General features: G+C 38.3%; 10 protein-coding genes and 2 pseudogenes across 11 annotated transcripts in view; 5 read left to right on the top strand and 7 right to left on the bottom strand.

Annotated features, from left to right (window-relative positions):
* Positions 1–20,744: 20,744 nt before the first annotated feature.
* On the top strand, positions 20,745–25,866 carry LOC140930867 (uncharacterized). Of its 2 annotated transcripts, XM_073380578.1 has the most exons (4): positions 20,745–20,834; positions 21,669–21,704; positions 22,102–22,143; positions 22,633–25,866. In XM_073380578.1, the coding sequence occupies exons 1-4, from the start codon at positions 20,768–20,770 to the stop codon at positions 24,531–24,533; spliced, it is 2,046 nt and encodes a 681-aa protein (XP_073236679.1). In that variant the 5' UTR covers positions 20,745–20,767; the 3' UTR covers positions 24,534–25,866. The 2 variants fall into 2 exon arrangements, with proteins under 2 accessions (XP_073236679.1, XP_073236680.1); XM_073380579.1 differs by lacking the exon at positions 22,102–22,143 and having other exon boundaries at positions 20,755–20,834.
* An 88-nt stretch (positions 25,867–25,954) lies between these two features.
* LOC140930869 (uncharacterized) lies at positions 25,955–28,089 on the bottom strand. Its single transcript, XM_073380580.1, has one exon. The coding sequence runs from the start codon at positions 27,937–27,939 to the stop codon at positions 26,713–26,715; it is 1,227 nt and encodes a 408-aa protein (XP_073236681.1). The 5' UTR covers positions 27,940–28,089; the 3' UTR covers positions 25,955–26,712.
* A 1,271-nt stretch (positions 28,090–29,360) lies between these two features.
* LOC140932110 (uncharacterized) lies at positions 29,361–32,442 on the top strand (annotated as a pseudogene).
* A 12,120-nt stretch (positions 32,443–44,562) lies between these two features.
* LOC140932109 (coadhesin-like) lies at positions 44,563–60,296 on the bottom strand (annotated as a pseudogene).
* Positions 60,297–64,670: 4,374 nt separating this feature from the next.
* Positions 64,671–67,851, bottom strand: LOC140932108 (ZP domain-containing protein-like). Its single transcript, XM_073381763.1, has 6 exons — positions 67,845–67,851; positions 67,553–67,678; positions 66,202–66,607; positions 65,684–65,863; positions 65,067–65,371; positions 64,671–64,762 (listed from the first exon to the last, which is right to left on the bottom strand). The coding sequence occupies exons 1-6, from the start codon at positions 67,849–67,851 to the stop codon at positions 64,671–64,673; spliced, it is 1,116 nt and encodes a 371-aa protein (XP_073237864.1).
* Positions 67,852–68,114: 263 nt separating this feature from the next.
* On the bottom strand, positions 68,115–74,895 carry LOC140932107 (uncharacterized). Its single transcript, XM_073381762.1, has 13 exons — positions 74,682–74,895; positions 73,800–73,916; positions 73,121–73,234; positions 72,100–72,219; positions 71,648–71,770; positions 71,303–71,425; positions 70,393–70,515; positions 70,066–70,188; positions 69,697–69,819; positions 69,349–69,471; positions 69,043–69,165; positions 68,475–68,597; positions 68,115–68,275 (listed from the first exon to the last, which is right to left on the bottom strand). Exons 1-13 carry the CDS (start codon positions 74,893–74,895, stop codon positions 68,115–68,117), a joined length of 1,710 nt encoding a protein of 569 aa, XP_073237863.1.
* Positions 74,896–76,239: 1,344 nt separating this feature from the next.
* Positions 76,240–80,498, top strand: LOC140932106 (ZP domain-containing protein-like). The gene is made up of 7 exons (XM_073381761.1): positions 76,240–76,309; positions 77,085–77,207; positions 77,713–77,838; positions 78,226–78,631; positions 78,894–79,073; positions 79,583–79,858; positions 80,363–80,498. The coding sequence occupies exons 1-7, from the start codon at positions 76,240–76,242 to the stop codon at positions 80,496–80,498; spliced, it is 1,317 nt and encodes a 438-aa protein (XP_073237862.1).
* A 6,043-nt stretch (positions 80,499–86,541) lies between these two features.
* On the bottom strand, positions 86,542–91,482 carry LOC140932105 (ZP domain-containing protein-like). The gene is made up of 8 exons (XM_073381759.1): positions 91,365–91,482; positions 90,559–90,816; positions 89,860–89,982; positions 89,280–89,405; positions 88,460–88,865; positions 88,025–88,204; positions 87,200–87,495; positions 86,542–86,726 (listed from the first exon to the last, which is right to left on the bottom strand). Exons 1-8 carry the CDS (start codon positions 91,480–91,482, stop codon positions 86,593–86,595), a joined length of 1,641 nt encoding a protein of 546 aa, XP_073237860.1. The 3' UTR covers positions 86,542–86,592.
* Positions 91,483–92,706: 1,224 nt separating this feature from the next.
* On the top strand, positions 92,707–102,560 carry LOC140932104 (uncharacterized). Its single transcript, XM_073381758.1, has 17 exons — positions 92,707–92,920; positions 93,681–93,797; positions 94,485–94,598; positions 95,204–95,323; positions 95,656–95,778; positions 96,400–96,522; positions 96,762–96,884; positions 97,063–97,185; positions 97,410–97,532; positions 97,784–97,906; positions 98,158–98,280; positions 98,507–98,629; positions 99,100–99,225; positions 99,685–100,090; positions 101,091–101,270; positions 101,656–101,960; positions 102,436–102,560. The coding sequence occupies exons 1-17, from the start codon at positions 92,707–92,709 to the stop codon at positions 102,558–102,560; spliced, it is 2,691 nt and encodes an 896-aa protein (XP_073237859.1).
* A 6,720-nt stretch (positions 102,561–109,280) lies between these two features.
* LOC140930863 (uncharacterized) lies at positions 109,281–111,622 on the top strand. Its single transcript, XM_073380576.1, has one exon. It carries the CDS (start codon positions 110,175–110,177, stop codon positions 111,234–111,236), a length of 1,062 nt encoding a protein of 353 aa, XP_073236677.1. The 5' UTR covers positions 109,281–110,174; the 3' UTR covers positions 111,237–111,622.
* A 7,036-nt stretch (positions 111,623–118,658) lies between these two features.
* Positions 118,659–124,841, bottom strand: LOC140932103 (putative beta-lactamase-like 1). The gene is made up of 4 exons (XM_073381757.1): positions 124,272–124,841; positions 122,463–122,629; positions 121,620–121,848; positions 118,659–120,052 (listed from the first exon to the last, which is right to left on the bottom strand). The coding sequence occupies exons 1-4, from the start codon at positions 124,839–124,841 to the stop codon at positions 119,423–119,425; spliced, it is 1,596 nt and encodes a 531-aa protein (XP_073237858.1). The 3' UTR covers positions 118,659–119,422.
* A 692-nt stretch (positions 124,842–125,533) lies between these two features.
* The window catches only part of LOC140930862 (peroxisomal carnitine O-octanoyltransferase-like), a 26,503-nt gene continuing 23,033 nt past the window's right edge, over positions 125,534–129,003 (bottom strand). The window contains exons 17-19 of the mRNA XM_073380575.1: positions 128,485–128,530; positions 127,630–127,749; positions 125,534–126,561 (exon numbers count right to left, since the gene is read on the bottom strand). Of these exons, the coding sequence (XP_073236676.1) occupies positions 126,441–126,561; positions 127,630–127,749; positions 128,485–128,530 (287 nt within the window). The 3' untranslated portion in view covers positions 125,534–126,440. The remainder of the gene's footprint in view (positions 126,562–127,629; positions 127,750–128,484; positions 128,531–129,003) is intronic.

Raw genomic sequence — 129,003 nt, 5'->3', positions numbered from 1 at the left:
AACTGAGGTAACAAGATTGATCCTTTGGTGTCGCTAGAGCGCGGCTTGGATTTTTAGAGAGATGCCGCGATTTCAAAGGAAAGTAACAGCGAATTTCGCTGCGCGAATCGATAGATGCAATATTTTTTAATTAAGCCAACAAGGCCGAGTTAAGTTTTTCAGTATGACTGTGGAATTCCAAAAAAATAATGCCCTTTCTAAGCTAGTATTTTACCAGTAAAGGAGTCGAATAGCATATATTTTATACGTTTTCATTGTTTTCATTGTTAAAATGTTTTATGGAAAACAAACTTTTCTTGCAGACCTACAAAAGATCCCCAGGGAAATATACTGAATATAAATTAAAGAGTAGCACTGCCGCTCTCAGAGTAATCTAAATATTCATTATTCATCGATTACGTTGCATACACGTCAAAGGCCTCCTTTTGAGTTTAAGAGATGAATTTGAATGAACCCATCGATTTAGAAAGAGGTCCACGAACAGAATTGATCCAATGGCTTCAAAGGCGTCAGTTGCTTGCAGACCCTCTCAATTGTGCCCAGTGTAATTGAGCCATGGAACTAACAGAGAGGGACGCTAATCATGTAGACGGATTCTTTTGGTATGTTCTCTGTGTCGTTTTTCAAGATCTTAAGAACCACAAAGCTGGATAATCCGTATGTGTATCTGTAAGTGTTTATTATTTCGACTTAATTTCGACCAATTACTACACCCCTGGTTTCACTATACACACGGATTAGACATAATGAAGATTTCTGTTAAACATTTAGTAGGAGCTGTTTTGACTGATCCATCTAGCATATGATCATCCACAAAAATTCATGCTCGATCATCTTATGCATTTAAGTGCGCGCTTCAATTTACTGCCTTATTATTATTATTATTTTGAATTATGAATGGCTCACATTGTTTTGATCTGTCTCCTAAACACTCTCTCAGGCGAATTTACTCTAAGAAGACATTAAGGGAGTCCAAAGCTCTTATTACCGGTAACCATAAGCAGCGATTCTAGACAAAGGCGACCAACACCACCTAAAAATATTTTAAAATGAAAACCACAGTTGGTGTCGACCCCATGTGATTCCAAGTAGAGAGTGTATTGTTAACCTTGTTTGATCCCATATTTTCTTGGACAGATTGGTTTTTCTTGCTGCCAAAATTTCGTGCCACATGGTATGCGAGAGAAATATGCGAACCCCTAAGAATGGAAGTGAAATGGGTAGGGTTAGATGTTGTTTCTCGGTTCACTGTACATCTGAACTGAGATGAGGGAGGAGATTGGGCTGAATTTATCAAGACATTTGTAAAAGAAAATATATATATATATATATATATATATATATATATATATATATATATATATATATATATATATATATATATATATATATATATATATATATATATATAAAATATATATGAAAAAATATATATCTCTCTTTCTGATTACCGTATTTTGCATTCTAGCAAATCAGTAATGCTGAAACCTGTGACTCTGGGATGATTTTGGATCCAAAACCACTGTTGTCTTTGAACGCGTCAAGTTATGAAATTGTACAGGAGACGCTACCCGCACATTGCTTCAGAAATTGTAGCGGGTGGTGGTCAGCAGCCCATAAAATCTGACATCTTTTCTTTAGGAAGAATTGTGCTTATTCTTGGTTGCTGCTGAAAGCAACTGCGAGTTCACCGAAAGTTGCTAAACAAGCAATCTTGGACAATCCGGGAGAATGCCCATTGATCAATTAATGCAGTGTTGTAAATATAACAGCGAGATGTGCTGCAATGAACAAAAAGTGGCATTTATCCTTCCTTTTTTTCGTTTTGCTACTTTAATTATTGCCAGGCCTGTTTGTCTTGATCATCTGAATAAAATGACATTGATGTCTCGAAAGAGTTATCTCTCAGAACTTTAATGTGTGCCTAGGTGAATAAAATGTGATATCAACGTTTAACTCAGCTTTGGATTGTTGAAGATTCCAGTACACAAAACTTATGTTGTAAGTTGTAAATCACTGAAGTGGCAAATTACGTTACTATGCATATTTACTCCAGTGTTGGAGAATTGTGCAAGCATGTAAAAATTCCTCATGAGATAAGCTGCTTGCCACTTGGGCTATATAGGGCAAAATATCTGGAAAACCTCGGGTGAATAACATTTAATTTTAACGGATTTTAGCTTCTCTTATGACAAAAAGGTGTAAACATTTGTCACTGAATATTTTAGAGATCCGCTCTGGGGCGATGTTTTCAACACCTAAACTTGCAAAACGCTTTCTTTAGTCACACTTAACAATTCACTGTAAGCTAATTTGCATATTTTTTTGGTGGCCTAAGCCTGCCATGTGAATCCCTTTTAACTTCCTAAAATGTAAGACTTCAAGTATGTGGAGTACTCAGCCTGCCTGCCTTGAACAGTTTTAGCTAAATACAGGTATTGTGTATGTGTAAGGTATTTCACTGCAGATGAAGAATGCTAAGGTTGTAAACAACACTCACGAAATAAAAAGGGGTGTAAACAAAACTACACACAAATGAATAACTAAAAGACACTTTTAATCACTTGTCAAGGACTTTAAGGCTGAGAGATGTAAGATGCCAAAAAAACAATTATTGCATCCAGAGACAATTCTGGGGGCCCATGCAGTGATCTGTAAAGCACGTTTCACAGCAAGAGGAATCTTCTTTTACAAGGAGTGATACCAGAATACCTCAAATTATTCCCACTTGTGCATTGGGCATGGGAGTTGACAATCCAGATGTTGAATTTATAGTCCACTATGAAATCCCAAAAGAAGTGGAAAGTTATGTGCGGGAGATTGGGAGGGGTGGTAGGGATGCAAAAGCATAATGATGCTTTGTTGTATTATAGGCCCTTCTACCAACAGTACTTATTTGTACATTGCAAACATCTGCCCAATCTTTCCTTACTCCCTACTGTCTTAGAGTAACGTTTTCAACTGTGCAGCTCATTTGAACTAGCTTAAATAGTCTTTACAGAAATATTGAATATTAGTCTTTCAATGTTCACCCCTTAAAAGGTGTAATTGCCAGTTGATCATTTCCGTGATTCATAGATAATCGGATACACCTCGTGTTTTTAGAACTCATAGATAATTGGATACGCCCCCTGTTTTGAGAGTGATTATTTGTGAGAGGGTTGTTTGCTTTCACGCAATAATATAATTTCTTGTACTTGATGTTATGTTAAGGATTACTATGTCATTTGTAGTACTCAGTATCTTGCCTTCAATTGTTTTGTTTTTGCTTGCTGATTTTGTTTAGGACACTGTTGTTATTCGCATTTTAGTTTGACGGACATTCATCACATAAATTCTTTGGTTTAATCATGTATGCATGATCAATTGTAAACAACTATGCAAGCTCAGTTCTGGTGCACATGTATATGTTGCTTACTCTGTTATTGGATCACTAAGAGCAATAAAAGGGTTTCATTGAATTATTGCTGACTTCCTTCTGATACAGGAGTTATTGTAAGCATTCAATATTCCAGCTGCTGTTTTTCCCATATTTTAAAACTTCTGTACTTTCTTCTTCCGCTTTCAAAACACCTTTTCAGAACCGAGAAGCCTTTGTTTGTTATCCGGTCTTTTTGGTTTGCTTGCTCCTCTAAAAATGTCAGGGTAAGGTATTAGAGTGGATCATCTATCAATCCTGTTCAACTGGTACTCAAAAACAACATGCACCTGTTTGGTAGAAAAGATCCAGACGATGATTAAACCCAATTCTGCTTTGAAGTACACAAAAATGTTCCTGGAGTTAAGTACAAGTTCTTACCTTAAGGCCTTAACGATTTTCGTGTCTGTCTACGTCTCATTCAATATTGCTTACAAAACAGGCCAACAGCTTACTTTTCAGTTTATGGAAGAATTTCTCTTAAGTATAACAACATCCAAAAAAATAAAAAATACCGTGACTGTGTCACGTTTTCTGTCATAAGCTGAGGTTACTTGTAAGTGTAATGATGTTTGCTGGAGTGATGGAAAAGATGACTAAAATCAATTCTTTGTACTTTTAATTATCTCCTATGATTCCAAAGAAGTTCATTGAGTACTATTCATTTTGTCTTCATCAACCAAACCGTTTACACCATTCGCCACAATGTGGCAGCACGCACAAACAATAGGGCCCCTTGAAAGTGCAACTCGTGGTGGGTTAAGAGAAAAACACATCACTACCATTGCATCATAAATGCATGACACATTCGCAAAGAAGTGAAAATAATACCTTTATGAAGCCAAACTATAGCTCTCTACATAGAAAGGAGAAGTTTAAAGAATGCATATTCCAAAAATACAGGAATTTAGATCAGATGGTGATTGAAACCTTTCTTTTTGCACACATTCTGCATGCCAGCTTACAAAGTGACTAAAGTGGTCAGACCCGGGGTTTCCAAACAGAGCGGTCATTTTCTATGGTCCAGCATTTTCAGCAAGGCTGAGGCTGAGAAGCTGTTGGTTGTTAGAAATTGTGACCTTCTTTTGGAAAACGCACACTTGCAATATTCTTTTAAACAGTCTAGACCATTAGCTATCCATTAGTCATCCATTAGAAAGATCAATGACAATCATTAGAGGCATTTGGCAATTCGTTACCATCTGATCTTGACACGTTAGAACATATGTCACATTTGTTAGCGACAGTCAATCCGTTGACCTTCTACCTGAAACACTTGGAGACTGTGCTTTTGTGGGGTCTGCAACACCATCGCTTTAAACACATTACTTTGTAATACATCGTAACCGACTTTTATGGCTTCCTTTTGAACGGTTTTCACTTAATGTCCATTCTTAAAAGATTAGTATCAGTTGAAGAACTCACATACGGCAGCAAATTCGACCACAAAACGCGTATTTGCCATGAATCCACCTAATGGATCAGCCGCAGATTGTGCCAGACAGGCCTTCATGTGTAGATGTTAAGGGAACTTTCTTGAGGCAAGCAGCATTATAAAATGAGCTAAAAGTTCCAGAACCTACTGCTGTTTTTTCATGAATGAGACGACAGAGACGGCTTCAGCAAGATTTGCATGAAGATGTAGATTGAGAAATCAAGGAGTTTATGGACTTAGGAGCACATGAAAGGGGGACAGACTCTGATGCTGAACTTTTCGCTAGCAAAGACGAAGGAGAGGAGGAAGAAGAAAGCGACGATATTGCCATCCTCGGAGACCCAGGGGCAGATAGAGGGGGCGAGGGAAAGTCTAAACGGGCGGTAAAATAAGGCATGAAGAAAAGTAAAGAACGGCGAGAAGAGCCCCTTGGGAAATGTCTTACCAGGCCGTTCTGGCTTCTGACTGGGGCCCGAAAACAAGCTGCCCCTGGGTCTCCGAGGATGCGACAGCGCAGGCGAAACTGAAGAGTTTAAATAATTAGTTTAATTAGAAGAGTTTGAATAATAATTTTAGATTTTTTTTGTTTTGTACAACTTATGGCAAATAAAACAATAAACAATAAGATGTTCGGTTTCGACGGTCGAACGTATTGGGAGAAATTGACATCGAAGAGTTCTCTGCTCATCATGGTGCAACTAAAGATCTTAGTGACCGTGCAACATCGAAAGATTTTTTGAATCTTTTCATCGACGATGATTATCTGGATGAAATTGTTCGATACACTATTGCTTACGCCCGTTCGAAAGGAGATGAAACCTTCACAACTAGTTGTGCGGAAATTTCAGCCTATCTTGGACTGAATATTTATATGGGAATCCATAGTCTTCCTCAAATAGATATGTTTTGGGATTGCGATATTTTTGTTGGCGTGGAAGGGTTCAAGAAAACGATCCCCAAGCAGCGCTTTTCAGAACACTGGGCAGATATTTACATTTGGTCGACCCCAGTGACAAAGATCCGGCTGGCATCCTCTGCAAAGTTCAATAACATCTTCACGTCTTGCTTTTTGACCGCTCCATTTACACTTACTTTGTTTTTTATTCTTGATTTTGTTCAGATACCCACAAACATGGCCATAATAGCAGCTCTACCTTGTCTGAAAGCCAATAAAATTTCAGATGTGAAGACCATGACCTTGATAAAGGAACTCCAAACTCATGGAGTAATACAAGTGCCAAGTGGTCAGACATGGATAGAACAAATGATGGTTCTTCTTGAGAAGGAAGTGTTTACAAAAGAGAAGGTAAAAGGAAAGCGATTTTAACGATAATCTTACTTTATTCTTGATTTCGTTTAGATACCCAGAAACAGGGCAATAATAGCAGCTCTATCTTTTTCTGAAAGCTAATAAAATTTCAGAGGTGAAGACCATGACCTTGTAAAGAAACTCTCAAGTCTTGGAATAAGAATGCCAAGTGGTTAGACATGGAAAGAAATGATGCTTTTTCTTGAGAAGGAGCTGTTTACAAAAGACAAAGTAAAATGAAAGTGATTACAAAAGATAATCTTATTTTCACCAACCTATTTCTGAATAATAAACAGCATATTACATGACTGTTGGATGAATATAACATTGCATAATCTAATATGTAAATAATTTATAAACCGTCAAACTGGGAGCAAAGGCTTAGATGTTACGCCTATGCATGATATAATTCTGAGGAAAAACTCCCAAGTTAGTAAGTTTGGTTCAAGATGCTTTGGTTAGTCTCTAATTGCTGACAATTTGCAGATTCACCTTTACAGGAAAGACACTTTCAGTCATCAGACAAGGATGATCCACCGAGAAAAATAGGAAAGGTAAAGGAAAGTGAAGACTTCCTATTGTATACAAGCAGGAGTGTATACAAAGAAAATCACTCACTTCACAAAATACTAGTCCAAAGCATAACTAGTATTTAAATGTATGGTCAACAAGTGATCTAATGCATCCAATAATAACTTTACTTCTCTAGGAGTGTTGCAAGTTTTGTGCTATGGTGTTTGCTGCAATTAGGGGTACAATTGCTGGAATAGTTGAAGTGGCCGTGAAGAAATAAAAATTACGAAAGATTAAGAGAGGATAGCAAGCCAAGGTAGAATCACAGGAAATCCAAGCCATACAGCGTAAGAATAAAAGTCCACATTCCACACGTAATTCAACAACCCTGTTTTGTTCCTTCTGTGAAGGCAGTTTACTGTAGATGAAATATTATCAGGCTCAATGTCTGGGAAGGTGTCCAATTCAATAATGAGGTCATGGCCAAGCTAAGGGATTCAGCACAGGTGAAACAGATCCTGCACGGTGATGGACCGGTCTCAACTTCGACAGTTGTGGAAGAGTATGAAGAACTTGTAACACAGATACCAGTTAAGATCAGCTAATGCAATTCTGCCATTAGCCAGACATTAATTCCTTGAGGGAATTCCTTGTTGGACGACCTCCAACAGTGTGTTCCTTCTATGGTCAACCTGCTCTTTCTCCTTCTTCCCTTTACAATCTTAGTTAACTCTGCATCCTGAATCTGTCTCATTCCCATTCATGCCTATACAAGTTACACCATCATTGTTCCAACAAGTTGCATAAGCCACCAACAAATATGCATAGTCAGCCTCCTCCTGGGTATACGATGTAATATGTGTGGATGTAGTAGAGTAAGAGATAAGCATAGTGATTGAGTATGAATGAGGTGAAGTTTGATGGAAACAAGACGCTGTGGGAGCGTATATTTGGGCGTGGTCGTACTACAGGCATGATACAGGGTTGTCAATAAGGACCGGGGGCCGGGGATTTCCCGCAGCTACTCAGAGCATGGCCCCCGGCTACTTTCGTAGTTAAATTATTTCAAAAGAGCACATCTTTGAAACGCACAAACACTATCCATCAAACTAAATGCCCGTTTCATCTGCAGCAGGTTTAAGTAATTTTGAAATACTTTGTGCAAAAACTAAGAAATGTCGTGAAAAGACATTTGACTTAGATTTGGTACTAGTACACACGCGCAAAAACTCTCCGTTCCCGAAATGTCAGTCGGGAGTTCTGTAATGGTGGCGTCTCTGCCTTCAGATGCAAGTGATTTGGAAAGCGAGAGCAGCAGCGAAATTGCAGAAAGCGGTGATGAAAGTGACATCTCTGTTTCTAGTGTTAACACAGAAGATCTCTCAGACTTAGACTTCTCAGGAGATGATGAAGAAGATGGCAAAATCGGATGGAGTCGTGATCAAGCTCCCGTAAATGTAACACCTTTCACTGCGAGAGCTGGAACTGTTAGTGGAGTTGCCAAAGATGGCACCGCTAAAGATTTTTTTCAGCTCTTTATTCCCGATGAACTGTTTGACATGATCATGGAAGAAACAAACCGTTATGCTAGACAGTGCATTGCGCGAAAGCCAGACCCAAAGTGGCAAAACACAAGCCGTGAAGAAATGCAAGCATTCTTTGGCCTCCACGTGCTGTTCGGTCATCACAACCTTCCCGAGACATCTCTGTACTGGTCCAAAGACGAAACCCTTCATAAAGAGAGTAATGCCCAGAGACCGATTTGATAAACTGACACAGTACCTTCATCTTAACAACAGTGAAAATGCGATACCGCAAGGTCAACCAAATCACGACAAACTGTTCAAAGTTCGACCTTTCCTCGAAGCTGTTGTGAAAGCCTGTCGAGAAGAATATTGGCCTTGTCAGAATCTTTCCGTGGATGAAGCAATGGTTGCCTTCAAAGGGCAATTGAGCATGAAACAATACATTCAATTGAAACCGATAAAGAGGAGAATCAAAGTCTGGGAATGCACCGATTCATCAAACGGCTATGTTTGTAATTTGCAAGTTTATACAGGAAGACAAGATGGCAGCGTTACAGAGCACAGACTTGGCTACCGCGTTATGCGAGAACTTAGTGAACCATTCATTGGAAAGCATCACCACATGTTCTGTGACAATTTTTTCACATCTATAAAACTTGCTTGTGATTTGCTGTGGAACAATTCGCTCCAATCACCCAGGCTTTCCAAATAGTTTGTCACAACAAACAGCCGAAGTGCGTCACGGAAACCTAGTTGCATCAGTTTGGAAAGACACTAAGTTAGTTTGTTTTCTGAGCACTCAATCGAATCCAGTTGGCGACCAAACAGTGAACAGGAAACAACATGATGGAACCGTTATTCAAGTTCCCACCGTCCCTGCCGCCATTTCTTACAACAAGAACATGGGAGGTGTTGATTTGAACGACCAGCAAAGAAATTATTATGCCGTGGGCCGCAAGTCACGCAAGTGGTGGCGTTCTTTGTTGTGGTTTCTCGTCGATGTGAGCATTGTCAATGCTCACATTTTGGAAACTGAAGCGGAAAATCATCCCACTAGACCACAACTGCAGTTTCGCGTCGAGTTAGCAAAGACACTTGTCGGGGAATTTAGTTTGCGTTCACTTAGTGTTTCGGAAGGGCTCTTGACTGGTGGACACTGGCCGGTAGAAACCTCTAAAGGATGCTGCAAGCGTTGCTTAAAGCGTATGCGACAAAGTGGTGCCCAATGGCTTGTACGGCTTGTGCGAAACGCATTTGCCTGGAGTGCTTTCCAAATCACTCCGAGGCTGATTTGTGACAGTGGCGCGCAATTTGAATTTCACGATCGATGTATTTTTGCATTCAAACTTTGTCAATTTGTTCTTGGAAAACCAGCTGGCATTATTCAGGCAATGAAATTGAAATGTAAGTTAAAGTTTTGTAGTTTTTAACTTCTTGAATGTAAATATTTACTGTAAATAGAATGCTTTTATCTTCTGTAGAAGAAAACATGGTGGTTGGAACGAGACAGAAACAAATGTTCACAAATTGAGTTTATTGTCTTGTTAGTGACTGTCAATATTGTACATTTCTCATGAGAATTAAATACCTCATTGATTTTGCTACAACTTTGTCTGCATTATGTGTCCGAGTAGTGCTTAGTTTTGGCTACGGAGAACTTTTTCTGAAGGCTCCTCAGATCACTCAATTATGGCCAAAAGCCCTTAGGGAAGATGATACATGTCCCTATTATCTCCCTTAGGGGGTAAAGGGTTAAGTCTAATGAATCTTCACGTAGCAGACAAACCACACCCTGACACGAAAAGCACGCAAAACATCTATGGCAGCATTCAATTCTGACTGTTACATCTTCGAGTTTATTAGTTTTAAACAACAATAATGAAAGGGTGTATGGAATAAGACAAGAAAACTAGAAAAAGGTTAATTTTGATGATTGGATTATGTAAGATGCCTTCTGGAAGGAGTGTAATCAATTAGCAGAGATAAAGTTAATTTTGAAGAGTGATACCTCTAACTGCGAGTTAATCATATAAGCCCCTATTTTTATAGAGATTATATTTACGAAGGTGTTAAGTATTGTGTGTGACAGTATATTGTTTGCAATCTAAAACAAAGACAAAGGACACTAGTCAGTAAGGTAATTAAGATTTTTTTTTCCTTTCCTTTTGCTTTCATCTTTTATAATTTTCATGTCTTGAGCTTAGTAGTTTAAAATTACTCATTTGTACTCAACATCTTGCTTTACAATTGTTGTTTTATCTTGACTAGTATATTTCATTTAAGACCCATTTTTATCGTTATTTCCATTTTAGTTTTACAGTCAATCATCAATTAAATTCTTCTGTTTTATTACATGCAAATGGTCATTGTTAATGACTTCTCAGTTTTGGTGAGCATATTGTAAGTGTTCTTTATTAGGGATTCATTTACTGTGATCACCATTAGCTGTAATTCCCCTATAATTGGATTGATGACAACAGTAATAGAAGTTGTAAGGGAGACTGTCATTGAGTATTTGGCAATGAAAGGCTGTGTTCAGCTAACAACAGTTCTCAGCAAAGAGAAAATAAGGTTTTCTATCTCATCTGTTAATCACTGAGATGCCATTTCAGTGGTTTATTGATGAGAAGTCAAATCACCAAAGCTATTAATCTTTCATAAAGGGCACATGTAAAAACCTTGATGAAAAAGTCAACAGGTTTCTTTTTTCAAATCATTGTAAGGCGCATTGAGCTTTGTAAATGCATCATACAAGAATTTATTTATTTATTAATGTATTTATTATTATTATTATTACTGAGCTTTGAAGAAAGAAATAAAAAGTCTGAACAGTGAATTTAAACGGATCTAATCTGCGCTTAAGTCTAATGAATCTTCACGTAGCAGACATAAACCACACCCTGACACGAAAAGCACTGAAAACATGGCAGCATCCCATTCTGACTGTTACGTCTTCAAGTTTATTGGTTTTAAACAACAATTAATAATGAAAGGGTGTATGGAATAAGACATCATTCATTGAGGATTTGGCAATGAAAGGCTGTATTCAGCTAACAACAGTTGTCAGCAAAGAGAATATAGGGTTTTCTGTGTCATCTGTTGATCACTGAGATGCCAAACCACAAATGTAAAAAACCTTGATGAAAAAGTCAACAGGTTTCTTTTCTCCTACTGGAAAAAAAAATTAACTAAAATGGCTCCTCACAATACATCATAGACACACCATACAGCGAAAGGGGTTATTGAAAGAGACTTTTGTAATGTGGATATGTTTGTAATAGTAGTGTTCTGTACCACTGCATTCGAGGTGAGTGCAAATATCGAGGGTGCCTGATTTGCACTACATATGGGGCCATCTAGTAGCCTCTATGGCTGCCTACAAGAGTTTGCTCAAGTTGGTTTGACCTGGGCAAGAAACAGAGCCATGCTGTACTCCTTAGTCTTAACACGCTTTACTATGTGGAGGCACATATAACCAATATTATGGAAGGCACTTTTGTAGCCATTGATCATGTCTGATAAACACACAAAGCTTTGTGTTTATAACACACTACAATTTATTTTGTGCCTATTTTCGTATCACAGAGGAGCTCAACACTCATCAACTTAACTACTGTAGTACCAGCTTAGAGCTTCTCATTTGGATAAACGCTTTGGTACGGTAAATAACTTATGAAATAAATGCCAACAAAAAAATCCATTTCTCCAGATTAAAGCAAGAAAACAAGACGAGAAACTCACAAGAAAAATAATAGAGTCAACATCAGGTTTCTACCGCCAAGCGTGCTAGACCATGGTCCAATAAGGAAACAATTTTAGTGGAGTACGTCGATCTTTACTCAGCCTGACTTTCATCTGATTACTTCGAGCCGTTATTACTCCCTCAGTAACGTCAGCCAGCCGTTAATGATACATTAATTATGCGAATGTTTAGGCAATCAACCAATCAAAATCACTACCTGGCTTTCGGGTAGTGAGTGACATCACTGGACAGCATTAATGGCAGGTCGATTCAGACGTTACTGAGGGAGTAATAAAGATTCAAAGTAATCGGATGAAATTCAGGCTAGTCTTTACTAGGTTGTTGCCAACAGTGCTGGTTGGCCAAGCCTCAAAACCTCAAGTTCTTGGAAAGAGTGCGCCAATTTTAAGAGCAACTGTTTGCCCTAAGAGAATGGGTGAGTAAATGGATTTCACAGTTTATGCTAATATTAATTTGTTTTTTTTTTTACTTTTATCCACTTTAATACTCCTGATTAATACTCCTAAAAAAGACACCAATATTGACAGGATTAGGGAGCAAGATAGTGAGTCCAGTGAAAAAAAATTGACAGTGTTTGACTCGAACGTTCATCTTAGTATCTTGAGAAATGACAACATGCTCCACCTTGGCCTACAAAATTTGAGGACCTAAAGAAAAAGGATAGGATGAAGGAAATTACCTTCACCAAAAAGACTCTTCACAACACATTGGACACCTTCTAGCAATTCGATCCATTGTTGGGATGTGCCTCTGCATTCATTAACTACATGTATTTCTTCATTGGTTACCTTTGATTCAACAGAAGTTGTAAGTGCGGTGGAAAATTTATCCATTAACCTTGTTTCAATCATGCAGCGCAGCAAGGTACTTGCTGCAATTGGAAGTTTCCATTCCATCTTTGAGTTCTTTGCTGAATTTGGCTTGATTGCCTCTGAGTCTAGGTGTGACTGTGGTTTTGTGATACTGTTGAAAGAAAGGCAAAATGTCGCTGATGGTTTAATATGGGAATTTCCAGTAAGGCAGTGTTGGAAGAGGCGATCTAAAAGAGCTGGAACATTCTTTCAACATTCAAAGTGGATCCTACAACGGGGGCTGGCACTTACACCATAGAGGACCTTTGGAACCAAATGAAGAAAAAGCGGAAGAAACTTTCAGGTTACCTCAACCAATTCAACTGGCCGTGACTGCACCCAGGAAATGCTTCGAGAACAGGCTACACCACATTGATGAATTATATCCTGTAACTAAGTTCACTGGGTTGATCTCCCAAAAAAATTGGCTCTTTTAGTAGCCACTAGATAAGATAAAAATCAATGCCCAATACATACTAACAAACATGCTTGCTTTATTTTTTATTGAAAAAGGCGTGATGTTTTGGCAAATGTGTCGCCAATATTCATCCTTAGAAGACAAATCCAGCCCTTTATTTAGTGTTACATCAAATTTTAGCATGATCCATTGATGGGTCATCAGCATTCACAGGAGCATAAAGCTTGTGCCATGCAAACACAACACGAATCAAAAGAAGGGGCAACAACTGAATTGAAAGAACGCCTGTAGGACAAGCACTCCAATCAAAGAAAGAGTATCGTCAACTCATGGGAACATTGTTTACAAAATAATCAAATGGTTATCAACTCTGGTTTTCCCACAGTAAATCGAAGGAAATGATAGAAATTCAGATTTTTTATCGATATATTTAATATACTATCTTTTCTTTGGAAACACAATACTTTTCTTGCTGTTAACATGGGCTTTCTGGCCCGACGAGACTTGTGCTCTTTCAGAAACAATAGATCTTCGCACTCTCAGAAAAAAAAAAGACTGCTCATTACAAATGTGTACTGGGCTACAGCTCTCAGGCACTGGGCTAGTAAAGTAGGAATGCTAGCTAGCTAACGGGAATAAAGACTTCAAAAAAATTTGAGCCCTGAGATGTCCCTCTCTATATTATTCAGGACACTCCCATTCTTAAAAATGGCAACCCTGATGAGTACTGAGGCAAGTTTCATTTGCTGAGCAAACCTGGAGCAATTATGGAACGAAGGGAGCTGTTTCAAATCATCAATGGTAATGTGCTTTTCCCATTGAAAGCATGGCTGCAAAATAATCTGGGCTACACCTATTGGCAACAAGGAATCCTTAACCCTTATGTTATTTTGCCTAAGCAATGGTGGGACTCCTCAGCTTATCACAAGTTGGATTATTCTTTTGCAGGGCTGACTTCCCAGCAAGGCAGAAAAGCAAGCACGCCAAGAGGATTTTATACTTAACAATCTTGATCTGAAACACAGCATTTGGTTTTACTTTGATCTACAATACAGCAAGTGGCTTTAACAGAATAGACTGCCGAAAGAAAAATCGTATACTCAGTGAAAATGCAGGACATGCAAGAAACTTTAACAATAACATGCAAGACCTGTCTCCACAAACAAAAGCAAAAAAACTGCAAGAATTTCATTTCGGGACTTGAATGTTGTGTGTTTCATAACATTATCAAGTTCAGTTTTAAGTGAGTCAAATTACTATATTGACGTTGATCTTATCAAGATTTGAAGATAAAAATATTGATGATGACAGATACGAAACGACTGTCAAAAAAAAGTACCTCAAGGGACACCCTTGCATTTGGCAATAAGGTATGCAGAGATGCAATTGTGCTGGGAAATACATGTACTCTTGCCATTAAGCAAGTTTACAACCTTGCAAAGGCAGAAGAAAGTACCAAAGCCCAAATGAAGATTACTACGTAAGGTGAAGGTAAACATTACCAAGCCTTCATATGACGCATGACCAGCAAAAATAAGCTAAGTCAAACCAAAGCTACCTACAGAGAAACCACACCAATTCCAATTCAAGTCCAAGGGCTGCTTTAGATCAGGAAACGTGGTGGTGTAATTTTTCAAGCCTTTGTCACCTACCCACAGATGCAGTAATTTGACTTCCTCCGCTTCCTTGACCTTCCCACCTGACTTAATATGTATGCCCTTCTGGAGTCAAAGTGACTCCCTCTGTAACCTCAGTGGAGTCATAAAAATGCTGTTGTAAAAAGACAGAGCTTTTGTTTGCACCCTTTATCATCTGTCATTTTCACATAATCATTGCCATGGAAACATCAGATATGAGAATAACCACTACGTTTCTTTATGTGGCATCCATATTTAATATACTTGGAACAGAACTTCAAAGCAGCCACCTCATCACATTTGACTGTGTTATTAACCTCACGAAACCCCAAAATCACCAAGGAGGGCAGATGGAGTAACAGACCAAGAATTTAAAATAATGCCAATTTCTTATGGTAAAGATCACACAGCCCAGAAAAGCTTCAAAGAACAAATTGTGTTGCAGTTGTGGATCAACAGGGCACATAGTAGAGTTGTGCAAGGATTTGTTACCTACCCTTCACATTACTGGATTATATACAGAAGTACTGGACCAAATACTGCATTAACGCAGTTTAGACTTAATGCTAATTCACTGGTAAACCTCAGCTCATCTCTTAATCCTCTTATCTCTTTCTGGACAATAAGACATTTTCAAACAAGTAATTATTGACATTTTAATAACTGTATGTCAACAGGATAAAAATAAATACATGAACAAATGAATTAAAAAAGGTAATAATAAACCTCTTCTGTTATGTCTGATGTCTGTGGGCTTGTTTTGTAATGACGACAGAACTCCACCTTTCCACCCATTAAGAAAAAAAACAGACTTGCACTAATTTGTTAAGATATCTATTCTTCCTTTTTCTCCACGATTTTGATAAGATTCCAACCATTTTCAATCTTAGGCGATGCAGAAGTCCCGCCTTCTGTTTATATGGAACTGCTTCCCATTGAAAGGTCAGAATATGGATGTTTAACGAACGATAGTGGTGAACCGCAAGATTATGTTAATGCTGACATACATAAACCGCGGGAAAAGAAACCATATGAAAATGTAGACAGAGCAATCAAATTCATGTCTTGGAGGTTCAAATAGCACAGGTTAATGCAGAAGATAAGGCTAATGCTGTGAGGGAGGGAAAAGATTAAGTTGGTACATTCTTTGTGTATCTTGTGTTTCTGATTTGTTACCTGCCAGTCACTTATTACTGAATTATCTATAGAAGTACTGGACCAAATGCTGCATTAAAGCAGTTTAGACTTAATGTTAATTTGCTGTTATACCTCAATTCATCTCTCAATCCTCTTATTTCTTTCTGGACAATGAGACATTTTTTTTCTTTCAAACAGGTTATTATGGAAATTTAATATATTGTCATCACAGCAATCAAATTCATGTCTTGGAAGTTCAAATAACACAGAATAATACAGGAGGTAAGGCTAATACTGCGAGGGAGAGAAAAGTTGCAGTTGCTGGTGCATTTCATGTGTACCTTGTTTTTCTGATATAATATCTGCCACTCACCTATTACTGAATTATCTACAGAAGCACTGGACCAAATACCAAGTTAGGAGAGTTTGGACTGAACGATAATATGCTAATATTATTATTATTATTATTCATCTTTCAATCCTCTTATCTCTTTCTGAACGATGAGACATTTTCAAACAGGCTAATATGGAAAGTTACTTTAACTACATCTCACCATGGCAATCAAGTTAACCTCTTGGAAGTTCAACTAGCACAGAATACTATGGCAGATTTGGCTAAGGCTGAAAGGGAGAGAAAAGTTGCAGTTGCTGGTACACTTTTATATTATGTGTACCTTATGTTTCTAATTTGTTATCTGGTTTCCCCATCACTGGTGGATATTTATTCATTAATAGAAAAAAACATAGTTTGATGTTCCCAAATACTTTGTGATATTAAGCGAATGGAAATGTTAAAATATTTACATATTTCATTTAATCCTGTGTCTGCCACCAATATCATTCCACATTAAGCTTTAAAATAATACCTGTAACTCTACTGGTTAGCTTCTTTATTGTTATGTTGACTAATTTTCATTATTTTTAATACAATTACTTTTCCCTGCCTCAAATAGCATGTCTTTGCTAATTTGCAGGGCAACTGTATTTAGGAGTTTGTTATGTGTGAATAAAAGTTTTGTTTGTTTTGTTTTGTTTTTGTATTTTTTATTTGCTTTCTAGAGGAATGATATTTGAAACTTTAAATTCCACCTAGATCAATGCTACTTTCTCAGTTCAAACTTTTGATTTATCTGGACAATGCTAAGTCTTGTTCAGTTTTTTTTAACAGAAAAGATGTCACGCTCAAAAAAATCTGATGTGACATTAAATGAAACAAGTCCAAGACGTTTTGGACTTTGAGTACAAGTTCACATGGTTAATTTGCAACAGAAGAGTTGTCGTTAGAGCCAAGCAAGAATATATCAAACTATCGCAATGCCTGATTGGCCACAGTGAGCCGATTCGATCTTAGTCTCTGAAAGAAAGGATGAGGCCAGTTCCTGTTCAAAGACAGACGAGTTTGAAGAAGAACACAGACAGGAAAAAATAGCAAAATGAGTCAGTCAGATCTCAGGAATCCATCAACCCACCAACTAAGATTGCAAAGGTTTTGCATCAGCCAAATATCACCAAGTTTAGCAGTACATTCCAACGCATGCAGGCAGAAACACCACAGCCTTAATCTGCCACCAGAGCAAGAGAGATTAAGATAGATAGAGAGCAAGAAACCAGAATGTGAGTTTTACGGGTTCTTTCACCGAGGATGAGCCAAATTTGATGTGATACATCAATGTCGCATCTTATTCTGTATGACCTACTTATCAAGCCTTCCCCTGCTATGTATTATTGTAACATAACATATGTAGTTTTATCTTTTGATGAAATAAAGACTCATTATTATTATTATTATTATTATTATTATTATTATTATTTTATCAAGACAAGTGTTCATATTCTATTCACACCTTGCAACAAAAATTTGAGGAAATTAATATAAATAGATTTCTTTGATTATAATTGACAACTGATCATTGGGGCAATGCATTATTGTCAATGATTGATCATTATTTTAATCACAGTATGTGTGGAATATTTTACAGGACTACTGAGAACCAGTTGTAATACCACACTCTAGCATGTAGACTACTGCTTAATTTTTGATATTATCAAACTAAAGCTTAGTATTTATTGCACTTTTAGCAAGCAATATTAAGCTTTTTAAGGATAATTATTTGAATATATAATAATTATTGTTCTGTTGTCTGTACCTAGTGTATCCTTGATCCTTACGAATATCAGATATTGTATGGACTGTGGTTAGTGTATCAAATATTGTTTTTAAAACAAAGTTGACTGTTGACTGACTGAAGAAAATTCTGAATTCAATACCGCTGTCCATCAGCCTGTCAGGAATGTAAACAGGGAACAGAGGGAATCTTTGAATGTAAAGTTGGAAATTTATATGAAAAAGTTGGTGTCTGAAAGTACCTGTGGACCTATTGTGTCAACCACCATCCTCCAAGAATTCACTCAATTCCACATTAATCAAGTTTTGAACAACTGTGACAAGTTGAAAATTCTAAAAGATGTGCACACTGTTGTAGAAGTGTGGGAAAAAAAACACGCTTGGGCTATCCTGAATGCTGTGAATGAGGTTTTTGCTGGTGTTGCAATTAGTGAATTGGAATCTTTTGACCATGACAAAGATGAAGCTGACTTTGAAATTATTGACCAGGAATGGGCTTAAACGACGACTCTGAAATGAACATAGAAGTGTAACAAGTCTTATTAATAACCTTTTCCCTTAGGAACAAATACATAAGTATAACTGTGCTCTAGGACATTCATTCATTCTTAAAGAAACAAATGCTTTTGCAGACATAGATCTTTTACTACAGTCGCTTTATTTAGATATTTTGGATAAGCAAGTGCCTGTTAAACAGGTGCGTGTTTGTGGGAATTAAGTCTCATAAATGACTGATCAATGGAGGAAGACGACGAAATCACCTTTGGAGGATTTTCATGCAAAATAAAATGGATGCTAATTATGCTTCTCAGAAATCTTTTATGCACGTCACTGAGGCACAAAGCGATTAAACAATACTTCATGAAGAAATCGGAAAAACAAAAACAAGACCCAAGTCAATTTTGGAACACTTATTGACCATTTCTCTACTCTGAAATTCATTTCAGGCAAATAACATAGCACTATTGGAAAATGAGCATATTACAACTGACAACACACCGATTGCAAACATGTTCGATGACTATTTCATTAACATAGCTAACCATGTTCCGAATCCTAGTTGGTGAGGGATTTGAGACATCCCAGTGTAATCGCAGGCCACTGTTAATTCACTTCACCCGCCACCTGCCATAACACCTGTCGAGCCAATTCCAAGTTTACCAACATCCATCACTTCTACACCAACACGTGTAACTTTGCCGGCTGTCAAACCTACGCCACTTACACCAGAAAGAACCACGCCACCACCAGCACAGAGATTTTTGCCGCTACTGTCACCGTCACCACTTCAAGCATTCTCTCCGCGTCATCGGCCTTCACCAAGGTTTTCACCGATCCTATCACCGTCACCAGTTCAAGCATTCTCTCCGCTTCATCAGGTTTCACGAAGGTGACAGGGATTGTCCAGTGACTTTTCCAACTGTTCTATGGATTCTTCCACAGAAATCGTCAAATACTTACATCAGATAAGCATGCAGCAACAGAAGTTTGCGGAAAAACTAGACATGTTCATTACCGTGTTGAGTGGGCCATCAGAACGACTTCCGGAAGTAGTGGACCAGACTCCGGTCACCCTGTCCGTGGACCAGAATCCGACCCCATCACTTGACATGATGCCTGGCAACCCATCAGTGGACAGTCAGAGTCCAGTCCCATCGGAAAATCCAGATCTGAGCAGATTCCAACCTGAGGAGATTTTTTCATTAAGACAGAAGGCAGTTTCTGCCAAGAACTTTGCTGTTTTGTTGATGTGCTATTTTTTTCAGCCACGCGAGCTTGTAGGCAGAGATGTGCGAGAAGCTGGGAAACCTGCCCTCAATCCAAGTAGAATAGACACTATCAAAGAGATTATCAACAACTCAAGGAGAGCAAGAAATGGTATAGCGCAATTGCCGCATAGTAGTAGACACTTTCATATATTGCAAAAAATACGAGCGTGCACAGTAGTTTTTTCCTTTTAGTCAATTTGTTATTGCCGGAATTGCCAAGTTTTAGCGTTCCAGATATTTTATGTAATTTACATTAAGTCATTCATATTTACCAAAGCTTTTAGTGTTCAAAGAATTGATACGTAAATAGAACAAGTATAAATAGCGTATACATTACTTGCTTTTTAATATTAATTTTGTTATTGCCGAAAGGGCAAAGTTTTAGCGTTCAAGAGGTTTCATGAAATACAATATTCGTTCGTTTTTACGGAAGCTTTGGCGTTCGATGAGTTAACATGTAAACACAACATACATAAATTACGGTGGCCCACAAGTGCACACCGAATTCCAGAAAGTCACACCGAATTCAAATAACTCACACCGAATTCAAATAACTCACACCGAATTCAAATAACTCGCACCGAATGCAAATAACTCACACCGAATTCAAATAACTCACACCGAATTCAAATAACTCACACCGAATTCAAATAACTCACACCGAATTCTAATAAACTCACACCGAATTCGAATAAACTCACACCAAATTCGAATAACTCACACCGAATTCGAATAAACTCACACCGAATTCAAGTAACGAGCGACGCCTGGGTACGAGCAGTCAAGTGACTGCAAGGTATCCTGGTACCAATCCCGGTATCCTCTTCTTCTTATTCTTCTTCCCTGGAGTTCTTCCCGCTCCCGCCATGTTCTGCTCGAGCTGTGGATGTGCGTTGGAAGAAGGGGACAATTTTTGCTCCAAGTGTGGTGCAGGTAAGTGTATACAAGCCTTTCATACCGTAATTTACAGACTTAAGCAGCTACACCTATACAGCGGTGATTCCCTCGTCTGTTGCAGGGCTCGACGTTGCGACCCGTGGGGTCGCCAATGCGCCCAGCTTTTACTCAGTGGCGACCAAATTTTCACCCCTGGTCGCCAACCTGGCCCCCAAGATAGGTGACTATCTTCTTTGGGAAAACGTACACTAACGATAATCCGTTATCCTTCACACAACTAAATCCATTAATTCTTAAATATAATTTTTGGCAACCAGAATACTTGTTCTGGCGACAAAAAATGAAAACTTGGGGGCCAGCTGGCCCCAAGATTTTTTTCTGAAAGTCGAGCACTGTGTTGACTCACTTTGGATAGGGGATAGTCGTGGAATGAAATATAAATGAAATGTATCCTTATGTTTAAAAGCGCAACCATGCAGATGCGATTTTTATAATAGAGGATTGCACAAGTCACAATTTTGATACACATTAGTGGTCATTTCAATGGGGGCATAGACTGTTCACAGTCCTCTATTTTCCTGTAAGATCGTCGCGATTGCGATTGTTTATACGAGTAGCCGCCATCTTGTTTTTTAGGCAAACGCGTCCTCTAAACACTTAGGGGACGGGCGTCAGGAAGGGTGGGGGTGGGGGTGGGAGACGGCCGCTCGTAACATTCGCGACAATCTTACGGGAAAATAGAGGACTGTGAACAGTGTAATGCAAAAACCAATAAATCACAAGCTTTTAAGAGCTTTGTCCTATCCTATCAATGGGCTATTGCATTATCTTTGTTTGTAACTATGTGTTTATTGCATAAAATTATTCTAGGTCGGTGCAGCACTGCCACAACTCCAGGAAATTCAGGTACAATTGCACTGAACATTTTTATAGTAATTATTGCTATTGTAATTGATTGATTTGCTGATTTGAATTCCTGTTAGATGCAGTAGACTTAGATGTATATGATTGATCAAATTATAAAATAATATATTGTACAGTTCCAGAAAAATCCATAACCACCCCATTGAAGGTCTCGGATATTCCTAGGGGGAGGGGGGTTTTAAGCCCCAAAATTTTAGAAGAAAAGTATGATGCTAAAGTGGAATTTCCTGGGGGGGGGGGGGGTGCAAAACAAAAACCTTCCGTGGGGGGAGTATGGTTATTTTCTGGAAATGCACATTCTATTGTAATGAAGGAATACTGGAACTTTTATAGTGATCTTTTAGACTTAATATTTTCTTAATAATTATTTTTCGATTAGCTCATTCTTCCCAAGAGCAATCTAATGAACTGCGTGCAACGGGTAAGTTATTTATATTGTGTATAATTAGCCATAATTTTTTCATAATACCGATTGTAATAACCAGCCATGGGTAATGTTAAAAACACACTACCAGTACCGGTAATTTGTTTACACTGAAATACAATTAACACAACTCATGATCCCTTGTTATGCACAAATTATTATCAGTCACACAATCAGTCACACCATATATACAATGCTCTAAATGACCAATGACCAATGAGCAATGGTGAGTGGTAAACCTAACAAAATGCTGAATTATGGTGATGCTTCTTGTCACTTCATGCTACACAACAGTTGCCAAGTGCTACTGTATGAATCATCAGATGCTGTAACCAGGATAAAATTGTCACAAGTCTGAATTTTAGAGGACCAGAGATTTTATGTTATAACTTTGTGAATATTATTACTCTCTTTGTCACTATATCCCATTTGCTACCTCCAATTAATCACTTAGGGAGTAATGAGTATTGTCATCTTTACTCTTAGGCCATTCATCCACATCATGCGCTTCAACTTCTCACGCTTCAACTTGTCACGTGAAATCTTTCAATATGTTCAAAAAACTGAAAGGCCAACAGTGGAAATCCATTGTAAGCAAAAAGGCTGGAAGTGCAAGTGACAAAGAGATAGAAGTGCAGATCAACATTGGGCTCATGGTATGGAGTGACAAGAACGTGTGTATCAAACCAAAGAGAGGCAAGCGTCTTGCTTTGAGAGTGTCCAACAAAGCCACCTACAAAGTCATCCTGCAGAAAGCTGTGGAAAAGTGGAGAGCCTTTAACAGCGACCTCTATGATGAGAACGAAGACTACATTCTTCTACTTGAAAATGGTGAAGAAGCCCAGTTTCTTCCAGGTTCATCTGCCAGTAAAGAGTTTTTTTCCCTCAAACGATACAAAGAAGAAACTGGAAAGGACTACAACAAAATTGTGTTGTACCTATGCAAGCTTAGTGACTTTCACTTTGACCTAAATAGTGAATCAGATAGAGATACTGATGAGCTGGTTGAGGAGCCAGAGAAGAAGCGACTGAAAAGCTTGACAACTGATGAAGAGCCTGATGCATCTGCTGTGTTTGCTAGTGATGAGAAAATTGCAATTGAGTTACAAAGGGAGTTTGACAATGAGTTATCCATTGACATGATTGACGCTGTCGAGAACATGGAGGATGGGAAAGATGACAACATGTCAATGGGTACTATCCATCAAGATATTTCAAGTGTAATTAAGTCCCTGTCTCAAAAGGTTGACCAAGATGGTCAGTTTTTTATTGTTTCTAGAAGAGGGTCCCCATTTCCTAGAGTTTTGTCCCTGTGGCAAAGAGAAGCCAACAGATCGTCTCCTGAAAAAGTGCTAAGAGTGCGCTATAGTGGAGAGAATGGTGTAGACAGCGGTGCATTATCGCAAGAATTTCTGGCACAGTTGATTAATGATATGGGGCTGGCAGTGTTTCCAGATGGAGCCCCCATAAATTCACTGTACAATGTTCATAACAAAAGTTTCAAAACCTGTGGGGAAATCATTGCAGTGTCTTTGGCTCAAGGAGGACCAGCGCCATCTTTCTTGGATGAGAGTGTGTACCAGTTGATGTTGGACCCTGATGTGAACATTGGCAACCTAGATGTTGACAGGCATTTCACTGCAAAGGACAAAGAGCTATTCGACGCAGTAAGAGCTTGTGACACATTTGAAGGTGCTTTGTGTGATGTAATTGTTGACCATGGATACACTGGCATCATTGATCATGACCACAAAGAGGATGTCATTGGAACAATGCAACTAAGCATTATGACCAAGCGTTTGCTGTACATGAAAGAATTTTGTGAAGGTCTGAAGCTGTATGGTGCATATGATGTCATTAGGGGCAATGCTTCTTTATGCAAGCCTCTTTTTGTGAAAGGTTCAAATCAGGTGGTAGATGCCAATTATGTCTTTTCGCTTGTCAATCCAAGCTACTCGGAACAGGGCTCGTCAAAACGACCACTTGAAGAGGCAGTCATTGACAACCTACAAGATTTTCTGATGTCATTGGAAGATGAACAAATAACTGGCTATTCCGAGCCAGTAGCATGGAAGGACTTCAATGACACGAACACTGAAAGTAGCGAAGTGGAGCGATTTCAGTCCATGGACACCACACCATCTGGTGTATTGGGGTGGCTGACAGGCCAAAAGCACCGCCCCTTAAATGGAGAGCCGCTGAATGTCACTGCCCTCTTCGACCATGATTGCTTCACAAGAAATCCTAATCACACAATCTGCTTTCCCCGTGTGGCAGCCTGCAGCAAGGAAATCACAGTTCCAGTCTCCCACATGAAAACCCCAGAACAGTTTAAACATGTCTTACTACTTGCCATGTGCAAAGGAAATGCATTTGGAAATGCATAGACTTTGGACAGAGTGACAGGTTAAGGTATAGAATGGTTTTCACCCGAGTCTCGAAATGAATTTCAGGTTTTCTTTGACAGTACTCTGCAATTGATTAGCAAAACATGTTAGTTTCTCAGCAGTGAACCCAAAACTTGAAAACATTTGTATGTGTTTGCCGAGTTGTGGTTGGTTCATTGTTTCATGGTTTGCATTTGTCGTGATTGGCGACAGTAATTGTATATTTGTTTTGGTTTTACTACGCTGAATTGAAACTGCTTAGTGACATGTTTGTTAAGTTTTTGAGTGACCAGTCGAAACATTGAGGAATGTCACTGATGCAGTTCATTGTATTTTTTTTTTTACAATGTTGCTGCATGCAAAAAGGATGCTGTGGGTGGTAGTCGGGTTAGTGCATTTCATTGGCCACACAGCCTTAGTGAAGACCCAGTCAGCCACATGACCGACCCAAAGCAGTTTAAAATGTATTCTAATTTTGCAATTTACAAATGCAAGGACTTTGGACAGAGTAAAGTAAATATGTTTTATTGCATTGACAGCTTTGTATAACTAACTCAGAGAATTTCAAATTTTTCTTGTGTTGGCTGACTGGACTTTTATCACGAGTTTTAAACATTTCCCATTTACCAGCAGAACTGACAAGAGTTTAAAATGTTTATAAAGCAGCTATATTCTTTGTAGTTACCTGCATTGTTACCTGAAGAATTTTAAAGAAAAGGCATGCCTTGCTCACAGTTGGTTTCGACTGACTGAAAAGTGACAAAATGGTCACATGTAACAAAAGTTAGTGATAGAACAAGAAAATTATTGACTGTTCACAAGTATTGTTTTTGCATTCTTGGGACAAGTTTTAATTTTCAGTGTATGTACAAATTTTTATAAGTTAGTTCATGTTAATTCATTGTGACTAGTTCCTGTTAATATAACAGTGGGGCTTGGGAAGGGCTTTTTACAAGCTGTATGTTTTGGAGTGACTTTACCTAACTCGTGAAAATAATAGTAGTCTAGTACGCACTATTAGACACTAACTGCATTGTTTCCTTTTGCTTACTTTGTAGTATTACACAGTAATTTTCACACAGTGTTTCACGGGTTATGTAAAACCACTCTAGTTTCAGTTTGTTAGTATCAGTAAGTAAGTTGACATTGGTGTGGTAGGCAGTAATGCTTACTACTAAATTAGTTGAATGTTACAGTACTTTATGATAAGTGTTACCCGGGTAATGCTGCAAAGCTCTTGAGATTTCTTAACCATTAACGACCAAGTCCAGTTGTTTAGTTTACCAGGGGAGAGAAAACATTTCTGGATGTAGAGAAATGTCAGTAGGGCTGCAAAAGATATTATATTCCATAAACTGTAAAGGGCTGAGAATGCTGCATGAAACACTCTTGTAAATCAAACAGAAAGTGCTTTTAGTGTCTAATATATGTTATTGTTACTGTTACTACAAGATAATTGTTTCACATAAAACGTTGACGAAGGAGATGTTACCTACAGTAAATATCCGCATATAAGAACCTAGATTTTTGCAAGTTAGCCTAAACAGGTTCTTATGTAAATGGTGCTTACCAGGACATTAGGCTAAACAGATTCTGAAATAGGTTCTTACACGCCGGTTTTTACTGTATTTAAAGAACTCAGATCTTTCTGTTACCAACAATAAAAAACAATGAAAGAACAGTTTGACAACCTTTTGAAGAAAGTCTTATGTTTACATTTACAAAGGGCTTCGTTGTCGTTATGTTATGGAGGCAAAAAATGACCCATGACGAAAACATTTCGTACCTACATGTAATGTTGCCCATATTTGGAATGCTCTAGTCATGTGACAGATAAGAATAAATAGAATCCATGTTGTTGTTGTTTGTAAACGTACTAGTCTGTTTTTACTCGACCTTACACGGTCACAGAACCCAAGACAACTTAACAGAAGTTTGGTTGCCTGGCAGTGAAGGAAAACCAATCTGGTGTCGTAGCTTCCAGTTGGACAATCAGACACGTTTGCCCCACATACAAGAACAATTTTAATAATACAGATTTGAAACGAGTGTATCTTCTGAAACCAAACTTGGTATCTGATCTCAAGAGAAAATTACGTATACATCATTTTGTCTTGCCGATCTTCATTACCATTCAAATAAATATGAGTCAGGGCAGGTGTGTCTGACTCTGAAATAGTCAACTGGATGCATACCTGTAAAGATTATGGTACAAGTCTAAGGCTTCCCGCCAGTTTTGGGGGTTGGAAAGACCTGCAGCTTGAAAGGCATACTGAAAATACTCCTGGTATTCATTGGTGCTCTCTGCAAGGGGAAGGTAATTATCTGTGATATAGTCACACTGCTGTGCACTGACAGGAGCAAGAAAGTCCTCAGTATTGCGCAGTTCAGGTAGGTAAAACAACTCATTGGGTCTTCCTTTTACAGTGTCATGGCGCGACTCTCTGATGTAGTGGCTGTTCCAGTGTACTTTTACGCTATCCAAATCTTGCTGAATGAGCCCGGAAAAACAGAACCACAAGCACTCCATCTGTAGTTCATTACCAGTAGTGAAGACTTGTTGTTCCAGTAAGTCCTTGAAAAAGTTCATCCACCAAGTAGTTAAGTGTTGTCTTAGGTACGACCACCACCCTTCTATTCGTTGGTTGTGAGGTGAGGTTCCATAAATATGTGCCAGATCATTGCCAATGAAATAGCATTGTGCTGCTGCTACAAGGCCGTTTTCAGTGCCACAGTCAGTTCTAACCTTCATGGGGCATCCTCCGTATTCCTTCACAGCATCCATATAATATCTCCCGATCACTACGGGATTATTGTTTGTTCTGTCCAATCTTAACCATATTATCTTTCGGCTGTAACCGTCAATACAGCCATGGATCGAGAACCCGTCAGGTTTCAATTTGTCATAGCCATCAATATGCCAACAGTAGTTCGGCCCTGGATTAGTGTAAACTCTTCTTTTGAGCTTCCGCCTTCGTCTTCGTTCGCACCCCTCAGGGTCCATTTCTTGTAAGCATGTCGCCACTGCTTGCCTCGACACCTGATAACCCTCACGGCGCAAAGTATGCCACATGCTCCTGTACCCCTTTAAGCAACCAGGCCCATCTAACTCCTCCTGTATTCTAGCTCTGATATCCTGGTCATTTGAATCCAATAGGTTCCGTCGTCGAAGCCCAAGTGACTTGAATCTCTCCTTGAGCGTTCGCAGGCTCATTTCTATTCTGTGGTATTTCAGCAAAAAGCACAGAATAACCTCATACTCGTATCCTTCGTTGAAATAATATTTCAGTGCTTGTGTTTCTATATCAAGCTCAGCACCACAGGTGGCACAAAACTTGCTGTAAAGCGTCACTGTTGCTGTGCAAACTTCACATGTTAGCGATGTTGTTGAGTTTGCCGCCGCCATCTTGAAATCGCGGGAAGAAGAAGCCAAGAGGATACCGGGATTGGTCACCTCACTACTCGCACCCAGGCGTCGCTCGTTACTTGTATTCGGTGTGAGTTTATTCGAATTCGGTGTGAGTTTATTCGAATTCGGTGTGAGTTATTTGAATTCGGTGTGACTTATTTGAATTCGGTGTGAGTTATTTGAATTCGGTGTGAGTTATTTGAATTCGGTGTGAGTTATTTGAATTCGGTGTGAGTTATTTGAATTCGGTGTGAGTTTATTCGAATTCGGTGTGAGTTTATTCGAATTCGGTGTGAGTTATTTGAATTCGGTGTGAGTTATTTGAATTCGGTGTGAGTTATTTGAATTCGGTGTGAGTTATTTGAATTCGGTGTGAGTTATTTGAATTCGGTGTGAGTTATTTGCATTCGGTGTGAGTTATTTGAATTCGGTGTGAGTTATTTGAATTCGGTGTGACTTTCTGGAATTCGGTGTGCACTTGTGGGCCACCGTAATAAATAAATATCTTTAGTCTCCAAAGTCATCAAGTCTTTGTGATGTTGGGTTGAAGTCGGGAAAGAAAATTACAAAATTATAGACTTGAGGCCTTACGAATAAATTGCAGAATTCTTGATCATTATGTTTAGCGCATGGATTATTTGACTTAAGGTACCTGCACCGGCAAATTTTGCATATTTTAGGTGATACACTGACATCCAATGTAAGAGTATTATCTACATGTTAGACAATAACATCGTTCTTTGGTCCACAGGGAACAAAACTAGTGAAAAAAATTGTAAGGCTACATCACTCTAAAGGTGTTATTTTAATTACCCCCTGGGGGTGGCATGGAAAGAGAAGAATTCAAATTTCACAAAAAACACAACAGTTTGTGGGAAAAATGAAATGCAACACAAACAGGGTTGAAAAAGCAACAATCCTGTGTTTGACCAAGACACAGCTCCAAGAAATATGCCCTCTAGAGGGCAATTTGTGGCTTTGTAATTTGATCCCTTTTTGGACTTCAGTAACTCAGCTGTATGGTAATTTCATTCTTTGGTCAAACACAGATCTGTTCATCAACATGCCCTTGGTGTATTTGCCAAATATCGCGAAGAAATATTCAACCATTTTCCCAAAAAATGGATTCCCGTAAAATTAATGAGGGTGAATTACCCACATGCTCAAAACTGATATTTCGGTGTTAAACAGTCAGTTTTCGTCTCAAAATCACCTTTTCTTCATCGATAAAGTCGCTACGAACTTCTTGCCTGCCATTTTGAAACACCGCTGTTTAAAATGCCCGCAGAAACATAAAGAAATGCAAACTAACCTCTCTATACCCCGCTTGGGTTTTGTTTTATCACTCCGTTGCTAGGTGTGACGTAGTTCTGGTAGATGCGTTACACACTGCACCTGCATAGTGGATTGTGTTCAACATGGCGTCCGGTAAGAAGAAGAAGAAGAAGAAGAAGATTGGGAAAGTAAAATTGAAGAAAATTGTGTCTCTTAAGGGCAAAACATCGGCAGAAAAGCGGGGTAAAGGAGCTGGTTCAAGGAAAAGTTTCAGTCTGCCAGCAAAATGGTCGGAAGAACATACCGAATCAGACAGGAAGACGCGACTAAAATTTGTCAGCCCCGGCAAGTCAGAATACAGCTCAGAAAAAGCAGTGGCACAAACCTTCGCTGCAAGAAATTTGGAGGCTTGCTTTAATGCCTACTCAGCCTCGAGTGAACACTCTGAATCAGAGGGTTCAGAATTTTTTCCCGACATGGAGTTCAGCGATAATGAAAAAGCTGGATCTTCCAAAAGTAGTAAAGCCAAAAGCGAGGAGGATTCATCAGCTGAGCCTCCACCCAAGAAGTGCAAGATGGACATAGAGCTGCGGTTTTTTGTTAGTGAATCTACACAGTTGTTTGATTTTGTTGAGCAAGTCAACAGGACCAGCTGTTGCTCAATACCTGATTGCAGAGGTAAGATTTCCATTCCCAATTTGCTTTCACTTTCACCAGAAAATTGAGATTAATTTTGTTGTTTGGCTTTTGATGGTCAGTGCAACCATTTATATGATCAACTCATTTCTAGTTCTAGGACTTCCAGTGCATGTAACGCCCTCAATATTTTTCAGTAGAATTCTTGGGAGTGAAGCTTTAGTTTACAAATCATAATTTTTTGTCAGAACAGCCGTTCTCCGGAATTTTTTCGACATTAGATTCTCTTACAAACACTGTAATTTTTCACGCGTTTGCCTACTCGTCAAGATGGCGTTGAAAACCTTGACAAGGTCTATGAGCAATGGGTTTTGACTCGTAGCCATTCCTTTTCTCAAAAGTGTGTATTGACACAACAACTTGATCAAGCACAAGCCCATTCTTCCCATTCCAAGCCCAACTTTACTTTCATTTCCAGGTATTCTTGTGGTCTCCAAAGTGGAACCCACAGGCCTGGGAGGTAGCCTTAATGTTTGGTTTATGTGTAGTGGGTGTGAGAAAAGGTCATTGATGTTTCAAGGATCTGCTCTTGCAGAGGGGTCAAAACAAAGGGTGGTTGGACTTGCTTTAGCACTAGCTTTTTTCTTGTCTGGTCATGGGTTTGCGAACTTCAATAGAACTTTAAGACAGTATTTGGGGATTTCGTGCATATCCAAGAACAGATATTATGATGTTATTAAACTGGCATACCCGCACATAAAGGATATTCTTGATGAGGTGTGTGAAGAAGAAAAAAAAACATGCAAGAATTATCACAAGATGAACTGGGTAGCTGGACACGAGCTGTCGTTACTTCTGATGGAGTGTGGCACACTCGTGGACATTTTAGTAAAATTGGTTCTTTTATTGTTAAGAATTATTTAACTGGTGGATTACTCTAGTATGGGCACAAGTGCATGCGGGGGAAGGATAATGTTTTCGAGGAGGAGTTGTATGAGGGCACAGCAAAGTCGATGGAGGGTGTGCTAGCAGATGAATGTTATGAGCAGACAAAGATTGAGGGGTGCAAGGTTGAGGTTGTGTGGCAGGATAGGGATTCAAGTGTAGCCAAGTCCATCAGTCTGCATCATCCTGCTGGTAAGGTATATAAATGTGGAGGACATGTGGGGAGAGCTCATAGCAATAACTTGAGAGAGGCTGCTAAGAAGAAGGAGTTTTCAGAGGATATGAAATCCAAATACAAAGCAAAATTTCCTGAAATTGAAACTGCAAAGTGCAAATGCAAACGACACCGGGCTGGTTGTGGCTGAATATCCGATTCATTTATCAAAGGTGCCCGTATAAACCATTTTTGCTGCCTGCAACAGTGTACTAATCCTGATGATTATGCACAGCGCGTCAGGGTCCTCTCAAAGTACCATGTGCGGGACATCCATGACTGGGACGAAGGCGGCTCCTGTAACTTTCATCCAGCAAGAACTTGCAGTTGCAAGAAATGTGAAGAAGATCAAGTTGAATGCACTGGGGAGCCATACAAGACCAAAACACCACTCAAGTGTGATTTTCATTGGCTTGCATACAGAATAGAGTGCGAAAGAAGAGCAGACGAGGCTGACAGTGTTATTCATCCTGAAATGGGTTGAGGCCATTCGAACCTCTGTGAGGCAAGCTTCACAGTTCTTCCCCAGTTCCGACTAAAAGCCAGAGCCTCTGCAGGTATGATTGCATGCTCCAACTCTTGTAGATAATATCTTGTCTAGTCAGCCATCTTAAAATTTGCCTGTCTCCTATAATTTGTTTTATTTACCACCTAAATGTACTGTACATCACCCAGGATTGTATCATGGCTTAAAACTGAAAGTAAAACAAATCAGTGTATACCTTTTATTTTTTTTTAATTCATCCATTAGTAACCAAACTCTAAGGGAAACTAAATTGATAATAGACTGTTGTCTAAAATGTATTTGTAGAAAGTGTCTGTGTTTCTTTGGATGGACTACATGGAAATCTAAGTACACAGCGTGGAAAATGTTATTTCGGTTTGCTGGTCTGGGTTTTTAGGACTATGGACATGTTTTGTTAACTTTGTCTTCTTGCTATTTTCATCTGAGGTTGCACTACATGGCATCAACTAATGCTGGTCTATGCCAAGCTAACATGACATGGTGCTTTAAAGTCAGAGGCAACAACTACCATTGGGTCATAGACCTTTACCAAAGGCTGAACCTTCCAGTAATTCCAGCAGCGGTTGAAGCACTCGTCAAATGTGTACAGGATCGTGCGGCTAAATTGAATAAACAACAAACAGAAGCAAGGAAGCAACAGTGAATTAGAATGAAAGTAGCCAGAACAGGAGATCAGGAGGCGAGGAAAAAGTGGGTGAGACAGCAGGCAGTTAGACACACTTATGGAGGAGATTCAGACGATTAAGGAGATGATGATGGCCAGCTAGTTTCAGACGTGAATGAAATACTTGGAAACGAAGATGATCTGTTAGTTGTGAGTGGAAGAAGGTGTCATTGTGGATCCACTCGTCACCAGCGGACATCACATAAAGATTGCCCTTTGAACAAGGAACCTAAAAAGTGACTGTTGCTATAGTCTATGACAACAGGTTTAGTTTCGAAGATAGTAAGCTCTCAGAGCCCCTACCCCATTATAGTGTACTCTGTGGCCAATTATTAACCCCATTTTAGACACTTTTGAGCAGATACGTAATTTTTGTAATCATATCTTAGTCATTTTCCATGTGCCTACTTTATATTGAAAGAAGACACTTCACTTTTCACCTACAGCACAAAACATTCCGGTATGTTTGTTCACCATAAATAATGTGACCACATCCAGCGGCACATACCTCTTAGCCCCTTATAAAGTAATATCCCCCCGGGGCTATTGGATGAGGCTATTTATGATCTGAAGAATTATGCAGTTTGAGGACTGCCAAGGTGGACATCTTCCTCCCAGATCTCATAATAATATTCTTCAGGTCAAAGAGAGCCAAATCCAATATCCCCTTCCATGGCAAATATAATATTAATAAATTTGGACATTGAAATTTTCTGACTTATGCTCAGGGTCTGCATAAGAAAGTCTTTAGTTTCAATTACTGTAGTAGACAGTATAAGTATGACTTCCACAAGCTAATGTAATCATTAAAGATATATTTGTTGTGTTTCAAATATATTCTTTGTTGTTATGTTCTTTTACTTTGTCTTTGGGCACGGTAAGGTCACTATGATTTATGAGGTTGAAACAAAAAAAAATTAAACCAAGGGTAAAATCAAGCCACAAAATTTCAGTAGCATTGCAGCAATAACAAAAATCGTTATTATTATTTTCAAACACAACAAAAAAGCTCTGGTGGCAGAAAATGTGTGTGCATAGGCCTTGATTTCAAATGTTCCTTTGAAATTTCCAAAGATCCAAAGTACGAGATTCCTGCTGCTCAGTTTAAGGCTTCCAACCATTGGTGTCAACGGTTTATGAAGAGAAATGGCTTGTCTTTGAGGCAGAAAACAACGTTGGCCCAGCGTCTTCCCCCCAACTATGAAGAGATAATCGTGCAGTTTCAGCGGTTCATTATCAAGCAGTGAAGAGCCCACAGCTACCCACTTCATCTTGTGGCAAACATGGACGAAAGTCCGATTCAATTTGACATGCCCTCAAATCGAACTGTCAGTAAAACTGGCGAGAAAACTGTGAAGATTAGGACAACTGGAAACGAAAAGAATCGACGGTTGACGGTTGTCTTGACATGCGCAGGAGACGGTTCCAAGCTGAAACCGCTGGTTATTTTCAAACACAAAACCATGCCCAAAATTGCAAACAAACATGGCGTCGTTGTTGCCGTGCAGGAGAAGGGATGGATGGATGAAAATATCATGAAAATTTGGATCGAGAAAGTATGGCGATCATGAATCGGAGGACTTGGAAGACGAAGGAGTCTTCTTGTGCTTGATTCTCTCGAAGCCCATAAGACTGACCAAGTCAAGCGTTCATTCAAAAGCAAGAACACAGATTTAGCAGTTATTCCTGAGGGGTTAACTTCAGTGTTGCAGCCTTTAGATGTTTGTTTGAACAAGCCGTTCAAAGACAGAGTGAGGCAAAAGTGGATGGCATGGATGGCTGAAGGAATTCATGAACTTACGGAGGGTGGATGCCAGAAAAAACCATCCGAAGAGCTCATGTGTCAGTGGATCGGCGAAGCATGGCGTGACATTCCAAGAGAAATGGTTGCGAATTCGTTTGTAAAGTGCAGAATTACAAATTCTTTGGACGGTTCTGAAGACGATTTTATATTTGATAGCTCCTCAGATGATGAATCGATCGTGGCAGAAATTTGAGCGATAAATGAAGCAGTCGTACAAAAAATACCAGGAAAGCAACAAACTTTGACTTGCTGGTGTTTACTGGTACAGTACAGCTCAGAGATAAGCGACCAATGGACATGCAAAACACACGCGTTTTCTGTGTTAATAATATACATGAAAAAATTTCTCAATTGTGATTGGCTAAGAGGAATGCAGTTTTTGGATAACACAATGCAGAAAAACGGTAATTGAGTGCAGAAAAAAGGTAATTTAGTGCAGAAAAGAGTAACAAACGTGACATTCTGATTGGCTAAAAAACAAAGGAACTCACTGAGAGCCAATCAAATGCGCCATCTGAATGGCGCAAAATTTGGATCCGCTCCGGACCAGTTTCGAGCAAAAACCGCAATGGTTGGCGTTTGCAGCACACTTGCTTTTGCGACCGAAACAACTGTAGAGGAGCTGAAAAACCGCTCTAAAAACGAAAACATTGCGAAAAGCACTGGTTTTTGGCTCTCTTTTTGGAAGAATTGGTGCGTACGTAAGGAAATTACTGATGAAATAGAAAATTATGAGCCGGCTGAGCTTAACACTTTGCTTGAGCATTTCTACGCCGAAGTAAACAATACAAAAAAGGTGAAGATTATGAACCAGAAAGCCTTAAAGTAATGAAGGCAACACTTGATAGACACTTAAAGAACAAAGGCTGCACCCTGTCCATTGTACGTGACCGAGAATTTAGTTCGTCCAAAGAGGTGTTGGAGGAAAAAGCGAAACAGCTTCGCTTGGCTGGCTGTGGTAAGCGCCCAAACAAAGCTCGGCAAGTATCAGAGGAGGAAGAAGAAATTCTCTGCAAGAGCGGAAAACTCGAGGTAATAACCCAGAATCTTTATTTCAAACACATTGAACAATTCCATGAACTGTTCAGCCCATTTCTGCAGCTTGCAAACTTTAAAAACATCGAGCAAAATGTTGTTTTGACTGCACGTGTGATGATATTTGCAGCACTTGAATAATTTATTTTTGCACGTAGTTTACGCGGGTTGACTCCCTATTAAAGAGATTTTAAAGCTATCTCGCAATTTTTTCATGAATATTATTAATAAGTAATCACATGATTTTTCTCGTGCAATTTGGAATAAATAAGCACTCGTAAATTTTTTCAAAGACCACAAATTGCACTCGCCCTACGGGGTCGTGCAATTTTGTTAGCCTTTGAAAAAATTTACTCGTGCTTATTTATTCCAAATTGCACTCGAAATCATGTGATTACCTGTACTAACACAAAATCTTGACTAGTTTGAGAGCGCGTTTTTGAAACTAGCTTTTGCTTTTGTTATGCACTGTTTAATGCTTCATTGTTTTCCCTTTGTTTTCCCTACCCCGGGTAACTACATGTATAACAGATATAAAAACGAGAACAAACTTAGCCTATCGAGAATCGAGTCGAGAATCGAGTTTCGCAATACAGAAAATGAAAAGATTCACCATTTCTCGGTAATTTTACATAGACATACAGCTGTAACACAACACGTCATGGTTTATTCCTGCAAGCGACTGTATGCTCAAAAACAAGACCAATTAAAATTATAAAGCGAATGTTTCTTCAAGGACATCTATATCAAGCTTCATTTCTTTAAGTACGGTTTCAAATGCCTGCTCCAAATGCAAACAGACACTGTATATCTATTTTGTAACGTCAAATGTTTCTGGTCTTATCTGGCCATCAGCAGGAACAAACACATCTGACCATAACGTGACCAATCTTTGGTTCTGAAATTGCGTTCACAATCCTTGAAAACTTTCGAGAATCAATACCTTTTATTCTGCTAGGAAATATAGCAAGTTCTTTAAAGTTTGAGTTAATCTCTCGTAAAATTGGGCTTGTTTTTTTTTTGCGTTGAAACTTGATACGCGTGAACTTTTTCGTTGCCTAGCACGTGACTGCAACTACCCTGATGAAAAATTGTGCGATGTTTCAAAAGCGGCTGCATTACAGCGACTATATATTGCTTTCAAAGCTCAGAAGCTCTTGGAGGTTTCTGAAGTTTTCTTTATATGTATATTCAAATCAAAACTTTTATGTTCGCAATCACGTCTCACAAAAAGCGAAGGGCGAAATATCAAACCAAGATGCTATCATGAATTGTGAAACAGTAATTCAGGTATAAGCAATGTTTTCAGCGAAACAACACCCTGACTGTAGACACCAATGACCAGAAATTCAACTGCGATAATGCCAATGGACATTCACAAACAGGCAATTGAAAAAAAAATGTCGGCAAGTTGAATTCGAAAGACAAGCCGTAAGAACAAAGGCAACGAGAAGCGTCTTGAGACTAGGCTTTTGTACCTTATGCTTTTGCTTCCCTACTAAAATGCCCCACCTTAATGCTCCATTTTTCCCACAAAAATGCTCGGTCTCCCCAAAAAAGTCACTAAAATGCTTGGATAATGCCCCATATGCAAACGGTTTTTTAATTAATTTCAAAGTTTACACTTACAAAAACGTGCAAGTATTGCAAGTAACAACGACAACATGTACAAGTTCATAAATACAGCCAAAAAAACTAGCTGTATTAGGTTTTTTGTGAATTTTGAATTTTAGTCTTCATTTTGTTTAAAAAAGCAGGAGCTCATGGGGCATGGGCTCCTGAAAAAAGTTAATTTCTATTTCATTTTCTCGGAAAAATTAATTTTCCGGGGAAAATGCCACTAAAATGCTCGAATAATGCTCAAAGCTTTTGCCTCACTAAAATGCTCGAAAAAATGCTAGCATAATGTACAAAAGCCTACTTGAGACTTTGTTTACACACTGTCGATCGAACATTTATTTACACAAACTTCCTTTTATTGTGGATTTGACAGATATAAAGTCATGGATTGTTTTCAAGTTCAACTAGTGAACTAACGACTTCTGCTATTTCAATGATGCAAAATACCGTTCGAACAATTCTATTAACGTTCTATTAACATCCGAGCCGTGCAAAGAAATGCAAATTTCCTGAAGTCAGTTTTCAACTGTTACTGTATCTTGAATTTGCACAGTTCAGGAATTTCTTGAAAGAATTAGACAGAGTAGATTTTATTTTATAGAGTAGGAAGTTTTTTGTGATGTGAGAGAAGATAGAAGATTACTGAAAAATTAGTCTTCAAGTAATTTTGTGTTTGTTCGTCTTTCATTCTACTTCATAATGTGAAATCAAGCAGTTGATTACTGTGTAGAATCGAAACCCTGTTTCAGTCTTCACCGAGTCTTGTGGACGTTGTTAAGCCTTTTGTTGCGGCTGTTGCCTCAACAATAACCCAAGAACAATATGCTATCTCATACATACTAATCAGTTCTAATGCAAGCGCGTTTTTGAAGCACGATAGGTAAATGGACTCGCGTAAACGAACTTCTCACTAACTAGTTTGAGGCACTTTTACATGGACACTTATCTCTCAGTTGTACTGTAGGCTGAAAATTATTTTCATGCTGAATTTGCATGTAGAAATGCACTTGACAAAGTCCCCAAAATGTTTGTAAATTGTAAATAAAGTTCCTACTAAGTAATGTTTTTAATTTACAAAAAGGTTACTTTTTTCATTTTTATCCAACTTATTTGAGTTTGGATTTGGTCGGTGAACAGCGCTAGATATATACCTCGACGCTTTGCGTCTTGGTATATATATCCACCACAATTTGCTTCCCCTTCAGGGGATAATTGTACAATATTTAGTGCCGATTTATTTTTGTGAGGCAGCACATGTGTTAGTTAGTATTTCATTGTACATTTTGCATCCATTTGCTTGACTCGAAACGATTAATTATTTGGAATATTTTTCAAACAAAACAATGTGACAGTAACTTACTTGGAAGTGAAGTGATAACCCTGGCCAGGCCTGAATCCGATCCACATAAACGGCTGCCTAGCCATCCACTGATGTTTACCCATGTATTTTACATGTATGTACGAAGGCGACAGCACATGCACAAGACAAGCAGCAAAACTTCAACCTTGGATTTGGGACAAGATTTTTCAAGGTCATTTTTTTTCTCTGCAAAGCAAAACACCAGCACAAAATAATTTAGATGGCAGCTTGCTGCAAAGGCAACGCAAGTGCTCGGTGTTCCACAGGTGACCTGAATAGTTGTTCGGGCGGGCAAGAAAAATGCCGCGAGCCAGCCCTTTGGGAACAGTGCCGAGGAAAACAGAAAGAAATGAAATCTTACAGGACAAAAATAACAATAACCTACTTTCTGAATGCCTGAAAAAAAAAATGGTTTTAGGAACTGGCAAATTGAGCCCTCTGCATTTGATACAAACTTGGAAGGCTGTGCGCCACAGCCATCACAATTAGCTGTTGTTCCAAAAGTGTTTGTAGCCTTACTTGTAGACAAGTGAATGAAGCAGTCATACAAACAAATACCAAGAAAGCGACAAACTTTGGTTTGCCGGAGCTAACTGGCAGGTAGAAATTATTTTCATGCTGAGTTTGCAACAAAATCGTAAAAATGCACTTGACGAAATCCCTGGAATGATTGTATTGTACATAAAGTTCCTTCTAAGTGACATTTTTAATTGACAAAAAGTTACTTTTTTCATTTTTATCCAGTTGATTTGAATTTGCATTTGGTCGGTGAACAGCGCTATATATATACATTGACGCTTTGCATCTTGGTATTTAGTAAAAACCAACTAGTGGACTATTATCAATGCTGCATCCTGACTGGTTGAGCTACTACTAGGCTATAACAGATTATGTTATAGCCCACTAGTAGTGAAAAGCGCGGGCTTTTTGGCGGCAAAAAAGGATTAAAGTCTAGCTTTCACTAGCTAAAATTTTTTTTATTTTTGATATTTGTGACCCACTAGTTGGATTTTACTAAAACAATTATTCCTCTCGCCCTCATGGCCTCTGAGTGACTCAGAGCCCATTCGGGCTCGAGGAATTATTGATAGATATCCACCACTAATCACCTCCCCTTCGGGGGATAGCTGTATACTATTTACTGCCGATTTATTTTTGTGAGGCAGCAGATGTGTTAGTTGGCATTTCATTGTACATTTTGCATGCATCCATTTGCTTGACTCGAAACGATTAATTCTTTGGAATATTATTTAATAAAACAATGTGACAGTAACTTACTTGGAAGTGAAGTGATAACCCTGGCCTGAATCCGATCCACATAAACGCCTGCCCAGCTGTCCACTGATGTTTACCCAAAGGCGACAGCACACAGACAAGCAGCAAAACTTCAACCTTGTATTTGGGACAAGATGTTTTAAAGTCATTTTTTTGTCTGCAAAGCAAAACAATAACACCAGCACAAAATAATTCAGACGGTAGCTTGCTGCAACGGCGACGTTAGTGCTTGGTGTTCCACAGGCGACCTGAAGAGTTGTTATGGCAGGCAAGAAAAATGCCGCTAGCCCTTTGGGAACAGTGCCGAGGAAAACGAAAAGAAATGCAACCTAACAGGACAAAAAATAACGATAACCTTCTTTCTGAACGCCTGAAAGAAAAAAGCAAACGGGTTTAGGAACTGGCAAATTAAGCCTTCTGCATTTGATACATCAAACTTGAGAGGATGTGCGCCACAGAAGCGCCACAGCAATCAAACAGCTGTTGTTCCGAAAGCGTTCGTAACCTCACCTGTAGACAAATTGCGTTTACAACTTCTCGCAGTTCATATTTTTGTCATTAACAGAAAGAAGTACGTGCCATATATGCGAATAAATCCCGGAATAAATACAATAATACCTGCCAAGATCTTACCATCCACGGAGCGCTGTTTTCCTCTTCTTCACAAGTGAGCGGATGTCACATGTTACAGGTTACAGGTAAATGAGCAGACGTGTTTCCCGGTCAGCGGTTAAGAGTGACGTAGGTGTCGACGTTGGTAGCGGAAGGGAAAGGTTGGCCAAGGTTGGCCAAGGTTTCCTTGCTCTCTGAGCCCTAGCGCATCCGTTTCTCCTCAGTCTATCTGTATCCGGATAAGCCAGAATCGAAAAATAACAAGCGCGAGAGAGACGATCGGAAGAAAAAGCTAGCGTTTTCAGCTAGTGTTCGAATTGGGTAACAATCATTTCTCCAACGCAACTTCATTATTACATGACCTTGAGATCCGAATGCTCTGATAGGATATTAAGAGAAGAGAAAGTAAAATCCACTATTGGCCAGTCTACTTTCACATTTGAAAATTCACAGGAGCAAAGGATTGGGACGAGTTACCCAATGAATTGCGGGCTGACGGCCTAACTTTAGGATCTTTAAAGGAAAGACATTATTTGGCAAGAACAAGACAAAACACAGCTTAAATGTAGATTGTAGATTGATTTATTTTATTCAGTTTAACACCTTTTTTATTTTAAATATTAGTCTTCCCCCTTTTTTGCTATGTATGTTATTGATTTTTTAATCTTTAGATGTTTTATTGCTGCACATAGGTTTATACCAGCTGCTTTTTTTTTAATACTGATCCATTTTTGCAGTATAATAAAGTATTTATTATTAGTAGTAGTAGTATTATTAGTTCCTTTATTTTTTATGATCATTTTAAGAAGAAGCGTCTTTTTAAAATATTTGGCTATAAAAAAATGCGAAAAAACGTTTCTTAAAAAACATTTTAAGAAACGTTGAAAAAGTTTTAAAATATACCACGTTTCGACGTCCTCGCCGACGTCATTATAAAGTTAGAGAAATACAGTATGAATGCTCTATAAACTCAAGATATATAATAGAGTGGTTTTACTTAATTAACCCGTGAAACAGATGATAACTACCAGTGCAAAATAGCTACAGGTAAATAATAGTCAGCACAATATTGTGTAGTATTCTACTATCTATTTCACGGGTTAGGTAAAATCACTCTAGTTCATAAAAGAGAAGTAACATACAAAAATATCTTAGAACTTAAAAGGACTTAAGCAGTAACGTTGTCACTCTGAGTATCAAGGCTAGGCCTTAGTTATTTGATGAATAACATTTCGTAAACGAGGAAGTCAAATTTTCCGTGCCACTTCTTAAGAACGCGAAATTGACTCTCCTTAAAAAGTTTTAGTCACCGTGAGCTTCTAAAACATGTTACACCTGTTACCGATAGCTGAATACTTGTGTTCAGCAATGCGTTGATGAAGATGTCGGACTGAGCATCACACAAATCACACGCAAATTCATAAACTACATAATGCTGAATTAGAATGAATCGCGTTTTGCAACAGGAATGATTTTACCCATTTCTATTTTCAGTTTGGGTGGGTATCCTAAATAAAGAATGGTGGAACTTTAAGTTGTTCTTGCTTATTGAATTGTAGGTCTAAGACCGTTTGAGAGATCTGCATATATTTAAAAGCGCCTTTTTACGAAAAATGTAAATAACTTCGAATTCCCACGACAGATTTTTCCCTAACTGTAGCAAATAAACCTCAGAGCTCTCTAATTTTATATCTCCAAGTTTGAAGACAATGCTGGTCAATTTCAACCTTTAAATTCTACGTTATAAACATATCTTAATAGCGTAAAAGTTGACGCACAAATAGAGCCGAGAAGAGTGCCAATGAACTATCTTCTATCTGCAAGGGTATTCTTACCCAAAGCTTTATTGCAAGAAACTGAATAATCAGAGACCTACGACAAATACAGTTAGTCCTACAGGAAGAACGACTCAAGTTATGCTGACTGCGGGCTGTGGGACGACATTAAAGGACTTCTATTTATCAATGTTACTGTGTATATGCCTCTTTCTTTTCGAAAAATATATCCAAAAAAGCAAAATATAGCATATACGGAAATATCCTACCAGTTTTTTACACCAAAGGTTCCGGCCGTTTTTAGGAGAAACAAAGCATCCAACTCCAGTACTTCTAAGCATCCATTTTTTCAGCGGCAATGAAGGGCTGAATGAAAACCGTTGTACTTGGTGATTTATTCAAGGTTTTTAGACTTGCCATCACATTGGCACGAGCAGTTTTCCATTGGGGATAATGAGAAGAATAAGGCGATTGTCATTTTTTTCTTCATCTCCAAATGGTAAACTGCTCGAGTGAATGTGGTGGCGAGTCTAAAACCCTTGAATTAATTACCAAATACAAAGGGTTTCACTGTAGGTGGGAAATGGATGGTTGGAACCGAAGTACTGGAGTTGGCAGCTTTAATTCTCCTCTGAAACGCGAACCTGCGAAGCTAACAACTCTTGAGAGTTTTTCGTACATGGTTTATTTTGCTTTGTTAAGATTTGTTTCGAAAACAGAGGGATAAATACAAAGTACGTTTGAATAATATAAGTTCCTTTTAATCTCACTGCGCACTCAGAATAACGTTGTTCTTCTTATAGTGCTTCAGGTAACTGTAGTGGCTGTAGGTTTCTGATTACTCAGTTTGTTGTAATCAAGCTTTGGGTAAGACTAATACTCTTTCAGATAGGAGATAGTCCGTCGGCACTCTTCCTCTATGTGCGTCAGCTTTCAAAAATGTGTTAGCATAGCATTTCAAGGATAAATTTGACCAGCATTTTGTGCAAGGAGTTGTATGGTCAGGATTGACTTCAAACTTGTAGACATAAAAATAGAGGATTCTGAGGTTGATTTGCTGAAGTTAGGGAAAATATCTGTCTCAGATTTGGACGTCGTTGACATTTTGTTTTTTAAAATGTGGTTTTAAATATATGCAGATACCTCCAAAAAACAATGAAATAAAGATAAAATATAGAATTACCAATGGTGGAATTTACGAGGCCAATTGGATAATCAAGTCAGTAGAGGATAGAACTTTAACCCTTTAAGCCCTAAGAGTGATCAGCATCAAATTTCTCTTAGTAATATTAATGCTTTGTAAAACAGAGAGGTCACGAGAATTACGGATTTGATCAACAAGATGAATTTACTTGTTATTTGATCAACTTCTCTCCACTACTTCTGTAGGAAACGAATTAGGGCAACAAATGAGAATTCAAATTTTGATCTTATTGTTTAAAGGGTTAAGAAAAGTTTTTGCTGAATTTTTTTTTATAGCTAAACATTTTAAGAAAAGGTAGAAATTACAGGTTTATTTCAGATTATTTGGTGAAGGTTTACTCTAAAGTTAACCTTAAAACAAAATTGAGGCGAAAAAGTTCGCGGTTACAGTCCCAAGATATGTGATGAAAACTAGTCTTCCCTCGTCTGGTCTTCCCTTTTAACCCTCTGGTGATGTGATGTCAATCTTGTACATATATTTTAACCTTAAAACAAAAAAAGAGGACAAGATTGATTAAATGAATGTAAGACAGTGCAGTTTTCGTGGCCAGTAGGCCATGCTGCCTCTGAGCTGGGGGGGGGGGGGGGTCCAAAACTTTACTCTGACGGAAAGGCATGCGAGGCTCACCTCATCGGGACAAAGCTATGACTTTAGAACCTCATGGTATAAGTAGACGTGATGAACTGAATTAGTGACATTTATCTTTTTAGTAGCCTATCATTTTCTGTTTGCTATGTATTCAATTCTCCCATATGCAACGTTCATATTTTATCTGTATTCATTTTTCTTTTATAGCCCCCGTTGAAGGTTTGTCGTGTTGCAAACCGAAATATCGGGCAAATGTAATTCACCACTTTATTTTGGTTTTCTTTATATATTTTTTCAATCACTCTTCCTACCGTAAGGATCAGTTTACTGTTTTACGCGCCGTGGTCAACTGACGTGCCCGTTCTGTTGCTAAATCGGCCTAAAGATTTAGTTACGATTTATGCAACTGTGGCCTGAGACGATATGGCCCTAGTTACGGGCACTGGGCATACCCTAAGGTGTTTTTAGATGGTCCCTTTTAAACCTTGTCGGTACAGAATGGGATAGCCTGCGTTTCGAGTATTTGTAGTCCTGGCTGACTTTCATACCCACATGTCCTGAAAATTGCACGTATGACTAGTACACACTGACCTCACCAACCCTTAAGCTTAAGCTTTTTATCTCCCTCCGACAACGCACAATTTATTACAAGTGGTAGAGTGATCAAACCAACATTTTGTTGGTCTATGTGCTACGCCCCTGACAGTAATATATTCTGACCCGGAACACCCGCTCACAAAGCCAGATGAGCCTATATAAGATACGGGAGAATCGGCCCGAGGCTTTGCGAGTCGGTGGACCGGGAGAGAATACGAGGGGAACACTTCGGGGGGGGGGGGGGGGGAGGGGTGGGGAGAAAACTGTTATCGAGTCGATATCCAGGGTGCTGAGACCTAAAATTTACTAAAACTGGCTGAATAATCAAGCAGGTTGTTCTTTAAACTGAGGGGCAAGGTCTGTGGGTATGCTGTGTATTCTCCCAGGCCATGCTGAGAATGCTAGGAAGTGCATTAATGCTAATTTTGGCTTTTGTGCGTGTTTTCCCTAGTAAGAATAGTATTATATGATTGTTACAAGAATGCTAATTTTAATAGAGCGTACCACAAAGTTTCTTCTTCATTTTTGGAAGCTCCACGGCCAGTTCCTCAAAGCCTTGAGTGGCAAATACACTTCCATGCTCACCAGCAATTTGTCGAAGAACTTCATGATTTATTCCTCTTCCAATGCCAACTGCTACTGTGTACAAACCAGCCACCTAAATAAAAGAACAAGAAAAATATTACATATTACTGTTCTCGAGATTCCATACATTAGTTATAAATGCGTCCTAATCCTGTCAACCTGCTGAAGCTGAGTCCAACGTCGCCTACAGTACTGTTCGTAAAAAGCGTTGTTTATTCTTCAATGTTCCTCTGCTACTAGCCTGAGAGAGCATCCAGTTTTTTCGGCTCTAGTTTGACCGGAAATACGTCTGCGGTTCGCAGGCTACTCTGCTACAGGCATCCCATAGAATCAGTTATATGAGACAAAGTCAAGTGCTCAACGTTGCGTCCGTTGGCGATCTTATCAGAATATTGGCAGCCAACACACACGAAGGAACTACGGGTGTATGTGTTCGTCGTTTCAATTCAAAATGGACAAGAAAGAAAGTGTAATATGCGAATTCTTAACGGATTTTAACAAACCGTTTTGTTGGGGTTTTAATATCGGCTCAACAATGTTTTATGTAAACATGTAATGTTGAGTTTCCGTGACCACTTCCAGGTCTGAAAATGGGTATGGATTTCAGAGGCCAAGTCTGAAAAAGGGATGAGGAAAATGACATTTTTTGGTCTGAAATAGGGTCAGGATTCGGAGAACCGGACGGCAACACCCCCACCAAGAATTCCCAGGTGTACCCCCCGGGGATGTTACTTCAAATACGATTATTATCTGAGACATAGCATTTGTGACAGGCGTCAAAGGGGGTTAGGAGAGGAGGGAAAGGAGATAATGATTGGGGTGAGAAACAAAGGAACCCCTCCCTTTTGCTTTTACTTTTGCTTTTTTCTACCCCTTCCCTCCCCTTCTTGCGCCTACCACGCAGCGCGCGGGAAGGAGGGTAGTTTAGGAATTTTTGAGTGGGGATGAGCCGCTGGGACCCTGGAAACCAACCTCGTCCCCAGGGCTTTTCTTTTTAAGGGAAAAGCCCTGGGGACGAGGTTGCCTGGAACCCTTAGCCTTCACAGCGGTCAAACGAGTGAAATTTGCAAAAGTTAAGCGAAATACTTCAAAGTTAAGGTTGCTACTTTCACTATCGAAAGTTTAGGGTATTACCAACATCCTGTTAGTTTACTAAACTTTTTAAAAGTTTACTAAAAAAGTTCTAAGTGATTGAAAACCGATGCTGACGTTATTATCGGTGCCATTTTCAAACATGATTCTCTTTTAGCGAGAAGCGTTTTCAGCGAAAAAAGCTCAAAATTTTGAGAAAAATGGAAAGATAGTTATGTTGACTAACCGATTTATAAATCTTTGCCCATTTTTCTCTAACTGGTAAATGAAATCCCAGCAATAAAAAACAAAAATAACGATTTAGACGTTTGACCGCGGTGGTCCCTTAACCTAACCTTAGCCTATACCACAGATAGTTCAGCTGAAGCTTGGTACCCTATACCAGACTAAACTCGCCAACCCCCCCCCCCCCCCCACCTCCCGTATCCTAGAGTAGCTGTTTTCCAGAAACTACTGAGATCACTAGCACAATTCAGCTAAAACAAACCCGATTTGATTTTTTTATATATTTTTGAGTGGCAATTCACGGTTTCCCTAGTCCAGACTAAAATCTTCAACCAATTGATCAGTTTCCTGAAAAACGATACCCTGTATCCTGATCTAGACCCAAACTCTCTGATTTATATACCCTATCCCCGAGTGAACTGCTTGAAAACCATACCCTTCACAGCGGCACATACCAAATAGCCCATGCGTGGTAGTATCCCCCACCCCCCTTCCCCTGGGTCATGTACGCTATCTGAAAGTTAACATGTGACTTCAATACCTTGGGGTCTCCGTAGAAGTCAGCAGAAAACTTCTCAAAACTAAAACGTTTGGGTAGACCTTGTGGTTTACCATCCGTTAGCACAATCATCACGTTTGGTTTGTCCGGGCGGTCTCCACCACTTGGTGTAAACAATCCATCTCTAGCTGCATTCATGGCAAGGTCAGTTCGCGTTTTATAAGCTCGATCTAAACTCATCTCTCCGATGCGCTTTTCAAGCTGATATTTGTCGTAGAATTCTTTGTCGTTTAGTTTAAAGTTAACGGAAGCTTTATTGTTGAACGTTATTAATCCAAAATGATCTTTGTCTGGGGCTGGGTTAAAGCTGTCCACAAGTTTCACAAGTGATTCTCTCACCAATTTCATTTGGTTTTTGTTAATGCTTTTTGATTTATCAACAACGAGGCCAATGTCGAGGCCAGCAGCGCATGGAGGAGCTGAAAAAATAAAAATAAGAAGCGCACAGTTTGTAATTGTCTGGACCCCAGATTATGGTTACGGTTATAGTTATGGTTATTATGGATAATGGTTATGGTTATTATTATGATTATGGATTATGGATTATTATGATTATTATGGATTATGGATTATTATGATTATGGATTATGGTTATGGTTATTATTATGTTATTATGATTATGGTTATTGTTATTATTGTCTGGAACCAGATTATGGTTACGGGGGAGGGGGCTACTTCAAAAATGTCGCGTGCCTCGTTCGGCTATGTTCTTTGAACTGCATCTCCCTATGGGCGATACTAAACAAAGAGGTGTCAGAAGAAGAAAATCGGTTTTCATGGGCATTTCTAACTCTGAAAGACGCAGTCAATTGCGGGTTTGTCGAACTCTTTTAAGTGAAGCCTGCGGGAACATTCATCGCTTCTCGCTCCTCACCGCTAAAGACGTTTCCCTGCTAGGGATCGACGGGTCCCCCGCGGCGAAGTCAGAGGAAAAACGCCTGCGGGAAGAGACGGCTGTTTTCGCAGAGCACGAATACTACTTCACAAGTGACAACTGAAACTTATATAGTCTTTTTACAATAAAATGAACCTGAAGTATGTACTTACTGCAGGGTTTTAGATTGCATTCTGTGATATCAGTATCTGGTCCTAGATCAACGCAGTTATCCCCACCGTATTGGGGTGAGGGATTGGTACAAGACCTTATCCGTGTTTTCGAACCATTTCCACAAGTTGCACTGCAGTCGGACCATTTGGTCCATTCAGTGTAATTCCCATCAATTGCTGAAATAAAAATGGCAAAAAAATAATTACCAAACTTTTTTTTCACTTCTTTCCGTATCCGAAATCTACTGAGATATCTACAGCTCGGCAAACTAAACCTTCCTCTCCTTTTCACACGACAGTAATCGTCGAAAAGAAAAAACGACTCTCTTGACAGAGGTATTGATTGCTTTATATAATCTAAAACTTTGACATGGCCCCTCTGAGCAGTGTGGCAGTTGTGAATTTGTTAAATTCCTTGTTCATATTTCAGCAACCCCTATCTCGCGTTGCTTTTCAGTGCCCTATCACCGGCAAACATCGGCTGGTGACCAAAAAAAATTATGTGTCATGAAACAGCGCTGGCAACGTTAATACGCCATTTCCGACTTGCCTAAAGCCTCTGTTTCAGAGCGATGCTAAGTACAAAGACATTGGTTTGAAAATGATTTCTTGTTCTTATGCAAATAAAACTAATTTCACAAGGTTTTAGACATGGCGTCGTTTTGAAAGTGAGAGTTAATGGCCTATTGCTTTTTACTTGTTGGTAGCACGTTTACTCACGACAAGGATTCGGGCTGCATTCCACAGTCGCAGAAGCGGGACCCAGTTCAATACAGCTCTTCCCACCGTGTTGTGGCGGGGGATTGGTGCAAGCCCTTACTCGTGTTTTTGAGCCCCCGCCACAAGTTGCGCTGCAATCCGACCACTTAGTCCATTCAGTGTAATTACCATCGATTGCTGAAAAATAAAAATAAAAAAGACATTATCTATGAAATATATTTTTTCATATAAGAAGAAGTGTTTTTAATTACCATACATTCTTACACATAATCTATTACGTAATGATAGCTACATGTATTTTTTTAAACCGACACAACGAAATGTACAGTCATTTGAGTGAAAAGCGTCAAAAGGCAGTTTTTTTGGGGCTCGATAAGTTTCAAAATCACACAAACGAAGGAAAAGGAAAGGCGGAAAGGAAAGAGCGGGGAGGAAGAAAGGAGGAGAAGAGAAAAAAGCAATGGTTGCAGTCTTAATGTTTAACATGGCTAACCGTTGGGCGGAAAAGGTCAATTTAGCGGTAATGTTTTCAAGAAAAAATCCGGCTAAAATTACAAGACACGAAATCAAGCAACCTCTGTTAAGCTTTTAGACAATCTCCGCTTTATTCTAAATAGATGTAAAGCATAATACTTATCAGAAGTAATTTACCCTTGCCCAGATGATTCTCATAATACATATTCACTCACGACAAGGATCCGTGCTGCAATTCACAGTTTGAGAAGCTGGCCCCAGTTTAGAGCAGTTTTTTTCCACTGTGCTGTGGTAAGGGATTTGTGCAGGTTCTTGTACGCGTCTTCGAACCCCCACCGCAAGTTTCACTACAATCGGACCATGTTGTCCATCCAGTATAATTACCATCGATTGCTGTAAAATAAATAGGGAGTATTACATGTATATGATATGTCCACTAAACGTTTCCAGGATCAAATGGTTGGAGAAATAGTACGACGGAATCTCCATACTCAACCACCTCCTATAGTGGACCAACAATGCAAACTGATACCAACAACTTTCTTAGTCAAAGCCCTATTATTACAGTATTATCAGAACCTCTCGTAAAGAACAAAACGGCTACCTCTCGTAATGGACCGCAAGCACTTTTTTAGGGTGACGGTTTTATTGTTCTCAATTGTTTTGAAGCTGTTGTAAATAATCACTTTACTCGTCGTCCTGCTCTCTGTGTTTGCTATGTGAACTACGCTACTTGAAAAATTCTAAAATCTTTTGGTTAAGAACGGAACTGTTCGTATCCCCCGTAACTTAGAAATTGCGTACAATAAATTTCCTCTCAAAAAGTAGATTTATCGGAACCTCTGCTCGGAAAAGACCCCTTGTAGTTCAGATTACGAGCAGTCTCTCACTCTCTGTTGGTCCTTCGAGCGAAACGCGCGAGACACGCAAATGGCCACGTGCGTGACTCAAGGCGCGTGACGGTAGGTAATTCAATTTTCGTTTGAGACCACCCCTCTTAAGAGGGGTTGGACTGCACTTAATATTGTATCGAAATGTGACCTTATATTATAACGAAACTATTCAGTTACTCACGGCAGGGATCCCGGCTACACTTCACCGTTTCCGTGTCTGGTCCTAGCTCAACACAGTTGTTCCCACCATGTTGCGGCGGGGGATTGGTGCAAGTCCTTATCCGGGTTTTAGAACCTCCACCACATGTTGCGGTGCAGTCGGACCACTCGGTCCATTCAGTGTAATTACCATCAATAGCTGAAAAATGAACAGAACCGGAATCTTCCATATAGCTAGCAATAAACATTGTGTGATTGCAAGTAGACAAAATTATATAGCACAATCATATTACTCACGGCAAGGATCTGGGTTGCATGACACAGTCTCAGAAGTGGGGCCCAGGTCATCGCAGTTCTTACCACCGTAACTTGGTGGGGGATTGGTACAAAATCTTGTTCTCGTTTTCGAACCGCCACCACAAGTTGTACTGCAGTCTGACCACTTTGTCCATTCAGTATAATTACCGTCGATAGCTGAAAGGAAAAGACACACGACCTCTTCGACTCTGCAATTAAATGATTTCAAAGTGAAGGAACTTGTTTTAAATGATTTACTTAGCAAGGGTATTTACTTACGGCATGGATCTGGGTTGCATTCAACTGTTTCAGAAGCGAATCCCAAATCAATACAGCTTTTTCCACCATTTTGAGGCAAGGGATTGGTGCAGGTCCTTACTCGTGTTTTCAAACCTCCAGCACAACTTGCACTGCAGTCAGACCATTTGGTCCATTCCGTGTAATTTCCGTCAGTTGCTAAAAAGAGGAGCCGGTATTTATTTATAAGAAGTCATATGTGTAAAAACTAAACGCAGGGAATAAAGCCACTCAAATCGCTGCAGAGAGGGAAGGCCGCAGCAATCATTACCTTATCAAGTCCTTAAGGTTGATCACTCGTGCATTTGTCGCCTGCAACATATCATTTTCCTTGTCTGTGATGAATTCTTAGCTAGGGCCGATGTCAGTATTAGTGTGTCATACATGCATGTTTCATTTCCCCCCCCCCCCCTTCAGCTTTATTTGGGAAAATAAACAGTGAGCAAAAAAGAAAAGAAAAAAATTACTTGTAAGTAATTGTGTAAAAACAATTTCGTCAAAATAGAAATTACAAACACTTACGGCATGGTCCTGTGTCACATTGTCTCGACTCTTGTGCAGGTCCAATAGTTTCCTCGCAGTCTTTTCCATCTGCCTTTGGGGGAGGATTTGTGCAGGTTCGTGATCGTATCTGGGCTCCACCTCCACATGTTGCACTGCACTCAGACCAGTTGGTCCATTCTGTGTAGTTACCTTGATCTAAAACATGCAACTGAACTTGATTTACAAAGTCCGTGAAATGTGGAGGTATAGGCCTCGTTAAAAATAAACACGTCATAAAGTGTCATAAACAACATTGTTCTTGAAAATTACAACAATTTTGAAAATCTGAACAGGACCTTTCATAGATAAGTTTGTTTTTTTCTGTTGTCCAGGGAAAAGCCTCGCGTTTCGACCAGTTCTACCCGCCTTTTCACCTGATAGTATCTGTCAAATTTGTCGTTTACCTTTGGTTAAGGCGTTCTTCAGTTAGTACGAGTTCGAGAATAAGATAGGAAACTTTTAACGTTACATTGTGATCATAGACGGGACATTATCTCAGTATCGATTGATTCAATTACTCGCTTAAGGCGTTTGGGGTACTCAACCGTATCACTTCTATACGTATCTGTCAATCTTACAAATTAAGGCGAATTATGAACTGAAATAAGGTCAGGGCGCCACTCTGACAATACGAAACTTACTGCAGGACTGTGTGTTACATTTCTGTGACTCCCTTTCAGGTCCGAGGTGCCGACAGTCCATTCCTCCGTTATGTGGGGGAGGATTGGTACAAGTTCTGTTGCGGTACCGGACCCCGCCACCACAAGAAACGCTACAAGATGTAAATGGGCACCACTCACTGTATCCACCATCAGTCACTAGAATAACAAGCAAAGTCGCGTCATTGGGAATTAGGGAGATTAAGCAACGATGACGACAGCAATGAGAACGGTAGGAAAGCAATTGGTTTTAGATTAGCAAAACAACAACTTTGCACGTGCATCACGCTTTTCTGGACATTTTCTTGCTTTCACTGCACGACCACGACGTGAAAATGACTAATTTTACGTTTTGTGGAGGACGTGAGCATAAAACAACTACGTTCTTTCTCTTTTCCTCAACCTCGATACAGTCTTTTAGTGTTAAACTCTAGAAAAAATTGCCACAATTTGACGAATTGAACGAGATGGAATAAGCGCGATAAAATTGGAAGCAGCGCGAATTCATTTTTTAGGTGACGTTTTCGTACCCGTCGCCGTCGTTCTTGCTTAAGGTCCCTAATGGACGATGACGACGGCAACAAGAACTACAAAAAAAGCAACAGGTTTAGATTAGTAAAACAACAACTCTGTACGTGCGTCAATTTTTCCTACTTTCTGCAATAACTTTTCCAAACCTGATTCGTGGGTGGTTGAACACTCAACACAGCTATTCAACTCGTTTTGCAGTAATTTTTTTCGTCCGTTTTAATTTACCTTTACGAGCTCCACAAATTGTGAAATTAGGCAATTTTACGTGAAGATAAGGCAAAGAAGTGTACCATATAGTCTGAACACGTGAAAAACTATTGTTTTTCTTATAAAGCCTATTTTTTTAAAGTTTTCTTTCCTGTCGTCGTTGTGGTTGCGAAGGCTCCCAAATAGAGGATAAATGGTTTGGTCCTTCGATATGCGTGGCGATTCATTAGTCATACAAACTTCGGAAGGATTCCCTTACTGTATAGTATGTAGCGGTTATTATGGAGTTTTTGGTTCCTTTTGACTTCCTTTTGTAATGAGAAAATGCCATGTCCTTAAATGCTACTTCATCAAAAGATATAGTGAAAATGTCCCAATCACATTTCTTTAGAATAAAGCGAGATCATCTAAAAGCTCAACAGAGCTTGCTTGATCTGTTGCCTAGTTATGTGCAAGAATTTGTGTAAATGATGGCATCTGGATGGTGTATTGGAAGAGGTGTATTGAAGGTTGATCGCTACATAGATTGATTGATTTACAAACTTCCGCCGATAAAATTATGAAGAAGGAAAAAGGTGTGGATGGGAGGACTCCAAATTCATCTGATTTATTTCTTATCCTCTTTAAAAACTGTTAAAATTGTGTATTGGAATCCTTTAAGGAAGGGCCTCACATGGGTCCAATTTGCACCTGTTATGGAGGTTCAGTCGTTCCTCAATGATATACTGTTTAGAACGCAAGGTATTGGTCCGTTCTCAATTGTCATGTTACTACCCTTTGTGTTTATCATAAACTGTCACATGTTTTAGTACATTTGGATGACAGTGTAAATAGGAGGGATTACAGTCCGATGCATTTTTTTTTGTTTTTAGGTAGATACGCATATAACTCAGTGGGGGAAGCTTATAAGCAGCAGTTTACTGTTTAACCCTTTAAACCCTAAGAAAAAATTAAAATTCTTCTTTTTCACCCCTATTCATTTACTGTAGAAGTATAGTGGGGAGAAGTTGATCAAGTATCAAGCAAATACGTCTGGTGTGATCATGTCCTAAATCCTCATAACCACTCTGTTTTACAAAGCATAGCTATTACAACTGAGGAGAAATCTGATGCTGATCACTCTTAGAGTTTAAAGGGGTAAGGAATGTCAGGGATTGAGTTAAGCTTAATGAGTAAGAGCCCGGGAGATTCCTCTTTTCGTGTTACCGCATCTGCATGTTCCACATTTCCGTGTCTCTATGTTTGGTCCCAGGTCATCACAGTTCCTCCCACCACAGCACGGCAAGGGATTGGTGCAGGTTCTTGATCTAGTCTGATACCCTCCACCACAAGTCACACTGCATTTAGTGAAATTGGACCACTGTGAATATCCACCGTCAACAGCTAAGGAAAAGTATACTTTTGATCAACATATGATAAAGTTTTCACTTTTTTATAATTCTGACAGTAGAGGCTGTTTATGCTTGACACTGAATTAAGTAAAACGTTTCCTGATTGCCATTGCCAGAACCAGTAGAAAATGAAACACTTTGGAGCACAAATTTAATTTACTTGTAATATCACATATTGCCATCATGAGAATTTTCTGTCTGTTCTTCATAGAACAACAAAGGCATGCAAAAATCACAAAATTCGAAGGAAATCTAGGCTTTCCGGGCATGATGTGAATGGCTGACAAAGCGATAAAGACTGTAAGTTTATTACATTGGAGGATGGGAGTAGAGTATGCATTGCCGGACTACAGAGAAGTACAGTCACTGAAAGGTTAAATAACGAAGCTTGATCACAAAGGGTGAAAAGCCCATTTTTAGAAATACCATAATACTCTAAAAATCTGCAGGGCCATCCTGGCTACGGTAATTATTCTAATTCTCTATTGTTTTAAAGCATGACCTAATGATACTCAGAATACATGCATCATGTAGTTAGATTACTCTATGATGAATGGAAACCAGGCCTTTGAACCCAACAAAAAGACAGTAACTTAGCTAACCTCAGCACTGCGGCGTTTTTATGCAAGTGAAGTTAAATATTAGAGGAGTTGATGCATATTACTTGGTATGAATTCTCGCGCGAACTTAATTCTGTGAAATTGGGAAGCCACAGTTCGCGATTTTTAGGAGATACTGAACCAAAGTATTTTAATTTTTACGATTTCCTCCTGTTTAGGGTCTTTTTATTAAAATATTAAGACAATTTGTTTTTACCAGACAACTCAATGAAGATAAGGTAGTATTTGTGAACACTAAGGAATCCCATTTTTAACCCAAAACAATAGGCAGCTTACTGGTTTAAAAATGAGATCGAAACATTTTACTACTGCTACATTGAAGTTCTTTTATTTCAGCCATGTTTACTTTGAATAACCTAATTTAAAATATATTTTACCACGCTGTTGAAATTAATAGATTCTCTAAGATATTTACTGGCATTTTAACATTATTACATGTAGGCTAGGGTGAAGTAGGATCACACTAGGGAATATTTTTCCAGACTGGTCCTTTTAGTATTGGCCGTCGTTTTGTCGTTTACATGCAGATGCGTGAATCCCAAACAAAGTCAGCCTGGTTTCGTCGCGTATCTGAGAATTTTGAATACGAATTCTAAAGTGAATACTTTGTGTCGGAGTCCTGTTCAATCCGCACTGATATCTTGCGACCCTTTCGCCTGCGATCATACAAGTTTGCGGTAATACAAAATGGCGGATGTTACAGGTAAACTGCTTGGTAACCGTTTCTGCATAAATGTGCCGGTTTATAAATGTGTGCAAACGGTTGCGAATCAAAATAAGTTTTTTTTAGTATAAAGACCAGCTAAACCGAACACCCTAAATGTAATAAATCTGGAAATATTCATGATTCTGAAAAAAAAAAACTTTTCCAGTGAAACCCAAGCCTAACTTTCACTGTTTCTATTCTTCGCCGAAACATATAAATAATTACAAACAACAAAATGAACTTTGAGAAACTGCTAAATCCATGGACTGTCATTTTGTATTTGCTTTGTTACTTTTAACTTATTTTCCTGTTCTGCGGAGTTTTATTTATGTTTCAATTAGTACTAGTGAGGTGGAGGTTCTCACTGTTCGCCTTTTGACACATTTTGAGAAACCGAACTCCTTTAACCTTGACTCATTGACAGAATGAAATCTCTCTCTCTCTTCTCCAACCGGCAACAGCCTGGTCAAACTGGTTTACAGTCGAAATGTCAGTGCAGCTAAAATTCGATTAAAATATTAAAACATAACATGTCACCATTCGTTTTTGGTTAACATTTCGTCCCACTGGTCTGACGAAAAAATGTAATATGGGTTAATCTCCTTCATCTTTAAATCAAGGGGTGCTCTTATGATCGACGACAGAGAGATGTCCTCTTCCGAGGGAAACCAATTCGCTTCCATGGCATCCCAATCCTCTGGGGAAACGAATGAAGGAGTACAGGTTGTATCGACATCTACTTCGCGTTCCAGTTGCGCTGAAAAGCGATTTAAAGTTCTACAGGGATCTATTTGTACAGTCATTTCTTCCAGGACCCGTTCGACGTCCATTCGCGCCTTCATCCGCTCCATTGTGCGCCGTTGTCCCTCCCTGCGAATTTCATGGCGGCGGTAAATGTAGGGGTCTACCTCATTTTCGACTGAGTTACTGTGCATGGGTGACTTGGATTTAGGAGGCGTGAGTCGACCAAGCGGCTTCAGCAACTTGAGACCGGGGTTCTGCTTAGGACGTGGCTTCCTTCGGGCTCGTGGGGCGGTTATCTGATGCGTCTGATTGGTCTCCCAACGAACTCGAGAAGCAGCGACGTACTCCTGGATAAGCTGCTGAACGATAGGAGATGACTTATCTAGGTGGTATAACGTGGCGATGTGGGGCTGCTTTCGAGCCCGCGCACGCCATTTCTGTTCCCGCACTTTGTCGGGATTAGCTCGTTTCCACTTTCTCACGTTGGAAACCACTTTATCCGCATCCCTGTAGGGCATGATGACCAACACTGAGCTGCAACTTCATACGAGAAGACTATAATAACTACTTTGCCCCATGTGATCCCGGTTATTATGTGCCAATAGCGGGGGTATGCTCATGTTAATTTATAATTTTCCGATCACCGCGCCAAAAACATACCCCACATGTGTCAAAATAAAGTCTAGTCTTAAAAAACAAACTCTTGATCACGCTGGTCATAAAATGTCATAAAATGTCTTAAATTCAACTCCTGTAAAACTATTTCATCCTTTTGAGTTGGGCATTTGAGGCGTTTCGATACAGTTTTTAAAAGGCCATACCGATATTTTTCAATCGCCTTAAAAGTGGTTTTTTCCTTGTCCGATCGCTACAAAATTTTCGCCAGTAATTGGCTATGGATTGAAATTTGTGAAACTGTAGTTTTAAGTAAAATCAATATTACTATGACCACAATAAACAAAAAAAAATGAAATTAATAAAAGCCGAATTTTGCGTGATCTAGACCAGCTACTGCAAATCCAACACTAGGAACTTAAAGTTTGGTGTTTAGCAAACAATCTCCTTAAGAGGTAAAAAATTCGGTGTATTTGAATTCGACTTAATCGAAAATTTTCAGTAGCCGTGATAGATTATTTAACCCTTTCCCTGCCAGAGTGCTTCATGGAGTTTTGTAAGGTGACTCTAACTTTTGAGTCTGCAGACCAAATCCTATGATGTGACCATCCAAATGAAAGCTATCTGCCTGTATGGTCACATGATTCTATTTGTTTGTCAGAATTCTAGAAAATGAAATTTGGAAATTTGGTCGAAATTTGCCTTTAGCCACATTTGGCAGTGAAAGGGTTAATAAAAACGTTATAAAGGACTCAAATTATACTTAAGTAGCGTTATAATTCTGCTAATATCATATTTACAGATGTTACAACAAGAATAATTTCAAACTGGTAGCCTTTAATCAATGTTCAAGACTTGTTAGAGCTTTTTCAAGGTGAACAATAGCCTCAGTACGACGTTTAATGGCCTGCCCCACTTGACAGTACCAACGTCATTGTACTAAAATCCTCGCGTTTCACTTAGTTTTAAATAGAGTTTAAAAGGGTTGGATAGTTAAAAAATATTGAAGAACCATCCAACTTCCCCCTATCACCTATAGGGTGCATAAACGATCAACTCTGATCCACCAACCGTAGAAAGCTCACTTGCTCTGTTACCGTACTTTTTTCTTTTGAGATCTGGAAGCCGATGATTATACAAAATACAATGAATTTAGGAAATATGTTTAAACATACATTTTAAACCAGTTTAAAAAACAATTTCTTTTTCCAGAAAGTATGTGGGTTAGGGCAACTTACCTCGCGTAGTACTAAATGTATCGATTTTCATTTAGGCACAATTTGATTTTAGAGAGTATCAAAGTTGGCAATATTTGGAAACTCATGGTATTTTTCGCGATGGCCCATTAAAAGTAAGACCTGTTTCAAACGTTGTACTACTGCTGTACCGACCTTAATTCATAAATTACAAATATATTAGAAAACATTTTAAGACCTTTTAAAAGTTCAATAACCTGCTTTTCATTTTTAAGTTTTGATTTCCCCAGCAGCTATTTTATTCGACTGAATTAGATTCGACGTTTGGAACCAAGTCGTGGTAGAGTCGTGCTAGAGTTGTGGTGAAGTCGAGCCAGCTTAGAACTGCGGTAGCACGACGTATGAAACGGCCTACAATGAAAATGGTTGGAATCATTATAAGTTCCTGGAAAAATGCCAACCTACCCCTCCCCTAAACCAACATTAACACCTTCTTCTCACTTAGGGCAAAATGTTGGCTTAGGGGTGGGATAGGTGGGCATTTTCCCAGCAACGTATGATGAGTTGAACATACGACATGGAAACGAGTTGCATGTTTGATATTCCACCGCTGGTCCCAGGCCAGTGCAAGCTTTGCCACCGCTGCTCGGTTCAGGATTGTTACACAGTCGCGCACGTGTCTTCACTCCATTGCCACAAGTTGAATTGCACTCAGAAAACTCGCTCCACGAAGAGTAATCACCATCGATTGCTGTAGAACAAAGAAAGTTAAAAGTGTGTCTGTGCTAACTTATACCTTCAAAGTAATTTTACGATTTTGTTTGAACAGCTCATCGCTTCTTCTCAGGGATAGGACATGTGTCTCAGCAGCTCAGGACCGAGCTGAAATTATAACTAAGTATATCCAGTTATCTTTTCCGATACTACGAACTCTAAAAAAGGATTCGTTTTTGGTAATTTGACGATGTTTGATTTATTTTCATAATACAGTCTATTTTCATCTTTACATTTCAACGCCAAAGGTATGCACACATAGTTCAGATATAGAAAGACAAAGTAATTTTTTGAAGAGGTGAAGATCACGCAAGATTTTCTTTGATTCTAAAGAGAGTCAATGAGTCAATAGACAGAGCTGAATGTACCTAAAACATCTCTAGCTACTCATTGCTACTTAAGACTCGTAAAGTTGACTCACCTTGTGATTTCCCTTCAACTGCAAGAAAAAAAAAAGACAATAAATCATTCATCTTGGCACAACGGGGCAGAACAAAGGATCCTTCACAGTAATTTTCAGGGAGTTACAATAACTCCTCTAGTGGGACTAATTTAACTCCTTACAGTAGAGTTATTTTTGGGGAGTTATTTGAACTCCAAAAAGGAGTTTAAAGAACTCATTTTCAGGAGTAAAAGTGACCCCAGATATTGAGGAGTTAAAATAACCCCCAAAAAGGAGTTATCCTGTAGCTAACTTTCAGAGTTAAATTAACTCCAAAAAGAGTAAATACAACCCATGTAAGGAGTAAAAGTAACCCCATTTCGGAGTTATTTTAACTCCAGACTGGGAGTAAAAAGAACTCTTTTTCAGGAATAAAAATGACCCCAAATTCGGAGTTAAATTAGGAGTTAAAATAACCCCAAAAAAGGGGTTATCCTGTACCCAAAATTTTTACTCCATTTTTGGAGTTATCGTAATAACTCCCTAAAAATTACGGTGTTGAGTTCGAGAGACTATGGAATTGCCACGTAGGTAAGTTCTTGTTCGATCTTGTACTCGAGGATAAAAAGTTTATGTGATCCCTCGGTTTCAGAGCATTATGTTGATTACTGAGAAATCGTCTGGTCTATTGAGTGCAATAAGAATGTTTTTTAACCAACGATGGAAACGTATTTGGTAGGTATATGTCAGTATTAGCTTCAGGGGCACCCAACGACCGAATGTTTCCAAATACGTCAGAAGTGTCTCAAATGGTTCGCTTTGTGCTTTGGAGGAAAACTATTTATCTGTTCGAATATCTTAGGGGAAAGTTGGCCATTTCGAAAGTTTTAGGTGGCTTTTTCGTCTCACTCGAAACTGTTAACTATCCTGATTGTTTCGATTGAAAGTTCGAGGAAATGGAGTAGCCGTCCTGTTATTAGAAAACTCTAGGGGTGCTTTGCCTGTATGCCGAAATTTTCAGGAGACGTTATTTTTAGCAATTTTCCCAATATCTTGGTAATTAAATGTGAAGAACAAAACCTTCGAAAATCATAGGTAACAAAGTACAAAAGCGCGGAATGTCTTGGGCGAAAGGAACGGTTATCCAGAAATTTTAAGCCTTTCTCGAGGTTTAGAATTTTCTAGGCAATATTTGCTCCTTCGAACAATTATTTTACAGAAAAAAGTCGTTGGGTGCCCCTGTAGCTAGGCTTCCTCGTATTTGACCTGGCAATGAGAAATATGTTATTGAAGCAATTGAAGCGATTAGGGCTCAACCGGAAAATAAAAATAGGGAGGTGAGGTATGTAGAATATTAGCGTGGCGTTCATCGGGTTTGCTGTGCTGGCGGCAAAAGGAGACGGATAGAGCACTTTGGTGAACAGTTTCAAAACAGTTGATAGGGTATATCGTGACTTACCTATAAATAGAAGAACAGTCAATGTAGTGAAGAAGTCTTGGATGCTCATAACTGGTAGCAACACTGAAACTTAGTAAGGAGATGGTTAATTGATTTTTTTCCCTTAACAATCAACCCTCGCTTCTTGGGTGAAAGCCCTAATCATGTAGTCAGGTTTCAATATTTTACCCCCTAGTTAGATAAAAAGAAGCTCGATCAATCATATAAATACTACTAAGACGTCACTCTAGTGCCACTGTTGCTTTAAATTACGTTTATATGGTAGCATTTCTGATGCTTTTTAAGGTGTTAGAAGCTCCAGAGTCTGTGTTTGAAATATGACTATGGAATATACTGAGCTGTACCTCCCTGTGCTTAGGTCTCAAGTGGGACAATTGAAGAGAACCAGCTACTGAGGAGCTTTCTCTTGGGAAACTGTTTCTATTGTATACAAAGTATTCCTTACCATAAAACTGCGTGTGGATGAAATTCTAAAGTGTTGCCATTCAATTTGAAGCTGATAAGGAGTACTAAAAGATTGTTATTGAAATTGAGTCTTTCATGGAACAACTGTGTGGCAGTGCGGGAATTCTTCTGTGCGTTGCTGAAATTCACCTCATGTGAGTCTTATACAATATGAATAAAAATAGTAGTAAATCATATCGAGGAAAGAACATTTTTTTGACAAAAAATAACCCGTAGGATTTCCGCTTTTATACTACTAGATGAGAAATTTCGGCAATTTGATTGGCTTAGAGTAGTGGTATTTCAGCTTAATTTGAAATACCTACATGTGAAAATTACAAACCTTTTGCGGGTAGTAGTATAAAAAAAAAATTACAGTTTATAGAACGTGACAAAGCTCTTTTTTTCCCGAAGAATTTCTTGAGTTTGTTAAATAAATTGATTTTTTAATGGATCTTGTTTTATAACTTATCATTCTATCAAAGTTTCTCTGTCGTCATAGATAATAGAGAAATATGGTGTCTTTTATATGTCACTGAAACAAGAGAAAATGTATCAAAAATTCTGCTCGTGAAATAAAAAGTAATTGGTCCAGCAATTGCACGGGTATTGTCTGTTGTTCACGATTACATGCGATTGGGGGCCAAACATTTTAAAAATTAAGACGGAATCCATCAGGAAATTGAGTAACTTAAATTTTCAGTGGACAAAAACCTTGTACCAGAATAATTTGAACAATATCGCATTCTTTTTAACATTTTTCAAGGGATATAGATGTAATTAGTTATCCGTAATAACACCAAAGAATATTTGTTATGAGAGCCCGAGAAAATAGATGTCAAATTGCACAAAATGACATCTTACACATGAAATTTTCAGAATTTTACTTGTGTTTTCACAATTCTTGTGAAATTTGACATTTATTTTCTCGGGCTCACGTGACTTGGTGTTATTACAGTCACCAGATAACTAAGACCCTGTTTACATGGAGTGGGGGACCCCGGTCTAGTGGGGTAAGTTTCTTTTGTTTTGTTTCCCCCAGAGCGTGAAAACAAAAGAAACCAACCCCACTAGACCGGGGTCCCCCACTCCATGTAAACAGGCCCTAACTTTATCTATTGCCCTTGAAAAATGTAAAAAAGAATGCAATATTGTTTAAATTATTCTGGTACAAGGTTTTTGTCCATTGAATATTGAAATTACTCAATTTCCTGATGGATTCCGTCTTAAACATTCATATTTCATAGAAAAACAGCTGGGAAAACGATAAAGTAAAAAAATGGAATCTAGCCGGATTTTTTTAATTTTAACAAGAAAACATTAAACCCCAAGAACCGTGCATTTTGAGGGACGGGCGTTCCATCCATTGGATAGTCACCAAGAGGCTCATCACCATACCTTTGTCAGGTAAATTTTGCAATGATAACTGGGGTTTTTTGTGAATGTATCAGCCTGCTTTGAAAACGTTTGAGATGGAAAGGAAAGTGGTAATTAAATGGGCTGTGTCACGCTATTAACTATCTTTTTAAAACGTTTTAACTTGTCTTCGCATCAACTGTATTTCAAAATTAATGATCCAGTATTTTTACTTAGTATTGCACTATTTTAGGCATTGAAACTCTTTCTTTTTGTCTGTTGCTTCTGACGACAAGGATAGACATGGATTGAGAATTGAAGACGTGAAAATGATGAAAATAAATGGACTTCCTTTATCGAGTTTTAATACTATGCTTGCAAGCATGGCCGAGGAAAAATGATTATGGTTGGTGCTCCCTGACGAAATTTGTTTGATGTCTCAATAACTCTACTGAGGCAAAAAGTAATGAATTCAGCACAGAATTAACCTAAAAGAGTAATAGTCTAGCATCATAGGACATAGAAACATGAAAACTACGAGTAAAGAGGTGAGCAGAAGTAGCATAGATGGAAGATAATTGGACATATACTAAGACAGGACCAGAACAGCGACTGCAATATAGGAATGACTTGGGCACCAAAAGGAAAAAAAAGAACAGGAAGACCAAAAACCACCTAGAGGCGAATGGTGGAAAAAGGAAGGGCAGAAGCAGGATGGCGATCGTGGGGGGAAGTGAAGACCGTTGCGGCTAACCGAGATGCGTGGAGGAACTCTGTGAAGGCCTTATGTGCCACGAGCCGCGAAAAGGATAGGTAAGGCGAGGTGATAGCTCCTTTAAGGAGAGCGAGTTGCCGAAGAGCGTCTTTCATGTTCTCGCACGTCGTGCTTCCCTTGTTCCTTTGCCCTTTAAACTCCTGCCACACAAGCTGTTAATGTTAAGGTTATCGAGCGCTTAGAAGCAGTGCTTCCAATCACGTATCAGGTCTTTTGGAGCAATTAATGTCGAAGAACGAAGTAGAAATTGGTATTTTCTATCAAATTTTGGAGAAAGGAAGATAGGAAAACTACAAATTCCTCTGCGTTAATTAATTTTCCTAGGGTGAGCAACAAAAATGAATTTGCTAGACTATCAAGTAATTACAGCCGTACTGATATCTACTTAACGTCAGGAACTGTAATATCTAAAAAGGATTGTTCCCTGGTTAGTAGATTGGTTCTATTCAGCAGTATTAAGATAGCCAGTGTAAACTTTCTCGACACTAATGACTCACTGATTGGGGTTATTTCTAATACAAAACATGAATATGGTCAAGCAACATTTAAAAGCATAAAGGCTAAGTACAAGGGAAACGGGTAATTACCACTATCAAGGCTCTGTGAAAGACCTGTTAAATTCGCCAACGATAAAATCTACTTTCTTGCTCTTCGTGATACTTAAGGTAAAATGCTCTGAAAATATCAACCGTGAGCAGATGTTGTAGATCAGGTAGTTGCTATAACTACTGAAAAACTCCGCGACTTATGCATTATATCGAGTGCTGTTGACAGAACGGAAGTTAAACATACCTATAGTTCATATTTTATTCAAGTTATGGGACTTGTAAGATAAACCTTATTGTAGTTGGATGCAGTTAAAAGAGCCATTGAGCGACGAATTGTATTAGAGAAAAGGTATTGATTGTTAAGCAAATTCTCCTCGTCCATACCATAAGAAATGAATGAAGACAGCAGGGAAAAAATAACTGTTGATAGTAGAAAGTGTTAGCATATTTAAAGAGGAAGGAGGAAGAAGCACATGTCCACACAGTTTATCGTAGAAATGTACCGCATTACAGTACAAAGCATAAAGCACCGTAAACTAATGTCGACAAATAAGGTAATAATTTGAAATTGTCAATACTATAATGTGCCTAAAAACATACGAGAAGAATATTTCCTAATCGACTTAAGCGTATAAGAAAAAGCAAAGTTTACTCCTTTAAAAAAGTAGGAAGATACTTTCAGGCGCGGATGTAGGGTAAATACTGACCGATTTTCTAAACGAGCGCCGAGAGCGCAAGTTCTAGTGGGGTGCGGGGTATGCAGCCCAGTGAATTTGTTTGGATCTTTTCTCCCTAAAGTCACCTTTCTTGGGTTTCTGAGTCATTCAGTCAGGATATTGGCCAGATTTTAACTTGGAAAGTGTTTTTCATTAAAAATATATATTAATTATGAAAAAACTGACCGATTTTCGTAAAACGGTTGAAACTGGTGTGGATCCAAACCTGACTTTTGTCGGCTCACTCTTTCGAAACGACTAAATTTGCCCTTTTCCTCTATTCGAGACTGTTAATGGATCAATAAGGGTAGCGAAAATTTTTGCCTCTATGAGGGATGTCACGGTTTTAAAGGGATGTACGGTAGCTTGATATACAGTGTCGAAAGCGGAAATAGAACGTTCACTTTAAAACAAAAATATTTATTTGCTATAATTTGTTTTTCTTCAATTTTCGTCTCCCAACGCTGAGAACATAGCGTAACCACAAGACAAGAGACACAGTGTTTGTTAAGTTCATGACATTGCATTTATTCAGACCAGTGATTTAACAGCTAGGGATGAGCAAAATATAAGTTGCCAACACGTCATCTTTTCTTGAAAGCCATAAATGCGACTCCAAACATGGTCAAAGCTGTCATGGCGGCCATGGCTGCAAGCAGTGGAAGGTTGTCTCCGGCTAGAAAAAAGGAAATAAGACAGGAAGAGAAAAAATAATCAGTGGAAAGGGTTTTAAAATCCGTGTCTTTCTAGTTTAACAGCAAAATCATTTATATTGTGGGCTGTTCAATGGATCAGTTATTCAAAACAGGAAGTGATCGTAAATACGTGCTGTTTGTTGGGCAGTTCCATTGAAAAACATAGTACAGTTTAATTGTCCGCTTTAAAGCGCATGACAGGATGGCAGGGATCAACTTCAAGTGTCTGGACTGTCTGTTAAGAGGAAGATGACTTTCATGAAAAACATTTCGAGTGTATAATACCTGCAGTATCGACTTTGCTGCCAATAGCGAGATTATTGTCTAGTTCCTTGTATTCCTTATTACGATCTAGCGTCATTGGTCCTTGCACCAAGGAATATATCTTGTGATGTTGGACTTCACGTCTGAGCCGAGGTTTCTTTTCACATCCTCGTGCACATCTGGATTGCGGATCAGTCGCGTTACAGATGATCACGTGACAGTGCACAAAGACAAATGGCTGATCCACAAATTCAAAGGCTTCCAAACCAAATCGAAAGGTGCCCGTAGGTGAAGAATAGAGTTCCAAGGTATCATCAACTGGACATCTGGCAAAAAAAGTAGTGTTCATGTGAACAGTGGCTTCGATTTAAGATATTTAAGTATCACATTACGGAATATTTTGAGATGCTGAGGCAGCGCAGAAGGATTTTTTTCACGCGCGAGAGTGGTTTGAGTATGATAAGAGTTACCTGACAAAATTTTAGGCGAACAGGTTCTTAAAAAACACGGTTATATAGTTGTGAGTTCTTTTTGTATTTGGGTTCTAGCCTGATTTATTACGCAAAATGAGTTAATTGTCTGCAACACGTTTTTATTAAAAAACAAAGACAGCGAGGACAAAAAAGATCTTTCCTTACCCATTATCCATTATGAAATGCTTCTTCGGGTTTTTCTGATCAGGTGTTGGTGTGGCAAAACATTTTTTAGCCAAGATCGACAGCCCCTTGTCTTTGCTCTGAACTTTGGCTTGGAAGAACATCAATTGTCGGAGTTTAAAGGACAATGGGTAGTCACTTGCACTATATGATTTGACGAATCTGGAATCACACGAAACAAAACGGTTAAGTCTTGCCGTTGTCGAAATCAAAGTAGTATGTTCAGTTTTTGCGTCATGCACGAGATATCAGCTTCCTGGCTTTGAAAAAAAGATGAATATTCTGTCCTATCTTGATCGCATTTCTGAGAAAACTCAATTAGAAGCAAGTTTTGGCCTGAAAGATGTCGAGTTCCCTACTTTTACAATACACTTATTCAAAGCCGTAGGATATGTGGAGAAGTCTCATTTCGAAATATAACGGTTTGATAAAGCAGTTAGTTTGAATGCAGTTTCGTCTTTCTGAAAATGTATATATTTAAATTGCTATAAACTTCAAACCTTTTATTGTGGAATAATTCCAGTACAATGGTGAAATTTCCTTTTCCTTTCTCCGAGAAAACCAGCTTTCGGTTTTCGGGCCTCATTCCAACGGCTGTGGCTGTTCTTTTATTAGAATAGTAACAACTGAATGGAATCTCAATTTCCCTGACACGGGTAATGATGTCATTATTTTTCAGCGGAATCTCCAGCACAGTGTTGCTATATACAATGGAAGACTTGGTGTGTCTTCGTGTTGTGTTGCATTTCGTCAGTGCTGTTGTCAGAGTGAAATGTGTGGCATTCTCGGTTGCTCCGCAGTTTGGGTCCAGGAGACGAACATGCTCTCGGTCCATTCCTTTGAGAATGAGCTTGGGGATAGTGATGGACATCTTGTTTTGAAGGCAACGGACGAGCACACCTTTTGCTGAGGAAAAAATGTTTAAACCATTTAATAGGAGTTGATCACCCCAGTCTGGGTTGATCCCTGGTCTACCAGTAGGTTATACGGTGGACGATTTGCTGGAAATTTATAATAATAATAACAATGATAATAATAATAATAATAATGACGATTTTATTAGTCTTACTTTCAGGAGGTGGCTGTTCACTAACTAATGCCCTGACTACAGTATATTATTACAAAAAATCAAGCCGATTTTAAATTAAAAATGATAAATACAATAAATTAACAATAAGTACAAGAGGTTTGATAAAAAATATGTACAATTAAAAGACATTAAGGTTAAAAATAATAATAATTAAATATAGGCTAATAATAATCTCAGCAGAGTAGGAATTTCAATCATGGCTACATCCCCGCTCTGTTTTGAGTTTTTGTCGGTGTCGTATTTATGCCTTGCGAATATATTTCTTTAAATTAAGATCAGCTTTGTAGATACGTTCAATACGTTTACTTTTTGTATATTTTGTTGATCAGTTCCTCTACATTTTGCCACATATTCATTTTCGGTCCTTTGCAGTTAATGTTTATGAATCACTATAAGATTATCAGTAATGGCGGATAAAGTTACAAGTGTGTCAAGCGAAGGAATTACAAGCTTATAAGCAAGATCAAATACTGTACTAAGTTCTGTAGATGATTCTTAACAACAAGAATTTCCCAAGAAATCATGTCAAGTAATCTGTAAGTTTAATACATTTTCACGCTTACTAGCAGCCGGAGAAGACAGGAAAGACCCCGGGAAGCACCTAAGTTCTCTTCTACCCTTTTCGACAATTAAATCAGTTCTTGCATTTTCGAAATTTTCTTTCAATAATTTTTTTTAACAGAAGTAACAACCATTCAATGAGCTACTAGCTGCTGATATTGGACACATGTATATCAGGGAAAGGTATGTTTGGTGTTTACCTTCACAAGTATGGTTGTCTTTAGCCAATGAGAGCTCTGCGTCTAGGCATGCGCACTCGTAACTGCCGGGTGTATTTTCACAGTCGTGAGAGCATCCGCCATTCTGTACAGCACATTCATCGATATCTAAACAGAAATATTTAAAATTTATGAATATATTTAGATGTTTTTTTTAAAGTTAGTGGGCAAGAGGACTGAGTAGGGAAACGCGTGCTTCAGTAAACAGGCATTATTTTTTTGGCGAACTGCCAAAACTTCGACTCAAATGTGTCTGAATAATGACAAAAATTACCATCCATTTATTGGAAAAGGGAACCGATAGCTTCAAGAGCAAACTTGACACTCTAACGCAAGATTTTCAAGCACTGAAAATGAGGCTAGAAAAGGAAGAGCCGACTGGCAGAACGAGCCAAGATAGTGGTGGGAGTTAGTAAAGGAGAGATTTTAAACTATTATTAAACCCAAAGTTTTGGACTTGAGAGACAATTGGACATTGCACTCGTTTTAATGGCATGTTGTTAGAAACAAAGAAAGGTCTGAATATGAAGATGACGCTTTCCTTTCAGAGGAAGAAGTCAGTAACAAATAAATAAATCTTGCCTTTGCATTTATATCCATTTCCTGTAAAACCCTTTTTGCAGATACAAGTGTAAGATCCAACAGTATTTTTGCACTTGGCATTAACGTCACAGCTATCAGCGCCGACAGAGCATTCGTTGATTTCTAAGAACAGAATATCACAAGATCAGTTTTAATAGATCTTTATTAGCTTGGTATTTCTTTCATTTTACTACAGGGTTAAGAAGTTACAATTAAGTATCAATAAAAAGCTATTATCTTAACCTTAATCATTTAATTTTGCGTCTTATGAAGGGAAAATCTGAAAGTGAAGAAGGCAGTAAGATAATTAAGTAAATCTTACCAGTGCATGTTTTTCCATTTCCTGAAAAACCCTTTTTGCAGCTACAAGTGTAAGATCCAACAGTATTTTTGCACTTGGCATTAACGCCACAGTCATCAGCGCCGGTAGAACATTCGTTGATATCTAAGAACAGAGTATCATGAGATTATTTGAGTTTTAAAAAGATCTTTTCTTTGTTCGAAATATCTTTTAAGGCAGTCTTATCGCCAGTTTAGTACATTATTATATTAACAGCTTTACAAAATATTTGCTCTGCAAATTAAATTTTCATGTCTTCTCTCTTTAACCAGAGTTTATTTGATAATCAGGGTGACTGGGTTTGGCAGAGGTGTCAATGGCCATTATGTTCACCCCCTGGGTTTTTTGCAAGTCACTTGAATTGGCAAGCCACTGTGCTTGCCATTCATTTTTAAAGGCTATCATTGTAATGCGAGACTGTGCTATTTCCTGAATCATTTTACCACTGAGCTAATGGATCAAATTTAACGAGGAAAGTCGAAAATGAAGACGAAGCCTTTTTCTTTGGGGAGGAGAAGTCCGTAAGTTAAGGACGTTAAGTAAATCTTACCGGTGCATGTCTTTCCATTCCCTGTAAAACCCTTGTTGCAGGTACAAGTGTGAGATCCAACAGTATTTTTGCATTTGGCATTAACGTCACAGGCATCAGCTCCGTTAGAACATTCGTTGATGTCTAAGAACAGAATATCATGAGATGATTTCTTTTGAATGTACCGTTTATTTTTTTTTTGAAATACTTTGAAGTAACTCAAAAACTCCAGTCTACTACAGTGTTAAACAGGTAAAACTGTTATTGAAAGGCAAAACAGAGTTTTTATTTTTGGAAGAGCTAGGCAGTTAGTCAAGTAATTCTTACCAGTGCATGTTTTTCCATTTCCTGTGAAACCCTCTTTGCAGGTGCAAGTGAAAGATCCAACAGTATTTTTGCATTTGGCATTGACGTCACAGCCATCAGCGCCGGTAGCACACTCGTTGATATCTTAGAACAGAAAATCACGAAATTATTTCAGGTTTGAAAAGATCGTAACTTTCTTTTTCAAGCATCTTTAAGCCACTTAACTGCAGGGTTAAATAGTTAAAAACCACAGTAATACCACTGAGCGATATTATTTCGCACGTATGTTGCGTCATTTGACAGGAAAATCTGAAGAGGATTGTTTTTCTTTAGCCGGAAGAACTAGGCAGTTAGTGAAGTAAATCTTACCAGTGCATGTTTTTCCATTTCCTGTAAAACCGTTTTTGCACGTACAAGTGTAATATCCGACATTATTCTTGCACTTGGCATTAACGTCACAATCATCAGCACCGGTAGAACATTCGTTGATATCTGGGAAAAGAAAATCGTCAGGTTAATTTCGTCAAGAAGGTAAGATTACAAAACAAGTGTCGGTACTTTATACTACGCTATTTTTCGAATCATCTGACAGAAATTAAGGGTACCTTTAAAGGCAATGTTATTGAAATCAAACGAAGGTCTAAACATGAAGATGTTTTTCTTTTCAAAGAAAGAAGATGTTTTTTTTAAAGAAAGAAGCCGAAGGTAGTAATAGACAGTAATATAATTCAATCTTACCAGTGCATGTTTTTCCATTTCCTGTGAATCCCTTTTTGCAGGTACAAGTGTAAGATCCAACATTATTTTTGCATTTGGCATTAACGTCACAAGCATCAGCGCCGGTAGAACATTCGTTGATATCTAGGAACAGAGTATCACAAGAGTATTTCAGTTTTAGTAGATCGTTATTTACTTAGAAAAAATCGTTCAGGTATTTTAAAGCCACTTTACTCTAGGGTTAAACAGTTGAAACTATGCAGAAGTAATATTAATTGGAATATTATTTAATATTGGGCTATTTGAATAGAACCGAACTGGAAAAGAGGAAGAACTGGTAAATCTTACCGGTGCATGTTTTTCCATTCCCTGAAAAACCCTTTTTGCAGGTACATGTGAAAGATCCAACAGTATTTTTGCATTTTGCATTAGCGTCACATGCATTAGCGCCGGTAGAACATTCGTTGATATCTAAGAAGAGAATATTACAAGATTTTTGCGTTTGACGTTAGGGGAACGGAACTCCTAATCTTGGGTATTCTTTGGTTCTTGGGTATCCTGCGGTACTAAGGGGGAGAGCATAAACAAGTCTGCGTTTTTCGTCGTTTGTCTGCCTTTTCTGTGCCATTTCGAAATTCATAAACAGGCTATGTTCAGGAGCACTAACAAAAAAGGCTCTCGTGCATTAAGCTTATCTTTCTTTCTGCCATAAATGGATAATTGGACCGGAGTGAGCGAGAAATAGAAACAGAGTTCTTGACTGTTTGTTGAGGTTTAATATTTCGCCCTTGCTATGCAAACAGTCCATTTCATGTAACAATGATTCATCTTGATTTCAGATGTTTGCGTGAGACAGTTCGCGTTATTCGTGCTTTTCATTAATATTCTCAGTATCTCGAGAAATCAGAACACGGTTTTAAGGTTCGCTCAAGGCTATAAGACATCGTCCAATATAAATTTTTCTTTTGGAAAATTATCTGACCAACTCTGTGAATATTTCTGTGTATATGCAACCAAAAAATAGTTTAGTCTCGAGTGGACTCTACTTACGATTACTTCTAAGTTTCAATTTAATCTAAAATAGATCGTATTTTTCTCAGTAATATTTCAAGCATCTTAAAGGGACATTACTGCAGGGTAAAACGGTTAAAACTAGTAAAACTTTTAAGCGATATCATTTACTATTTCGCTACTTGGAAAAGAAAGCGATTGTTTTAATTTGGGAAGAGTTGGTCAGTCAGTTACAAGTAAATCTTACCAGTGCATGTTTTTCCATTTCCTGTAAATCCCTTGTTGCAGGTACAAGTGTAAGATCCAACAGTATTTTTACACTTTGCATTAACGTCACAAGCATCAGCGCCGGTAGAACATTCGTTGATATCTAAAACAGAGTATCACGAGATTTTTTCAGTTTATTAGATCGTTTACTTTTAAAGCATCGTAAAGTAGTTAAATACGATGTTATAACATTTTAAGCCTGTTAATGTTATGTATCAGCCTGCGTTGATTATTTAAGAATAACATTTAATGTCATGGATGTTCTTGGACACAAAAAAAACATCTGAAAAGGAAGGAAGAAACCAGTCTGTCAAGTAAATATTACCTGTGCATATTTTTCCATTTCCTGTAAAACCCTTTTTGCAGATACAAGTGTAAGATCCAACAGTATTTTTACACTTGGCATTAACGTCACAAGCATCAGCGCCGATAGCACACTCGTTGATATCTAAGAAGAGAATATTGTAAGGTTATTTTTCTAAAATAAACTATCTGTTTTTCCTCGAAGAACTACTTTCTAAGAATCTTAAAGAATTTTTTTCTCTTTGATAGTGTAGAATACTAGGAAAAGTGAATTCAACCCCCAGAGAAGATGGTTAAATTTATCAAAATAAAAATAACCAGGTTTGAGACTGGTCGCAGAAGACCAATGTTTCATGAAATTCAAAATGCACCATCTCAAAATTTTCAGCTGGAAGAAATAATAAGAAATTATAAGCTAAAAACTAGCAATCTAAAGAAAAAAAGGTAATTTGATGCAATAATGAATATTCTTACCAGAGCAGCCTGTCATATTTCTCCTGGCGTATCCAGATTTGCAAGTACAAATGTAAGAACCCACTGTATTTTCGCAGTTGGCATTTTCACCACAAATATCACCAGAACACTCGTTTATGTCTATAAAAAAATGTGTTTTGTGTACAAAATTAGAACATCTTTATTTGAAAGCTGTTCGTGAAGATTGAATACCACTGAATGTGTTACTATGACAACTTTGATTTTGAATGTAAACCGCACGGTAAACATTAAAGAGCTTTCCGGGCCCGAAAAGTTATTGACTTTCGAGAAACGGGCCCCTGGGCCGAGCGATTGATGAAAGATTTGCGCAAATCTGGGACTTTTTTCCCGGACAACTAATACGGCTTTAAATTGAGCGGCCTAAGGATGGAAAACGCTTATCCTTTATAAGTACCATAATTTATTGCCACATTTACTGATCAGTGTAAATTTAGCTACATCAAAAAGTGTGGGCCCGGTTGTTCAAAGGCCGATTAGCACTATCCCGTGGAAAATGTTTTAATTCGGGTTGCTCAGAAGCATTTCCTCGAATAAATTTTTCTGATTCGTTTAAGCTTATGCCATTAGCAAATCATAGAGGAAGAGGATTAAACTGAATTTGATTTTTTACCTTTTATATCTGAGTTCAATTTTCGCACTAACCATGAGTTATCTTAACCCAGCTTTGAACAACCCGGCCAGAGTTTGATATTTGAGTTTTTGCAAAATTCTGTTTAAAAATATTAGAAGTGTACAAAATTCATTGTTTATCAGCCACCCAGAACCACTGCATTTTAAATGCCGATATTGCCATGAACTAACTGTTTGCGAATTGCTGAAAATGTCTTGGAATCCCTCGAAGAAACTGTCTTTTCCCATGAAGAATTCGTATCTTTTTACTGACAGCGGCGAAATTAAACTACGGCAAGATCCTAAAAACATTTGGTGAACATTTGATCTTAGAGACTTAGACCCTCTTATCTATCCGTTATTTTAATTTAGGTGAGAGTAGTGTTATAACCTTCTTCGCAGTTTTTTCCTTGAAATCCCTGTGCACATTTACAATAGTAGCTGCGGCCAGCGCGAGACTTGCATTCACCTCCGTTTTTACAAGGGTTCTTGTAACACAGGTTTGCTATGAAAATAACAAAAAGGTGTACACTTACTTGATGGTCAGAAATTATTAGTAGGTCCACTCTTAAACACCCGTAATGTTTCTTTCTCTTAACAATCACTTTTATAGTTTGCCGTAGGCCCAGTTGAACGTTCAAACTTTTAATGTGCCCCTATCCAATGGACAAGTAATCTATTTTGACTATGTTGCAAATGTGGCCATGGTTCAAGACTGACCATTGCACATCGTGAAAATCGAAATTGAGTACCACTAATAAACTTCGAGGCCTAAGTCAACCGTCCAACCTTTATCATTTAGGTCAACCCAATGGGTATTAAGTTCGGTACACGAAACGTTTGACGTCTGAACTTCCAGTGAGCCTTAGTGTATCGAGTGATATACGAATAGAACTTCGATTTTCAAGTCTTTAAAACATCTCATTTGAAACTTATCAAAGATATGTTTTAAAAAGCAGCCCTTTTTATGGGGTATGATCATTCTCCGCTTTGCTTCGTGTTTTTCCTTATACAATTCAGCCGCCGCTCTTAGAAATCAAGCGAAGTGTTTAAATACTTTCTGAAAGTACCTGTTTCACAGTTCTTTCCATAATATCCACCCGGGCATGCACAAGAATAATCTCCACCAGCAATCACTGAGCAGTTACCATCATTTAGGCAGGGGTTCTCGGCACAAGGACTCTGAACTGAAACAAAACACAAACATTAATTTAAAATAAATTAATTAGTCTGTTTAAAAGCATTAGTTGCTGTTGATCAGTGTAGATATAAATTCATATCAGTAACACTCCATGTTAGATCGCGTGCCGTCTCTAATTTTTCTTTTGAGACACAATACTTTTAAGCGTGGTCTTGAGGGAAAAAAAGGACGACCGCTAGTGGTCCACGACCATGTACTAATGCTACAGCGAATACAAATATAAAAATACTGAGAATTCTGTCATCAAACACAAATAAAAGAAGGTAAAGGCTATGAGAAACATAACCTTCTATAAACTGAAGTAAAGCTCACATGAACCTTTTTCAACAATGATCTCTGTCTTCAGGTAGTGAAGCAAATGTTAATGTGGATGCAGATTTGAGAAAGCCAAAAATTGCGCCGGAACACAATCACCTATGGTAAGTGTACGCAACAAAGGTGAACATTTCTTACAGTTTACTAAGTCATCTTTTTGGGTTTTAAGATGGTCAATGTTAACTTTTATTCCAGCTCTTACGCACTATTTTATCTTCATTGCAGCTTGTTAGTCAACACGTTCGCTGATATTCCAGGTCAATTTGATCTCTGAACAAAGCTTTTTTTTCCACAGGAACTAACTCGGCGTAGAAGGAGAAATTGTCAAATGATTGTGGTAACGAATTTCCAGCAAATTCACCGAATATCGGATAAATTTATTGTAGGCTAGAAAAAATGGCTGAATTAAAAAAAAAATTAAATTAAACAATCTTACTTCCAGACGATTCCCCACTGAACTGGTCGTCAGTATATCGTTGGGGAAAGAAATCCTCGATTCCGGTCACAAAACTCTCTGGTTCTTCCTCGTAGAAGTTCAAGAACTTAGGATCATCATTGTTGGTTACGAGGTCTTCTTCAGCTAAAAAGCCTTTTCCATCGATAGTCAAGCAAAAACAAGGTACAAGTACTAGCACGACAAGAAGTTTCATTCTAAATCCACAGGTTGAGCAGTTCGCGTCGTCTCCCAAAGTTTATCAAGAACAGGCGCCTATGCGAAGCTGAATTGTACTTTTATAGTGCTGCTTGATTGATTGACCTTTAAGCTGAGTGTTCAGATTTTTCATTGGCCTATAAGGTGTTTAGCGCTTTATTTTGGCAAGTTTAATCTTCATAATTTCGAATTAATTTGATTATTTTTCACTAATCACAAAGAGGATGATGTAATATAGGCTTGCTTAGAACATAATTATCGTATACTTATTACGCCAACGCCTCTACTGGCCCGGCCGACTTTCATTGGCTAAGGCCCGCCGGTTCAAACGTCGAACTTTACATGTGCCGAACTTAATACCTATTTCTTTGTCCCTCTGAAATATCTTCTTTCAATTCTTTTAGGGGTTCGTGTTTACATTATGTTTTTAACTAACCATGGTATTTTTCTTTTCAGTTTTCATTGGCCAAAAGAGTTCTGTCTGTTTGTCTGAAGAAAAAAAAAATACTCTTAATATTTTGAGCAGCGTTTTGATCTTAATTTCATTTTTTTCTTAATTAACGACAAAATGTGTCATTACATTAAAAAATGTTGCAAGTTGTGTTCCAAGTTATGATCGACTTTGTCTCTTCAGCTTTTATTTAGTCAACAGTGAAATGAGTATTATGCAATCGAAATAACTAATCAGCACATTGCCTAGAGGGTATTGTTACTAGTTTATCAATTGAAGCCTCATTCCTTGATATGAAACTGTTCTTTCAATGAAAAATATGTAATTCAAATGTTATTTCGGGCTGCTTATTTTACTCTTTTTGCTTTTGACAAAAAAGTTGTGACATATAATATGAACTTAAACGTTGGTCTACATTACTGAGTATACTTTTGCATTAGTTAAGAACAAAAAATGCCCACTCTTTACTATCCTTTATCCCTTTCTAACTGAAGAATTTACACACATCCTTGTGAAATAAGAATTAGATCTAGGGGTGTTTATAGCTTGACAGCTTGTAATTTCCGTGATTTTTTTTAAAGCCGAATTTCTATCCCGATAGATTTGCAGGCATACAAAGTCAAAGGCGGGTATTTTTGTCTTTGTGTTTAAAAATTCCAACTTTTATTTGTAAAATCAGGACTGATTTATTTTGTTCATTTAACACTTGTAATTTTCACCCTCTTGTGTCGAAAAACCTCACACTTCAAAAGCTTTAAAAGGCGGTAGAACACATCACTTGTCCTTCATTGCTCTTTCGACAGCGGAGAGGCGTATCTTTGAGTTAGTTACTGTTCTGGAATCATGGTCATTCAGAAGTGGATAATTCTCTTATTTCCCTTGCTGTTTAACATGGTCACTGCCGACGAAGATTCTTTATGGAATCAACTCAAGAAGGAACCAGCTGCAATGGATGATAAACGTTAGTTAAGTATTAATAGGTATTTTTTGCTGTATCCGGGTTAGTCAGACAATGCACATACAATACCGGATAACGTTTCGTGCCGACTGCAGACACCACTATCGGGTATACTATGAACAACTATCCGATTTGTTAGAGATCGGCGAGGCGCAGCTTCGCTTCGTTTCAGAAATCGCTCCGAAGTCAACTTTCTTGGGTGTAAATAGAAACCCTATCCGATATGAATTTTGTGCCCAGAAGCTGTCTGGTTAAGTGTGAGTGTGAGCAAAGCCTCAGAAAACGCCTTTGTGTGCTTAAGTTGATAAGGGCGTCGAAATGAATTTACCACCGAAACTTCTCTTTCTAGTTTGTAAATGAAGATCAAACGTTTTGAGATAGAAATATCATCTTTTTAAAACTCTTTTCGTCAGGAGGAACAACCAAAGGCAAATTAGCAAATTAGTACAAAATTTTTGAAAAAATGCAGAAACACCTTCAGCACTCTTCCAATCTTTTTCATTGAATCTTATAGACGACTTTTGTCAGTTCTGAAATAACTTTTGTCCACTGCATTGTTAACAACAAGCTTTGCGATAGGTTCCCTTGTTACTTCATTCGTAAATCGAGGAAGCTGACATTGTATTGTCAATACTATTTTTTTAGTTTTTAAAATTACTATGATTTAGTTGTAACTTTTTTGTAGCACAAATATTACCCTTGGATCAACAAATTATTTGAATGTACTTTTTCTGGTAAGGTGTCAATGCCCTGATCTTGAATTGCACTTCTTTTTCAGCTCCTACCAAATGTGACCCTAACCCTTGCATGAACGGTGCAACTTGCAGACCCGCTCCTCAATCTCTTGTTGGATATAAATGTACTTGCTCACCTGGCTACGAAGGAGTTAATTGCGACGACGGTAAGACGGAGTAATGCTAAATTAATTTGTTCAAAAGTTACTGTAATTAGCTGCAATAGATTCTGTCGTAAAGTCTGCGCGTCACGCGTGTTAAGAAACACCTTTGTCTCGCGCGTCGTGTTTTCTTGTAATAGCTGATCATTTGTTTAACTTGATGAATGCCTGCCACAAAACTATTCGCGTTTTCCCTGCTAACAGAGATCTCTCACGATGAGACAAAAATGAGGAGAAGGAGAGAGACTTTCATTCATCTCATTTTTGCCGCGTCGTGAGAGACCTCTGCTAGCAGGGAAATTCGCATTTAACGCGATTCATAAAATTAATCCTGAGATATCTCAAAGAAACTGATAGTCTAGGATTCTAGTGGGTTATATTCCGTAGGTATTTTTTTATGTTATGTGATATGCATTTTGATAATCTAGTTTTAATTTTTTAACTGCGCAAAAAAAAGAGCATTACCCTTGATAATCAAATTATTTGAATCAACGTTTTCTTGTTTTTTGAGATGTGGACGAGTGTGCCGAAGACAATGGCGGATGTTCACACAAATGCAAAAATACAAAAGGTAGCTTCGTCTGTTCATGCCCTGACCCGGAGTTGAATTTGGCACCCAATCGTCGTACGTGCGTTGGTAAGGAAACGTATTATTTTGATCTTCTAATTATAGGAAATGAATGAGCGAGAATGCTAAGGGGTCATTAGAGAATGAAACATACCAGATATTGCTACAAACCTGATAAAAAAGGTGATACGTTGAGGGGCATTCAAAACTCAAAATAATGTAGATCATCAAAACTAAGAATCTCTTTCAATAGAATGAATAAGTTGAAAACATTTCATGCATTTTTCTGTCTTAAAACTGATTTCATAGCTACTTACACTTTCTTGGAAAATTTCAGGTTCTTTACGTTGGACTGTAACAGGCCTATCATTAAGTGAGGTTTTCAAGCATCGAATGAAACTTTAAATTTTCTTTAAAACCTTAATAATTATTCATTGACAATATTTTATCCTATAGCATCTGGTGTATCAGTGCAATGTCACCAAAATGACATGTCTATCACCCTGCCTAAAGCTCTTCTTCTCGGCTTAAATCGTGAACATGTCACCCTGCGAGATGTGAAGTGTGTTGCTACGGAAACAAGGACAAACTTCACCCTTAAAACTGCATTGACCGGTTGTGGTACAACCGCCAGACACAGAGGAGGTTTTGTGGTTTATAGCAACACAGTCTTGGAGATCCCAGTTGCAGATGACGCCATTATAACGAGAGTTCGTGAGATCGAGATACCCTTCAGCTGTTTCTACAAAAACTCGGGTGATGCTACTGCTGTTGGAGTTAAACCTGACACCAGGAAGTTGGTTTTTGATGAAAATGGAAAAGGAAACTTCACAGTTGCTTTGGATATGTTCCCAGATAAAAGGTTTATAATGGGTTTTAAATACCATTTAAATAACTATTTTAGCTTATCCATGATCCTCTGTTGCACCGAAACACATTCATGGAAGTTGGATAAAACCTGGCAGTAGCTTAGTGTAAAGTGAATTGCATCCTTAATGCGTTGTCGCCCTCAAAGAAATTACTTAGAAACTGAAAATGAATAAAGCAGAGCGTACTTTTATTTTGATATTTTTTGAAAATAATCTGATCTTGTCAGTGTCGCATTTCACTATGTTGATCTTTAGCTTCGAGGCAGCTTATACCCAGAGTGATTATCCTGTGGAAGTCAAGTTGAGACAGTACCTCTTCTTCCAAGCATCTGTGAAAACCAAGGACAAAACTCTGTCAGTTTTGGCTGAGAACTGTTACGCTACACCCTCCCAGGACAGACAACACGATGACAAATATCATCTCATCAAGGAGGGGTAATTTAAAAAAAATCTTTTACTGCATTATTAGATTAGATTTCGGAAATAAAATTTTCAAAAAGTTTATTAAGCAGACTGCATATTTAAATAAAAAAAGACTACCTTTTACTTTCAAAAAGTAGTTATTTCTCTTTAAGAAAAATTGTCGTTTTTCAAATTGTTTCTCATTACACTTCACAATCGAAACAAGACTTTTGAATGACCTCAGCTGAAACTGCGAATTGTTTGAAAACAAAAAACAAAAAAAACAAAATTGTTTGTAAGAAGTTTCTGGTTAATGTTTTTATGTAGAAGTACTGTACAAAAGATTCTGTGATCTAGAATACAAATTTGCCCTTAAATGCTAAATCTCCTGTTTTTAAGTTTTCTTGTTTTCCATTTCAAGCTCACAATAATGTCATGGCGATCATTATCTGTGCTTCCATTTTTTCCTTTTACAAAGAACCACATTATAGCATACTAACTGTTGATAGTAATTGCTGACTATGACATTTTTTATCTTTCAGTTGCCCAGTTGATAAAACAACCATCACCATACAATCGCAAAAAGTGGGTGTGGATCGTTTCAGTACTGAAGCGTTTAAGTTCATTGCTGATCACCCATTCGTGTTTGTCCACTGCCAAATAAGGATATGTGACGCAAGAAACCCTGGATCAAGATGTGCACAGCGATGTATCAAGGAAGGCAGATTAAGACGTGACGTAAGCGATGAAGACAAATTATACCCACTGGCACAGGGACCCCTCACATTTGCAAGTGACGCAACGGAAATGAAATCAAGAAAAAGATCAAATAAAAAAGGTACTTGTTACTCTAATAAAATAATCAATGAAAACGTTAGAAGTCGAAGAAAGTGGCAATCTCTTATCTAGCACTCGAAATTTATCAAAAAATGCCCTTGAGTAAGAGCAGAATAGGGATGTACTTTATGTATGACAGATGAAGTTTCGCCATATTAGCATCATGTGTATCGGTGTGCGTAGAAAACCCTGCACAAGAATACAATGATCGGTCGATATTTCTTCTGAATTTTATGGTTGTATCACTGCTTTAATCCAAATGAACTTATGACTTAAAAGAACTAAAACAACTATCACTATTATACACAAAGGTAACGAGTCTCGTTGGTAAAAAAATATTTCAGCATGCATGAATTTTCCTGCTTTCTAAATACCCACGCCTGCATGCTGCATGCACCATTTGTTTTATCCTGTAAGGTTTACCCTGGGGTTATGTACGTCTTATCGTCATCTTTTACTCACAATTAACACAAATTTATGTTCAATATTTCAGACATGACTGTGCCTGCTGTGATTACCATGGGAATACTATCAGCGCTTTGCCTGATGGGAATGGCTTACTTGTCTCTCAAGAATACAAGCAAGGCCACCGCCTACACTATCGTTCCAGCAAGCTTTTGACGAATAATTCAGTTGTATTGAAATTTGATATAAAAGCGATCGATTGTCTAAATAAAAAAATAACATTTGATAGAACAATTTCTCTTGTTTTTGAGTATTTTACAACGCCTACTTAATATCCTAGGTGTTAAACTCCTCTCTTGCAGCTTAATGACTCAAAGAAAAAAAACTCCTTGTGGGTAATTAGAAAAATATTGGTGAGAATGTTCCCCTGGGGTGGTGGACCCCATGCGCCGTCTAAAAGAAAAACGGTTCAATTTGCTAAATTCTCAGAACTGACGTGAAAAGGAATTTTTTCTTATTTCAGTAAGATTGCTTTTACATCCATCGGTTATATTTTCGCTCAGATGAAATTACTTGATGTGGATCAGCAGACACCTTTTGCCTTCAGGAAACTTCACTTCATTTTGATCGTTTACTTTCTCGGACAATTTTAGTTTCAATACACAGAAAATTGATTTATCAAAAGGAAGGTTCAAGTGAAACTGTCTTTCGTATGAATCATGAATCTGACCGGTCTCGCTGATTTAATTACTTTAAAATGAAAATATTGGAAGAGGCAGGGGCATCCAACGAGAATATAGTTCAAAACCACTTAAACGTAGCATTGTTAAACGTACAGTAGTATTTAAATGGTAGATGTAGGCATATTTTTATTCCCTAAAAATTTTTCATCTGTTCGGATTTCCTAGCTGAAAGTCTAGTGACCCGAAAATTATAGGGATCAAAACTTACCTTTTCGAAAATTTCAGCCAGAAAAAATGCTCCCGAAAATTCTAGGTGACCTTTTAGGGATAAAAATCCGTTAAAAATGGGCAATTATACCATTTTTTAGATGTTCGAAAATCCTAGGAGAGGCAGGCAAGCAAGAAATTTTACAACAAATTCTAGATCTCATCACCGTCTTCCGAACAGATATTTTCCGAAAATTGTCGTTGGGTACCCCTGAATAGGAATACAGCGGAGCGAAGAAATAAAGGGGAAAAAACCCCGCATTGTTTCATGTAAATGCATCTACTATAACCTTTAACCAATACATTTAGGACTCCAAGAATAAATGAAATAGTGAAATTTTAACAAGAGTTAAAGAAATAATGGTATCTATCCGTTTGTCTCGTTTGCTTGGAAAGAAGATAAGAAATGAGGGGGAGATTAATTATACAAGAAACATTTCGTCTCTAAAAGAGTTTTACTTCCTACTTTATCGACGGTCAAGTATTCAGGATATTTACTTTTTATATCGTATTCGATGATTATTTCTGAATTGATTGAGCACGCGTGTATAAATACACGGTAAACAAGGGCCTCGATTCGAGAGAAATTACATCATTACCAGAGAACAAAAACGTTATGAACATGGCGCCTCATTTCAATCATCCTCGAAACTAAACCGCATGCTCATCACAAGACTCATTTGCATACAATGAAAGTTTGCAACACTCACCAGTTAGCCGACCAGTTAGTCTCACCATCGAAGTTTTGCTCATTAAGATTCTTCTTGTTTCAAAGAAATCAACGCTTTCAAGGGATAGAATTCGTTGACCAACTCGTTCTGGAAAAGCTCGACATCTTTCGCATTAATCTTTCCAAAGCTTTCTTTACAAACCATGTATGCTGCCGGCCAGGGGCACCCAACGACGGTTTCCTCCTAAATGCATTATAAATTCTTTTTAGGCTATCCAGAGTACTCTTAGATCTCTAGAAATGAAATCTAAGCGGCGGTATGAGATTTGAATCGGTTCGGTCTTCCTAGGGGAACTTGAGGCTTTTCGAAAGTACAATGGCTTCAGTGATATTTTCTCGAACAAAATTTTAGATGCAATTGAACCTTTTATGAATATGATAATTTTTCTTATTCCTCTCTTTATCACATTTTTAAATCCGAAAATTTTAGGTTTCCTTTTTCTGCGAAAATTAGCCCAACAAGGAGAGTAAAATGTAAAAAAATTATACTTCAGAAAATCGTAGGGAATTTTTTTAGATAAGCTTCGAAAATTGCACCTGAATAGAACGCTCACTTAGAAATTTTTAGCCATTTTCAAGCAATAGAAAAATCTAGAAAATATTTGCTTCTCCAAACAGTTATTTTACAGAAAACAGTCTTTGGGTGCCCCTCTCCGGTCACGCGGCGAGTCTTATCCCCAGTTTCCACGGTCTCCGCTAGTTACGCCTGGGACCATGACTTCCATTTTTGGGCGCACCCAAGAAAAAAAAAAGAAAAAAAAAGAATTGCTTGCAACAACAACAGCATAAGCTTTATTTGCATGACTATAATTATGTATTTTTTTTAATTGCATTTTTAGAGTCTCGCTTAGTGTGTGTATTTCAAAAATGAAATTTGATCTTTTCTTAACCTGTATTCATTACTATTGCAACCTGGGCTGTTCGTAGGACCTGGAAGGGGGTATGTAACAAGAAACTTTGAACGAGATTGTTTTCATTTTTGAAGCTTGTTCGAAAAACGCCGTATTAAGCTGGTTGAGCCGATTCTGGTCAATCTCTTGCCCCGGTCATTTCGGTTTTTGAGAAAACCAAAAAGGATGGCTGTAGAAAAGGCAAGAGGACTTCCATTTACTTATAGACAGATGCAGTAGAACCTTGAAAACTCGAACACGGACAACTTGAACTTCCCGCTAACTCGAACTAAATTACCTTTCCCTTGATCAAAATTTCACCGAAATTTACCCCGATAACTAACATTTCCCGCTAACTGGAACGTTTTTCGTTTCCCTTCAGAGTTCGAGTTACCGGGGTTCTAGTGTATACAATTTTTTCACATATTTTTCAGTATTTGTCTCTCAAGGAAAAGAAAACAATCGATATCAAGAGCTAAAATTAATTATATTACTGCTATCTGCAAGAAAATTCCATTTTTGGGTTTCCCCTACTTTTTTCTCTAAATAGATCTTGAAGTAACTAGGCGTAGAAAATGTGCAAACTTAGTGGTGTTACATCCATTTTGGCAGGAGAGAGTAGTTTAATTGAAGAGAGTATTCTGTAGAATGAGGTTCCGGCCTAAATCCCAGTGCAGTGCTGATCAAGATTAAAAGTTGTATTTTCCGAGTTTTTCGGAAGATTTTCTTGAAGCCAATCAGTCACATTAAGCTTTTCCAAAAAGAGGATGCAACATGGTATGACTAGAAAAGATGAATTAGCGTCTCTGATGAATTGTTACCTCTTTCGTCCTTTTTAAAGTAAGAACCATTGGTTGGTATGCGTCCAGGTAAGGGTTTAAATTGAAACTCAATCAAATTGACGCCTTTTTTGCACCGTGGTGCCCTAAGATAGAAGGGTTCCCAATCAAAGGGTTCTTCTTCATCCGAGCAGTAACAGTCTTGAAGCCATTGGGTAAGTGTTGTTCCTTTCGTTCGAGAGGTGGTGACGTCATCAAGCACCGAACTTAAGAAAATTGCTTTCATTTCCGCTCCAGTTAAATGTACTAAGTCATAGAATTTTCAACTATAGTTTGTCAGTTAGACGACTTATAAAATTCGGTTATGCTAACGCTTGTGGTTTGAATGCAATGACAATTATACGATGCATGGAGATCACTTAAAACGCTCTGGGTTGATATTCATCAGGTGAGACATGCCGCAAAGTTAATCTCTCAGTACAAATGTTTTGGGTGGTTTCATTGAAATGCCTAACGTATCCTTACTGGGCAAAGGTGACTATTTACTACCTTACTAACTTTATTGAATCATCATTCCACCTAGGGGCTCTTCCGACCCAAATGTAAAATCTGAGGAGCTCCTATCGGTCTTTTCTGCATTTGCTCTACGTTTGTACTTCTTAATCATAGATCAACTGCTGGTTGACGGAAAAATTTTCCTGGCTATTCTAACCTTTGTATAAGTTAAACTCCGGCTATACATAGAGAGAACACTTTCGTTTGAGATAGTATTGAAGATGCTTTTCAATGTTTTCTACCCTGATGCCAGTCAAGATAAAATTATGATCACAGTTTTTTTTTGCAAGAAAACATTTTAAATACAGAAAAAGTTCCTTTGCATTTACGGAATGAAATGTACAAATCAGTAAAATTTTTGCTAACTTAAATACAATTGTAAAGCTTTTCTCTTGGAAATTTCGTATTCAAGGCGCGACATCATTTTTTCAAAGATTTTAGCAGACCTGACTATTTGAATTAAGCTGTCAAGCTCAGCCTCATATCCAGGCCAGTTCTTGCTATCCGAGTTACCAGAGGAGGCTTGAAGCCGAGCGAGATAGCCAGTCGAATTCAACTGAATACAGTTCTTGAGCTCCTGAGATGGGACTATTTGTTGAACATAAAAATCCACGTTTATTTCATCAACCATAGATTCCTGGAACGAAAATTCTCCAACAACTTTACGGATTTCATAGCAAACGTTGACTAAACTAACCCAACCTGTTTCCGATGCATTTTGCATTTCTTCAAGAATTTGGCTAAAGTCGTGGCTCGGTACCGCCATTTTGGATTTGTCATTATTTGCCAGCCGTCCTCGGCGAATTTTCCCGACAAGCTTGACTGGTGACGTCACATACGAAATCGCCGAGGACGACTGGGAACGAGGCTGTGTCAAGCTATGATGACTAAACTAATCCAGATTGAAGGCATTACCATTGCTGTCCATCAGTAACCATCTTAACTTCTAATTCTAATCACTTCAGCGATAATAATAATAATAATAATAATAATAATAATAATAATAAATGACGATAACGATGATAATAACAATAATAATAGTAATGATAATTCATGATAATAATGATAATAATTAATAATAAAAATGATAATAACAGATGTTACAAAGTGCGATGGATTTTGGACAGCTTTTTTATCACAAAGTGTGACACGGTTCATTACAAATTGCCTCAGATGTAACAGAGTGCGACAGTACACATTTACGAAACATTTGTCAGATACAGCCGATTAATTGGCCATGTATTTTGACTAACTAGGTGCCAAGAAATTACGATAATAAATGTTTTGTTGTTGTTGTTGTTGTTGATGATATAATCAGACCCCAGCTTTCAAAATAAAAAAAAGGCAAGTTTAATTCCCCGCGTTGACTTCAATAAATTTATGGACTTACTGGAGAACGCAGCCAATTAAAGCTAAATTATGAATCCAATCTTAGATGCACATGCATTTGAGTTGTCCAAATAATGCTTATCCCGGCGTTGTTCAACTAGGAACTTTACAACCAATATCATTTGTACTTACCACATCATCGTTTTATCGACTATTCTTGACGACAAGTAAATTGAAAGAAAGGCTGTCTCAAGAATCGCGGTGAGTTTTGATTGCTTCACTGGTGTTAATCTACGAGCAGGTTAATTTTCCCCTGAACTCGCAGCCTACACTGGTTCGTGTGGAGCGTTTTCACTCACGTGGCGAGCGGCTATGCAAATTTATTAGAAAGAAAGAAAGACCGAATTTGCATAAGAGAAGAGTCGAACTCCCACAGGACTGGTTTGGACAAGGGCCTCCTCACATGAGCGCGGGTGAGTTTAGGATACCTGTAGTTTGAATTACTCATTCTTGGAATTGTATTGGTATTGTAATTGGATTAAATGGAAAACACTATGCACTCTTAGCAATCGGCAAGTAAAATTAGTATAAGTGGCTTTTAGCATGTTGTTTCAATGGACTACCGACAATAACAAAAGAAGTCAAAAGAACCTGCATTTCAGTCAACTAATTGAGCCTATGGAAAAATTGTTCAAGAAAGAACTTTTTCTAGTAAGGCTCGTCTAGCAATTAGATGGGGTCATGAAATGGGGTTAAACTTCTCTGTGCACTGTCTTATTTCTGCTTATTCAAGTCACGTATTTCAAATGTGTAAAACATATGGGATTTATGTTGTAGCAGTGCAAGGAACACTCACTTAAAGGAAGTTGAATTTGAGCTCTTTTAGTCCGAGACATGGCAGGAGTTCTAATGCCTCACCGGAAAATCCCAACCCAATCGTTCAGAAATTTTTCAAGCGAAGAGAGAATAGGTAATAACAGATAGGAAGTAAAATATTCAAACACAAGAGAAATTATTCCATCTAATTTTATCTTTATTCTCGTAATCTTTTGTAAATTTAGTTCCAATACAACTGATTTATTCGTCGCAGCTTTCTGGAACAATAGTGTAGGCGGTGGCCTTGCTTGTATTCTTGCGAGACAAGTAAGCCATTCCCATCAGGCAAAGCGCTGATAGTATTCCCATGGTAACCAGAGCTGGTACAGTCATATCTGAAATGTTAAACAAAAAATTTTTCGTTAGATATCAAGTCAACAATGTCGATAAGAAGTTAACTGCTTAAGTGTAAAAACTTGAAGTCGTGTCTGTAAAATTATTTATGCTGAAGGAGTATTTTATCGGTGGAATACGTATTTCCTTTATTGGTTGAGATCTCTGCGAAATATTGAAATTCTAAAATTGAAATTCTTTAGCGTTTTGGAGGTTGAAGCTTTATTGGATTAATGGGGTAAAAATAAGAGCCGAAAGCAGTTAGTAAGTAGTCTGGGCAAACATAATGATCTTGGCCAAACTTCGTTCGTGAGAAAATCTGAAGGTACTTGAAGTAAGCTGCTTATAAACTAAGCACATCCTTACTCTTCTTAACCGGATTTACTTTTCTCTGAATCACGAAATGTAGATCAGAGACAGACACTTTCCTCTTACTATCTAAAATTGTGAATGATTGTATCAAAGGAACATGTACCTTTTTTATTTGATCTTTTTCTTGATTTCATTTCTGTTGCGTCACTTGTAATTGTGAGGGGTCCCTGTGCCAGTGGGTATAATTTGTCTTCATCGCTAACGTCACGTCTTAATCTGCCTTCCTTGATACATCCCTGTGCACATCTTGATCCAGGGTTACTTGCGTCACATATCCTTATTTGACAGTGGACAAACACGAATGGGTGATCAGCAATGAACTTAAACGCTTCAGTACTGAAACGATCCACACCCACTTTTTGCGATTGTATGGTGATGGTTGTTTCATCAACTGGGCAACTGAAAGATAAAAAATGTCATAGTCAGCAATTACTATCAACGATTATTAGTATGCTATAATATGGTTCTTTATGAAAAGGAAAAAAATTGAAGCAAGATATTGAAAGATCACAAGTTGAAGTTTCTAATGACATTATTGTGTTCTTGGACTGGAATACAAGAAAACTTAAAAAACACGAGATTCAGCATTTAAGAGCAAATTTGTAGTTTCGTCCCAGAATCTTTATTGTTTTTACTCCTCCAACACAAAAACATTAACCTGAAATGCTTTTCGTAAAAAAATCACAATGTTATTTAAAACAATCCACAGTTCCAGCTGAGGTGTTAAAAAGTCTTGATGCGATTGTGAAGTGTACACATTTCGAAAAATGAAAAAACTGTTCGTAATGAGAAATAACCACTAGGTGAAAAGTAAAAATTAGTCTTTTCCTATATCATTCATTTCATATATCATTTAGTTACTAAGCTGTTTGAAAACTATTTCCGAAATCTAATCTCATTAAGCGGTAAAAGTCTTTTTTTAAATTACCCATTCTTGACGAGATGATATTTGTCATCATGTTGTCTGTCCTGGGAGGGTGTAGCGTAACAGTTCTCAGCCAAAACTGACAGAGTTTTGTCCTTGGTTTTCACAGATGCTTGGAAGAAGAGGTACTGTCTCAACTTAACTTCCACAGGATAATCACTCTGGGTATAAGCTGCCTCGAAGCTAAAGATCAACATTGACAAATAGAAAACTAACAACAACAAATGATTTTCAAGTAGTAATGAAATATAACTGAAAAGCCCTGATTTTTTTATTTTTTCCCAAGAAACTCCATAATGGACTAAAACACATTTAGGATACAATTAAATTGAGCCCAAACTTCTGCAATGTTTCATCCAGTTTTAAGGTGACGAAAATGAAACGTGGATAAGCTCAAATGTTGAGGTAAATCGTATGTAAAACAGGTTATGAACAGACCTTTTATCTGGAAACATATCCAAAGCAACTGTGAAGTTTCCTTTTCCATCCTCATCAAAAACCAACTTCCTGGTGTCAGGTTTAACTCCAACAGCAGTAGCATCACCCGAGTTTTTGTAGAAACAGCTGAAGGGTATCTCGATCTCACGAACTCTCGTTATAATGGCGCCATCTGCAACTGGGATCTCCAAGACTGTGTTGCTATAAACCACAAAACCTCTTCTGTGTTTGGCGGTTGTACCGCAGCCGGTCAATGTAGTCGTAAGAGTGAAGTGTGTCCTTGTTTCCGTGGCAACACACTTCACATCTCGCAGGGTGACATGTTCACGATTTAAGCCGAGAAGAAGAGCTTTAGGCAGGGTGATGGACATGTTATTTTGATGACATTTTACAGAAACACCAGAAGCTGAAAGGACAAATTTTGTTTTTGCTTAGGTTAAATCTTTTAAAGAGGTAATTTATTTTAATGGACTTAATAACCTCACTTTAAGATTTCTTAGTTCCTTATAGAAGCAAAAGAATTTAAGAACTTCCATGAACGTTTAAAAAGCTCTGAAGTCCGCTGTTGGTCGAAAACATTTGCGAAAGGGAAAACATTTATTTTTCCACAGAAAATGCATCAATAATTTGGATGATTTAAATGAAATTGAGGTTGGAGTTAATTAAGACCTGCTAGCTTTAAACATGTAAATGTCTCGCTTTTATTTTATTAAGTTGACTGGAACGTTAAATTTTCTCACTAACTTTTTGGTTTTCGTCCTCATTTTTTCCTTTCCTTTATTTTGTTTGTAAAAAAGTTCCAAAAAATATGTTTTCTTACCGACGCACGTACGACGATTGGGTGCCAAATTCAGCTCCGGATCAGGGCATGAACAGACGAAGCTACCTGCGGTATTTTTGCATTTGTGTGAACACCCACCGTTGTCTTTGGCACACTCATCTACGTCTAAAAAAGAAAGAGAAAAAAGAATAAGAAATAGAAAACAAAAAAACAAAATACAAAATTAAAACATTTGAATAATATTTCAACCAAGGGTAACACCTTTGAAACAACAGCAAAATATTGCAACTAAATTATTACAAATCTTATCCTAACTTTTCAAAAGACTATGAAAGGTAATCTACTAGAATCCTAGAATATTAATTTTTTCGAGACATCTCAGTTTTAATTTTACTAAGGGCGTAAACGGCAAAAAGTCGTTTTCTAAACAGTGCAATACAGCATGGAAGCTCTGATAGTAAGGACAAAATGCAACGCACGGGAGGAAGGCGTCTCTAAACACACATATAGTCAGTTTCTCTATATTGTAGATAAGGATCTTAGCCAAGAACTTAGGTCAGAATCTAGCTTATTACAGTAACCTGATCAAACAAATAAATTTAGCATTACTCAGTCTTACCGTCCTCGCAATTAACTCCTTCGTAGCCAGGTGAGCAAGTACATTTATATCCAACAAGAGATTGAGGAGCGGGTCTGCAAGTTGCACCGTTCATGCAAGGGTTAGGGTCACATTTGGTAGGAGCTGAAATAAAAGTGCAATTCCTGATCAGGGCTTTAACGCCACTGCATTGTTCAAATCTCCGAGGCAATGAGTCTACAGCTGCTACACATACATTTACCAAATATCCGAACATGATGTGTACAGTGAACATATAAATGTAAGTTTGTTGGAACTAAAAGAAAATTTAAAGGACGAACCAGTATGGTATGACCAGTGAAATTAACAGTGGTACTTAACATAGTACTATTTATTTAGTATGTAGCTCTAACTTTTGAGTCTGTGGATGAAATCCTATGGTGTGACCATTAAAATGAAAGCTCTTCAGCAGTACTTTAAAATGGTACTATTTATTTAGTATGTAGCTCTAACTTTTGAGTCTGCGGATGAAATCCTATGGTGTTACCATTCAAATGAAACCTCTTCAGCAGTAGTTTCACATGATACTATTTGTTTAGTATGTAGTTCTAACTTTTAAGTCTGTGGATAAAATCCTGTGGTGTGACCAGTCAAATGAAACCTCTTGAGCAGTACTTTCCCATGGTACTATTAAACCAATTTTGACTTCAAGCACTTTTCCAGCAAAAGATTTCAACTCACCTGCAAGTTTCTCTGGTTTGACAAGCACGTGCGGTGGATACCCTCCGTCAGTGGTGTCAGTAAATTTAGTCTTCAAAGATGGCCTTATACATTCAAAGCAGTCTTGGCCATCGTTTTCCCACCATTCTACGGCTTTGCAGTTGGGATTTGACTTAAGACACAAAGCAATGCAAGCCTCGGACGATTTCACAGAGTCAGCCAAAGGTTTTGATAAACCTTTCGTCTTGGAACACCAATATGGGGTATAATCTTCCCAGGCTAAGAAAAGATAGTGTAGATGTTTCGAATCTAAGAAGTTTTGACTAATTAGCAGTGTAAATTAACAGAAATTAAGCTTCTCCACGATAATCCAGTTCAATTAATATTATTAACTTTGAACAAAGAGAATACGACTCTAAGGTTTTACTCATTTTTTCAATATACTGGTTTGGACTTTTGTAGTTTGGCCCGGACAGCATTAGGATAACTGTATCTCTCGACGTAATTTCTTATAACAGAAGAAAGCTCCGGTGACACGTTCGTAGCCAAATAAATTTCAAGTGGTTTTAAATTTGGCCACTTAACCCAGGGTTAAAGTGAATCATCGGTAAACCGGGTTGGTGAGAATTATTAGATTTAATCCACTGCAGCAATTAACAACAGAAAGTAAAAAAATTCAAAACTTGTAGATACTGCCATAGCCAGGGAAGCTAAAGAGGGCTTATGAAAACAAGAAACTGATATCGTCGTTTCAAACATTAAAGCTCCAAAATGTTTTCTGTGTGATTGGGGTATATACTTAGAAAAAATATCAACACTTCACTCACGTTCTTCATCCATCACAACAGAGTCTTTCAGAAGTTGATGCCATAAAGGATCTTCCTCTGCGATGATCGAGGTAAAAACCAACGAAAATATGAAAAATATCCACTTTCGAACGGCCATGGTTCTAGGTGGGAAAGTAACTCTGAGACGCGTCTCTTTGTTATCCAAAGAGTAATTGAGCCACCTGAGTTGTTCCGATGGCTTTTAAAGGTTTCCTTCATTCTGCATATTAAAGTGAGATGTTTTGAAAACAATAGGATGACAATTACAACTTGTTAAATGAAAAACATATGGCTAAGCTCTGATGTTGCAAATGAGAGTTAAAAACACAAAGACAAAAACTACCCTTGGGTTTGTTGGCTTTCAAGCTTTCGGCGGCAATCCCACAAGGCACTGAAAATTGCAATGAGGTGTCAAGCTAACACGCCTTGTGACTGAACTCTTATTTTGCTAAGAGGTGTGAGTACAACTCAGTCAGAAAGAGGTAAAAGATAACACACTATGAATTGAATTAACGCAAGCATTTTATTGTAAACATGTTTTGTACAAAACTAATGAAAAACACACAAATGAAAACATGAAAAATAAAATCTCTTTGGATCAGTAATTAACTACCTTTGAAGACTAAATTTTGCAGATAGTGAAGTAACTAACCAAAATTAAAATCGAGTTCCGTATTTTTCAGTGAAAGAACAGTTGAGGGTTTGAGCATTCTCGCGGTACAATCAGTACATTCGCAAAACAATGAACAATACCCTCCAGGTAATGAGCTAATCAGTATCAATGGTTACGTAATCCTTGTGTTTTCACCGCTGATTTGAAGCACACCTCATACTGTATCATTTTCTGTATTAAATCACTCATTCTGGTGAAAATAAAAGAAATGATTGGAATTAACATAATAACCCTTTTCCAAAATATCTAAAGGCATTTTTTCGCAAAAAGTCATAGGGGAAATACAAGGGTTACCCAAACAAAAAAAAATTCAAACAAGCTTTTCGAAGCGATGAAAGAATTAATTTCAAACTGAAAAAACTAATTTTTGACTGTTGAAAGTCTGATAGGAAAAAAACAGAGGCTTTGTTTATTATTAACAATATAAAAACTATTCAGTCCGAGGGTGATGCCAAATTATATCACCACCTTTGTATTTAGTGTAGAACCTTTTAATGAAAGAAAGAAAAATGTATGCTAACACTTTTTCGGCCAATGGAAAGGCTGAAAATTCAGCTCAGTAAAGTTCTAAAAGTGAAGCACTATAAAAGGCCAACTTTGCGTCACATAGGCGTCTGTTCTTTTTGAACTTTGGGACACAACGCAGACTCGTTAATCTGTGGATTTACAATGAATCTTCTTGTCGTGTCTATACTGGTGACTTTACACTGGCTCACTACCGATGGAAAAAACCTGTTGGGTGAAGGAGCAATCGAAACTAATGACGATGCTCCTAAGTTTTTGAATTTCTACGAAGAAGAACCAGAGAGTTTTGTCGACGAAATCGAGGATTTCTTTCCCGAACGATATACTGAGGACCAGTTCAGTGGGGAATCGTCTGGAAGTAAGATGACTTAATTAAATTTTTTTTTTCAATTTTTTATTCAGCTATTTTTACTAGCCTACAATATGTTTACCACGATATTCAGTGAATTTGCTGGAAACGCTTCCTCACAAGCCTCTGATTATTTCTCCTTCTACGAGTTAGTTCCGTCCCTTTTCCGCGTGCAACAAAGGAGACAGGAGACATAATTGACCTAGACTCACTATCAAAATAAAATGAAGAGAAAATAATTAAAACTGGGCTAAGAGTTAACATTAAATATTAAAAAAATTATCAAAACCACGAAAAATGATTGGGTCAAACAAGAAATGTTTGCCCTTCTTTCACACACTTACCATAGATACTTGTGGTTTGGAACAATCTTTGTCTTTTTGAAATCTGTGTCCAGGTTAGCCTTTTCTTCACTACCTGAAACCAGAGATCCTTGTTGAAAAAGGTTCTTGTGTGCCTTACTTGTTAGTTATGTTTCTTATAACTCATGCATTCTTTTGTTTTTGTTTGGCGATAGAATTCTTAGTATTTTTATATTTGTTTTCGACATAGTATTTGTACATGGTTGTAGACCTCTCGCGGTCTTCCTCACGCGTGCTCTCTAACTACTGTGTCTGAAAAGAAAAATTAGAGATATTGCTCGAAGTCTAACATGGTGTGTTGCTCATGTGAATTTTTGTCCACACTGATCAACGCCACATAATGCTTTAAAACAGCCTTGTATATTTTCTTTTAAATTGATGTTAAAATAAATTTAATTTTGTTTCAGTTCAGAGTCCTTGTGCCGAGAACCCCTGCCTAAATGATGGAAACTGCTCAGTGGTTGCTGGTGAAGACTACTCTTGCGTATGCCCGGGTGGATATTATGGAAAGAACTGTGAAACAGGTACTTTAAGGAAGCATTTCAATCTACACTTCTTTTGATTTCTAAGAGCGCTGCATTGTAAGAAAAAAAAGGTTAAGTGAAGAATGATCAAACCCCACAAAAAGGGGCTGCTTTTAAAAAGTTCTCTTTTTGAAAAACAAATAAAAAGATATCTGGAAAAAGTGATAAACTGAAAAAAGACTACAGGAGAAACGTGACAATAGATTTTATGCATTTAGGACCGCCATTATACAGTAAGCAAGTAGGAAAATGTTTGAAAGGAATAACGAAACGGAACTGTCGTGTTTATTTCACGCTATTCTTATATCAGTCAACTACACTAAGGCTCAGTTCGAACGTCGAACTTTTCATGTACCGAAAATCATCGAAATTGGTCGACCCAAATGATATAAGCTTGATGTTTTTTTTTTCAGCCGTGGAACTTAATTAGTCGAATTCAATTCTCTTTCACGATGTACAAGGGTCTGATATGCTTATTAGTCGAAAAAGATTACATTAATTTATGCATTAGGTTAAGGACATGAAAAGTTCCTCTTTTAAACTGGGCTTAAGATAAAAGATTTGTAAATTTATGAAAATTAAAGCGATTGTTAACAAAAAGAACCACTGGTGTTTAGGAGTGGACCTGCCTAATTTATTACCTTAATCTAGCGTCAAGTAAGAATACATCTGTTTTTATTTTCATAGCAAACCTGTGTTACAAGAACCCTTGTAAAAACGGAGGTGAATGCAAGTCTCGCGCTGGCCGCAGTTACTATTGTAAATGTGCAGAAGGATTTCAAGGAAAAAACTGCGAAGAAGGTAGTAAAAGAATTACAACCATCAAAAACGATTTTCCAAAGTTGGTTCACCGCCCGTTTTAGGATCTTCCCTCTGTAAAAAAATGCGAATTCTTATTTAATTCAAACATGGAAAGAGCTAGTTTCTTTTAGGGATTCCAAGACATTTTCAGCAATTTGCAAACAGTGTGTTTATGGCAATATCGGCCTTTAAAATTTGCAGAGGTTTCTGGGTGGCTAAAAAGCAATAAATTTTGTACAGTTTTAATATTTTTGAAACAACATTTTGCAAAAACTCATATATCAAACTCAGATTTTTAGACGTGGCTAATTCTACTCTGATCTTTTGTAATTAAGAGTTTATTTTTATCACTGTTTATGACTTGATCAGGCTACAAGGCTATAAATAATTGCAACTATAAAATAAGCACATTGCATCTTCAGGCCAGGCAGTTTAAAGCCCAATTAGTAATCCTGGTAACTACAGTCCTGGATTTACCCAAATCTTCCATCAATCGGTCCACCTAGGGTTGTCATAGTAACACATTCAATGGTATTTAGTCATCACGAACAGCTTTCAAATAAAAAATGTGCCAATTTTGTATTCAAATAACATTTTGTTCATAGACGTAAACGAGTGTTCTGGTGATGTTTGTGGTGAAAATGCCAACTGCGAAAATACAGTGGGTTCTTACATTTGTACTTGCAAATCTGGATACGCCAGGAGAAATATGACAGGCTGTTTAGGTAAGGGGAACATTAATTATTATTTCCATTAGAACATTAATTATTTTTGCCTCTAGATTATAATTTTCGCTGATTATTTTTTCTAGCTGAATAGTTAGAGATGGCGAATTTTTAATTTTCTGAAACGCTGGTCTTCTGTGACAGTCACAGATTTGTATAATTTTTTGTATATTTATCTTGAAAAATTTAACTATCGTCCTTGGGATTTTAAATGCTCGTTCCTATTAGACAGAAAAACACTCCAAAATACTTCCAAAAATTTTTTCCGATCAACAAGCTATTTTTTAGATAGTTAACTTTAGAGAAATAACCAAACAATATTCTTTTCCTAGATATCAACGAGTGTGCTATCGGCGCTCATGCCTGTGGCCCTCATGCCAAGTGTAAAAATACTGTTGGATCTTACACTTGTACCTGCAAAAAGGGATTCACAGGAAATGGAAAAACATGCACAGGTAAGATTTTCTTAACTCACTGATTTCTTCTTTCAAATTCAAAACGAATGGTCTTAATGTTCAGATATTCTTTTGTGTGCACAAACATACCGAGATGACGTTAAATATTATTCTCTTATCTGCTTAAAATGATTCCAGAAATAAACAGTGATACATGACATGAACAGGTGAAAACTGTTGTAACAGCATATGTAACTGCTTTAGGACACAAAAACAAACGACATGTCAAAGAAATAATCTCATGATACTTTGTCCTTAGATATCAACGAATGTTCTACCGGCGCTGATGCCTGTGACGTTAATGCCAAGTGCAAAAATACTGTTGGATCTTACACTTGTTCCTGTAAAAACGGTTTTACAGGAAATGGAAAAACATGCACCGGTAAGATTGACTTGACTAATTGCCTAGTTCTTCCGTATGCAAAGAAAAACAATCGTCTTTTCCTGATCTTCCGATCAAATGACGCAACATAAACTAATCTTGCTCTATGGTGTTGCCAAAACTGTAACATAGTTTAAACTGTTTAACCCCGTAGTGAAGTGGCTTTAAGATACTTACAGTAAAAAAGAAAGTTACGATCTGTTTAAAAGTGAAATAATACCGTGATTCTCTTTTCTTAGATATAAACGAATGTTCTACCGGCGCTGATGCTTGTGACGTTAATGCCAAGTGTAAAAATACTGTTGGATCTTACACTTGTACCTGCAAAATCGGTTTTACAGGAAATGGAGAAACATGCACCGGTAAGATTTACTTGACTTACATGACAAGCGTTTCCGAAAGAAAAAGAAAGGTGTTCATTTCAGATTTTCCTATAAATAACGAAACATAAACTAATAGCGCTTAGTGGTATTACTATTACATAGTTTTTAACTTTGTAACCGTGTAGTTGTTTAGTAGCTTCAAAATGCTTGAAAGTATTTCTAAGAAAAAATGATCTGTTTAAAACGCAAATCTGAATCTTGTGATATTCTGTGCTTAGACATCAACGAGTGTTCTACTGGTGCTGATGCCTGTGACGTTAATGCCAAGTGCAAAAATACTGTTGGATCTTACACTTGTACCTGCAAAAAGGGTTTTACAGGAAATGGAAAGACTTGCACTGGTAAGATTTTAACTGACATAACCACAGGCTCTTCCAAACGGAAAAGTGATTGTTAAGTGGTATCACTGTGAACTGTTTAACCTTATAGCAAAATAACTTTCGGAGTCCTGAAAGTTCATCACTAAGGAAATAGCGATCTATTTAAAACTGAAATAATCTCGTGATATTTTGTTCTTAGACATCAACGAATGTTCTACCGGCTCTGATGCCTGTGATGTAAATGCCAAATGCAAAAATAATGTTGGATCTTACACTTGTACCTGCAAAAACGGTTTCACAGGAAATGGAGAAACATGCACTGGTAAGATTTACTTATCAGACTGGTTTATTCCTTCCTTTTCAGATGTTCTTTTGTTTTCAAGAACATCCATCACATTTATAGATGTTATTCTCAAATAATCAAAGCAGGTTGATACATTACATTAACAGGCTTAAAATATTATCACACCATATTTAACTGCTTTAGAAAGCTTTAAAAGTAAACGACCTAATAAACTGAAAAAATCTCGTGATACTCTGTTTTAGATATCAACGAATGTTCTACCGGTGCTGATGATTGTGACGTTAATGCCAAGTGTGAAAATACTGTTGGATCTTACACTTGTACCTGCAAAATCGGTTTTACAGGAAATGGAAAAACATGCACTGGTAAGATTTTTACTTTGGCTTAATGACCAGCTCTTCCAAAAAGAAAAAAAAATCAATTGTTTTCGTTTCCAGTTCAGTTACTTTCAAATAAGACAAATTAAGCGATAGCGCGTATCGCTTAGTAATAATATTGTTGCATAGTTTAAACTGTTTAACCCCATAGTAAAGTGCGTTAGGAGACCCGAAAGAAAATTTGTAAGAAATAACGATCTATTTAAAAGTGATTTAATCCCGTGATACTCTGACCTTAGATATCAACGAATGTTCTACCGGCGCTGATACCTGTGACGTTAATGCCAAGTGTAAAAATACTGTTGGATCTTACACTTGTATCTGCAAAAAGGGTTTTACAGGAAATGGAAAAACCTGCACTGGTAAGATTTTACTTGGCTTGATTTTACTGACGTGCTCTTCCCTAAAGAAAAATGATCGTCTTCTTTTCCAGATCAGTTTATTGCAAATAACGCAACACAAGCGAGATCTGTCGCTTAGTAGTATTACTTCTGCGTAGTTTCAAATGTTTAACCCTGGGGTAAGGTGACTTTAGGATACCTGAAAGTATATTGCTAAGAAAAAAAAACGATCTATTTAAAACTGAAATAATCTTGTGATTCACTGTTCTTAGATACCAACGAATGTTCTACCGGCGCTGATGCTTGTGACGTTAATGCCAAGTGTAAAAATACTGTTGGATCTTACACTTGTAATTGCAAAAAGGGTTTTACAGGAAATGGAAAAACATGCACTGGTAAGATTTTATTATCTTACTGAATTGTCCTTCTTAAAGAAAAAGCTCTTCTCCACTTTCAGATTTTTCTTTCAAACGACACAATATTACGGATGATTCCGCTTAACAGAATAGCTTTTACATACTTTATAACTACCCTGTAGTGAAATGCCTTCAACAAACATGAAAGGATTTCAAAGAATTTTACGATTTATCCAAAACTAATCTTGTGATATTCTGTTCCTAGACATCAACGAGTGTGCTACCGGTGCTGATGCCTGTGACATTAATGCCAAGTGCAAAAATACTGTTGGATCTTACACTTGTACCTGCAAAAAGGGTTTTACAGGAAATGGAAAGACATGCACTGGTAAGATTTCTTTCTTTCTGGCTGGTAGTCTTGATAATTATTCAGACCTTCCTTTTTTTCCAACAACATAAGAATAAAATGTGTTTAATAATAACATACAAACTCTCTTCCTCAAACGATGGATCCGCGCCATCTTGTCTTGTTCCTATCGTGGACTCTTTCTTTTCCAGCAGTTCTTTTAGCTCTTGTAAATCTTTCGATAGAGTGTCAAGTTTACTCTTCAAGCCTTCGGTTCCCCTAATTTCCGTCATTATTCAGAGACATTTGTGTTGAAGTTTGAGCGACTCCAAAAAATTATGCATGCCACCTAGGCCTCAAGCGCACGCTTTCCCATTAACTCCTCGTGTATTTTTTCAACACTCCCACTAATTGAATAAGAAGGGAGCCAAGATATGGCAAATGTCTTGTAATACAAGAACCTCATAACAACTCATAGCAAATATTCATAGCTGTAAACTGTTTCTTTTTAGATATTGACGAATGTGCTGTGCAGAATGGTGGATGCTCTCACGACTGTGAAAACATACCTGGCAGTTACGAGTGCGTTTGCCCAGATGCAGAGCTCTCATTGGCTGAGGACAACCATACTTGTGAAGGTAACACAGGACATAGTGGTCACTGTATGGACAATGTCAAATGTCAACAGTTAGTAGCTCATACAATAGTTGTTACTTGTTTTTTGAAAGAAAATTTTTGATAACGCAAAAATTAATTTCTCGAAAAGGGTAAAAGATGATTGCCGTGGACGTTTCCCGCCATCTCCTACTGATTAGCGTCAAAGTGTTTTAGACTTCCAGATTACTTTAGAGGAATTTCTTAGGATATTCTTGGTGTTCATAAGCAACTGCAGAATTTAGTACAGCATTTGATCTTGCAGTTAAGCTTCCTTCGCTTGACACCTCTTATTTCATCTGATGAAAATCCTACTACTTAGCTGAGAATAATTGGCGTGAAGATGAACCTATAAATTTCTTGCAAATCTCCCACGATATAACCTGACCCTTGTAGATGGGTGATCAGCTCTTATTAAAAACCGTCTACATTTTTTTCTTCAGCAAAAGGCGTGCTCGTCCGTTGCCTTCAAAACAAGATGTCCATCGCTATCCCCAAGCCCATTCTCAAAGGAATGGACCGAGAGCATATTCGTCTCTTGGACCCAAAATGCGGAGCAACTGAGAATGCCACACATTTCACTCTGACAACAGCACTGACGAAATGCAACACAACACGAAGACACACCAAGTCTTCCATTGTATATAGCAACACTGTGCTGGAGATTCCGCTGAAAAATAATGACATCATTACCCGTGTCAGGGAAATTGAGATTCCATTCAGTTGTTACTATTCAAATAAAAGAACAGCCACAGCCGTTGGAATGAGGCCCGAAAACCGAAAGCTGGTTTTCTCGGAGAAAGGAAAAGGAAACTTCACCGTTATGCTGGAATTATTCCACAACAAAAGGTTTGAAACAAATTAGAACGTAAACATACTCATTGCTTAAAACAAACAAACAAACAAACAAATAGCCAGTAAAACGAAACACTTATTTGAGGATCTGAATGGTGGCATCTCGATAACACTAAACACTTCAGTTTTGGCTCTCTAACATGAAACATTGAAATTTCAGGCATTTTAACACTAACAGTAAAAAATTCACCTAATCAGCTCCTCCCGTAACAGTAATTTTTTCCAGAGAGAAACAAGGACGGCTCCAAAAAGGCCAATATTATTTGGTTTAGCATTTCAAGGAGTTTCCGGCCATTCTCCGGCAATTTCCGATTATTTCAAAGGATTTCTGAAGACTACCGAAGATTCCCAAAAACTGGAGAAGATTTTCGAAGATGTCAGAAAACTGCCGAAGATTTTCAAGGAAACCCTCCAAAAATCTTGACTTTATTTTTGTCGCTAATTTCACATATGAAAGATATATTTTTTACAGCTTACAGATAGGATTTTTTTTTCACGAAAAACCGGCCTCCAAGCACTTAACTGTATTTTCTCCGGAAACAGTAAACATTAAAAGATTGGCCAGGTTAATAGCAGACACTTAAAATTTTGGCTAAATAACAATAAAAACTAAACCCTATTCAAACCATCTTAATTTCCTTTGACTTGATCCTTTCCTTTTATTAATCTAAAACAACCTTGTGCTTTGCAGGGGTATTGTAACGGTAGAAATCTATATATTTTTATGTGGAAGACCAGGGAACCGAGTGTCTCCAATGGTTATTTCTAATTGTAAAGTCAAAAAGGATAAGGCTTCAAATCGACTTTAAGCGACTTTGTAAAATACCTCTTAGTTACTGGGTTGACCGTCAGGATATTGGACGCTGAAAAATGCCTTTCCACTCACTCTTATTTTTAAAACTAGCAACTTACCTTTATTGCACGACAACAAATACTGAACATACTAGGCCAGTTTTTGATAACAGAAGTACCTTACCATTTGTTATGTTTTCAGATTCATCACATCATATAGTGCCAATGACTACCCATTGTCCTTTAAACTCCGACAATTGATGTTCTTCCAAGCAAAAGTTCAGAGCAAAGACAAGAGGCTATCAATCTTGGCTGAAAAATGTTTCGCAACACCAACTTCTGATCAGAAAAACTCGAAGAAACATTTCATAATGGATAATGGGTAAGACAAGAGCATTTTTGTCATTGCTCTGTTCATATAACAGTGTTTCGAATAATATCCTCATTATCTTTTTCACTATGTACAACACGAAACCCCACTCCAGCTTTCTCCACATCTACCTCGAGACTAAGCCAAAGAAAAAGGATATGAGGAAAAGATAAAGGGTGAATCTTAAAGAACTTTCGTCATTACTTTCTTCAGACAACCATCTTATGACTATTCTTTATTACCTCGGCAAAACACAGCTTATAAATGATGAAAACTCTCTGCTCTATACTTGAACTACTTTTGTCCGTAAAAAGGTATCTGTAACATTATCAGGAATTACTGTATTGCCTTTCTCATTAATTTTTTACTTTGACATAAACACTTTTTCCTTGGTTAGATGTCCGGTTGACGATACAGTGGAACTCTATCCCTCCCCCACGGGCACATTTCGATTTAGTTTGGAAGCCTTTGAATTTGTGGATGAGCCATTTGTCTTCGTTCATTGTCACGTGATCGTCTGCAACGCGACAGATCCGCAATCCAGATGTGCACGAGGATGTGAAAAGAAGCCTCGGCTCAGACGTGAAGTCCAACATCACAAGATATATTCCTTGGTGCAAGGACCAATGACGCTGGATCGTAATAAGGAATACAAGGAACCAGACAATAATCTCGCTATTGACAGCAAAATGGATTCTACAGGTATTACAAACTCACAATATTTTGCACGACAGTCGCCTTTCTCTTAACGGACATTGCTCCTTCCCGAGGTCCCTTTACCCTTTAAATACTTCAACTAGTGAAATCCCTGGCCTTACATAAACCTGAGGGCTAACAAAGTGAGGCCCAGGCCATTTGGGCAGAGCCTTCGAGCTATAGGCCATTATAGGATGACCCCCACCCCCGAAATAGACATCTAAATCTGACCCCTGCCATTCAATCAAATGCCTTGAAGCTCCAGTACTACAGTTTTTTGTTGCAAACAACCAAAGAGACAGCACGAACAGTTTAAATCCCGTAATGTTAATTGCAACTTTACATTATGAGAACAAGTTAAATGAAGAAAGGACCCGCAATATTTATTTCATTCCTAATTAGTTAAAAGAATACAGTGCTGATGATAACATTAGTTAGTTGTTTTATTAACTTGTTGTTTGTCTTAATTTTTGCTTTGTAGCTGGAGGCAATTTTCCGCTGCTCGCAGCCATGGCTGCCATGACATGTTTGAGCATTTTCGGTGTCACATTCATGATTCTCAGAAAAAGATCACGTGGTGACAACTACTTTTTAGTGAAAAACTGAGATTCTTGTTGTAGAACTGAACTCAATAAAAGCAATTTCTTAAACCAAGCTTTTGCTGTGTCTTTTTCTGGGTACAGAAGCTTCTGGGTCAATCATTGGGCCAGGTGCGCTATGATCTAGGTAGTGGTCGTCGCCGAAATATGATGAAGAACAACCAGTTTTGATTTGAATTCTCTTGTCTCAAAGTGAAAGACCTCTTAACTTTAGACATATCACTTTCTTATATTATTCTACAGTCTTATATTACCTGATTACCTAAGAGTGGTCAAATTTCATTTTTTTTAATCGGTGATCCTGATACAGCGGCTAATATCGTCCCCAGGGCTTCTCTGTTAGAAAAATGGGAGGGGTGGGAGCCCTGGCGACGAGGTAAAAATCGACCGATTTTGTATGTCCTGTGAATTGTCATTTTACATGTTCCCTATAGTCTTGAGCTTTCACATCCTTGTTCACTTTTTTCGTTTTCCCATACCAGCCCTTAGCACAAAAAGCCCTTCAACAGTTTTCATCCACTAGTCTGGAAACTCATCAGTTTAGCAAGACCGAACTACTCCTGGGAGGCGTCCACAGCTGCATAATAAAAGGAATTAAAATGACTGCAAAAACCTTGGACGAAGATCTTGCTAGTTATAAACGTTGTATCTCTAGAAAAAGATCTAATCAGCCAAAATATTAAGAACCAATAACGAGAAGTGCAAAGACTACTGCAAATCTGATCAGAATAACATGTATTATTTGTTTGTTTGTTTTTTTTATTGTGATTCCTATCATAAGTTCTGAGTAACATCTGAAAACCTGAAGAAGGCTCAGCAGCACCCAACGAGACTATAGTTCAAAACCACTTAAACATAGCATTGTTAAACGTATTTTAGTAATTATATGGTAGATATAGGCATATTTTTATCCCGCAAATATTTTTCTTCTATTCGGATTTCCTAGCTGAAAGTCTAGTGATCCGAAAATTATAGGGATCAAAAGTTACCTTTTCGAAAATTTCGGCCAGAAAAAAGGCTCTCCAAAATTCTAGGTGACCTTGTTAGGGTAAAAAATTGTTAAAAATGGCCAATTATACTACATTTTAGACGTTTGAAAATCTTAGGAGAGGCAGGCAAGCAAGAAATTTTACAACAAATGTTCCGAAAATTCTAGATCTCAAATCGTCTTCCGAACAGATATTTTCCGAAAATCGACGTTGGGTACCCCTGAAGGCTGGCATGGCCAACCCAAATATTGTTATGAAAAAACAATACACGTTGTTCTGATCAGCTTTGCAGTGGTCTTTGGACTTCTCGTTATTGGCTTCCAAGTACCACTAGATTCTGCTAAAACTGATTCTAAAAAGTTCACTTCCAGAGGTGGTCAATTCAAAATCTAATAGAAAAATTAAAAAAATCTTGCAAAATGGTGAAAAAAGGAATAGGACTTTGTAAAGTCATTTGAAAGGTAACACCATAGGATTTCATCCATAGAGACTCGACAGTTTTAAGTATATAGTAAATAAACAGTACCATGTGAAAGTACTGTGGGAGAAGTCGAAGAGGTTTTATTTGAATGGCCACAAAGACACTATGGCACTTATCCACAGACTCAGAAGTTAAGAGCTCAGGACTGCAGATAATGGTTAGACAATTGTTTTTTACATTGTGTTGGAAGATCTTGGAATCATGATCTCAGCGAGAACTTAATTATGCCTTTGCTCAGCGGTGGTCAAGTGGCAGTGATCCATGATGTGATTAGTTAAACACTTAATTAAATCTGGCTTCCATGACCCTATGCAGGAGCCGAGTAATCGACTCCTGCCCTCATGAAATGAAACACTATCGTTGAAAGTGTCCGGAAGGGCGATTGCCAAGAAGGTTTAAAAAGTGAGGCTTTATAACACATTTAACATTTTAGTCCAACGTACTGTGCGAAATGTTTTAAACATAGTGAACGAAATATGTTTTTTTATTGGGAAGTCAGTAATATCTCTCTTGCATCTAGTCTCCTTCGATGCCGCTAGGGCCGTAGGCACACAAGCTACCCGCCCCCACCCAGCCCGAGCGGCTGCAAAGGAGACCACGTTATATATAGACCCATAGACCCCATTAAAATTAATTTATTCCCTTAGCAGCTTTAAGAATTCATATTGGACAATGTAAAAATGCGAAAAATTTGCCTTATCTCAGCTTATTGCGGAAAAGTGAAATTACAAAAATCGCTCGAAGCTTTTTTTTTTCTTCTGTGTTTTTGAAGCGATGAGAGCTTCTTCTGTGATCCTGAAATTGTTAAAAGCATTGTTTCTCGTTTATTTTCGCCGCTTTCCTTGAATATCTTGCCAAGATTTCATTCGATCCAAAAATGACTTGATTAGGTAGGAGTGATTGGTGCATTAAGACGGAATCCATCAGGAAATTGAGTAATTTCAACTTTCAGTGGACAAATACCTTGTACTAGAACAATTTAAACAATACCGCATTTTTTTACGTTTTTCAAGGGCGATAGAATGGATATAATTTATTATCTCTCTTGATTATCTATAATAACACCCAAGACTATTTCTCATGGGAGCCTGAGAAAATAATGTCAAATTTCACAAGAATTTTGAAAACACAGTTAAAATTGTGAAAATTTCATGTGTAAGATGTCACTGTTTTGTGAAATTTGACATTCGTTTTCTCGAGCCCTCAAAAGAAATTTTCTTTGGTGTTATTACATCTATAACTCTTGAAAAATATAAAAAAAAGAATGCGATGTTGTTTACATTATTCTGGTACAAGGTTTTTGTCCATTGAAAATTAAAATTACTCAATTTCCTGATGGATTCCGTCTTAATTTTTCGAAAATTTTTGGATAATTTTTTAAGTGTTTTTAATGCATGGGAATTAGGATAAGGGGTTGTTAAAAATTAAAAAATGAAGTGAATATTCAGTAGACAAATACCAGATAGTCCACCACCACAACAAGGTGCCTCTGATCCCATTAGTGGACTATTATTATGTCTTTCTACCCTTATACTACTACGTGAGAAATTTCTGCAATTTGATTGGCTCAGAGCAGTGGTATTTCAGCTTAATTTGAAATACCTACATGTGAAAATTACAAACCTTTCGCGGGCAGTAGTATAAACAAATAATAGCATGATTTGTATGTGATATTTGGCATAAATACCACTTGTGATATTTCAAAATTGTCTCAAATTTCACTCGCCTGGCGGCTCGTGAAATTAAGCATAACGATTTTGAAATATCACTTGTGGTATTTATGCCAAATATCACTACAAATCATGCTATTACCTATACTAATATAGTCTTAATATTACCCACTCAAATCAACACAATTTCTCTAAAAGATAACCAGATTGTGCTCTTAAAAGGACTTGTACTTAAGTTTATTCAATTTCTTCTCTCTGTATTAAACTAAGACAAGGAATTTGAATGACCTCGAATTCTTACTTTTCCTGTAAGGAACCTTATAAATCGTAAAGTTACGGGGCATTTTATCGCTTTACCATGGTTACTGAGCCCACATGTTGAATTTGGGAGCCCTGTGGGTTCAGGAGTGACGCCTGATGAGAACGCCTGAAGACGGCAATATTCAGCAATAACTTCCTGAAGTTGATATAAAGTTTTGAATAAAGATCACGGGCCTTAAAAACGGGAAAATACAGAGAGTGCTTTCACGTTAACGGAGATATTCTAATGGAGGGATATTGGTTGTCCCAGTATAAGTTGCCTCGACAGTCAGAAAGCTGTAAGAGATGAATTAGCAAATCAATTTAAAACAAACTTTATCACGGTTGATTAGAAAATGGTTTGAGAGTCACGAAAGCAGGAAGAAGCAGAAGTGTAATCACGCTTAACCGCAAAGAAAGCTTTAAGAAGTCGTCTAGAGGAAACAACTTATTTTGAGTAGAATAGAGCAATTTCTTTTTGAGTATTAAAGCTGGATAATTTCCGATTGTCTTCCGTTATAAAATTTTACTCAAAGTTTGCGTGGCATTGCGTGGGAGCAGAAAAATAAAGGTGGTTCTTTCGTCAGAACCTTAAAATACGTCAGCAGCAAAAAAATTAACCGGAAATGACAATTTTGAACAAATACGCCCAGGCACACGTACGCTTAGAAAAACTGACTCTTGCTTTTATTAAAACATTCCTTTAAAAAAACGACGACCAAAAGAACCAGGTAAGATTTCGAAAAACAGATTAAACAAAAACATTTCATGGTAACTGTTTTGTGCGAGTAAAAATTATCAAGGCATAGAGCGTTATTGGTGTGGTCTAAATATTGATATTGTCCATCTGAATCCTGTGGTAAAGTAGACAAAAACCATGTTTATTCGGCATGGTTATTTTATATATTTTTATTCTACGGCTTCAAGTGTTTTTTAAAATTATTTTTATTAGTTTTTATTTATTTATTTGACCTTATTTGCTGTTATTATGTCAATATAACCCCTATTGTGACAGGTGAATAAATTAGTACTTATTAAAATACTTCGACTTATTACTTATGCTCTTCATATTCGTCTTGTTATCAGTATTGATTATTATTATTATTGTTACGAGACATTAGTTTTTACCAAATCAGTGGATAGCTTTAACTTTTTCCATGCTCTTGATTGGCACCTGGAACTCGCAATGTCCTTGGATACTTGGCTATACACTGTTTTAGTACGAGAGTCAAAATAGCTAGCTCGTCTCGTTTCGTCAAAGGTTTGGGAGACAAAAATTTAGCGATAATGAAGCAACCTTAACAACAAGTACCAAGGAAGCGGCGAAATTGTTAGTATTTACTGGTGGGTAAAAATTGATTTTCCAACAAAGTTAATTGGCAGTAAAATCATAACAATGCGCATGACAAAATCTTCGCCGAAGTATTGGTAAACACCGTCAATTAAAACGTCAGCAAAAATCTTACATACCAATTTCTTATATTCACTCAACATTACCTTTTAATGTTTATATCCAACTGTAAAACAACTGCCCCCCACCCTACTCAATTTTAGACTATCTTAAGGACGTTTTGAAGCTCAAGTCGCCAAAAAGAACTTTAACACGGCTTAAACGTCAGAAACAATTTTTGAAGTGAAATAGATAAGATGGCTGTAATTTTCAAAAATCGTCTTTTCTCGGCGCAATTGAAGAAAGAAACAGTCTGGCTAAAGTAATGTAAAAAAAAGTTTCACTAAAATGTGCCTTATCTAATCTTCGTTAGTAGACCCTAAGTTAAGGCGTATAACCGAGGTCTCTGCAGTCATGATCTCCTCTATACTAAATTCAGATGAGATATCATGTCTAGACATGCGCTCTTGCTTCTGGGTAACGGAAAATCAATGACGAAAAACAGACGGAACGTGTTCCTCGAAAAGTGTATCAATAGCGTCAAGAGCCTATGACTAGACCTGGGCTATTGATCATAGTGTGTACACTAAATCATGTGTGCTCACACACGCTACACTCAGGGGCACTCAACGACAATATAGTTCAAGGCCATAAAAAACGGTAGATATAGGCATATTTTTGTCCCCTAAAAACTTTTCATCTGTTCGGATTTCCTAGCTGAAAGTCTAGTGATCCAAAAATTATAGGAATCAAAACTTGCCTTTTCGAAAACTTCAGCCAGAAAAAAGGCTCCCGAAAGTTCTAGGTGACCTTTTTAGGGTAAAAATCTGTTAAAAATGGGCAATTATACTATTTTTCAGATGTTCGAAAATCCTAGGAGAGGCAGGCAAGCAAGAAATTTTACAACAAATGGTCCGAAAATTCTAGATCTCAAATCGTCTTCCGAACAGATATTTTCCAAAAATTGTCGTTGGGTGTCCCTTTACAGTCGATAGTCTTTTCTCCATCAGTAGCGTAGAAGCCGTACATAGCCAAGTAATTTATCTTTTATGATTATATTCAATATATAGTTGTTGTTACTTTCTTTCTTACTGAACTTTTATTTTACTTAGTTTCATTTGTCATTGTATTGACTGTTTTGGTACTGAAATCTTCATGTCGAAGATTAAGTCAATAAAGTTGTTGTTGTAATCAAATTATTTAGCCCTGTGATCGTGAGTAAAGAGATAGATATTGGTCAGCGGTTAACTTATAGCGTGCAAAAGGTGTTGTTCTCCGGAAACCAAATGATTGACTAGCTGGTAGTCATTGAAAACAAATGAATTTTTCTCTACGTTAAAATAATTTTTGCTTATCGAACAACGGACAAACTCAAAAAAATACGCAACAGATGTTTTTTTTAGCATCGAAAAGAAATTTACGCAGTCTATCTGGGAACAAATAACCCACTTCACACAAAAAGCTTGGTCACGCATCATACGCATACTTTACAAACTTTCAATAAGTAAATGCGTCATTTTATGACTAGACGCTATCGCTTTACATAGCGATGTAACTTCACCGCAAATATGCTGAATGTATTGACAACCTCTGCGGTCGACTGATCCGTGTTGACCGCTCGCTCATGACATCAAGAACCTCTTGTGAAAATTCGAATGTTTTCCAGATACTTTGACAAGCCAGAGAGACCGGAGGGGGAAAAAAGAGATCAAGCGGATTTAACACATGTAAGCTGATACAGTTGACGTAAATTTAATCTCTTAATTGCTGTTATCAAAATATAACCTCTCCTTTCTTGCCTCTATTAATTATTAAACCTATTCAGCGGAGAACTTGCCAATGAGCAACGATAATTTCCAAGATCGTATCTTTAATTCTCATAAAGTATTGGACTGATCAAACATTCAGAAGACCATTGAGGAAACATTTTATGTTGAATTCTCTGGAGCCTTTCTTAACTTTCAAACAGCAAGTGGATATTTGTGACACGCGTAACCATCAGTCAGGAAACACAGACTGACAGATGGAATATTAATGCAAACAAACCGTGTTTGATTTGGGCAAAAACAATCGTCACGATCGACACGACTGTCACATTGTAACATAAGGAAAGAGGATTTTTGATTTGAAGGTTATTAGCACCGTTGTATCTTTTTACATGCCCCAAGGGAATAACCTATTACGAACGTAGAAGTAAGCGATCGGCGCTTTAATAAATAATTTTTGGCTGAAAACAATACTTTACGCAATCGCAGAGAACGGACGCATTGGAGCAAGCTGTAATGATTAATTTAAACCGTGTCATGTCATCGACATCTCTCGATTATTATCGTGAAATTCGATTATAGTTACTTGGAGTTCTGAGGAAAGAGCACACGCGAAGGAAACAAGAATTCGCGTGAATGTGAACTTGAGGCGAATTAAACACCACGAAGACTGTTTTAGAAGATCTTTGTTTTGTCTGCGGAAGCAAGAAGAATCGATTTGCAAGAAGGCAAACGCCTTACGTTGAGTGTCGAGTTTGCATATTATACAACTGTCAGTTATCTTGTTTTCAACGGGTTGCGTGTCGCAAGTATTCATCACTGACTTCAATCTCCTCATTTGGGGGGAAAGAATAACTCGCAAAATCTATGCTTGTCGCTTGTTTTACAACATGGAATTAACTACGGCTTTAGTTGGCTGTTGACGAGCAAGGACCCCTCATGAGCTAATTCACACGGCATGCCGAGACTAGCAAGATTCGTACACTGACTGTATATTTATTTACCAAGCACGACATTCTCGGGTCATGATTAGACTTTTCTCTTGTCGTCCACTTCGAGCACGATTCAATAGTGATGGTGACGCGGGTTGGGACTACCACACGGTAGATTTGAGTATTCACACGCCAACCTACTCCGTCAAGTACCTTGGATGTGAACGGCTTTGTAGTCCCGGTGTTTCTGAAATTTGCGACACTGTTAAAGCCATTTTCGCCTCCAAGAAATCCACGCTGAAATCTCTAGACCATTACTCGCTGAAATTGACTAAACAGGAGCTGTCTTTGCGCGACAGTGACAGCACCGAAGACGAGGAAAAAGTATTCTTGTTGCGGAAGATTCGATTCTCCGGTGTGTATAAAGCGAATCAGAGAGTGTTCTTCTTTACATATCAGTTCGGAACGAAAGCCGAAGTGTTGGAATGCAACGCCGTGTTGTGCAAAAACAACAACGAAGCGAAGAGCTTGGCCAAGGTTATTAATAAGGCTTTCGGGGACGCTCGGAGCGAATTTCATCAACAAGAAGTGGCGAATCGACGGCTTCATCACGAGGGATTGAGCGAAAATAGCATGTCTGCTCTGCATGTTGACGTGATTTCAAATGTGGATGCAAACAGACTGTATTATAATATGAATGTTTTTAAGAATTCTAGGAGTAATTCGGCGGCTAGTGCGATTAGCAGCCGAGGTCGCACTCCAGACAGACTTAAACAAAGCAACCAATCTTGTCACTTGGGCGCGAGCATCGAATGGGAGAGAACGGAGAGCTCGCAAGATACGAGACAAAGCGACGTTGAAAAGACTTCAACAAGCGGCGAGTTATTTGGTTGTACTTGCGAGAAAGAATGTCTCCTTAAAGAAGACGAAAAACCGGAGGAAACGACCGAGGTTATTGAAAAACCCCCTGAACAAGAAAACTTGACTGAAACAGTCAATGAACCGGCATTTGAAATGGAAATTAAACATTCTCCGAGCAGCTCGTCGATAGAAGAAGAATTGACAGACGTTGAGAATACATGTACAGACGGACATAATTGCGAAAGAAGTTGTGACTGGTCTTCAGTATCGGGACTCGAAGAAACGGAGATATAATTTTATTATTTTGGTGTCTCGGAAACTTTCTTATCGTGACAAAATGGCGCTACGAGGTGGTGAGCTTTGAATATTCCTTGACGGAAGGCGTGAAGTGGTCATTTTTAGGAGATAAGCATTTTACATTACATTATAATACACACAAAGATAAATCATCGATTGTGTTGTCACGTAGCTCTTGGCACAGGAAAGTTCTGGACATCAAACAATGAAAATGTGTTTGGATGTAGCAGACAGAATTTTGTTTGGCGACATTTAAAAACCGGTAGACAACGTGTAGAGTAAACTTCGTATTACTGTATTATTATACTCTTAAGTTCGGCTCTTAGTGTTGTTAACAATAGAGTACAAAACAGATTACACCAATGCAAACATTCGTTTTCTAATCTGTCATGCCTCATCGAATAATACTCAAATTGCCAGAGAATGAATTATTTCGCCCTTGTATAAAGCTGGCCGGCAAACCGTTCAAGTGTATTTGCCTCGATAGCGGTAGTATGTATCTTTTGATGAACAAGTTCTTATAGCATTGACATAATTAGCTGATTTCTCTTCAGAATTGTTGATCGACCAAAGTGTTGAATTGTTTCTAATCAGTCGGTTCTTGTGTGCCTAGCTATTCATGGATTCGAGATCTATTGTCAATAGATGCAAATATGTTTGAAATGTGGGCTCTTTTTCTACGTCGGAGGGTGGCCGGACATTTTTTGACTTTTTGACAACCCTTAATGTGTCCGGAGAATTTGACGTTTTTCTGCTCAGTACTTTGTAATGGTCGAATCTCTGTCCAAACTTCTGTTGTTTAACTCTTCACAGTGTCAAGCAAATAATCGTGTTTACTTCACAAAGTCTTTGTGTTTTTATTGCATAATTTCGACCTTTTCGCTTGCTTCTTTCTCCCGGTCAAGCTAAAACATTTCGGATAGGACTGCTTTTTTTTTCCATTGACCAAAGGTTCATAAGTAAGAACTTCGTTTATTAACTCATCGACAATGTCTAAGTTGAAACTGAGAAGGCTGTCTAATAGCAATTCTGAATGAATCGATATGCATTTACCATATACTAGCTGAGCACATACGTTCCGAATCAGCGACCTGGGACCCTCGACGACTTGTCCACTAAGTACAGGTTTCTTTTACCGAACATATAGCAGATGTAGGAAGGAAAGATGATTAGGACTCAGTGGTCCACTGACGTTCACGATTGTTGTTACATGGTGTCCGCTTAAGGAAGAAAATAATTGCAAGTTGAGGCCAGCCAACGTTTTTAACGATTATTACATAGTCGCTTAACGAAGAAAATACGTGAAAGTTAAGGCTGGCCAACGTTTTTAGTTTCCATTTTGTTATAAGGGGCTCGTCTTCAAGGAGGGCCTGCATGCTTACGTACCAGTTAAATTTGAGGCAATTTCTCGGCTAGGTGGTGATATCTTAGCCCATGTTTGTCAGCAGCTGTATTCTTTGGCTTTGAGGTCTCCGTTATCAGTGAAAAAAGCCTTCATTTCTGAGCTTGCAGCTTGGTTTGAGCAACTTCCAGCTATATCGGCTGTATTTGCGGGGATTTCGTACCTATCATTTAAAATGTTGACCGTTTCTCAACTCTAAGTCAAAAAACACTTATTTTACCGTTCAGAAAAGTGCAATTCATAAATAAGTCATGCATAACCTTCAACAAACTGACAGCTAAACTTTCATCAATTTTGAGCTACATCAGTTAACCCCATCCACATCCCCATCCATGCTACATTGGGCATCATTACACGGACGTTTTCATTTCGGATACCTTACTTGCCTGTGACCTTGGTTGTTGTGGTTTACATCATACTTAACCCTTAATAACTTTGGGCAGTTTTTGTCATTGTCTTGGCTGGTGTTTCTGAGACTGCCTAAAAAGGTAATTTACTGACATACTGAAATTCGCAAACCAGAGCGAATACTTTCAATATAACGTTTATATGTCATTGACTTTGTAGAGGGCCTTAATCGAAGTGCAAAGTCTCTGAACTTAATTTTGAAAAAAACTCTGAAATGTATTTGCGCGAACATGGAGCAACCGCGCGCGGCGAACCTTGAGAAGTACCCGATTAAAGACGGGTGTACAGTTTTTGCTGGTACTGTTCTAGGCGTTCGCGTCGCACTCTATTCTCTGAACGCCTGGAACAGGCTAGCAAGCACCGATTGTCCTATTATACTCTGCTCCAAGCAGGGGGATGCCGAATTTCAAAAGAATCCTGTCTTGTTTTGTAGTGTTCCGAAACAGCTTTCTTGTGGTGGAACACAATAGCATAGTGTTGTCGGGTTTAATGTGCAGTTTATGTTTCGTCGTTGAATTTCCTGTGTTTTTCGGAAACTTTGACCCGAGATAGAACACCTTGGCTTAGATGTTTGAGAAGGAAAGAATTCTATATTTCATTTTGAAAGATAACAAAACAACTCTAAAAGGAATTCAGGCAAGTTTTACAATATATATAAATGTTCAATTCAGCCCGCCCGTGCTTTACTATTTTATTTTCTGGCGGTCATAGATCAGTGTTTCACAGCATAATAAACATTACCACAAAAGACCACTTCTCAGAAGCACTCTGTAGTAGCGCCTATTTTTAGATGCCGTTCGAAAGGAAACAAAAATGTTTTGGGGTTTTGATCCGCCGTATTAAAGACCTAATGGCTTGAAGGTTAAGGCTTTACAAAGAAAGCAAACACCCGATCTTCCTGTTTACGAATTATAGCTCAAGTGTTCATCTCCTTTCATTTTAAAAATTCCATTGTAAGTGGCTCACATATCCGGATGAGTCAAATTCTTTGCATTCACGGCAAACAGATAAGAAAGCAGCCTTCCGCGCGCGGTGAGCAATTTACGGAGTTGTACTTGCATTGCCTGCGTTACTTGGAGAAGCAAGAGAGAATCTGCAATCAGAGCAGAAAAATAGTGACGAGAAACGTCTTAAAGGCTATATGCGGCATTCAGAAAATTCTACTGATATCACTCTTTCCTTAGCGGCATCAAATCAGTTAAATCCCTTTACATGAAAACTGACATTCAACCTCTCAAACAGTCGGGGCAAAGAGGATTACATCGATGCGTCGCTCTTGCTTTAATATTAGACACCTTAAGTGATGGGAATTTTATTGTTTAATAGAAAAGAAAAAGAGTAAATGTCGCTGTTTTGTGTGAGAGTAGAAATATTGCACAATAAAAACGCCTGTCGAGCTTATTAAAGCATGGATAGCCGGAAGAATTTGAGCATGACGTTCAAAATAAAGGTGTGACCGGGTTTGGCGACTTCTAGAATCTCCCTCCAACTACCAGATTTATTAAATCAAAACTGCCGTATTTAATTCCTGTTCACATCAAGGGAACAGTAAGCCATCTGATGGCTTAGAAACTACCTCTGAATCTTCGGACCAGATCGTAGTTTGTTCAATACCACCGGCCGAAGTTTTTTTTGTGTGGGTTGATGAAGCGTTCCCAGCCCAGAAGGCAGCCCTCGTCGATGTTTATTGCGGCAACGGTCAAGGCGCTGGCACGAAGCCGAAAATAATCAACTTTTCTGTTTGTGCTTTGCTGTATTTCTTTATTGGGAGTAATCAATCTTACAATAATTCTTTGCATTAGTAATATTTTGGTTTCCAATCTAAATTAAAAAAGTCTTTCAAAGCAAATGTGTTCAGAATTATGGTGTTGAGAGTATCTCAAACCCCTTTAAAGAACAGGTGCTGTTTCGCAGGTTAAATATATCTTTTAAGTATCTAGAGTATATTTACCAAAATGGGGAAATTAAAATGTAGAAGGAACCTTATTTTGCATACGTCTATTTGCCAGGTTTGTAGTTCTCGCTCTTTTAAGTAAAATACTGTCATCAAAATTCCAGTCCGGCTTATAGAAAATATAACTGAACCGCAGAATACACCAAGTAAAACCTACAGGCTTTCCAGAAATGAAAAAGCAAGCTTTGGAAAAACTGAAACTGACCTGACATACTTCAGTGGAATAGAATTTTTTTGTTATTTCAATCATCATAACCGCTTTGAGACTGCATCTCAGTCTAAAAACTCTGAAAAATAATAATTATTTTTTTTCTTTTCAATGCAATATTTATTGACTTAAAAAAAATCCTTTTTATGCATTGAATAAATTTGTTTTTGCCAAGAGTGAGCACAGTTATCTGAATAAAACAAATAGCTTTGGCTACAACTCATGAAGTCTTGATTTAGTGTTTTAACGGCTGGCTTTTTTCTTTTTTAAATAAAACTATAATTTGTAGAACGGACATGGTTTATTAAATACACCAAATTACTTGGGTTGCGCTCAGGAGCTCTATTAAGTCGCTCATCATTAATTACTCACTTTTTCCTCGAAAGCACGCAATTAATAAAATATACTTAAGTGTTTTGGCTACAACTCAGGAAATCATTTCACTTTAAACTGTTGAGTGCATTGTAGATCTGTTACATCAAATTCTGTTTCCCTAGAAGGAACGTGGTTTATATTGTGTTAGGCTACAGGTCCAGTTTTACAATATTTTTTTTTCTTGGCCCCGTTTTAATCTTTTATACGAGAACCGGTTTTTATATTCATGTTTTTTCTAGACCGAGTTTAAATGAGCCTACCTAATTGTTTTGGCTACAACGGAAGACTTTTTATCAGAACTGTCCTCATTTATATATATCCTGTATACATGTATACCTCTGTTAGTGAATGTAATCATGGTACTCCGCTAGACAGTTATCTTTTTATTATTGTTGGCGCGATACTACAAAATATCCTCTTCCAAAGCTGTTTTGATTAATTTATCGATTTATTTACATTTTCAAAAAGGCTGTAAAAGTTTCAACTTAAAACGCCGAACTCCTTCCGTTGTTTTAATGCTCTTTTTTGCTATGACACTTTTTGAATTTAACTACATTTCGTGCGATCTGTAGGCGAAGCAATTGATACCGGAAAGGAAACTTCCTGTTTCATTAGTGCAGTGAAGCCGCATAGCGCATTTTCGTTGACAAGTATTACATTATTATAAAAAATTATTCTTTTAATACTGGTAAATGGAAAAAATGTCGAGTTAAATTTTCTTGACAGGACAAAAATGCCACCTTGTTTCTTTTCATGGCTCGTCAAGGAACCAGTGAATATGTAACTAAGAGTAACGTAAGAGTAGACAAGACAACTTTGTACTTTATGGTTTTAGACGATTATAACATACAGTAAAATCAAACTGATGTATCTTATAGACCACATTTGACTTGAAGGGCCATCTTTATTTTGCGTGATGGCGTTACGTTTGTGTAAATAGCACCACACTTCGAAGTATTTCCCTGTCAGTGAGATAATTTGTACGTTCCTAACTAGAAAAAACAGACACCAATTATATTTTTATCCCTGTATAAAATAGACAAGGAAATATCAGTAAATCAGTTCAACTGTCATGTCCTTTGAACAATACCAGTAATCCATAATTATTATCTCATCACGATTAAGGCCAAGGGTAACTGGATTATAATAAGTTTACTATCCGAACACTACTGTTGTACTGGGATCGCGCTAACACCCGAAAGTTGGAACCATTGAACTGACTTTCTGTCGCAAAACCACATGGAATAATACTCAATACAATTTATACGAACTGTTTTTCAGATTTCCTATTTCATGCACAGACTAAAGGTTAATACAATTAGTCACTCCTAAATTTTAAGAACTATTACAAAGAGGCCTGCTACGAGTGTCCTAATAATTGACGTTTTCTTACTCTTAGCGTTGATGAGTACGAGTAAAATGTCCTTCTAGTTCATTGTACTGTTTCTTTCATTATATTCAGATGACTGTCTAATCAGTGGCACATCGCGGTGTCAGCAATGTTTCTATTTATTGCAGTGCCGTTAGGTTCATGTTTTGTAGTTAAGCGAAAGATTTGAATATAACAAACTACAATAGCTTAAGGCCTCACTTGACCCTTTTAATGGTTAAAACGTGATGGAATTTTTGGGGATCAAACGGGCCTGAGTTTCTTTTCATTTTGGCTTTTTTTTTTGGTTTGCTTAATAGTTTCTGGTTACCGTTAATTATAGTCACTTGTAAATCACTACGTGACTCACTATCAATGAACATAATAGGCGGCTGTACCATCCATCTATCAAACGTTGACAATTTAATTAAAACGTTTAAAAGGTTAGACCCCTGTACACAGAGAGTAAACAAAGGCGATAAAGCGAAATGAGTCTGAATCATAGAACTACGTCATTGTACAGTCAAACCAGGCCGCTTTACGGACACATCATAATTACAGACAGTTCGCTTTGTCCCTGAGGGAAGAAAGCCCTAGCTGCTTTGTGGGGAAGGGGCGTCTGTACACAGGTGAAGAAACCCCTTACGTTTTCTCTAAATTTAACCTGCTTAATACGGACGCTTTCTCTGCTCCCCCCTTCAGTATGACAGTGTCCGTTAAACCGGGTTAGACTATATTTCAAAAAGAAATCATTGTAATCCTGAGGCTCATTCTCGTCCCCAGATCCCGTCGTTTCTTGGTAACGTGGTCTTGAAACGAGGGGGTCCACTGGTCGATTCCCTAAAACATCACAATCCCACGTTTGATTACAAATCAAGCCGAGTGGCTCTGCTGACGAGAATGTCCTGAGGCTCTTCTTACTGCGCATGACCTAGTCTTACTTTCGTGGCTTTCGCTGATCACGTGACCAGAGGAAATGACGGGCTCTGACTCACCTTTGAAAATACAAATGAACTCCAGTAACAAAACAGCAAAGACAATAGCGACTCAGTGAGTTTTACGGCAATATTTTGCTCTACCTCTTCAGGCGAAAAAAAGAAGAAAAGCGGGAAAGTCGTTACAAGGTTTATAGTGAGAGAATGCACTTGCCGTTGTCCCATCGCATTTTCGTCATCTTAGCCCGTTGTTTCTTTTGGTGACATTGTTGCCGAATCGTTGGAAAATATCGAGGGGCTCCCACACGGCCGCGCCGAAGAAACATTTGGGACTAAACTTTCTGTAACATTTTTATAGTTTACAATTGCTTGTGCCACACGGTGCATAAAAAATTCAATATATCGCCGGCTCCTTGTGTAGGTTGATAAGAAAACGGAAAATGAAAAGGAGACTGAAACACATTAACTTTCCCAGAGAAGTCATTCCCGAATTCAAGGCTCTCTTTTCCCGAGCCTGGTTCTTTTGTCCCCTCTCTACTCGTTCCATGAAAATTACAAAAGCACAACTTTGAAAATCCAACCAGAAATTGATTTCTGCTGGGGAACCAATAGCAATCAGGCCGGTCACTTACATAAGTGTCACCCTTTAGCTTTGCATTCCTCACAAACTACCCAACTACCCCTCCTGAAGATCAGAATCTTGCCCTAAGTGATAAGTTATTAATAGTCTGGGCCCTGTTGTTCGAAGGCCGATTAGCGTTTAACCCAGGGTTAAATTTAACCCGGGTTTCTTTTTCTTTTGTTTAAAAGCATTTTCTGGGATAATTTTTCTCTGTTATTTTAAAGAGCATCCAGTCGTCAACTTGTTGACAAAAAGAATTAAACTGAATTTACTTGTTAAGCTTTCATATCTGAATTCAAATTTCGCACTAACCCTGGGTTATCTTAACCCAGCTTTGAACAACCCGCCCCTGGGGTTTGGACAGGGGTAAGTAGGAAATTTTGACCCAGTTATAACCACTAGAAAGGAATTTCTTGTCGTGAGATGAAAATTTACCAACAATAGTCGGGAATTTACGCAAATGATATAAAATAGGAGGTTAATTCGGACTGAGTAAGAAGGCTTGCTCAAAGACTCAAAGAGGTTTACAGGGTCCAAGGGTGTTTATCAATGTTTGCCATCCAAAACTACAAACCATCCGGTTGAAAATCTTGTGCAAAAATATTTAACAATACTGAAAAATTTGACGATGTGGGAGAACGACCCGCTACAAAGTATACATATACAAACTTAGCTGAAGAGATTGAAAACATGAGGAAAACTGCGTCTCCCAAATCAGAGCCCGTATCTCCCAAGGTTTCCCAAAAGGAATGGCGCGAACCCAACAGATTTTTACAATCAGAATTTCCGGTTTTCGCACGTACCAAAATGGCAAAGAACACAAAGTCATGTTATTAACTTAGTTGATAAAACCAAATGCAAAGGTAATAAAAAGGCTAAAAACACACAAAAAAATACTATGGGAGGAGAATTAAGAATCTTTGACCCTTACAAAGGTCATCCACGTGGATGTAAACCCTTGGGATAGTCCATCACTGTCAGGAGGGCTGAAGTAGACGCCGTATTCTAAACCAATGTGTTCAATAAGACAGCTGCCTTCCTGAAAAGCCGGTCTAGAACGTAGGATAAGCGGCTCCCCAATATAGGATAGTGTCAGATCTTGGTCTGGCTTAACAGGGTCTATGGCTAAGAGATAACCTTTGTCAACAGTGATGGTGTACGTTAGAGAATGAGTCACACCTTTGGTAGGATCCAGAGAGGTTCCTTGGAATTTACCCAGGAACGGTGTTGGATCAATTGGAAAACTTTTTACTTTGGCCTGAAGCGCAAACAAGGTTTTGTTTAGAGTGGGAAGTAGAACTGAGTACGCCAGATAAGCAGCATCTACGGCCGGCAGGAAGGACGTTCCAGGACTAACGCTCATCAGTATGTTCATGCCTAGCTCTAGTGCTGGGACCATGGACGTGAAGGCTGTGTTACCACCTGCTTTCCCTGCTATCAGGAAACCATCCATGAAGCGCATCTCCCATGGTGCTCCCCAAAGATAGTCACCACCTCGTGTGATGTAGTCCGGTTGCAGTATTTGGCGAATAGTCTGTTCCTGGAAGTTATGATAGAATAATTTATCTGCCCCTTACAAAGCTGCTCTTATCAAACCTGTGGGGGTGGACAGGGGGTCCAAATCTACCGCCTCTAGCCCCCCGCATATTTCACTTGGCTCCCTCCCTTTGTTTACCCCCCATGTCTCCCGCTTACATTCCTTTCAGAACTTCCACCTCCCGCCTCTCGTACCACTTCCGCCCCCTATTTTCCCCGAACTTTATCGAACCTGTTGGGGAGGGGGGGGGGGGGGTGGGGAAGAAGGGGGTCCAAACCTCCTGCCTCCTGTGTCTGTCCTGCGTCCTGTGTTTCTTGGCTTTCTCCCATTGCAATTATCAAGCAAAGTTGTGTACCCCCTCCTGTGTCTCCCCCTCCTATTCCTTTTAGAACTTCCACCTCCTGCCCATTTAGCGCCCCCCCCCCCCCCCTTATTGTCCCTGGCTCCCATGGACCTGTTCCAATAGCTAAACTCCATACTTCTAAATGGCCAGAATACTAAAAAATGACTAGGGTTAACTGTATAAATTGACTTATTTACAGCACAAACGTGATCCATTAAGGCGTGGTAGTCATTTTGACATGAACCTCTAATTATAAGATTGGGTTGGATCCAAAAGAGGCCAAGAAAGGTGGAGTCAAGGTTAAGAAGGAGGGTGCAAGCGCTCTCCATAGCTTGACCCTCCGGGTCTATGTAACAGTGTATTGCAAACAGGTTTAAATACCTTAAATCTTCTCTTCTTTTTGATAAACAGTCCCTAGTCCCCATCTCTTTGAGAATGATAGTAACTCTATTGCTTTAGTTACACAGAACCCAGGGGGTTACTCAACAAAAATTTTATACAGAGGATCCGCCCCAAGGTCCAACCTCTTACCCTTTCTATATACACTTTTTGAAAAAAAAAAGGTACTTTCTTATACCTTTTGTTAACAAACGGTACCATTTTCTGCATCCTTTTAAACTGCTGTAAATGCACCATCTTTTAAATATAAATAAATCACACTAAATCATTTCAGGTTTTTTTGCCTTTTTCACAGTCATAAAATGCATCTGTTAGCCCTTTAAGGTCCTCAAAAACCACAATGACAGATTTCCCTACCTTTTTTTATACTTCAACTAGCGAAATCCCCACCCTTTGATATACCTGAAGCCTGAAAAAGGTACCCCTTTTGGACAGAGCCTCCCCGCATAGGCCATTATAAGGAGTACGCATCCCCCCCCCGGACACAGAGTGGGTCACTTCGGAGGGTTTTATTATCAATAGGACCCAAGAATCAAAGAGCAATCAACTACTTCCCAGGGTCAGCTGTGGGGGGGGGGGGGGGGGGGCGAATACCAAACTACCTGAAATAAACTGTCCAATATACCAGAAAATATACTAAAACGAGTGTAAAATATCACAATTTAGAAAATCATGGTCTCCTTCATACCAAAAATTAAGCATAAGTAAATACTTTATACCCAATGTTAAGCATAAAAATACTGTATATCTGAAATTAAATACTCTAATATACTGTATACCCCACAAAACCCTGACCAACTCTGACTTCCAAACACCAAGTTGCAATACCTTGAAGATATTTTGCTTTCCTGGTTGAGTGAACATATATCCTAGTTTAGTAAGATCAGCCCCAGTTGAGTACATATCACCGGCAGGGACAAACCAACCAAGATCCATTGGAAACATGGGTACTGGAGCCATGTTGGATGAGTTTGGAGTTCCAAAACCAGTGTTTAACATTCCCAATGGCTGCAAAATATTCTCTGTTGTCCAAGTCTCAAAGGTTGTGTTTAAGAGTCTGAAAGGGCAAGCAAGCGCAGCAAGAAGTTAAAAATAGCACAAATAGTAAAAAGAAAATGTGAACAGTTAAATGAAAAGATCATTGCAGTTATAGACTCAAATTTTGCAGTTGTGGAAAGAAACTCTGAAAAAAATCAGGCTAATTCTAAATTGCACAGGGTTCAAACCCTTAACCTCTAGCTGATACTGGTGCAGTGCTCTTCCAGTTGAACTAAAAAGCCAGCTGAGTCCCTGGTCATTTTCAATTATGTAAACCAGCTTGTACAGTTGTTGCTTAAAACTTGGAAAGTAAGTGGAAAACAATGGAATGAAACTGCTTATGACATGAAACTGAAAAGGCCAGACAGTCTGCTAAAGATTTCTTTTAATACCATAGATGGTGAACTAAAAAACATTTCTTTCATTTCTTCATAAATTTAAGACTATCCAAAAGGTTTTTTTGGAAGCTTTGTTATTACATGTATCACTGAAGAGTGTGTGTGGGTTTGGTTGGAGGGGCTTCTGCAATGTATGCTTAGAAATTAGATGAACTTAGAAAACTAGGAAACAACTCTTAGTTAGGATAGACTAAAACCAATTAGATTTGGAATGTTTAAATCACTAAAACAGTACCTTTCAGTTAGCAATCGTCCGAGAAGGATGTAGGCCAGGTTACTATAAGAGGGGTAGGTTCCAGGTTCAACAACCAGAGTCTTGTCTTGTAACAATGCCAGTTGCTCAGATGTGTTGGTCCCTGCACACATTATTTTACATGGTGGTTCACGGGGTAAGCCAGAGAGCTGCATAACAACAGAAAACCTTTAACTGATAGCATTTTATGGTCTAGTGCAGTGTCAGGACTCTTTATTCCTCCCTAAAGCCCCCTTTCTGGGGGAGAATAGAGCACTTTTTTAAAACTCCTTTGCGGAAGATCATAACATTAAGCTATCAATTTATTCATTTTAGGTCAGTTGAGTCAAGTGGGAAGGGGAACTTTTAAAAAAACATAACTCTTCTCTCACAGTGTGATTTTAAAGGGGTCACGAGGATATTATTGCTCTGGGTCAATTCTGTGCTGAATTCATTACCGAGTGCCTGTACCCATTCACAAAATGCTCCTGAAGAATTATGAGGAAGTTATCAAACAAATTTCACCAGGGCCAAACCACTTAACCATAGTGATTTTTTTGGTCGCTTGAGTATCAGGCCTTCCTTTGGGGTTAGGGAAGAGGAGATTTGTAGAAGGCAAAGGTGGGGGCCAGCGGGGGGGGGGGGGGGGGGTGGGGGGGGAGGTGGCAAAGGGAGAGAGGATGCATTTCTTCTATTACAGCCCTTTTCCCCAGAAACACATACTCAGGCTACTTTTTTGGGATATTTTTGCAGGCATAGCTTTAAAACTTAAACAAGTTAGACTGACTTTTTCAAGTTTCAATTGTCCATCCTATTCCATTCATTGGTTGCGACAGATGACATGAAACAGTAACTGTTTTAAAACCAAACTATAGTCTTGAAAGACAAAACTGGGGCATTATTTTTAGAATTCAATTAATGCAACAACAAGTCATTGACAAGTTTTGGAAAAAGATGTGTGTAGGACATGTAGCAAACCCCTTTGAAGTCAGTTGTTAGACTGGGGTGGCTTTAAATTGAATTTAAAAATTGAAAAGAGGCCTCTGTCCGCCCCATAAGTGGGACACTATTTCAGTGTCTAACTGGGTAATTGTGTCCACCAGCGGAAATTTGTACCTGACCTTCGAAAAACCCAATAGGGGGCATTATGGAAGATTTATCATCATCAACTCGGTGGCTGCATTACAAATTCACCCTTAAGAGTCAAATGCCCAGAGAGAATATTCAATCGAATTCTGTTCTGTTTTAGGGCTGTTGTTCCAAAGGTCTCAAAAGCACGATAAGTAATGGTAACAGGACTGAGTGGAGTCCAATTCGGTCTGTAAACACACGAGTGATTAACAAAATCGGACGACCGCGTAGCGGGAGTCCGATTTGTTTAATCACGAGTATGATTACAGACCGAATTGGACGACACGAAGTTCTGTTACCAATTAATCGTAACTTTAACAAAATTTGTTATATATAGGGCTCTTTTTAAATCAAAACACAAGAAATTCCAAGATTTTTTCGCTAGCAATGAAAAAAAAAAGCCATTTAAGCGCGCGCGTGATGGCCCGTACTGTCCAATTACTTAGGCATGACGCGTACTGTTCTATTAAAGTGTCCTATTAAGGCTGAAATCAGGGCAGTTGAGAACCAATCAGATTTGAGAATTTTGTTATAGTTATGATTAATGTTATAATTTTTTATCTCATCGGGTCGTCTCCGGAAGAAAGTCCTTGAACAGCATCGCGTGACCATTTTACCATTATCCAATATTCTGAGATGCAAATTACACTGAATAAATCAATTATGAAATTGAATAAATACCTGATTAGCAAGTTGTCGAAGCGTAATATTGTCCTTGCTGAAAGGATTTTTAATGGAAAAGTCCGGGACGTACTTGTTCAGTGGGTCGTCCACCGAGGAAATCACACCTTGTTCAAAGAGCTTGAACAATAGCAGAACAGGGAATACCTTCGTAACACTTCCGATGCGATAAATCGTGTCATTGTCCGGCGTGTCGGATTTCTGTGCCTGCTTTGAGCCGTACTGCTCCGACCAGATGACCTTGCCTTTGTAAAACACGTTGGCCGATATTGCAGGGGCTTGTGATGTCGGGTTGACTAGAGATTTAAGGTGGCTGTCTAGCTTCTCTAAGGCTTGTACGATATCGTTTGGTAGCGGGTCTGGTAGATCGTGTAATGGAGGTTGCCTTGGACAAGGAGTGTCCTTCAGTTTACTCTCTTCTTCGTCACTTTTAACGCTCGGTTTGCATTTAATTTCGTCCTTCCTGTCTTCTGTGACCCATATAAAAAGGCCGGTCATGACAAGAAAGCAAATGAAGAATACAATGGCTGCAGCTTTCCATAGTCTGAAAAAGCGAGGATTCTGCGCCATAAAGCTCAGTGATTTTTATAGCTGTAGCTGTACTTTATACTCCTGTGCCTTGTGACCCTCGCCAACACCTGCTTCAAGCCTCGTCACGCAATCTTCCACTCCCTGCCCATCACCAAGTCCACCAAGGAAATTTTATTTTCTCTTGATAATCGGATCACTGAATCATGCACATGTAGCTTCTACTCGAAAATTGTTTGAAAAAAAAGATCATGTCCCACTGCGCTGTTGTCTCTCTGTAAAATCCCCGGGGAGACGGCGCTTAAAAAAGAAAGTGCATGTCAAGGCTTTAGCACTGCGCGGGTTTGATGAGTGTTTGACACGCCAAGTGCGAAGGAGAGGGGAAGGCTTGAATTGAAGTGCGTGAGTGAGGAGACTTTCTTTTTAGTATTAAAGTCTTTCCAGAAAATGGTCGTGGCAGTGTTGCAGGGGGGAGCTAAGGGCACCCGTGGCCAGTTCTCCCGGCTCCGCCGTCGCGGCTTTTGCATGTTTTAACCAAGTTATTCACTATAGAGACCCTTTAAAAACACCGTGAGACTGTTTATAGTGTATTTTGAGATTTACTCTATTGATTGGAAGACAGTACATGACAGTAGTGGCCTTGATTACAGTGGAACCTCGATTTAACGAAGGGCCAAGAACTGACAAAATTTGTTCGCTATAACGAGGTTTCGTTATATCGAGGTTCTTTTTCATATGATTTAGTATTATTGGGGTAAAGAAAATCGTTCGCTATATCAATGACTTTGTTATATAGAGCTTCGTTATATCGAGGTTCCACTGTATTGTACAATTCAAGTACGAGAGAAGGCGAATTTATTCCATTTGAGGAGAGAAAAGGTACACGAAACTGTGCAATTAATTTCTGTACTCAAAGAGTGGCGAATGTTATACCTGTTGCTTCAAATGTTACCACAAAAAGAAGTGTACTGTATTTCGAAGTGAAGAGATTCATATGGCCAGTCCAATCAGCTTTTTTGAAGCATACAAACTAATAGCGGGCAAATCCACTCTGCAACCTTTTTTTTGAAACTGTAATCCGTTTTCATGAGACGAACCAAACTTAGTGAGTTAAGTTCATGAAAATTTTGACCTGTGGCTCAGTTAAGTACGTCTGAATGAATTTAGATCGTCCAACACGTTTTATCCGTCTACTTCAAACACCCTGTGTATTCCTACCCTGGCTCCAGAGGCCCGTTCTCAAAATACCTAACATGAAATAAACCGTTCTTACGGTTTGATAAGACTTCCGAGATGGTTGTTTTTTTCTCTCGGCGCAACCATCAGTATCGATAAGACAAAAATATCCTCTGAAACCCAAGGTAGTGTTTTCCCGGTGTACGGATTGAATTCAAACTCTTTCCCAGGGCTTTTCCCTCGAAATTTGGAAGCCCTGGAAACGAGTTGGATCAAACTGCTGCCTCCCACCAAGAGAACTCTCTCTTGCTCCCACTCACTGCAGTCCAGAGTCCTTCTGACTGAGCCAACTCCGCCACGGTTAAGCGGATCGTTTACGTGTGAACGCAAAGGCAGAAGTTTGTATGCGTTTAAGTAAAAGGGACTAGTGTGGACATGAAAGCTTTTAAGCTATTGTTATGGATTTCACAGCTTGGCGGTAATTAGAAGGCTCTTCATGTCCGATAAACTTTCGTCAAGCGCAGTTTTGAACTTGTTGGCATCTGTTACATCGGAGTTTGTAAACGTAGCGATCCAGAATGTTATGCTAACAAGAAAACAACAACAAAAACCTTTCGGTTAGGTTCTGATCAGCAGAAAGGCAACAGCTTCATCTACATCTTTTGCCTGTAGTGATTATCAAAGTAAAGCAGCTTCAAACTCAGTTAGAAACACCATAAAGCAAGAAGACACTCAGAATAAAAAACCCACGGCTTACGCACGCCGGGCAGTCGCAGCCATAAACATCTGTTTTGTCCTTGTTTGGGCTCATTATCATGGAATACCCGCGAGACCCTTGTACGACAGAAGTCCGTGCTCAGGTAACCTTTATTTGGCTTTTTCTTGCCTGCGTTGCAGACGCTCTAAACCTTCTGTATAGCAGAGTACACAAATGGTTTAGAGGAGTGCGTGGGCCGGCTGCAACGCAGGCTGCTCTTTTCAGGCGTTCAGATATTGGAACGCAGCCTCAGTCCCCCTCACATTTTGCTTGTTCCCTTTCACTAGCTATTAGGGGAGCAAGGATAGCGCAGTGGTGAGAGCACTCGCCTCCCACCAATATGGTCCACGTTCAAATCCCGGTGTCGACACCATATGTGGGTTGAATTTGTTGTTGGTTCTCTCCCTTGCTCCGAGAGGTTTTTCTCCGGGTACCCCGGTTTCCCTATCTCCTCAAAAACCAACATTTCCAAATTCTAATTCGACCAGGAATCAGGTAGACGAAGAACCACTAAGTGGATGTGCTACCTCTAAATCGTTATTTATTTATTTATTTCTTTATCTGAGCGCCCGACATAAGCGCGCGAAAACTTGTGCAATCAAGTGATAATTGGTTAACCTTATTTACACTTCATTAGGTAACATTAGTTAGCATTAGTTGGCGTGCGTTATTGAAGCCAATCTCTGGAGGGTACCATAAAAAACCAATCAAAACTAGAAAGGAAACAAATGAAACGGCGCTTGTCTCATAACAAAGAACGCGCGATCGATTAACACTCTTCCTTTGACAAACTGGTAAACAAAGTGGCACGGGTGGTTCAAAAACCTCCGATATTTATCATCAGGTAGGAACCGACCAAACAATAAAATAAAGCTTTGTAGAGATAAGAAATCTTACTCATTTTCCTGGATGCTGTAAAAGGCTCCATAACCGTCTTTGACCATGGCGGCACAGCCACCAATAACGGTCGTAAAACCTGTACAACTTGTAGACAGGACAAAATTCGCGCCTCCACCGCTGTAAAATAAATATTAAAAGGCATGTACATTGATAAAAATTCCAACGAAGGCTTTTGGAACAGTCCTTGGAAAGTATTCCACGAATGTAGTGCAATCGCTTACTATGCGACTAAAGCTAGAGCTAAAAAATTGTTTAATGTCATGAAAGACATGTATTCATCGTTCCGTGGAACACAGCAGCCGATCTGTACCACAGTGTATTTCGTCCTCCAACAACATGATGGAACTCTTTTCAGACTTATTATTTAACCGCAGCAGGAATGGCTCAATTCAATCGGTAGAGCGCTTGACTGCAGAACATGAAGTCGCGCGTTCGATTCCCGGGATCGGACCAACACTCAGGGTATTGAAATAACTGAAAAATGACGGTAGTTCCTTTGCACTGCAAACGGCTAGACCCTCGCGTGGTTCGGATGACCACGTAAAACGGTAGTCCCGTCTCCAGTAGGAGACGTAACAATAGTTTCCCCAATTAGTACTTTCGTGCTAAATATATTGTCACTCAAATAAAGTGCATTTTTTTTCAGGCTTTCTTTTCGCAACTGCTGTAAGCTGAGTACATAACTGCGATGATCTTCCCTGAGTTAAAAGAGTTTCAGAGTGCTAAAAAATGCCTGTCAAGATATAAAAGGGGCTGTGTAGGACTTTTTTTTTCCCACAGAGTCCGAGCAGCTCGCTCAACTAAACCTCCAATGGATTGAGAAAACGGAACTTTTATGAGAAAAGCAAATACCTGGCTGTCCATGCTTTGTCCAAGTAGATAGCTGGAGTTAGAATTCCTGCAAAGGAAAGAGAAGAAGTAAATGATCATCCAAAAGAAAAACACGGTTTGAAAAGCGGACTCTCTTTCTTTAAGACCACTTCACAATTTGTGGAATCAAGGCACACACCAGATAGTCTCCTTCGCAGTTGTGTTGTGTCATCACGCAGGAGCGTTGCGTGATGACACAACGAACGGCTGCCAAAGAAGGTAAGTTAAGCAAGAGTGTAGACTACGAGTAGTCCCCATTTTCCCTCAGGGATAGTAGAACGAGCGTGAAAATCACCCCACGTGAGAAAGGTGAGTCGCGGCGGGGAGAGGGTTATGCGTTGTGAGAGCAACGTATAAGGTCAAAAGCCTGGGCTTTGTAGACCCTCATTTTTCGTTCTCCCCGCCGCGTCTCGCCTTTCTCGCGTGGCTGTATTTTCACGTGCGCTCGCTTTTCGCTCGCGCTAATATCCCTGAGGAAAAATGGGGACTACTTGTAGTCTA

This window comes from Porites lutea, chromosome 3 (assembly GCF_958299795.1).
Source record: "Porites lutea chromosome 3, jaPorLute2.1, whole genome shotgun sequence".
NCBI classification, from domain to species: Eukaryota; Metazoa; Cnidaria; class Anthozoa; order Scleractinia; family Poritidae; genus Porites; species Porites lutea.
Note: the sequence above shows the minus strand (reverse complement) of the source record. Positions and strands in the feature narration are given on the sequence as shown.

Coding starts and splice junctions, on each gene's coding strand:
- LOC140930863 (XM_073380576.1), top strand. CDS start 110,175: ATGATTAGACTTTTCTCTTGTCGTCCACTTCGAGCACGATTCAATAGT.
- LOC140932104 (XM_073381758.1), top strand. CDS start 92,707: ATGAATCTTCTTGTCGTGTCTATACTGGTGACTTTACACTGGCTCACT. Junction 98,281..98,506: donor AAATGGAAAAACATGCACTG/GTAAGATTTTAT, acceptor TTCTGTTCCTAG/ACATCAACGAGTGTGCTACC. Junction 99,226..99,684: donor GGACAACCATACTTGTGAAG/GTAACACAGGAC, acceptor TTTTTTCTTCAG/CAAAAGGCGTGCTCGTCCGT.
- LOC140932106 (XM_073381761.1), top strand. CDS start 76,240: ATGGTCACTGCCGACGAAGATTCTTTATGGAATCAACTCAAGAAGGAA. Junction 76,310..77,084: donor AGCTGCAATGGATGATAAAC/GTTAGTTAAGTA, acceptor CTTCTTTTTCAG/CTCCTACCAAATGTGACCCT. Junction 79,074..79,582: donor TATCATCTCATCAAGGAGGG/GTAATTTAAAAA, acceptor TTTATCTTTCAG/TTGCCCAGTTGATAAAACAA.
- LOC140932108 (XM_073381763.1), bottom strand. Junction 66,608..67,552: donor AGACAACCATACTTGTGAAG/GTAAACACCAAA, acceptor TTTTTTCCTCAG/CAAAAGGTGTGCTCGTCCGT. Junction 65,372..65,683: donor CATTTCATAATGGATAATGG/GTAAGGAAAGAT, acceptor TTTTTTTGCCAG/ATGTCCAGTTGATGATACCT.
- LOC140932105 (XM_073381759.1), bottom strand. CDS start 91,482: ATGGCCGTTCGAAAGTGGATATTTTTCATATTTTCGTTGGTTTTTACC. Junction 88,205..88,459: donor GATATGTTTCCAGATAAAAG/GTCTGTTCATAA, acceptor GTTGATCTTTAG/CTTCGAGGCAGCTTATACCC. Junction 86,727..87,199: donor AAAAAGATCAAATAAAAAAG/GTACATGTTCCT, acceptor TTAACATTTCAG/ATATGACTGTACCAGCTCTG.
- LOC140932103 (XM_073381757.1), bottom strand. CDS start 124,841: ATGGCGCAGAATCCTCGCTTTTTCAGACTATGGAAAGCTGCAGCCATT. Junction 122,630..124,271: donor TTCGACAACTTGCTAATCAG/GTATTTATTCAA, acceptor GTTGTTATGCAG/CTCTCTGGCTTACCCCGTGA. Junction 120,053..121,619: donor GAAAGCAAAATATCTTCAAG/GTATTGCAACTT, acceptor CATAACTTCCAG/GAACAGACTATTCGCCAAAT.
- LOC140930867 (XM_073380578.1), top strand. CDS start 20,768: ATGTTCTGCTCGAGCTGTGGATGTGCGTTGGAAGAAGGGGACAATTTT. Junction 20,835..21,668: donor TTGCTCCAAGTGTGGTGCAG/GTAAGTGTATAC, acceptor AAATTATTCTAG/GTCGGTGCAGCACTGCCACA. Junction 22,144..22,632: donor TAATGAACTGCGTGCAACGG/GTAAGTTATTTA, acceptor CTTTACTCTTAG/GCCATTCATCCACATCATGC.
- LOC140932107 (XM_073381762.1), bottom strand. CDS start 74,895: ATGAAACTTCTTGTCGTGCTAGTACTTGTACCTTGTTTTTGCTTGACT. Junction 69,820..70,065: donor AAATGGAAAAACATGCACTG/GTAAGATTGAAT, acceptor TTCTTTTCCCAG/ATATCAACGAATGTTCTACC. Junction 69,472..69,696: donor AAATGGAAAAACATGCACTG/GTAAGATTTACT, acceptor TTCTGTTCTAAG/ATATCAACGAGTGTGCTACC.
- LOC140930869 (XM_073380580.1), bottom strand. CDS start 27,939: ATGGCGGCGGCAAACTCAACAACATCGCTAACATGTGAAGTTTGCACA.